The sequence below is a fragment of the Podarcis pityusensis genome, assembly GCF_964106645.2.
Source record: "Podarcis pityusensis genome assembly, chromosome: 13".
Taxonomy (NCBI): domain Eukaryota; kingdom Metazoa; phylum Chordata; class Lepidosauria; order Squamata; family Lacertidae; genus Podarcis; species Podarcis pityusensis.
Window position 1 is genome coordinate 39,711,180 of NC_138038.1, and position 119,578 is coordinate 39,830,757.

The 119,578-nt window shown below is 45.7% G+C and overlaps 5 protein-coding genes and 2 long non-coding RNA genes across 15 annotated transcripts; 5 read left to right on the forward strand and 2 right to left on the reverse strand.

Annotated features, from left to right (window-relative positions):
• The first annotated feature begins 998 nt into the window (after positions 1 to 998).
• LOC308461257 (uncharacterized protein) lies at positions 999 to 44,994 on the forward strand. 7 transcript variants are annotated; one of them, XM_080978010.1, is made up of 13 exons: positions 999 to 2,490; positions 31,737 to 31,779; positions 33,149 to 33,444; positions 33,529 to 33,689; positions 35,538 to 35,602; positions 37,702 to 37,925; positions 39,580 to 39,839; positions 40,276 to 40,401; positions 40,574 to 40,715; positions 40,830 to 40,880; positions 42,052 to 42,121; positions 42,576 to 42,862; positions 44,446 to 44,994. In XM_080978010.1, exons 1-13 carry the CDS (start codon positions 1,644 to 1,646, stop codon positions 44,460 to 44,462), a joined length of 2,589 nt encoding a protein of 862 aa, XP_080834136.1. In that variant the 5' UTR covers positions 999 to 1,643; the 3' UTR covers positions 44,463 to 44,994. The 7 variants fall into 7 exon arrangements, with proteins under 7 accessions (XP_080834136.1, XP_080834137.1, XP_080834135.1 ...); XM_080978011.1 differs by lacking the exons at positions 31,737 to 31,779; positions 33,149 to 33,444; positions 33,529 to 33,689; ... (3 more) ...; positions 40,276 to 40,401; positions 44,446 to 44,994 and adding exons at positions 8,083 to 8,116; positions 9,486 to 9,781; positions 9,873 to 10,018; ... (2 more) ...; positions 18,412 to 18,665; positions 19,101 to 19,226 and having other exon boundaries at positions 1,559 to 2,490; positions 42,576 to 43,135; XM_080978009.1 differs by lacking the exons at positions 31,737 to 31,779; positions 33,149 to 33,444; positions 33,529 to 33,689; ... (3 more) ...; positions 40,276 to 40,401; positions 44,446 to 44,994 and adding exons at positions 8,083 to 8,116; positions 9,486 to 9,781; positions 9,873 to 10,018; ... (2 more) ...; positions 18,412 to 18,665; positions 19,101 to 19,226 and having other exon boundaries at positions 1,561 to 2,490; positions 42,576 to 43,131.
• On the forward strand, positions 19,348 to 24,171 carry LOC308461272 (pyrin domain-containing protein 1-like). Its single transcript, XM_080978046.1, has 5 exons — positions 19,348 to 19,538; positions 19,653 to 19,703; positions 20,247 to 20,316; positions 20,550 to 20,831; positions 22,443 to 24,171. Exons 1-5 carry the CDS (start codon positions 19,463 to 19,465, stop codon positions 22,447 to 22,449), a joined length of 486 nt encoding a protein of 161 aa, XP_080834172.1. The 5' UTR covers positions 19,348 to 19,462; the 3' UTR covers positions 22,450 to 24,171.
• Positions 44,995 to 50,443: 5,449 nt separating the features above from the next.
• Positions 50,444 to 87,451, forward strand: LOC308461264 (uncharacterized protein; the record flags this gene model as incomplete). The annotated part of the gene is made up of 13 exons (XM_080978035.1): positions 50,444 to 50,990; positions 52,792 to 52,846; positions 57,594 to 57,889; positions 57,989 to 58,134; positions 63,751 to 63,815; positions 64,393 to 64,625; positions 72,546 to 72,805; positions 73,657 to 73,782; positions 73,956 to 74,097; positions 74,212 to 74,262; positions 77,711 to 77,765; positions 79,269 to 79,550; positions 85,426 to 87,451. 13 exons carry the CDS (start codon positions 50,444 to 50,446, stop codon positions 85,436 to 85,438), a joined length of 2,271 nt encoding a protein of 756 aa, XP_080834161.1. The 3' UTR covers positions 85,439 to 87,451.
• LOC308461275 lies at positions 58,141 to 79,272 on the reverse strand. Of its 2 annotated transcripts, XR_013978861.1 has the most exons (5): positions 78,984 to 79,272; positions 78,695 to 78,889; positions 75,031 to 75,114; positions 58,976 to 59,289; positions 58,141 to 58,538 (listed from the first exon to the last, which is right to left on the reverse strand). It is a non-coding gene; the product is annotated as an uncharacterized lncRNA (long non-coding RNA). The 2 variants fall into 2 exon arrangements; XR_013978860.1 differs by lacking the exon at positions 75,031 to 75,114.
• Positions 87,452 to 88,569: 1,118 nt separating the features above from the next.
• Positions 88,570 to 89,412, reverse strand: LOC308461276. The gene is made up of 2 exons (XR_013978862.1): positions 89,186 to 89,412; positions 88,570 to 88,691 (listed from the first exon to the last, which is right to left on the reverse strand). It is a non-coding gene; the product is annotated as an uncharacterized lncRNA (long non-coding RNA).
• A 1,034-nt stretch (positions 89,413 to 90,446) lies between these two features.
• Positions 90,447 to 96,666, forward strand: LOC308461269 (NACHT, LRR and PYD domains-containing protein 1a allele 5-like). 2 transcript variants are annotated; one of them, XM_080978042.1, is made up of 8 exons: positions 90,447 to 91,107; positions 91,206 to 91,270; positions 92,817 to 93,040; positions 93,773 to 94,017; positions 94,874 to 94,996; positions 95,161 to 95,302; positions 95,413 to 95,463; positions 96,312 to 96,666. In XM_080978042.1, exons 1-8 carry the CDS (start codon positions 90,958 to 90,960, stop codon positions 96,590 to 96,592), a joined length of 1,281 nt encoding a protein of 426 aa, XP_080834168.1. In that variant the 5' UTR covers positions 90,447 to 90,957; the 3' UTR covers positions 96,593 to 96,666. The 2 variants fall into 2 exon arrangements, with proteins under 2 accessions (XP_080834168.1, XP_080834169.1); XM_080978043.1 differs by having other exon boundaries at positions 90,450 to 90,999.
• Positions 96,667 to 99,473: 2,807 nt separating this feature from the next.
• On the forward strand, positions 99,474 to 115,426 carry LOC308461266 (uncharacterized protein). The gene is made up of 11 exons (XM_080978038.1): positions 99,474 to 101,380; positions 103,270 to 103,542; positions 107,823 to 107,937; positions 109,625 to 109,914; positions 110,010 to 110,094; positions 112,138 to 112,361; positions 112,948 to 113,192; positions 114,222 to 114,344; positions 114,514 to 114,655; positions 114,770 to 114,820; positions 115,110 to 115,426. Exons 1-11 carry the CDS (start codon positions 101,026 to 101,028, stop codon positions 115,181 to 115,183), a joined length of 1,977 nt encoding a protein of 658 aa, XP_080834164.1. The 5' UTR covers positions 99,474 to 101,025; the 3' UTR covers positions 115,184 to 115,426.
• Positions 115,427 to 119,578: the final 4,152 nt, after the last annotated feature.

A 119,578-nucleotide genomic window follows, 5' to 3' on the forward strand; every position in this document is an offset into this window, starting at 1 on the left:
AATTCCTAGCCTTACGCTTGGTTACGCTCTACCGTAGAATTTCTGCCTGCAAGTCTGTAAATACAACTTGTGGAGAGGGGATAGCCAGTGATAACGGGTCACAGCCTTCTCCCTGGGTTGTGGTTCTGGGTCCCCGGGACAGAGGGAGTGGTGGCAACCCTACCGGGAGGATTTGGTTCTGTGTTTGTAAAAGTAAACACGCCTGCCAGCCTTGCTCAAGAAACCTGGACTGGCCGGAGAGCAGAGACAGGTGAGGGAGGGGCAAGCGGCTGGGGGCGGTAGTTTACTACATGGTGGCAGCGGTGGGATGCCGCTACACCTACTTTACTACAAGTATCCTTCCAAAAATTGTCCAGTAGCACCTTAGAGACCAACGAAGTTTGTTATGGTATGAGCTTTTGTGTGCATGCAGACTTCTTCAGATATCTGATATCAGGTATCTGAAGACCAACACGGCCACCTATGATAGTAATAATAAATGTGCAATGGAATACAGTTTTTCATAACAAAACAGTTTCTTATCAGAGCAACAGCATAATAAAGGAAGAGAAAATTAGCAACACATATATTAATAAGAATGTTTTGGCCTGTTGGTAGATCTCTGTCCTCTATAAAACTGTTCTATTCCCTATTAAAGTTATCTAAGACTGTGCACATATCACACTTTTAAGGCACACACACTCACTCCAAGAATTCTGAGAGCTGTAGGTTACCCCGAAAGAGCTCTAACTCCCAGCACCCTTAACAAACTACAGCTTCCGGGGTGCTGCTTTTTCTAGGTGCTTTAAATGTATGGTGTGCACTCAGCCTAAGCCTGGACTCCACTTGCTTGAGCCTTTTGTCAATGGGGGGGGGGAGTGGGGAGGATTCCCTCACTCCAGTTTCCTTCCAAATATTAGAATGCATATCCCCCCCTTAATTTTAGAAGAGTTTCCCCCAGTGGTGGCTGCTGTGGGATTTGTGATTCAGCATTAATCTTGCACTGACTGCTCTGTTTGAATTGAACAAGCTGGGCTCGCCCCTTCTTGCAAAGGAAATTGTGAAACATCTGCAAGCAAGCAAGGGAGCATGGCTGGCATTGTTCCAGGGCTGAATTGCATGAAACAGGCTGATCTGTCAGAGAAAGGTAATCAGCGCTCGGACCCCGGTGGGCAGATCGGTCCCGCACAGCAACCCTCCCTAAAAAAAGCTGATAAACTATGGTGTTCCCTGCCCCCCCCCAAAGCTCATAAGCTCTGTGCAACCTTCCCTTTAAAAAGCTCAACAACTTTGGGGTACCCTCTGTAAAAAAAAGATTAGGGGGGGTGACAAAAAAAATTCCGCACCGGGTACCACCTGACATTGCTAGCCTCTGGTTGAGCCAAACTTGGAAGAAAGCAGGGTGTTTTTATTTTGTGTTTTCCCCCTGCCTGCCAGCCAGTCTTTTGGGAGCGCCGGGAAGGCCCTTCCCACGTTCTCGCCTTCCCAGGTCCAGCGCTGATTCTCTGCTCGACGGGAGGAAACCTCGGGAGTCTCTGCCCCAGTCAAGCGCCCGCGGAGGAGCCGCTTCCCCAGGGCGTCGCCCGCTTCCTTCTTCCTCCTTCGGACGCTGCCGCCTCTCCGGCTCTGCCGCGGGGCGAGACTTTCCTCTGGGCAGGGGCGCCATGGCGACCCCCGAAGACCACTCGGCGAAGGAGCCCCTGGAGGAAGGAGGCGAGAAGCTGAAGACGGAGGAGCCCGGCAAGTCCACCGAGGAGAAGGGGAGGGAGGCGGATCCCCTCCTCAAGTTCCAGGGACTGCAGAGGTCCCGAAGTCTCGAGGGTGGTGGGCGCCAGAAGGAGCCCCTGGAGCAAGGAGGCGAGATGTTTAAGGCGAAAGAGACCGGCAAGTCCACCGAGAAGAAGTGGAGGTGGAAGGAAAGGGAGAGGGAGGTGGATCCCCTCTTCAAGTTCCAGGGACGGCAGAGGTCCCGAAGTCTCGAGGGTGGTGGGCGCCAGAAGGAGCCCCTGGAGCAAGGAGGCGAGATGTTTAAGGCGAAAGAGACCGGCAGGTCCACCGAGGAGAAGGGGGGGAGGAAGGAAGGGGAGAGGGAGGTGGATCGCATCCTCGAGTTCCAGGGGCCCCGATGGATCAAGGGTGGTGGGCGCCAGAGTAGCAGCAGTAGCTACGACTGGTACCCCAACACGTGGAGAGTGCCACACCCGCATTTTTTCCTTGACCGGGAGAATTGCTTTGTCCCTATGCGCTGTATCACTCTCGCCCTGCAATACTCCCTGGAGCCTTTGGGTCGGGACGAGCTGCTGAGGTTCCGGCGCAAACTGCGCGAGATCCCGCTCAAGGAGGGCTTAGTCCGCATCCATGAGAAGGAGCTGCAGGAGGCAGACGCCTCTCGCCTCGGAGACCTGCTGCTCAGCTACTACGGCGTAACTTACGCAGTCGAGGTGGCGGCCGACGCGCTGAGGGCCGCTGACTGCGAGTACGAGGCGGCCGATCTCCTCTCCTTCACGAAAGGTAAGTCTTTGGTGGATCGTGACCTTCGCAGCCGTTCAGTCTGACAGCAGATCCTTCCATCCCTGGTTGCGCCGGCCCAGCGCTGAGCTGCAGCCGCGAAGGAGGGAAGGAAAAACAACCATCTGCTTGGAATGTTTGGGGGTACCTTTACTTTAGCGCCAGGCATTTAGCGGATATGAAACAATTTGGTATGTTTCAACCGTCTGATTGCTATTGCTTAAAATATTACAAATACCTTCAGGGCCCTTAGGACACACAGAACAGCAAAGAATCAGCCTTAAGTACAAGGGCTGGCAGTTCTTTGGACTCGGGGTTGAGCTTGTCCCTTTGTAGAAGGGAAAGTCCTTTTTCTTTCCTGCTTGAGCCCTGCAAAAAGTTTTAATCAGGCCCGTAAATTCAGAAAGTTTGCAGGCCATCCTGACGTCTCTGGAACAGAGGAAGGTCCCAAATGGGCCTCAGGGTCCATCTAGCTCAGGATTGCTAACATTGCCTGACTGCGACTCTCCAGGGTTTCAGGCAGGAGTCTTTCGCAGCCCTACCTGGAGACACCAGGGATTGAACCTGGGACCTTCTGCATGCAAAGCAGGTGTTCTGCCACTGAGCCATGGCTCTTCCCTGGTCATCCAGCTGGAAGTGCTGCCTGCAGAAAGGTTGCTCTAGGAAGAGGAGGAGGAATTTCCATGCTTTATGATGGTATAAAATGGTTTAGTGATGTTAAAATCTAGTGAATAATCTTCTGGAGAAGAATCTTTTGGAGAATATTCTCGAGAATATTATCAATTAATGAGAATGTTAGAGAATTTTCATTTAAAATAGGAGAATATTCATTTTAATGCATTGAAAATGGTATAATTTTGATGCATTGAAAATGATATAATTAATTAATATGCATGTTTATTCATGGGTAAACTTGTTCAGATGGCAACCAAAAACTGTACAGATGCTTTTATTCAATGAGGCAATGCAGTGAATTCACATTCTTTGATTTTTTTGCACCAAACTTGAAATTGAAAAATCACTAAGCCTGCCACTAACCGTATATTTACCATCAACTTTGAATTCTAATTATGTTGTGTATGTATGAAATGTAGCTTTTAAAGTAAAAGGAATATAAAAAAAACCTGAGGTCCGCTATATGAGTACGTTCTTTAATAAGCATATCTACATGGTACAGTATTTTCAGTACTGTACAACACTAATAAAATCAATATAAAGTTTAAAATAAATGCTATTATTTCTGGAAAATAAAACACAAATAATCAGTAATGACAAGTTACATAACATCAGAAATTCAAATTACTATCTGCTTAGAGTCATCTGCGACTGGACTTAACGGTCTGGGGTCCCTTTACCTTTAGACAAGTAAGGCAACACACAACATATTAAAATTATAACTGAGAAATTGTGACAAAGCCTATTTTTTAAATAAATTTATTTAAATAAATTTATATGAGCTACATATGCAAGCTTTTCTGCTCCGTCTCTGCCAATTTCTTTTTGCTAAATAATTAAGTCCACCTCACGTCCTATTACACATAATTGTATAGGCCTAGGTACTTTAAGTGTATAAAGCATTAAAGCTACTTTCTGTAAAAAAAAATCACACTGTATGGCCAAGGGTATACAATTGCTAAGAATACGGTCACACCAAAATAGAAAAAAAGGCTATTACATATAGTTGAAATACATACAAATTCAAATGTTCATCAAATTGAAACGAATAGCATTTTTAAAACTAAAAAAAAAAAAATGCTTTCTGTAGCTTACATTTCAGAAGTGCCAATGGTGAATGACACATTGCCCAGTAATGTAACTGGATCAAAAAATTCATTATTCATTACTTGCACTGGCAATATCACAGCTTGACTCCCCTGTGTGATTGCCTGAGGGCCCTGCTCCTGCCACTCTCCACCAGCCCAGGGCGGGGCCTGAAGCCTCACAAGGACAGTTGCTGTTACTGCTGCTGCTGTCCAGTAGGACTCGGAGGGGCGCAGAGTTCTTTTTAAAATGTTTTTAAATTTTTCTTTTGATCTTTTTGTATGTGGGGGTGGGGGTGGGATGGATGTTTGGTTGGGCTTGGGAATTTGTTTGATTTTGATGTTTTGTAACTTTTACAGTTTTTTTGTTTGTATTGTTTTATTGGTTTTTTTTTATTTTTTAGCTTTTATTTTGTTCTTAAGGGGGGGAGGGGTCAGGGCTGCCAGGGAGTGGGTCCCAGCCAACAAAATGGCTGTGGCATGTTCCACAGAGGGGGATGCAGTGGGACAACCGATCTCAGTGATCACGGGTAGGAGGAGGAGTTACGCTAAGACCAGACCATGTCATTACAGAGGAGGCAGGTTTAGTCGTTGTTTGAGGACTATCCCTGCCTCCGGACGGATACTAGAATCAGCAAGGGATACCCACATGACCTGAAGGTGCTGCTGTGCAATGCCAGGCCAATGATTCATAAGACCACTGCCATCCATGACTTGATCATGGATGGAGGACTTGACCTGGCATGTGTAACAGAGACTTGGTTGGATGAAGCAGATGGGCCTGTCCTTGCTGCTGCTTGTCCACCAGGTTTCTCTACGCACAGCAACCCAGGCCTTGTGAGCGGGGAGGGGGGGTTGCAGTGATTTTTAGGAAGTCATTAGTTTGCACCAGGCGTCCTGTTTGGAAGACCCAGTTTTCTGAGTGCATGTTCTGGAAGTTGGGCAATAGGGGCAGTACAGGATTCCTTTTGGTGTACCGACCTCCCCACTGCACCAAGGATTCCCTGCCCGAGCTGCTTCAGGTCGTGGCGGATGTTCTCCTGAAGACATCTAGTTTGGTTGTCTTAGGGGATTTTAACATCCATGCCGACACGACCTTACAAGGGGCCGCTCGGGACTTCGTGGAAAGCATGGCCTCCATGGGGCTGTCCCTGAATAAGTCTGGCCCAACCCATAGCCGCGGACATGCCTTGGACCTGGTGTTTACCTCTATGGATGTTGGTGATCAGGCACTAAGTAAAAGCGAAACGAAAGAAGTGCCATGGTCAGATCACTTCCTGGTGCAACTGGACTTCTCCACGACCCATCCCCTCTGCAGGGAGGTGGGACCGATTCGGATGGTCCGCCCCCGCCACTTAATGGATCCAAATGGCTTCCAGAGAGTGGTAGGGGATGCTTTATCCCATGTTGATGGCCTTTCAGCTGATTCCCTGGTGGCCCGCTGGAATGTGGAGTTAACCAGGGCTAATGACTGTTTGGCTCCGAAGTGCCCTCTCCGATTGCATGGAGCCCGGACAGCCCCGTGGTTTTCCATGAATCTGAGGGCAATGAAACAATCGTTGAGATGGCCAGAGCGCCAGTGGTGGAAAACTCATTCTGAAGCTGACCAGACACGGGTTAGAGCTCAATGTTGAGCCTACCAAGTGGCGGTAGCGATGGCGAAGAAGACTTTCTTCACCGCCTCTATTGCATCTGCAGAAAACAGCAGCAGAAGACTTTTTCAGGTGGTTCGCAATTTAGCGGAACCACCTGCTCCATCGGGGCCCAGTACGGGCCACATGATCTCCTGCAATGATTTTGCAAAGTTTTTTGCAGATAAAGTCGCTCAGATTCGGAAAGAGGTAGACTCCACCGTGGGAGCAGGGCCGGGGCGGGAGAGTGCTAGAGTCCTGTCTAGTCAAGTTGTGTGGGATCAATTCCAATCTGTTACCTCCGAGGATGTGGACACGCTGCTTGGACGAGTGAAACCAACCACCTGTCTCCTTGATCCTTGCCCATCCTGGCTTATAAAAGCTAGCCGGGAAGGGCTGGGCAATGGGCTTCATGGGGTGGTGAATGCTTCCCTCCGTGAGGGAAGACCCGCTGAAAGAGGCGGTTATTAAACCGCTTCTTAAAAAAACATCTTTAGATGCGGCCACGATGGCCAACTATCGCCCAGTCTCAAATCTTCCTTCTTGGGCAAGGTGATTGAGCGAGTGGTTGCTGAACAACTCCGGGCTCGCCTGGAAGAAGCGGACCATTTGATCCATTCCAGTCGTGATTCAGGCTTCATCATGGGACTGAAACTGCCTTGGTCGCACTGGTTGATGATCTCCGGCGGGCTAGGGACAAAGGTGAGAGCTGTTTCCTAGTTCTGCTGGATCTCTCAGCGGCGTTTGATACCATCAACCATAACATCCTTCTGGATCGTCTTGAGGGGATGGGAGCTGGGGGCACTGTCATACAGTGGTTCCGCTCCTTCCTCCTGGGCCGTGTTCAGAAAGTGGGGGGGGGGTGAGTGTTCAGACCCCTGGGCTCTCACTTGTGGGGTGCCTCAGGGTTCTGTCCTCTCCCCCATGCTTTTTAACATCTACATGCAGCCGCTGGGAGAGATCATCAGGGGGTTTGGGCTGGGTGTTCATCAGTATGTGGATGATACCCAGCTCTACCTCTCTTTCAAATCAGAACCAATGAAGGCGGTGAAGGTCCTGTGTGAGTGTCTGGAGGCGGTTGGAGGATGGATGGCGGCTAACAGATTGAAGTTGAATCCTGACAAGACAGAAGTACTGTTTTTGGGGGACAGGAGGCGGGAAGGTGTGGAGGATTCCCTGGTCCTGAATGGGGTAACTGTGCCCCTGAAGGACCAGGTGCGCAGCCTGGGAGTCATTTTGGACTCACAGCTGTCCATGGAGGCACAGGTCAAATCTGTGTCCAGGGCAGCTGTTTACCAGCTCCATCTGGTACGTAGGCTGAGACCCTATCTGCCTGCAGACTGCCTCGCAAGAGTGGCGCATGCTCTGGTTATCTCCCGCTTGGACTACTGCAATGCGCTCTATGTGGGGCTACCTTTGAAGGTGACCCGGAAGCTACAACTAATCCAGAATGTGGCAGCTAGACTGGTGACTGGGAGCGGCCGCCGAGAACATATAACACCGGTCTTGAAATACCTACATTGGCTCCCAGTACGTTTCCGAGCACAATTCAAAGTGTTGCTGCTGGCCTTTAAAGCCCTAAACGGCCTCGGTCCAGTATATCTGAAGGAGCGTCTCCACCCCCATCGTTCTACCCGGACACTGAGGTCCAGCACCGAGGGCCTTCTGGCGGTTCCCTCACTGTGAGAAGCCAAGTTACAGGGAACCAGGCAGAGGGCCTTCTCGGTAGTGGCGCCCTCCCTGTAGAACACCCTCGCACCAGATGTCAAAGAGAACAACAACTACCAGACTTTTAGAAGACATCTGAAGGCAGCCCTGTTTAGGGAGGCTTTTAATGTTTGATGCATCACAGTATTTTAATATTTCTTGGAAACCGTCCAGAGTGGCTGGGGAAGCCCAGCCAGATGGGCGGGGTATAAATAAATTATTATTATTATTATTATTATTATTATTATTATTATTATATTAGATTTTTAAAATGTGGGTTGTAAAACTAGTTCTTACATTAGAATTTACAGTTCGTGGAGAATATTCTATACCCCCCAAACAGCTAGTGTGACACCCCTAGTCACTGGTTAAGGAAATAAGTGCTTACCCAGCAAGAAATGCACTGGCACCAATTAAATATAGAAAAAGACTGTTTTGGGGGCAGGGGGAGGGGGAATAAAGCAGCCAATTTTGACCTCTCCCTTACCTGCCTACAGGTATGCAGACCAATGAAAGAAAGAGAAAAGTGTGGTAAGTCCAACACAATTCTGTTTGCAGGATGGGCAAATGTGTTGCTAGAACGAATGGTGCTAAGGGATTCGATGATAAGCAAGGGGGACGGGGGACTGACAACCCCCCAAATTTCAAGGAGCGGGTTGGGTCCCTTCAATATTCTGTGCCCGTGACCATGGGAGTAGGCAGAGGGCCAGCTGCCCCCCCAATCAAGTAAATAAAAAAAAAACTTAACTAATTGATCAGTTGTGTCCAAGAGAACTCAGTTCTGTCCCCCCAACATAAAGCCTGCCCCCTAAAATAAATCCTGGCCACACTCAAGGCTTTGACTGGCCCCAATGGGCTGCTGTGGTGGACCCCTTCAGGCCCTCTCTGCTGTTGTGATAGACCCCATCAGGCTTCCTCTCACCACATGACATCACATGCAAACCATAATACTCTGAATTCAAACTTCTTCGTATTATCATAGAGCATGCTTTGTATGCGGGGCTGGCCCCAGACATTTTAGTGACTGAGGCAAATCAAGCGGGTGTTTCCCCAGAAATTGTAGTTTGCTAACGGTGTGTATGTGAAAACACAGGGGAAAGTCACTTCTCTCCTTTCTTTCGCTCCTGCCTTCTTTCCTTCTCAGCAGCCCCACCAGCAACGAGCAGTGGCAGGAGCAGCATCAGTGGCAGGGAAGACCCTCGCCCTGCTGTGTGTGGGGTGTGTGATGCTGGGACCAGGGGGGCTGAGCCAGGCTGGGATGGACGAGGCAACCTGAGATGAAGTGGCTTTTTCCTTCTGCTGGTGGAAAGGAGACTGCCTTACCTAAAAGAGGAGAAGGAGCTGGACCTGACAGCCAAGACCAATCAGCTGGATAATAATAATATCATAGTCCAGAGGGGAGAGGGGGAGGCACAGCTGCTGCATCTTCCTCTCTCAGGAAGATGGAAAAGTATGGACAAGAGAGGCAGCTGACTGGTTTGGGTATATTCTTGGCCATTAAAAAGGATGGCAAATTACATCATGCTTTTCCCCCAGTGTGGAATAAATCAGCATGTTTTCCAGGTTGCAAAGAAAAGCAGATCTCAGCATTCTCAGAGGATCAGTGAAGGCAGTATACCAGAGGTGGAAAACTTAAGCCCCAGCTTGTATCCTAATCAGGTTCTAATTCTCTCCCCACAACAATGCCTAAAATAAAATCAATGTTTTTGCCACAAGTCAATGAAAGGAGTCGCTGTCACTGCTGATCAAATGGTCTGCAAGGATCAGTGAGGGCAGTAGAGCAGGGGTGGATACCTTCAGGCCCAGCTTGTATCCTAATTCGGCTCTAATGCTATCCCTCCCTCTCCACCCCACCCTCCCAGCCACAAACGCCAACATAAAAGAAATGTTTTTGCCACAGGTCACTGGAAGGAGTCGCTATCACTGGTGATGAAATAGTCTGCAAGGGAAGAAAAAAATTACTTGAAATTATTGAAAAGGACGTAGGATTCTTTGTATGGTTATCACACGATCAGTTTATTCTCACATGGAAAGAATACTGGGATTTGTGGAAAGCAGGAGAAGACTACAAGGAGAAAAGTGAAAAATTGCTGAATATAATCCAGGAAAGGGGGGAGGAAACTTGTTGCTGGTTCCTGGAACAAGTAGAAAGGAAACATCCAGGCTCCTTTCAGATTCTGCTAGTTGCAGTCCATGGTGAGTTTGACTTAGAGTACTTTCTGAACTTCAAGGACTACCTTCCTCCTCCCTGCAACAGTCATTTCAGGTAAAGAATTGTCTTTTACAGGCTCGGGTAAAGAATTGGTCCAGGGGACAGGCCCCTCAGGGCTGAAGTCAGAATCCCCCTTGTTTGTGGAGGAAGGAAGAAGCAGCAAGATGGAAAACCCAGCAGTTTGTGGGGAAAGTGTTGTGTGTAAGCTGTGTCCCTGTGAGGTAAGTGGCTGAACACATGGGCCCAGACCGGGGGAGGGGGCAGCTGCCTCCCCCCAGTCAAGTAAATGAATAAAATACTTAACTAAAAGTAGGAATTGTAGAAAGATTTTGACAAATTTTTCTGAACACTTGAGGTCAAAACAAAACAAAAAACAAAACAAAGTACCATATTTTTCACTCCATAAGATGCACCTGACCATAAGATGCACCGAGGAGGAGGAAAACAAGAAAAAAAATATTCTGAACGAAACAGTGGATGTATGATTTTTGTGGTTCATGCTGTGGCCACAGACATGATATGTGATTTGACAGTGAGTTTGGGGTAGCCCAATGCAAAAATCCTGAGGATCCATGTGGATCCATGCTTTGTAACCACATTTTTGTGCCATTGCGGCCCCACGAAACAGTGGCTGTGTGGTTTTTTTGGTGCAGGCTGTAGCCATGGACATGCTATGTGATCTGATGGAGAATTTGGGGTGACCCAATGCAAAAATCCTGGGGATCTATGTGCTTTTACCTCCCCGCTCCCAGACAGCCTCCTTTATCACTAGAGTCCCTTATCTCCTGTCCTGATTGCTTGCTGATCAGCTGCTCAGCGGCTTTGTTTCAACACCCCCTTTCCTCTTTCTAAAAAAAAAAAGCACAAATTGCTTTTTACCCCTGGGCAATTCGGCTCCAGGGACCACGCATTTGCTTCATAAGACACACAGACATTTCCCCTTACTTTTTAGGAGGAAAAAAGTGTGTCTTATGGAACGAAAAATATGGTAATTTTAAACAACTGTTGTTGAGACATTTCATTCCAAATCTGCAAGACACAAGCAGACAGATTACTCCTGAGTGTCCCTGCTCAGGAACTGGAGCCAGACCAGCCGCCTGGTTCTCTATGGCAGTGTTTTTCAACCACTGTTCCGCGGCACACTAGTGTGCCGCGAGATGTTGCCTGGTGTGCCGTGGGAAAAATTGAAATATTCGAAAGATTTTTTTTATAAAAAATGTCAAATTTTCGCCCACTAGGCGGGCGCCGGACTGTGTCCACCCTATTTTCCATCCGTCCTGGGTGGGGATCAGATCGGATGGGATCGGATGAGAGCGGACAGGCGGTCCACTCTCATCCGATTCCCCATAGAGAGCAGTGGGGCTCTGACATCTCCCTCTCCACACACAGTGGTGGTGTGCCTCGTGATTTTTTTCATGAAACAAGTGTGCCTTTGCCCAAAAAAGGTTGAAAAACACTGCTTTATGGAGCTGGTAATGAATAAGCGTGTGAGAGGGTGACTAAAAGGAAGTTGGCAGAATGAGTCTGACTGAACACAGACTAGAGCCTTTTTGAAGACTTATTCTGTGGCAGTGCATTCCCATTTCCTGGAATGGGAATGTTTTATTACATTTTCTTTTCCTTTCACTGTATCTCTCATGTGATTGGTTGAGTGTGGGTCACATGAGAGAGGCATTCCATTCTGTTCCAACTGTTATTCCAGTAACTATCATTTTCAACTGTCTTTCTGCTTCTCTCTCTGCGTGAGAGGAGGGAGAATGGCTGCCGAGAGAGTTCTCAGGATACTCATTTGGGCCGTGTCTGTTAGTGTGATCGGTCTAAAGTGAAACAGAAAGAGGAAGATCCCTAAACGTTAATAGGGAGAAACCTGTGCAGGGGCTCTCTGTGAGGAACAGGGAGAATGCCACTGAGGTGAAAGAAAAAACCTTTCATAAGAAACTGTCAGACCTGAGTGAGAACTACTATGACCAAAATGAATGCAGAAGAAAGTAGCTCTAAAAGACCCATTAGTGGTCTGTATTTGTGGGGCTGACCTCAAGCAGTGCTCCTTGGTGTGGTCGTTTGGGTGTTAGAAACAGACAGGAATGTCCTGCTTTCAGGTGGCAAAGGGGTATGGCGGTCATATTAATGATAAATTATTTTGTAGCAGGATCTTCCAGAAACAATCAGACCAGAGGTGTTTTTGGACTCAGAAATGAGTTGTGAAAGATACAGGTGAGCAATGTCTCTCTCAGATTTTCAAAGCTTTCTCCTTTAAGGGAAAGTTATCTACATTGAATATATTTTGGGGTTTCAGAGAAGTGTTCAGCAGAGCACATTTGGTATATGAAGGTCTCACAATCATCATATGTGGTGGTCCTCTCTAAAACGTTCCCAAACTACATCTGTGTCAGGGACTGGGCAGAGGAGGAGTGGGGGAGACCGTCCCCCCGAACCTTCCAGGGAGGAGGAAGAGGAAGACAGTATAGATTTAGAACAGGGGTTTGAGGGAGGTCAGAGGCGGATGAGAGGGAAAGTTGGGAAATCATGGGAGAGCAAGAGCAACACACAGCTAACCTGCTGACATTAGAAAGCATTCCAGACACTCCATCTTCCAGAACCTAGAGAGCTAAGAGGTCAAAGACAGTACCAATAGAAGTGACGAATGAGGAAGTGGGAGAGACGGGATGTGTGGAGATTCACTCGGGACAACTCCATTATTGAAGAGACTGGGTTGTATAGCCTCTCTCTGTAAATACTGAATAAAAAAGGATGGCAAGAAATATTCCCTTGTTACGATAATTTTCTGGGCAACAGCTGGGTGTTGCTGACAGCATCCTGACAATCTGTCACTTGCACATTGCATTCTTGGGTTCTCAGGAACAGAGCTGGGAAAATATTACGATTCAGCATTGGTGTTGCTTATATCCAATTGTTTATATCCCCCGTCCTCTGAGGAATGGGCTTAGCATCACAAAATGATGTCTAAGCCAAAGCAGATTGTGAGGAAAGTGAAGTCTGTAGGTTTGGAGAAAAGGTTTTTCTACTCCTTAAATCCCCTTCATGGATCACTGCCTTGCCGTGGCGAAGGGGCTTGAATAACTCAGCGAAGCTATGAGCTATGCCGTGCCGGGCCACCCAAGATGGACAGGTGATAGTGAAGAGTTTTGACCAAACGTGATCCACCTGGAGCAGGAACCGGCAAGCCACTCCAGTATCCCTGCCAATAAAACTCCATGGACAAAGACAACAGGCATATAAAAGTTATGACGCTGGAAGATGAGCCCCTCAGGTCGGAAGGCGTCCAACATGCTACTGAGGAAGAGCGGAGGACAAGTACAAGTAGATCCAGAGCTGATGAAGCGGCTGGGCCAAAGCCGAAAGGATGCTCAGTTGCGGATATGCCTGGAAGCGAAAGGAAAATCCAATGCTGTAAAGAAAAATATTGCATAGGAACCTGGAATGTAAGAACCTTGAACCTGGGTAAGTTGGATGTGGTCAAAAATGGGATGGCAAGAATAAATATTGACATCCTGGGCATCAGTGAACTAAAATGGACGGGAATGGGAGAATTCAGTTCGGATGACCATCACATCTACTACTGTGGGCAAGACTCCCGTAAAAGAAATGGAGCGGCCCTCATAGTCAACAAAAGAGTGGCAAAAGCTGTACTGGGATGCAATCTCAAAAATGATAGAATGATCTCGATACGAATCCAAGGCAGACCTTTTAACATCACAGTAATCGAAGTTTATGCACCAACCACTGGTGCTGAAGAAACTTAAATTGACCAATTCTATGAAGACTTACAACACCTTATAGAAATGACACCAAAGAAGGATGTTCTTCTCATTATAGGGGATTGGAATGCTAAAGTGGGGAGTCAAGAGATAAAAGGAACAAGTTTGGCCTTGGAGTTCAAAATGAAGCAGGGCAAAGGCTAATAGAGTTCTGCCAAGAGAACAAGCTGGTCATCACAAACACTCTTTTCCAACAACACAAGAGATGACTCTACACATGGACATCACCAGATGGGCAGCATCGAAATCAGATTGATTATATTCTCTGCAGCCAAAGATGGAGAAGCTCTATACAGTCAGCAAAAACAAGAACTGGAGCTGACTGTTGCTCAGATCATCAGCTTCTTATAGCAAAATTCAAGCTTAAACTGAAGAAAGTAGGAAAAACCACTGGGCCGGTAAGATACAATCAAAGTCAAATCCCTTATGAATACACAGTGGAAGTGAGGAACAGGTTTAAGGATTTAGATTTGGTGGACAGAGTGCCTGAAGAACTATGGATGGAGGCTCGTAACATTATACAGGAGGCAGCAACCAAAACCATCCCAATGAAAAGGAAATGCAAGAAAGCAAAGTGGCTGTCCAATGAGGCCTTACAAATAGCAGGGAAGAGAAGGCAAGCAAAATGCAAGGGAGATAGTGAAAGATACAGGAAACTGAATGCAGATTTCCAAAAAAATAGCAAAGAGAGACAAGAAGGCCTTCTTAAACAAGCAATGCAAAGAAATAGAGGAAAACAATAGAATGGGAAAACCAGAGATCTGTTCAAGAAAATTGGAGATATGAAAGGAACATTTCGTACAAAGATTTCCATAATAAAAGACAAAAGTGGAAAGGACCTAACAGAAGCAGAAGACATCAAGAAGAGGTGGCAAGAATACACAGAGGAACTATACCAGAAAGAAATGGATGTCTCATATACCCCAGGTAGTGTGGTTGCTGACCTTGAGCCAGACATCCTGGAGAGTGAAGTCAAATGGGCCTTAGAAAGCACTGCTAATAACAAGGCCAGTGGAAGTGATGATATTCCAGCTAAACTATTTAAATTTTTAAAAGATGCTGCTGTTAAGGTGCTACATTCAATATGCCAGCAAATTTGGAAAACTCAGCAGTGGCCAGAGGATTGGAGAAGATCAGTCTACATCCCAATCCCAAAGAAGGGCAGTGCCAAAGAATGCTCCAACTACTGCACAATTGCACTCATTTCACACGCTAGCAAGGTTATGCTTAAAATTCTACAAGGCAGGCTTAAGCAGTATGTGGATCGAGAACTCCCAGAAGTGCAAGCTGGATTTCGAAGGGGCAGAGGAACCAGAGACCAAATTGCAAACATGCACTGGATTATGGAGAAAGCTAGAGAGTTCCAGAAAGACATCTACTTCTGCTTCATTGACTATGCAAAAGCCTTTGACTGTGTCGACCGCAGCAAACTATGGCAAGTTCTTAAAGAAATGGGAGAGCCTGATCACCTCATCTGTCTCCTGAGAAATCTCTATGTGGGACAAGAAGCTACAGTTAGAACTGGATATGGAACAACTGATAGGTTCAAAATTGGGAAAGGGGTACGGCAAGGCTGTATATTGTCTCCCTGCTTATTTAACTTATATGCAAAATTCATCATGCGAAAGGCTGGGCTGGATGAATCGCAAACTGGAATTAAGATTGCCGGAAGAAATATCAACAACCTCAGATATGCAGACGACACAACCTTGATGGCAGAAAGTGAGGAGGAATTAAAGAACCTTTTAATGAGGGTGAAAGAGGAGAGCGCAAAATATGGTCTGAAGCTCAACATCAAAAAAACAAAGATCATGGCCACTGGGCCCATCACCTCCTGGCAAATAGAAGGGGAAGAAATGGAGGCAATGAGAGATTTTACTTTCTTGGGCTCCATGATCACTGCAGATGGTGACAGCAGTCACGAAATAAAAAGACGCCTGCTCCTTGGGAGAAACGCGATGGCAAACCTAGACAGCATCTTAAAAAGCAGAGACATCACCTTACCAACAAAAATCTGTATAGTTAAAGCCATGGTTTTCCCAGTAGTGATGTATGGAAGTGAGAGCTGGACCATCAAGAAGGCTGATCGCCAAAGAATTGATGCTTTTGAATTATGGTGCTGGAGGAGACTCTTGAGAGTTCCATGGACTGCAAGAAGATCAAACCTATCCATTCTGAAGGAAATCAGCCCTGAGTGCTCACTGGAAGGACGGATCCTCAAGCTGAGGCTCCAATACTTTGGCCACCTCATGAGAAGAGAAGACTCCCTGGAAAAGACCCTGATGTTGGGAAAGATGGAGGGCACAAGGAGAAGGGGACGACAGAGGACGAGATGGTTGGATGGTGTTCTCAAAGCTACAAACATGAGTCTGACCAAACTGTGGAAGGCAGTGGAAGACAGGAGGGCCTGGCGTGCTCTGGTCCATGGGGTCACGAATCATAGAATCATAGAGTTGGAATAGACCACAAGGGCCATCGAGTCCAACCCCCTGCCAAGCAGGAAACACCATTACGAAGAGTCGGACATGACTAAATGACTAAACAACAACTCCTTAAATAAATGCATAAATACATTTTATTTTTAAGAAAGGTGGGATAGAAATCAAAGTGTTGGGATGTCATTAGTTGTTAGGAGAGGTTATATTTGTTAGGTATTATCCTTCCTCATGTTTGTGAGTTCAGCAGAGTGCCATCCATTTGCAGCTTAAAAGAGAAGCCTTACATAGGCTAGTTTTAGCCTTTTAGTTTAAGTAGCCCAGGGTGCTTTAAGGCAGGCTGATATTGCCCCTTTCTCCCACTTAAAATAACTATTATACACAAAATAGTCTTGTCAAAGGTAAAAATAATGCTTGCTCATTCAGAATGCTTCTTGAAGAGTAGCCAATAAGCAGCATTATTCAGGATTACAATGGTAATCCAGTTACAAAGACATGCTTAAGTCTAGCTTAGAAATGGAGCCTGAGACTGGAGCTCAGACTTATCAGATCTTGCAACATTGCAGGCACATGGAGAAGAGCAGAAAGAAGGTGTTCCCAGGCAGAGAGGAGGAGATCTAGTTTTGCCCACTTCCTGCCTGGGCACAAGGGGATGTTCTTACAGAGCTCTTGCTAGCAAGTTTACGGGGAAACCCTTTTGTGCGCCTATCTAGCAAAACATGAATTGTTGGTTCGACTGCATTTTAAATGTCTCACACAAAGAACTCATGGTTTTCTACTTTTCAGTTGTGATCCTGGAGTTAATTTTCCACATCTCCATTTCACTCTTTTACACCCTGCTTTCCATAGGGGTTTAAGTGTGTGTAAGTCTCTTCCTAATCTTCATAGAATCATAGGATTGTTGGAAGGGATCCTGAGGGTCTTATAGTACAACCCTCTGCAATGCCAGAATACGCAGCAGCCCCATGCAGGGATCAAACTTGAAACCTTGGCATTATCAGCTCCAGGGCTTTTTTTCATCTGGACCTCACCAGAACTGAGTTCTAGCACCTCTCAGGTTCACCCGACCCCAGCCCCCAGAACAGGCTGCTCTCCGCAGGCCGTGGGAGAGCTGCGCAAAGCCCGAAGCCTGGGGGCACTGAGCTCAGTGCGCCCCAGGCTTCGGGGTGCAGGCAGCTCTCCGCAAGCCATGGGAGAGCTGTGCGACTTCGCACAGCTCTCCCACGGCTTGCGGATAGCTTCCTGAAGCCTGGAGAGTGAGAGGGATCGGTGCGCACCGACCCCTCTTGCTCTCCAGGCTTCAGCGAAAGCCTGCATTCGCCCCATAGGACACACACACATTTTCCCTTCATTTTTGGAGGGGGGAAAGTGTGTCCTATAGGGTGAAAAATACGGTAGTTGGGATGGGGATTGGTTCCCATCAGGAAGATGCAGAGGGTGTCCAGCTGGTGTTTAATCCACTTCTCTTTCCATTTTCTACTTTGTGGGATTCAGACTGTGCTTCACGGAGGCTGGATCCTTCCTTTGCTTGTATACTGATGTCATATTTGAGGTGAGAGGAGCTGTCACCATCACTTACCACTTTGATTCATGGTCTAAGCACCTGGCCGAACAGAAAACAGAGAATTGGGTTGTCGCTGGGCCTTTGATCAACATTGAAGCAGATCCAGCAGAGGCTGTGGCAGCTGTTCACTTCCCTCACTTCTTGTGTCTTGCAGGTATGGCAGGTAAAAAAGCTTGCAACAAAATAAATATTGCATGTAACAGGAAGGGTGCAGTGATAAGCTTTGCCATCCAAACTCAGGGGAGGTCATGCACATGCTGGCTGCAGAGGAGTGGGGGGGTCACCAGTTGGGGAACCCCCAAGGGAAGAAGGCTCAGAGCCAGGAGATTGTTGGTGGGACAATGACGAGGGGTCAAAGGGAGCAGCCAGGGAGGAGGTGTTGTCGGAGGTTGAAAAGGGAATAGGCTTTAGTGAGCAGGAAGAGGCTGTGACTGAGAGCAGTGCAGAAGTGGAGGCTGTAGAGGAGGGGGACTAGGAGACAGATGTGTGAGGCAGGCCGCTGAGAAGCCAGGAAGTCTCCTCTCCTTTTGCAGCCAGCTCCTTTCTCCATTCGTCTCCCAGAATCAGAAGTGGTATGAAGAAGGCAGAGCAAATACAGACATGGTGATGGAATCTGAGATTGCTTGGGAAGGATCTTGGGGAGGAAGAGCCTTAGGGAACAGCCTCATAGGGGCTAGATGTACCGGAATGAGTTGCAGTGCAGGGTTGACATCGCTGACACTGGGTGTTTTAGGTGTTTTATTGCTGACCTGCTCTTGACTCCAGTTCCTGGTGGACAGCTCCACAGTTTCCCACTTGTAACATGTCTGTTTGTTTTTTCTTTTGCTCCTTTCCAGGTAAAGATGGTTCCCAAGTCCTCATTGCACATTTTGTGGAAGGGGGGATGAGTCTAGAGAAGCCAGACAGAGTGGGGCCGTATCATGTTGTGTTGGAAAACCCAAACCTCTCTCCTCTTGGAGCCATTTTAAAAACCTTACAGTCATGGTTGAAGCAAAACGTCCACCCTGTGGCACTGCTCTATCAAATGGTTCAATTCCAGCCACCAACATTCCACCTGTACCTCCTACCCACTGACTCTTCTGTGGGAAAGGTAACTGCAATTCTCCAACTCTGATTGGTATTCCAGATGTCCTGGATCTTTTGCTTGACCATAGGAAGCCTGACAGAGTAGCTATACAAAATTATGCATCAGAGTGTGTCATGGTTCATTAACTGTATCTCCTTTTGTTGGGCTTGAACTAATTAACCAGACTGCTAGCCAGCATCAAATTACCTGTCCATATTTTGGTCTCTACTACCAGAGTGGTTTAGTTGTCTTTATATTACTGATGGAGATCCTGTGTCCCTTCAAATTCTGTGGGATGACAAAAAAACCATCATTCCTGACTCATGACACCTGGAAGGTTGCAGGTTCCCCATCCCTGCCTTACAATCTGCAGCAAAGCCAAGAAAGGGTAGGGATCCAGTCTTCCAGAAGTTGGTTGTCTTTCCTGCATATCTCAAAAGTGACCTTTGCTTTTCCCAGGCGGTTCATGAGCATGAAGTACAATGCCATTCACAGAGAATAGAGAAGCCCCCTGGGACCCTGAAACCTTTGACAATTGGCTGTCGCTTCTTTGTGGAGACAAATGGTGCTAAAATTTGCCCCAAGGTGAGGCACAAAGATGATGGAAGGTTTTTCCAGAGCAGAGCCAAGGCTGTAAAGTATGAGAACGGGAGAACTCCACCAGGATCCCCCTCACCCTTTAATTTGACTCCCTTGGACTGGTCGACTGGGCTAAGTCCTGTTTGCACATAAGGAGGTTTCATGCTTCCCCACACGAAGTGGAGTTTCAAAGTCTGGATGCTGACAAGCTGCAGCAGTACGTGGAACTGTCTGCTGAGCAAATGCAGGATACCTTCAACTTTAGTGTGATGGAGAAATGCACGAATGAACTCATCTGGGAGGCCCTTGTGACACAAAGTGAGTTGGAATGGAGGAAGATCAGAAGGTTGGACCATAATTTGGGAGGCAGGGTGATAAAGGATATCCCAGTCACATTCCCTCTTTGACTGCCTCATTCCTGTTCTCTTTCAGAAGACTTAAAGTCCCCTGAGATGACTTCTCCTCTTCTACATGCAGCACAAGGTCAGCCAGTTTTAATTATTTCCTCTTACTTAAATCCCACCTTCCTCGCAGTGGGAGCACAGAGTGACTGGTGATAGAGTACTGCTGTATACATGGTGCAACAAGGGAAAGTCACGTTTGTAATGTTATGGAGTCTCCTTCCAATACAGATTCCCCCTGCTTTATAGTCTCCTTTGGTGCCAAATGAAGGTCTTTCATACCAGCCCTGTTTTGTAGGAGCCACTATGGCCTGGATTCAGCACACCCTGTGTGCTAACGGAATCCAGTGCAAATGCTCACGATAGTGCAATTGGGCTTTCCTCCCTGCTGGGCTTGGGCAATATATTATCACCCAGGACCCAGTATGAGGGGCAGACCGTGATGTCACTTTCACTCAGCGGTGTATCGCTGGTGAAACTGCTGGGCACCTGAGTCCCTCTGCTAGCAGCACTCGCTGGAGAGAGTCAAGGTCCTCTCCTGGTTCATGTCCCATGATTATCATTTTCCCATAGTCCCTCCTTGTTTCATATGTATCCACACACTTTTGCTTTCTCTCTTTTCCAGGTGCTTCTTGCTGCACATCAGCCGATGCAGCATCCAGCAGCACTGACTCAGGACATGGTGTGGAAAGCAGGTAGGGCTTAACGTTCCCTTTCCTCACAAAAGGCCAGTCTTGCTATTAGGCCCAGTGAAGCAGCTTGGCCTTTATTGCTGATAAACGTAAGGACCATTGCAACCCGCATCTCTTCCTGCTCCCTCTGTGCCAATCCCAGTCACTTGAAGATGGTGTGGCTCCTTCCCGGGTCCCTTTGCTGATCTTCTCTTGTTTTGTGCCTACTTTTCCCTGCCTCTGGGGTGAAAATGCAGAGTGATGAAGAAGACCATCAGGGACCACCTGGTGTCCACCCTGGAGAACCTGAAGGAGGATGATCTCAACAGGTTCAAGTTCAAGCTGAACGAGATCCCTGTCAGTGAGGGCCATGACAACATTCCCCTGGGGCGGCTGAAGAAGGCAGATGCCATGGACCTGAGCCAACTCCTCCTGAGTTTCTACACGGACGATTATGCTGTGCAGGTGACGGCTGATGTCCTCAGAGCTATCAACTGCAGGGATGAGGCACAGAGGCTCCTCAGCCTCACCAGGAAGAGGTAAGAAAGAAGGAGGGCCATCTCATGGAACTTGCTAGGAGGCAAATGGAGCACCAGTCGCCCTTGATGTCAGTGCCAGATTACCAAATAGGCAGAATAGGCACTGGCCTTTGGGCCCCACACTGTTTAGGGGCCCGTGACAATGTGTCAGGGAACTGACATCAGAGGCATGGGAGAAGGAGAGGGTCTCTGATTCTGCAGGAGAAGGTCCCAGCGCTAGGGGGAGAATCAGCTGGGAAGAAGGGGAAGAGAATGAGTGTAACACCAGGGATCCAGGAGAGCAACGGGACAGGGAGGTGCAGGGGCTCCAGGACTCTTCGTTGGAAGTTAGTGAGGAGAGCCCAAGCACCCCGCTGCCCACGCCCACCCTGCGCAGGAGACTCCCGCGCAGTGAGAGGCGGAGACGATTAGGCGTCAAACAACTCTTATGTTGGCAACGCTTTAAGAAACGCCCACAGACAGACTCTACGAGTGACTGAGGGCAGCCACGCTGAGATGGGCTGTGCAGTCCGGATGGTTTAACCAGGCAATCTAATGCTCAAACGGAGCAGGATTACGCACGAGTAACTCCCAACCACTACACAATGGATCAGAATAATATTGATTTGATTTTGAAAGAAAATTACAAAAGATTATCAGGGGATAATTTGCGAGTCCCTCTCTCTGGAGATTTTGACTGCCTCTGCAGGGTTTAATCCTGCACTGCCTGATGCCTAACCCACTGTGGGGTGAGGCGGATTGATTCTGATCATCTCTTCATGGGACTGTGGGGACACGAGGAGGGGGAAATTACATCAGGGACAACTAATCTGGTGCCCTTCACTGTTGGTTTATCTTTTTTTATTTAGCAGAATTTATATAACGCTTAGTTGTAATAAAATACCTACTGTAAGCAATTTGTATTAAACATAACTTTTTTTAAGTCAGATGTTTAAAGTGACTTGAGTGGAAAAAATTCAAAACGTTACTAATAAAAGCAGTTAAAATGTAATTTTTTAAAAGGAATTCACATATGAAGATACACGTCAGCTTTACATTATCTGGGTAGGCTTGCCTTAAAAAAGAAGTTATTTTTTTTAAAAGCAGGCATAATACAAAAAAGGCAACTGCCTAATGTCAATGGGCAGGGAGTTCCACAGGGTAGGGGCTGCCTTGCTAGAATATGGGTTCCTCTCAGGTGTTGGACTGCTTTCCACAATTATAGATATGTCTTCATATATTTGGATTATCTGCATAGGCCACAACCTGGAACATTCTAGAGTTCTGTTCCCCTGATGTTGCTGAACATCAACTCCCACCCTCTCCAAGGTCAGGTTAAGCTATCTGGGGGTGATGGAACTTGTAGGCCAACAACATCGGGGGCCCAAAGTTGAAGATCATTCTCTAGAGATAATTGTTGAATCTGCAGAAGTTGTTGAAATCAGCCCCACCCAGCTTGGGCAATGGAGCCCAGGATGATGGGAGTTGTAGTTCAGCAACATTTGGAGGGCCAAAGATCCCCTAAGCTTTTTCTAGAGTTCCTGACAGGATTTGGGGGCTACTTTCCTCTTCATTTCTTGACAATATTTAATTGATTCACACATGTACGGAATTGTTTTTTCTTTCCTACAGGAACTAGCAGTTCATTGCTGAAACCTGTGCCTTATAAGGTAATAAGAGTTTGCTGGATCAGGCCAGCATCCTGTTCTCACTGCTGCCAACCAGATGCCTGTGGGAAACCTGCAAGTGCAAGAACTCGCTCCCTTTCTGTGGCTTCCAGCAACTGGTATTCAGAAACATTTCTGCCTCTGACTGAGGAGGGAGAGCGCAGCCATCATGGCAAGGAGCCGTGTCTTCCATGAAGTTGTCCAGTAACTTTTTTTAAACCACCCATGTTGGTGAGCAGCACTGACTCATGTGGAAGTGAGTTCCATGGTCTAACTCTGCGCTGTGTGAAGGACTTCTATCTGTCTGCGTCTTCCAATATCCAGCCTCATTGGATGCTCACTGGTTCTAGCGTTCCAAGAAAGGGATAAAAACATTTCTCTGTCCACTTTGCTCACACCCTGAATAATGTTATAAACTTCTATCATGTCCTCTCTTACCTTTTGTCTAAACAGTCTGCAGTCTCTCTCATATGGCAGTTGCTGCATCCCCTCAATCATTTTGCTTGCCCTTTTCTGAACGTTTTCCAACTCTACGGTGTCCTTTTTGAGGTGTGGAAACCAGAACTGTACACAGTATTCCAAATGCGGTTGCACCATGGATTTGCATAACGGTATTATCGCTGTGGTTTAAACCACAGAGCCTAGGACTTCCTGATCAGAAGGTTGGCGGTTCAAATCCCCGCGGCGGGGTGAGCTCCCGTTGCTCGGTCCCTGCTCCTGCCAACCTAGCAGTTCGAAAGCACGTCAAAGTGCAAATAGATAAATAGGTACCACTCTGGCGGGAAGGTAAACGGCGTTTCCATGCGCTGCTCTGGTTCGCCAGAAGCGGCTTAGTCATGCTGGCCACATGACCCGGAAGCTGTATGCCGGCTCCCTCGGCCAGTAAAGCGAGATGAGCGCCACAACCCCAGAGTCAGTCACGACTGGACCTAATGGTCAGGGGTCCCTTTACCTTTACCTTTATTATGATATTCAGAGTTTTAAGTTCATCTCCTTTCCTAATGATCCCCAGCATGGAATTGGACTTATTCACAGCTGCCGCACACTAGATCCACCTCTTCATCATGCTGCCCGCTGTGACCCCAAGGGTTGTGCTTCCCCTTTTCATCCTCCTCCTTGGGAAACAATGGAGAGCCCCTTCCCACCGTCTCTGATCCTTCAGTCTCCAAAAAGATCTGGATGTTTTGTCTCAGCTCTCCCAGCATCCTCTGCAGCACTTCACTCAGGCCACAGCTACAAATATTTGCCAGTTTTATAATGCCCCGACATCCTTCAGAGAATCCTGTGAATTGTAGTCCAGTGAGCTGTTAAGAATTCTCCCACAAAATCCCTAGCCTTTTCCAACAGAACTTCAATTCCCAGACCTCCAGGAAAATACCAGTGAGCCACACAAAGCAGAGCTGCCTCATTAAGCACAGTGCTCTTGGAGAGCAAAGTCCCTCCTGAGGCTGCAGTTCAGTGCATGTTCCTTTCTTGCTGGAACTTTTTCTCCTGCTGGGAGATGTACATCTTGGGAGGAGGAGCAGGTTTCAATCCCAGGAGATGAAGCCAGAGAGAGACAGCGTGTCCTCCTCTGAACTTCCTGGGTGGTGGAGACTTCAAGTTGTTTTGCCTTAGGGCTTCCTAACATTTCTCCTTTTAATTTTGTACATTGTAAATAAAAGTACTTTGAAATAAAGATATTTTACCAATAATATTATGTCCTTTTCATTAGGCCTGCATAGGCTTCCAGTATTCTTTCATTGAAAGGAAACTGGTACAAGAAGTCTCGCTCAATTTTTAGACCGTTATCATGGGAATTTTTGAGACAGTTATGGGAATTTGGCCATTTGTAAAAAATTGGAGAAATGGTCTGAAATGAGAGAAGTTCCCTGGGGTTCCTTGGGCCAGTCTCTGTCTTAAGTCTACGTCCGCTTCAAAGAATGTCTGTAAAATCAAATATGTGAGAGGAGGAGCACCTTCAGGGATTCCCAACTCTTTGGATAAACATGGGAAATATGGCCAATAAAACAACAGAAAACAATAAAACAATAAAGCGCAAAAGGGGCTGGGGGAGGGGCAGGGGTTATAGGACTTGTAATTCAGCCACATCTGGAGGGCCAAAGGTTCCCCACAAGAATTCATCGATCCACTAATAACACCTGGCCATTCTCTTCTTTCCCACCTCCCATGAGGCGTCTCCAGGCTTGTGAGGCAGGCGCCATCCATACAAGGAGCTGAATATTGCCACCCGCACAAGGGAAAGTTATATACAGAAAATGCTGTGTTTGAATGCACTGTATCTGGAATGCTGTAAGAAGATGTTTACCTTAAGCAATTGTTCCAGTCTGAGGGAAACTAGAAGACTGGTGGTTCTCCATTTAAGTGAGTTAAGTTACCTCATTGCTGGAATCCCACACTGCAGTTTTCACAGCAGGAAAGGAAACTTGAGAAATTAGAGATGGCTAACAGCAGCAGAGAAACTCTGCAGTGATGAACAAGCTTTACTGAACTGCATAAAGGACGGAACCCCATTGCTTGCAATGTGTTCAGTGGTGTAGGAAGGTGGGGACGCCCGCACTGGCGGACTGGGCTCTGCTCGGCTCTCCGTAGTACAGTGGTACCTCGGGTTACATACGCTTCAGGTTACAGACTCTGCTAACCCAGAAATAGTATCTCGGGTTAACAACTTTGCTTCAGGATGAGAACAGAAATCGTGCGGCGGTGGCAGAAGGCCCCGTTAGCTAAAGTGGTGCTTCAGGTTAAGAACAGTGTCAGGTTGGGGGCCCCGCTAGGGGCGCATTGGAAGATAGCAGACAATACCATCTCTCCGTCTCACACGAGGCAATTAAGAGGCTAATATGGGAGTATGTAGCCTCCCTTGTTTCCCCAGGGAATGGGGAAAACACTGCCTTCGCCTGCGGTTGCCGATAAATCACCCCTGAGTTCGAAAGAAGAAGGGGGTGAGGGCACTAGGCGCACAGCACTCATGTGGGTGGCTCTCCCGATGCCGTCTCTGATTGCGCGACCTGATTGCAGGAGCTCAAAATAACAATTAGAGAAAGCAAATGCACATGTTTCGAGTGAAGAACAGGAGTTTAGACTGCTAGTTGAACTGACCTCTGTGAAGTTGAGTGACAGGCTGCATTCAACAGGAAACTATATCAAGAAGAAGATACATCAAAGGGTTGGTATGTCGGAACAGGACGGAAAGGGGGGGGGCTTTTCTTCTTTTCTCTATGTGATTACCTAACAATCCCTCCCCAAGAAGAACCGTTGGACAATTGACTATAAGCGGGATGATTAAGAAACTGTGTGGAAATGAATTACTAACCAAAGGCTTGGCTTATGGAGATCTGGAAAAGAATGAAAGGTTTTTGGAATGACGCAGTTATAAAAAGAGAGTCGCCATGTTGGCAGGCTTTGTTGTAGGATTGACGATCAAGGGGGGAGGAGGCCATGGCTTTGTTATTATATCGGACTCTTGGCAGAAACCCCTGAGAAGATCGAGAAGGGAGTGACAGGCCTGCGAAGATTAATGAGCAGACGTTAAGATTGTTCTTATGGAAGTGATGAAATGCGTCTGCTGTCTGAATATGACTCTTGGATGAATGGAAAAATCCACACAGGATTATAAAAATGCTTGTTTTCAACTCGCTTGTGGAGACTATCAGAGGTCACAAAGTAAAGAAAGGAAAAATATACGAAAACAACAAGAAGAGATGAGGAAAACAACAAAGAAGGAATGGATAGAATTGTGAACATTATTTGGACACAATTGTGAACATCAAAGCAGCAGCAATAAGATGACCAGATCCCTTTCGGAGCTCGAAACATGGGTACCCTCAACAAAAATTTGGCTCTGTAATTTGGAATTAATGTGATTTAATTGATTTGTTAATTTTTTTTTTAAAGAACAGTTTCAGGTTAAGAACGGACCTCCGGAACAAATTAAGTACATAACTCGAGGTTCCACTGTATAGAAGAAGCTCTGGCTGGGGATCTTGCAGCGGCGGCGATCTGGCGTTTGCTCCAGCTCCTGCTTATTTTGCTGCGGGCTCAACTTCCCCCTGCCAGTTCCGCGAGGGAACCGCTGCTCTTGCAAACCATCATGTATCCATCCTTGGCGCCCTTTCGCCAGCCCTCGCTGCCCGGCTGCAGCGGCTCTGGCGGGCAAGACCAAACTTACTTGAGATCTCCCCTTTATTTTGTTTAGTGTGTGTGCGCTTCCCCTCCTGAAAGTGTGGGTGGGTGGGTGGGTGGTGAGTTCCCCCCTGCGTTGCTGGTTTGAGTTCTGTGTGTTTCCTGCTTTGCTGCCGGCCTCCCAGTCCCTGTTTTGCATTGTTGGAGTGTGTGTTCTTTGCCACTTGCCTCCCAGTCGCGGCTGATGGGAGAAGGGGGGTGTTTTCTGGGCACTGCGTATTTTCCTCAGCGTTCTAACGAGCTGCCTGCTTCTCTAAGAGGCTTTCTGCTTCTGCCGCCAGGCTTTGGGATTTCCTGGGGCTCTCTTCCCTACCCCCCTTGCATATTGCATTTAAGCCGCGGGTGCCTGGCAGGGCTGCCTGTTGCCTGCTTTCAGCTTTCCCATCTCCGTTTAGAGCTTGGAAAATATCTGCTCCTTTAAGGAGTCGGCATTGATACACCCCCCCCCCTTTTCGGAAGAGCAAGCCTGGGCTGGTGGAAATAATCCTAGAAATATCAGATGGTGCCACTTTGCGAGGTGTGGTTTGTTTTTTGTGTGTGTATTATCTCTCCCCTCCCACCTTTTTTGCAATCGGTAGTACATGAAACAAGCCTCTCTGTTGTTAATTATTTAAACGTTGTTGTTTTTTAAATTAAAGATGGCTGGATGCTCAAGTTCCTAGTCCCTGGGGTGTGCTTGTCTCATGAGCTATGGGAGTAGCCGCCCTTCTGGGGAAATAGTTAATGGGCCCTTCCGCAATGGTGTTCCGTTCCTAGACAGAATAATAGCGCATCGGTGGTGGATTTAATTCTGCCTTTTATTAGTTGTTCCCTGTGGCTACCATATTGTCGATTTCTGGAGTGGCACAGCAAAAGAGGGGACCACCCCCCACTCTCCCCTAGGACATTTGTGGCATGAACAGCTATAGAATTTCATCGGGAAGTTCTAGGACTGGTGGGAAAGGAAGTATGTAGGACAGCCCCAAAACTTTTGCAGGTGCAAATAATATTGATGCATGTCCAATGAAAAGGACGTTTAGAAGCACCTCGTGTTCCCTGGACTTTTAGGGCAATGCATGGTGCTTTTGTTTGACACATAAAAATCTAGTTGCTCCCAAAGACTTGTTTTTCTGTCTCTGCACCACAACACTGCTTTGGAGCGACTTCTTTCCGATTGGTGGTTAAAATGACTATTGGTTGGTGCTAATGCCTGAGGATGTTGAAAGGTGCTTAACAAAAAAAAAGTTTGGGGTTTTTTTAATAAGTCAATAAATTCTAATGAAAAAGATCATTAAAAAAACTGTTCCAAAAAAATCCTTTAAAAGAATCAAGTCTTTATTTTTTTTTCTAAAAAAAGTCCTTCAAAGGTATCTTTCCCAAAATTGTCCAGTAGCATCTTAGAGACCAACGAAGTTTGTTATGGTATGAGCTTTCGTGTGCATGCAGGCTTCTTCAGATATCTGATATCAGGTATCTGAAGACCAACACGGCCACCTTCCTGTATTAAACAATAATAACCCCTAAAGCCATGTTTCCAGGGCTGGATGGGCCACTGACCTGACCCCACTCATCTTATGCTGGACTACAAAGCTCTTAACATCTTGGGATCAGCTTACTTGAGAGATTGCCTTCCCCCATGTATTCCCAACTCAACTGCTTTGATCTGAGAAAACTGGTGGAGTTACTGGTTCCACATAAAACACCTGCACTTGTGAAAAATCAATATTTTAGTGTGGCAGCATAGGCAGACTTTGGAACTCCCTGCCTATTGATACCAGGCAGGCGCAACTTTGGGGTACCCTCTGTAAAAAAAAGATTCAGGGGGGGTGACAAAAAAAAATTCCGCAGCGGGGACCACCTAACCTTGCTAGCCTCTGGTTGAGCCAAACTTGGGAGGAAGCGGGTGTTTTTATTTTGCTGTTTCCCCCTTGCCTGCCTGCCAGCCAATCTTTTGGGAGCGCCGAGAAGGCCCTTCCCACGTTCTCGCCTTCCCAGGTCCAGCGCTGATTCTCTTTTTTTGGGGGGGGGGGAGAGGAAACCTCGGGAGTGTTGGCCACCAACTCCGCCCTGCGGAGCCGCTTCCCCGAGGGCGTCGCCCGCTTCCTTCTTCCTCCTTTCGGACTCTGCCGCCACTCCGGCTCTGCCGCGGGGCGAGACTTTCCTCTGAGCAGGGGCGCCATGGCGACCCCCGAGGAGAAGGGGGAGGGGAAGCAGCGGCGGTGGAGCTGCACAGGCAAGTACCCCGAAGACCCCTCGGCGAAGGAGCCCCTGGAGGAAGGAGGCGAGAAGCTGAAGACGGAGGAGCCCGGCAAGTCCACCGAGAAGAAGGGGAGGAGGGAGGAAGGGGAGAGGGAGGAGGATCCCCTCCTCGAGTTCCAGGGACAGCAGGGGTCTCGATGGCTCTACCACCAGAGCAGCAGCAGCAGCGACGACGACGACAACCTTACTCCCTGGGACTTATTCCCGTGGCGCGGGCAGGACCCGTTTGCCCCGCGCTTTGGCTTTGAGCAGGAGAGTTACTATCGGGAGAGTCTCTCTAGCGCTGTCGCCTTGCAATTATCCCTGCGGTATTTGAGTCGGGACAAGCGGCGGAGGTTCCGCCGCAAAGTGCGCGAGATCCCGCTCAAGGAGGGCTTCGTCCGCATCCCCGAAGAGGCTCTGCACAAGGCAGGCGCCTCTCGCCTCGGATACCTGCTGCTCAGCTACTACGGCGGAACTTACGCAGTCGACGTGGCGGCCGATGCGCTGAGGGCCGTTTACTGCAAGTACGAGGCGGACAGGCTCCTCTTCTCCGTCAGGGAAGGTAAGTCTTTGGTGGATCGTGACCTTCGCAGTCGTTCAGTCTGACAGCAGATCCTTCCATCCCTGGTTGCGCCAGCCCAGCGCTGAGCTGCAGCCGCGAAGGAGGGAAGGAAAAACAACCATGGGCTTGGAATGTTTGGAAGTATCTTTACTTTAGCGCCAGGCATTTAGCGGAAATGGAACAATTTGGTATGTTTCAACCGTCTGGTTGCTATTGCTTAAAATATTACAAATACCTTCAGGGCCCTTAGGACACACAGAACAGCAAAGAATCAGCCTTAAGTACAAGGGCTGGCAGTTCTTTGGACTCGGGGTTGAGCTTGTCCCTTTGTAGAAGGGAAAGTCCTTTTCCTTTCCTGCTTGAGCCCTGCAAAAAGTTTTAATCAGGCCTGTAAATTCAGGAGGTTTGCAGGCCATCCTGACGTCTCTGGAACAGAGGAAGGTCCCAAATGGGCCTCAGGGTCCATCTAGCTCAGGATTGCTAACATTGCCTGACTGCGGCTCTCCCGGGTTTCAGGCAGGAGTCTTTCGCAGCCCTACCTGGAGACACCAGGGATTGAACCTGGGACCTTCTGCATGCAAAGCAGGTGTTCTGCCACTGAGCCATGGCTCTTCCCTGGTCATCCAGCTGGAAGAGCTGCCTGCTGAATGTCCTGCAAATAGATTGCACTAGGAAGAGGAGGAATATCCATGCTTTATGATGGTATAAAATGGTTTAGTGATGTTAAAATCTAGTGAATAATCTTCTGGAGAATAATCATTTGGAGAATATTCTTGAGAATATTATCAATTAATGAGAATGTTAGAGAATTTCATTTAAAATAGAAGAATATTCATTTTAATGCATTGAAAATGGTATAATTTTGATGCATTGAAAATGATATAATTAATTTATATGCATGTTTATTCATGGGTAAACTTGTTCAGATGGCAACCAAAAACTGTACAGATGCTTTTATTCAATGGGGCAATGCAGTGAATTCACATTCTTTGATTTTTTTGCACCAAACTTGAAATTGAAAAAACAACGTGTATGACTTGCGTTAATCACTAAGCCTACCACCCACCACTAACCGTATATTTACCATCAATTTGAATTCTAATTATGTTGTGTATGTATGAAATGTAGCTTTTAAAGTAAAAGCAATATAAAAAAACCTTAGGTCCGCTATATGAGTACGTTCTTTAATAAGCATATCTACATGGTGCAGTATTTTCAGTACTGTACAACACTAATAAAATCAATATAAAGTTTAAAATAAATGCTATTATTTCCAGAAAGTAAAACAAATAATCAGTAATGACAAGTTACATAACATCAGAAATGCAAATTACTATCTGCTCCCTTTACTTTTACCTTTAGACAAGTAAGGCAACACACAACATATTTAAATTATAACTGATAAATTGTGACAAGAAATAAATTTATTCAAAAAATAGGCTTTAAGTAACAAGTCTCAAATGTTTATAAATTTATATTGACTCCTCAAACATCTTAAGAGGATAAGTCACCATGTTTGTCTCCACTGGTAGCAGAGATTTCAGTTCCACACTGATCATCTGTGAGATCATAGAACAAAGTTGATGGTTGTGTAAAATTCAATGAGCTTGTTAGGAGCTTTAAGTTATGTGCTACATATGCAAGCTTTTCTGGTCTGTCTCTGTCTATTCCTTTTAGCTAAATAAATAAGTCCACCTCACGTGCTATTACACATAATTTTATAGGCCTAGGTACTTTAAGTGTATAAAGCATTAAAGCTACTTTCTGTAAAAAAAAAAAAAATCACACTGTATGGCCAAGGATATACAATCGCTAAGAATAAGGTCACACCAAAATATAAAAAAGGCTATTACATATAGTTGAAATACATACAAATTCAAATGTTCATCAAATTTAAACGAATAGCATTTTTAAAACTAAAAAAAAAATGTTTTCTGTAGCTCGCATTTCAGAAGTGCCAATGGTGAATGACACATTGCCCAGTAATGTAACTGGATCAAAAAATCCATTATTCATTACTTGCACTGGCAATATCACAGCTTGACTTAATTTTTACTAGATTTTTAAAATGTGGGTTGTAAAACCAGTTCTTACATTAGAATTTACAGTTTGTGGAGAATATTCTATACCCCCCAAGCAGCTAGTGTGACACCCCTAGTCACTGGTTAAGGAAAGAAGTGCTTACCCAGCAAGAAATGCACTGGCCCCAATTAAATATAGAAAAAGACTGTTGGGGGGGGCAGGGGGAGGGGGAATAAAGCAGCCAATTTTGACCTCTCCCTTACCTCCCTACAGGTTATGATTATATGCTGAGCAATGAAAGAAAGAGAAACGTGTGGTAAGTCCCAACACAATTCTGTTTGCAGGATGGGCAAATGTGTTGCTAGAACGAATGGTGCTAAGGGATTCGAAGATAAGCAAGGGGGACGGGGGACTGACAACTCCCCCAAATTTCAAGGAGTGGGTTGGGTCCCCTCAATATTCTGTGCCCATGACCATGGGAGTAGGCAGAGGGCCAGCTGCCCCCCAATCAAGTAAATAAAAAAAACTTAACTAATTGATCAGTTGTGTCCAAGAGAACTCAGTTCTGTCCCCCCAACATAAAGCCTGCCCCCCTAAAATAAATCCTGGTCACACTCAAGGCTTTGATTGGCCCCGATGGGCTGCTGTGGTGGACCCCTTCAGGCCCTCCCTGCTGTTGTGACAGACCCCATCAGGCCTCCTCTCACCACATGACATCACATGCAAACCATAATACTCTGAATTCAAACTTCTTCGTATTATCATAGAGCATGCTTTGTATGCAGGGCTGGCCCTAGACATTTTAGTGACTGAGGCAAATCAAGTGGGTGTTTCCCCAGAAATTGTAGTTTGCTAAGGGGGTGTGTTTGAAAACACAGGGGAAAGTCACTTCTCTCCTTTCTTTCCCTCCTGCCTTCATTCCTTCTCAGCAGCCCCACCAGCAATGAGCAGTGGCAGGAGAGCATCAATGGCAGGGAAACCCCTCGCCCTGCTGGGACCAGGGGGGCTGAGCCAGGCTGGGATGGACGAGGCAACCTGAGATGAAGTGGCTGTTGCCTTCTGCTGGTGGAAAGGAGACTGCCTGACCTGAAAGAGGAGGGGGAGCTGGACTTGACAGCCAAGACCAATCAGCTTAATAATAATAATAATAATAATATAATAATAATAATATCATAGTCCAGAGGGGAGAGGGGAGGCACAGCTGCTGCATCATCCTCTCTCAGCAAGATGGAAAAGTATGGACAAGAGAGGCAGCTGACTGGTTTGAGTATATTCTTGGCCATTAAAAAGGATGGCAAATTACATCATGCTTTTCCCCCAGTGTGGAATAAATCAGCATGTTTTCCAGGTTGCATAGAAAAGCAGATCTTAGCATGCTCAGAGGATCAATGAAGGCAGTATACCAGGGGTGGAAAACTTCAGCCCCAGCTTGTATCCTAATCAGGTTCTAATTCTCTCCCCACAACAATGCCTAAAATAAAATCAATGTTTTTCTCACAGGTCAATGAAAGGAGTCGCTGTCACTGCTGATCAAATGGTCTGCAAGGATCAGTGAGGGCAGTAGAGCAGGGGTGGAGCACTTCAGGCCCAGCTTGTATCCTAATTCGGCTCTAATGCTATCCCTCCCTCTCCACCCCACCCTCCCAGCCACAAATGCCAACATAAAAGAAATGTTTTTGCCACAGGTCACTGGAAGGAGTCGCTATCACTGGGGATGAGATGGTCTGCAAGGGAAGAAAAGAATTACTTGAAATTATTGAAAAGGACCTAGGATTCTTTATAGATTTATTAAGCTATGGCTTTATTATCACACGGAAAGAATACCGGGACTTGTTTCAAGCAAAGAAAGACTTCAAGGAGGAATGTCAAAAATTGCTGGATATGATCCAGGAAAGGGGGGAGGCAACTTGTTGCTGGTTCCTGGAACAAGTAGAAAGGAAACATCCAGGCTCCATTCAGATTCTGCTAGTTGCAGTACATGGTGAGTATGACTTGGAGTACTTTCTAAGCTTCAAGGACAGTTCAACTACCTTCCTCCTCCTTGCAACAGTCATGTCAGGTAAAGAATTGTCTTTTACAGGCTCGGGTAAAGAATTGGTCCAGGGGACAGGCCCCTCAGGGCTGAAGTCAGAATCCCCCCTATTTGCGGAGGAAGGAAGAAGCAGCAAGGTGGAAAACCCAGCAGTTTGTGGGGAAAGTGTTGTGTGTAATCTGTGTCCCTGTGAAGTAAGTGGCTGAACACACGGGCCCAGATCAGGGGAGGGGACAGCTGCCTCCCCCCAGTCAAGTAAATGAATAAAAATACTTAACTACTAAAAGTAGGAATCGTAGAAATTGGATTGATCTTTATTACGGCCATTGGCCCGTCACACGACAGTTTCCCATACCAACATAATGTACTTGAACCTCCAAATTTAAAACCGTCAAAACTTACAAAAAACAGACAAGAACCAAAGCAGAACAAAAACAAAAGACCAACATCATACGTTGCAATAAATTTGTAACATAACCATCACCATCTGCTCACAAATCAATAAAAGACATCAATGGTGATTCACCTAGTTACATCCTAAAACATAGATCATGGTTTAAAGGGATTTTCCGAGCCACACAGGAGTCCGTTTCTCTTCTTTAGGGATAGGACACTGATCAAGAATCTGGCAACCGTGAGTGATCTTAGGGGGTCATCATCATTTAATAGATATCTCAGTTTGGCTTCATTCGTATCATCGGCAATTCCCTTTAGATATTGGGCAAGAAACTTGCTCCTGGCCGATGAGTGAAAAGCACAGTCAAAAATTATGTGATGCAACGATTCCGGTGCCCCACAATTACAATCACATAAGAGCGATATCTGTCCATTGGAGAATCTATTTCTCAGCATGTTCGATGGGAAGGTGTTGAATCTTGCCTTTACAAAGGCATATCTATGAGCCGAAGAAGTTAAGGAATTCAAATAGTTTGGGAGCCTTAAGAGGGGTAATAAACCAAGGTTTAGAGGTGAGCAGGTACCATTGCCCAATACCATTTTCTGCTGCAAGTCCATCTCCTCTAGTTTACAGGTTACTGTTCTTTTAGCTGGAACTATGTCCTGCTCTAGTAATTTGGATGGGGAGATTCCCATTGCCGTTATTTTCAGCTGTAAATTTTTTACCCATGGGCTCTGGAAATCATCTCTCCACATACATTGTATCAAGTACAAGTTTGGGAGATTGTGGGAATCGTAGAAAGATTTTGACAGATTTTTCTGAGTACTTGGGGTAAAAAAAAGAAGTAATTTTAAACAACTGTTGTTGAGACATTTCATTCCACATCTGCAAGACACAGCCAGACAGATTACTCCTGAGTGTCCCTGCTCAGGAACTGGAGCCAGACCAGCCGCCTGGTTCTCTAGGGAGCTGGTAATGAATAAGCGTGTGAGAGGGTGACTACAAGGAAGTTGGCAGAATGAGTCTGACTGAACACAGACTAGAGCCTCTTTGAAGACCTATTCTGTGGCAGTGCATTCCCATTTCCTGGAATGGGAATGTTTTCTTATGTTTTCTTTTCCTTTCACTGTATCTCTCATGTGATTGGTTGAGTGTGGGTCACATGAGAGAGGCATTCCATTCTGTTCCAACTGTTATTCCAGTAACTATCATTTTCAACTGTCTTTCTGCTTCTCTCTGCGTGTGAGGAGGGGGAATGGCTGCCAAGAGAGAGTTCTCAGGATACTCATTTGGGCCGTGTCTGTTAGTGTGATCTGTCTAAAGTGAAACAGAAAGAGAAAGATCCCTAAATGTTAATAGCGAGAAACCTGTGCAGGGGCTCTCTGTAAGGAACAGGGAGAATGCCCCTGAGGTGAAAGAAAAAACCTTTCATAAGAAACTGTCAGACCTGAGTGAGAACTACTATGGCCAAAATGAATGTAGAAGAAAGTAGCTCTAAAAGAGCCATTAGTGGTCTGTATTTGTGGGGCTGACCTCAAGCAGTGCTCCTTGGTGTGGTCATATGGGTGTTAGAAACAGGAATGTCCTGATTTCAGGTGGAAAAGGGGTCTGGTGCTCATATTGGTGATAAATTATTTTGTTACAGGATCTTCCAGAAACAATCAGACCAGAGGTGTTTTTGGACTCAGAAATGAGTCGTGAAAGATACAGGTGAGCAATGTCTCTCTCAGTTTTTCAAAGCTTTCTCCTTTAAGGGAAAGTTATCTACATTGAATTTCTTTTTGGGTTTCAGAGAAGTGTTCAGCAGAACACATTTGGTATATGAAGGTCTCGCAATCATCACATGTGGTGAATGTTCTCTAAAACGTTCCCAAACTACATCTGTGTCAGGGACTGGGCAGAGGAGGAGTGGTGGAGACCTGAACCTTCCAGGGAAGAGGAAGAAGAAGACAGTATAGATTTACAACAGGGGGTTGAGAGAGGTCACAGCTCAGAGTCAGATGAGAGGGAAAGTTGGGAAATCATGGGAGAGCAACACACAGCTAACATTGTCATTAGAAAGCATTCCAGACACACCATCTTCCAGAACCCAGCGAGCCTTTATTTTTTTTTTTTTTTTATAAACAATTTATTGGGTTTTACAATAGAAATAAACATAATAAACAGTATAACATTTATCTTAACATAATTTCACATTTTCTTTGGACTTCCTCACATCTCCCTCTCCCACTTTCATCGTTATAACATTTTGTCAGCAATTTATTATCTTATTTGCATTCTTATATCCCTTCTATGTTTCATAATCTTCTAGTTCTCAAAAGGGGTTATATTTTCACAATCTTGCTTATTTTCTTAAAATCCTCTAAATTTAGTGGTGCTCAGTTATTTTGATCTAGCATCCTGTTTAGCATTCACTCAAATTACAATATTTTTGTAAATAATTCTTAAATTTCTTCCAATCCTCCTCAGTCCTCTCTTCTCCCAGGTCACGAATTCTGCCGGTCATCTCAGCCAGTTCCATGTAGTCTATCAGTTGCATCTGCCATTCTTCCAGTGTGGGTAGATCTTGAGTTTTCCAATGTTTTGCGAGACCCAGCGAGCCTTTAAAGTAGGAGAGCTAAGAGGTCAAAGACAGTGCCAATAGAAGTGACGAATGAGGAGGTGGGAGAGATGGGATGTGTGGAGATTCACTTGGGACAACGCCATTATTGAAGAGACTGGGTTGTATAGCCTCTCTCTGTAAATATTGAATAAAAAAGAATGGTAAGAAATATTCCCTTGTTACGATAATTTTCTGGGCAACAGCTGGGTGTTGCTGACAGCATCCTGAAAATCTGTCACTTGCACATTGCATTCTTGGGTTCCCAGGAACAGAGCTGGGAAAATACTACGATTCAACATTGGTGTTGCTTAAATCCAATTGTTTATATCCCCCGTCCTCTGAGGAATGGGCTTAGCATCACAAATTGATGTCTAAGTAAAGCAGATTGTGAGGAAAGTGAAATCTGTAAGTTTGGAGAAAAGGTTTTTCTACTCTTTAAATAAAGGAGCTCAGACTTACCAGATCTTGCAACATTGCAGGCACATGGAGAAGAGCAGAAAGAAGGTGTGCCCAGGCAGAGAGGAGGAGATATAGTTGCGCCCACTTCCTGCCTGGGCACAAGGGTTTTTTTATCACAGAGCTCTTGCTAGCAAGTTTACGGGAAAACCCTTTCATGCGCCTATCTAGCAAAACACAAATTGTTGGTTTGACTGCATTTTAAATGTCTCACACAAAGAGCTCATGGTTTTCCACTTTTCAGTTGTGATCTTGGGGTTAATATTCCACATCTCCATTTCACTCTTTTACACCCTGCTTTCCATAGGGGTTTAAGTGTGCGTAGGTCTCTTCCTAATCTTCATAGAATCATAGGATTGTTGGAAGGGATCCTGAGGGTGTTATAGTACAACCCTTTGCAATGCCAGAATATGCAGCTGCCCCATGCAGGGATCAAACTTGAAACCTTGGCATTATCAGCTCCAGGGCTTTTTTCATCTGGACCTCACCAGAACTGAGTTCCAGCACCTCTCAGGTGAGCGCCATGGCCATTATAAGAGAAGAAGGGAAGCGTTCATGGTGAGTTGCAGCATCTCTTTCTAGAAGAATAACACTGATCAGAACCGTGCTCTAACCCATTTTATTGTTTCTTTGAGATTTTCTGGTCAAATATTATTGGGGTGGGGATTGCTTCCCATCATGGGGGATGCAGAGGGTGTCCAGCTGGTGTTTAATCCATTTCTCTTTCCATTTTCTACTTTGTGGCATTCAGACTGTGCTTCACGGAGGCTGGATCCTTCCTTTGCTTTTATACTGATGTCATATTTGAGGTGAGAGGAGCTGTGACCATCACCTACCACTTTGATTCATGGTCTAAGCACCTGGCCAAACAGAACATGAAGAATTGGGTTGTTGCTGGGCCTTTGATCAACATTGAAGCAGATCCAGCAAAGGCTGTGGCAGCTGTTCACTTCCCTCACTTCTTGTGTCTTGCAGGTATGGCAGGCAAAAAAGCTTGCAACAAAATAAATATTGCATGTAACAGGAAGGGTGCAGTGATGAGCTTTGTCATCCACACTCATGGGAGGTCATGCACAGGCTGGCTGCAGAGGAGTGGTGGGAGGCACCAGTTGGGGAACTCCCAAGGGAACCCCCAGGGGAAGAAGGCTCAGAGCCAGGAGAGTGCTGGTGGGACAATGATGAGGGATCAGAGGGAGCAGCCTGGGAGGAGGTGGTGTTGGAGGTTGGAGAGGGAACAGGGTTTAGTGAGCAGGAAGAGGCTGTGACCGAGAGCAGTGCAAAATTGGAGGCAGAAGTGGAGACTGGAGAGGAAGGGGGCCAGGAGACAGATGTGAGGCAGGCCGCTGAGAAGCCAGGGCAGCCTCCCCCTCCTTTTGCAGCCTGCTCCTTTCTCCATTCGTCTCCCAGAATCAGAAGTGGTATGAAGAAAGCAGAGCAAATACAGACATAGTTTTGGAATCTCAGATCGCTTTGGGAAGGACCTGGGGGAGAAAGAGCCTTAGGGAACAGCCTCATAGGGGCTAGATGTACAGTGGTGCCTCGCAAGACGAAATTAATTCGTTCCGCAAGTTTTTTCTTCTTGCGAGTTTTTCGTCTTGCGAAGCACGGTTTCCCATAGGAATGCATTGAAAATCAATTAATGCGTTCCTATGGAAACCGCTTGCCAGGCTGACGGTGCGGAGAAGGGCTTTTCTCCCCACCGCAAGCCTTCAGGACAGGTACGGGAACAGAGGGGAAGGGGCGCAGCACTTCTCCTCTGTTCCTGGGGCTTGCGGTGGGAGGAGGGTTTTTCCTCTCCACCGCCAACATTCAGAACAGCATTCTGAATGTTGGCGGTGGGAAGGAAAACCCTCTTCCCACCGCAAGTCTTCAGGACAGCCATCCGAAGGCTGGCGCGGGGAGAAGGGCTTTCCGCCCCACCGCCAGCCTTCGGAGGAGCCTTCCGAAGGCTGGCTCGGGGAGAAGGGCTTTTCTCCCCACCGCCAGCCTTCGGAGGAGCCTTCCGAAGGCTGGCGCGGGGAGAAGGGCTTTTCTCCCCACCGCCAGCCTTCGGAGGAGCCTTCCGAAGGCTGGCGCGGGGAGAAGGGCTTTTCTCCCCACCGCCAGCCTTCGGAGGAGCCTTCCGAAGGCTGGCTCGGGGAGAAGGGCTTTTCTCCCCACCGCCAGCCTTCGGAGGAGCCTTCCGAAGGCTGGCTCGGGGAGAAGGGCTTTCCGCCCCACCGCCAGCCTTCGGAGGAGCCTTCCGAAGGCTGGTGCGGGGAGAAGGGCTTTCCGCCCCACCGCCAGCCTTCGGAGGAGGTCCGAGGACAGTGGGGAAGACGCGCTGCGCTTCCCCGCTGTCCTGGAGATTTCCCTATGGGCTTTCGTCTTGCGAAGGAAGCCCATAGGGAAATTCGTTTTGCGAAGCGCCTCCAAAACGGAAAACCCTTTCGTCTAGCGGGTTTTCCGTCTTGCGAGGCGTTCGTCTTGCGGGGCACCACTGTACCGGAATGAGTTGCAGTGCAGGGTTGACTTCACTGACACTGGGTGTTTTATTGCTGACCTGCTCTTGACTCCAGTTCCTGGTGGACAGCTCCACAGTTTCCCACTTGTAACATGTCTGTTTGTTTTTTCTTTTGCTCCTTTCCAGGTAAAGGTGGTTCCCAAGTCCTCATTGCACATTTTGTGGAAGGTGGCATGAGTCTAGAGAAGCCAGACAGAGTGGGGCCGTATCATGTTGTGTTGGAAAACCCAAACTTCTCTCCACGTGGAGCCATTTTGAAAACATCATGGTCATGGTTTAAGCGGAAGATAATAGTGCACACTGTAGCACTGCTCTATCAAATGGTTCAATTCCAGCCACCAACATTCCACCTGTACCTTCTGCCCAATGACCATTCCATAACAAAGGTAACCAGGATTCTGCAACTCTGATTGGTATTCCAGACGTCCTGGATCTTTTGCTTGACCATAGGAAGCCTGACAGAGTAGCTATACAAAATTATGCATCAGAGTGTGTCATGGTTTATTAACTGTATCTCCTTTTGTTGGGCTTGAACTAATTTACCAGACTGCTCGCCAACATCATATTACCTATCCATATTTTGGTCTCTGCTACTGAAGTGGTTTAGTTTTTTTATATCACTGATGGAGATCCTGTGTCCCTTCAAATGTTTTGGGACTACAAAATCCATCATTCCTGACTCATGACATCTGGCAGGTTGCAGGTTCCCCATCCCTGCCTTAAATGCTGCAACAAAGCCAAGAAAGGGGTAGGGATCCAGTCTTCCAGAAATTGGTTACCTTTCTTGCATAACTCAGAAGTGCCCTTCTTTGCCTTTCCCAGGCGGTTCATGAGCATGAAGTACAGTGCCCTTCACAGAGAATAGACAAACCCCCCTGGACCCTGAGGCCTCTGACGATTGGCTCTCGCTTCTTTGTGGAGACAAATGATGTCAGAGTCTGTCCCAAGGTGAGACGCAAAGATGATGAAAGGCTTTGCTAGGGCAGAGCCAAGGGTGTAAAGCATGAGAACGGGAGGGACTCCACCAGGATCCCTCGTCACGCTTTAATTTGACTCCCTTGGACTGGTCGACTGGGCTAAGCCTTGTTTGCACATAAGGAGGTTTTATGCTTCCTCACAGGAAGTGGAGTTTCAATACCTGGATGCTGACAAGATGCAGCAGTACGTGGAACTGTCTGCTGAGCAAATGCAAGACATGTTCAACTTCAGTGTGATGGACAAGCGCACGAATGAACTCATCTGGGAGGCCCGTGTGACACAAAGTGAGTTGGATTGGAGGAAGATCGGAAGGTTTGACCATAATTGGGGAGGCAGGATGGAAAATGACATCCCAGTCACATTCCCTCTTTGACTGCTTCATTCCTGTTCTCTTTCAGAAGAGTTAAAGTCTCCTGAGATGACGTCTTCTCCTTCAAACTCAGAGCAAGGTCTGCAGGTTTTAATTACTTATTTCCTCATAGTTAAATCCCACCTTCCTCCCAATGGCAGCACAGAGTGGCTGGTGATACAGTACCATAGAAAAGTTACTTTTGTAATGTTAGGGAATCGCCTTCCGGTGCAGGTTCCCCATTGCTTTATAATCTCCTTTGGTGCCAGATGAAGTTCTTTCCACGCAGCTAAATTTTGTAGAAACAGCTTTGGCTTGGATTCAGCACACCCAGTGTGCTAACGGAATCCAGTGCAAATGCTCAAGATACTGCAATTGGGCTTTCCTCCCTTCACCCACCACTTCCCTCAAATGCACTTTGGAGGGTGAAGGAGAACCCCCAGAACAGCCGGAAAGGGTGCAGTGTGTGTACTTGGCTGCTGGGGAGGGATAGCTCTGTCTGGCAAGCAGGAAAGGTCACAGAGGGCGACATTTACCGTATTTTTTGCACCACAACACTCACTTTTTTCCTCCTAAAAAGTAAGGGGAAATGTCTGTGCGTGTTATGGAGGGAATGCCTACGGGTGGCATGCCTATGGATTTTCCTCCTCTAAAAACTACATGCGTGTTATGGTCGGGTGCGTGTTATAGAGCGAAAAATACGGTATTTTCTCCTGGTATGTTTTACCGCCTGGGCTTCTTAGTTTTCAGCTGAGTGTCAGTTGTTAAACTATTTTTCTAATTGCATGTTAATGTGTGTGTTTGTTGCTCTGTTTTTCCTTGTGAGCCAACTTTGGAAATTGTGTTATGAAGGGGTAGTGCAAGTGTAAGACTTTAACAAGTAACATATGTGACACAGAGTCCAAAAAGTTGGTATTCTTCCAAGGACAGGGGCCTTGTGGGTAGTTTTCATGGATATAAATGCTGGCAGAATGGCCTCTCCCTACAGTATCGCAGCAGACCCCTGCCAGCAGTCCTGGTTTGCACCCCCCAAAAATCGTTCACCCGGGGCGATGGCCCCCTGGGCCCCCCACACTATACCCCTGCTACAACTATGATGTAGAATGGAAGGTGAGAAGCGTGTGTGAGTGCAAAATTTTGGTGTCACACACAACGCTGCTGCAATTTGAAACCCGAAGATCTTCTACTGGTTAACGTTCCATGATTATCATTTCCCCGTGATCCCTCCTTGTTTCCTACCTATCCATAAACTTTCTCTCTCTCTTTTCCAGGTGCTTGTTGCTGCACTCTGACCCATGCTGCTTCCAGCAGCACTGACTCAGGACATGGTGTGGAAAGCAGGTAGGGCTTGACATTCCCTTTCCTCACACAAAGCCAGTCCTGCTATTAGGGACAATTCAGCAGCTGCCACAGGCAGACAGCAGATGCTGGGGGGGGGGGTGCGCTGTTTAGGCATTGGCTGCACTGCTGTTGCTGGAGGAGCAGGAACATGCAAATGTGTAAAGTCAACAGAAGCTAAATTGGGTATCTCTCTACATATTGGTTGCATGCAATGCTCCCCTCAGAGCAGGAGGAGGTTTAGCTCCAATCCCAGCATTGTGTTCCTCGGACCTCCGATCGCTGATCAAAGATGGCTCTCTAAACTTCAGAGCAACCTCAGGCCACACCTCTTTCCCCTCCCTCAGTGCCAGTCACAGTCATGGAAGGTGACAGCACCTCCTGATGATGTAGTTCCTTCCCATATCCCTTTGATGAGGTTCTCTTGTTTTGTGTCTGCTTTTGCCTGCTGTTGGAGGCGCCAGTGCAGAGTGAAGCTGAGGACCATCAGAGAACATCTGGTGTCCGTCCTGGAGAATCTGGATGAGGATGAACTCAAGAGGTTCAAGCTCAATCTCAGCGATTCCCCCATCAGGGGTGGCTATGACAACATCCCTCGGGGGAGGCTAATGAAGGCGGATGTCATGGACCTGAGCTTGCTGCTGCTTGGTTTCTACATGGAAGATGCTGTGCAGGTGGCGGCTGAGGTGCTCAGAGCCATCAACTGCAGGCCCGAGGCAGAGAGGCTCATCTCTCTGAGACTGAGTAAGAAAGAAGGAATTCCAGCTCACAGAACTTGCTAGGATGGAAGGCAAATGGAGTGCCACCTGCCCCCCCCCCCAAGCAAATGCAGAGTGGTGGATTGATAATCTCTTCATGGGGGCAGTGGGGATGAGAGAATAGAAACCTTACATCAGGGATAACCAACCTGGTGCCCTTCAGTAGTTGGCTTATCTTTTTTATTTAACAGAATGTGTGTTATGCTCAGTTATAAGAAACAAATCTCTAAGCTATTTGTATAAAACAAAAAATATTATTTTTAAAAGTCAGAAGTTTAAAATGAGTTGAGCTTAAAAAATTTCAAAATGTTAATAGTATCAGCAGCTAAAATATAATTTTTAAAATAAAATCACCTATTAAAATATGTGTCAGCTTTACGTATCTGTGTAGGCTTGCCTAAACAAATATTTTTTTTAGCAAGCACTGAGCATAGTACAAAGAAGACAGCTGTCAATGGGCAAGCCGTTCCAGAGTGTAGGTGCTGCCTTGCTAGAATATGGATTCCCTAGAGGTGTTGGACTGCTGCTCCCATCAGTCCCAGCCAGCACTGCTAAAGATCAGGCATGATGGGAGTTGTAGTCCTGCAGTTTACTTAGGGCACTGTGTTGGCTACCGCTGCTGTACATACAAAAGCTGTTTGCTCTGGGGCAATGTTGTTGGAGATAAGAAGACATGGATCTAGTTGTGCATCCACACCACATTTTTAATGCACATTTAGAGCATGTGGCTTCCCCCAAAGCATCCTGGGAACTGTAGTTTAGCCTTTCACAGGGCTGAAATACACCATGCTCTAAATACAATACTGTTCCCAGGATTCTTTGGAGGAATTTATGCACTTAAATGGTGTCGATCAGCCCTTCGTCTTGTGTCCCTCAGATCTGAGGCTTACAGAAGAGCACTTCACATGGTCATGCAAGATGGGAGTTGTAGTCCAGCATCTTCTGGAGGGCACCATATTGACTACCCCTGATTCACATGGTCTCATGTTCCCCAGTTTGGGGAGTTTTGCTACAACATGATCAGGGGACAGCTTGCTCTGCCTGGGAACAGGTACATCAGTGAAGCTTCTCACAAATTTAGGGATGTGTTTCTCACTTTAGGTAAAACTTGCCCTTTCTAACTTCCTGAACCCCTTGCCTGCACCCACCGTAATACTTTAGGATTACCTGCATAGGCCACCACTTGGAACATTCTAGAGCTGTTTTTCAACTTTGGATCCCCTGATGTTGCTGAACTTCAACTCCCACCCTCTTTGAGGTCAGGTTAAGCTAGCTGGGGGTGATGGAACTTGTAGACCAACAACATCTGGGGGCCCAAAGTTGAAGATCATTCTCTAGAGTAGGAACAGGTAACTGTTGAACCTCCAGAAGTTGTTGAACCAACTCCCATCACACCCAGCCAGCTTGGCCAGTGGAGCCCAGGATGGTGGGAGTTGTAGTTCAGCAACATTTGGAGGGCCAAAGGTTTCCCACACTTTAGAAATTTGGGGGCTTCTTTTCCCTTCATTTCCTGACAGTATTTAATTGCTTCACACATGTACTCAATGATCCCTTTTTTCCTTCCTCCAGGAAGAAGTTCATTCTGAAACCTGTGCCTTAGAACTTAATAAGAGCCTGCTGGATCAGGCCAGCATCCTGTTCTCACCGCCACCAGCCAGATGGCTGTGGGAAACCTGCAAGTGCAAGAACTCGCTCTCTTTCTGTGGCTTCCAGCAACTGGTATTCAGAAGCATTTCTGCCTCTGACTGAGGAGGGAGAGCACAGCCATCATGGCAAGGAGCCGTGTCTTCCATGAAGTTGTCCAGTAACTTTTTTTGAAACCACCCAAGTTGGTGACCAGCACTGTCTTCTGTGGAAGTGAGTTCCATGGTCTAACTCTGCGCTGTGTGAAGGACTTCTATCTGTCTGCGTCTTCCAACATCCAGCCTCATTGGCTGCTCACTGGTTCTAGCGTTCCAAGAAAGGGATAAAAACATTTCTCTGTCCACTTTGCTCACACCCTGAATAATGTTATAAACTTCTATCATGTCCTCTCTTACCTTTTCTCTAAACAGTCTCAAACCCTGCAGCCTCACTCATATGGGAGTTGCTGCATCCCCTCAATCATTTTGCTTGCCCTTTTCTAGGGCACCAGAGTCGTGGAAAGAGGCGTACATTACACTTATACCTAAAACAGAGACTGAAAAGACTCAGCTTAAGAACTACCGCCCTATATCATTACTTAATGTGGATTACAAAATTTTTGCAGACATTTTGGCCAAGAGATTGAAAAAAGTATTGATGGAAGAGATTTATAAAGACCAAGCGGGCTTTCTCCCGGGAAGACATTTGTCTGACAATTTGAGGAATATAATTGACATTTTGGAAAAACTAGAAATGAATATTAACACTAAAGCAGTTCTGATATTTGTGGATGCGGAGAAAGCTTTTGACAATATCTCTTGGAGCTTTATGAAGAAGAATCTACAGGGGATGGGGGTAGGCCAAAGTTTTGAAAATGGTATAGGTGCAATATACTCTGAACAAAAGGCTAAATTAATTGTAAATAATGTGGTGACGGAAGAATTTAAGATAGAAAAAGGGACACGACAGGGGTGCCCAATCTCCCCACTGCTTTTTATATCGGTCCTGGAGGTTCTGCTGAATATGATTAGAAGGGACCGGTTGGTTAAAGGTATACAGGTCGGAGCCAAACAGTACAAATTGAGAGCATTTGCAGATGACTTAGTATTGACGTTACAGGAGCCAGAATCTAGTACTAAAAGGGTTTTAGAATTAATTCAAGAATTTGGTCAAGTGGCAGGATTTAAACTGAACAAGCTAAAAACTAAGGTTTTAGAGAAAAATTTAACACCGATTGAAAGAGAGAGGTTTCAGAATGAGACAGGCCTGACTGTGGTTAAGAAAGTGAAATACCTGGGGATTAATATGACAGCCAAAAATGGGAACTTATTTAAAGATAATTATGAAAAATGTTGGACGGAAGTGAAAAAAGATTTAGAAATCTGGTCAAATTTGAAGCTTTCACTGTTGGGTCGTATTGCTGTGATAAAAATGAATGTATTGCCTAGAATGCTGTTTTTGTTTCAAACATTGCAAATCGTGGACAAGATGGACTGTTTCAAGAAGTGGCAGAGAGATATTTCTAGATTTGTCTGGCAGGGCAAGAAGCCCAGAATAAAATTTAAGATATTAACTGATGCAAAGGAAAGAGGTGGATTTGCCCTGCCAGACTTTAAACTTTATTATGAATCAGCAGCTTTTTGCTGGTTGAAAGAATGGCTACTTCTTGAAAATACAGACATTTTGGATTTAGAAGGTTTTAACAACGTATTTGGATGCCATGCATATTTATGGTATGATAAGGTCAAAGCACATAAAGCATTTAAAAATCATATTGTCAGGAAAGCACTGTTTAATGTTTGGATAAGATACAAGGATTTATTGGAAAATAAAACCCCAAGGTGGTTGTCACCGATGGAAGCGAAAGCTCTGAAAAGGCTCAATATGGAGGCCAAATGGCCGAAATATTGGGAAATTTTGGAACAAGAAGGAGACAAATTGAAATTGCAGAGTTTCGAGAAACTAAAAAATAAAGTGAGAGATAGGCTTCATTATTACCAGATAATGGAGGCATATAATCTGGATAAGAAAATTGGCTTCCAGGTGGAAAAATCAAAATTAGAAACAGAACTGTTGGAACCCAAAACTAAAAATTTGTCAAGAATGTATAACTTGCTGTTGAAATGGAATACTCAGAATGAAACAGTGAAATCTGCGATGATTAAATGGGCACAAGATGTTGGACATAATATTATGTTTGCTGACTGGGAACAGTTATGGAACACAGGTATGAAGTTTACGGCATGTATTTTTTTTTTTAAAGCAATTTATTAGGTTTTACAATAAAAATAAACATAATAAGCAATATAACATTGATCTTAACATATTTTCACATTTTCTTTGGACTTCCTCACATCTCCCGCTCCCACTTTCATCGTTGTAACGTTTTGTCAGCAATTTATCATCTTATTTAAATTCTTATATCCCTTCTATATTTCATAATCTTATAATTCTCAGAAGGAGCTAAATTTCACAGTCTTACTTATTTTCTTAAAAACTTCTAAATTTAGTGGTGCTCAGTTATTTTGATCTAGCATCTTATTTAGCATTCACTCAAATTACAATACTTTTGTAAATAGTTCTTAAATTTCTTCCAGTCCTCCTCAATCCTCTCTTCTCCCAGGTCACGGATTCTGCCGGTCATTTCAGCCGAAGTTTACGGCATGTAATGCCTTAAGAGAGAATAATATGAAAATGATATACAGGTGGTACATGACCCCAGTCAAGCTTGCAAAAATCTATCATTTGCCCGACAATAAATGCTGGAAATGTAAAGAAACTGAAGGTACATTCTTTCACCTTTGGTGGACGTGCCCAAGGATTAAGGCTTTCTGGGAAATGATATATAATGAACTGAAAAAGGTATTTAAATATACCTTCTTGAAGAAACCAGAGGCCTTTCTTCTGGGCATTGTCGGCCAATTGGTGCCAAAGAAGGACAGAACTTTTTTTTATGTATGCTACAACAGCAGCAAGAATACTCATTGCAAAGTATTGGAAGACACAAGATCTACTCACTTTGGAAGAATGGCAGATGAAGGTGATGGACTATTTGGAATAGGCGGAAATGACTGGCAGAATCCGAGACCAGGGAGAAGAGTCGGTAGAAGAAGATTGGAAGAAATTTAAAGACTACTTACAGAAATATTGTAAAATTAATGAATGATAGAATGATGTTGGATAGTAACTAAGTGGTTTCTAGCTGTAATGCTTTAAGAGAATATGAAAAAAAAAAAAGGTTATAAATAGGTTAAAATCCAATGGTAAGGATTTGCTGAACCAATAAATTGAAGTGGAATACAAAAAAGGGAGGTATGAGGAGGTCCCGGAAACAAGTTAAAGGAAAATAAGTAACTGGAAATATGTGTGTTTTTAATTGTTTTTATTTTCTGTTTTTCTTTTTTCTTTTACATTTTTGCTGTAATGTTTCAAAAAATCTAATAAATATCTTATAAAAAATAAATAAATAATTTTGCTTGCCCTTTTCTGAACATTTCCCAACTCTACAATGTCCTTTTTTGCGGTGTGGAACCAGAACTGTACACAGTATTCCAAATGTGGTTGGCCATGGATTTGCAAAATGGTATGATATTCAGTTTTAAGTTCAGCTCCTTTCCTAATGATCCCCAGCATGGAATTGGACTTTTTCACAGCTGCCGCACACTAGATCCACCTCTTCATCATGCTATCCACTGTGAATTTTAGCCCATTGAGCTCTTAAGAATTCTCCCACAAAATCCCTAGCCTTTCCGAACAGAGCTTCAATTTCCAGACCTCCAGGGAAATACCAGTGAGCCACACAAAGCAGTTCTGGTATTTCCCCCTTTATTCCCTTATAAAAGAAAAGACACGACACAGTCTTCTATAAAAAGAGTTTACTCACATTCTGTTCACAATTGGATCCCAGAAGGCAAACTTAGTTTTCAGGTGTATGTTATTTTTCAAAGCTAACTCATAAGGAGACAGTCCCTTTGTCCTCTCTTGGCTGGAGGCCAAGAGAGCATCTTTGGCTAAGCAGATGTTGCTTCTTCAACCAAAGTAGTCAGAGAGAGAGAGAGATGGCTGCCCTGCCCTGTGCTATTGTTGTTACCTGCACGGGTGAGGCCACACCCACCTCTAGTCACATGCAGAGGAAGTTTACCTGCTGGCTGGACAAACATTCCTCCCCATGTGTAAACGTTCACTCTAGGAATGTTGTACTTAACTGCTCTTGTGTTTGACATACCACAGCAGAGCTGTCTCATTCACTAAGAACAGTGCCTCTGGTGAGCAAAGTCCCTCCTGAGGCTGCAGTTCAGTGCATGTTCCTTTCCTAACAGGACTTTTTCTCTTGCTGGGAGATGTACATCTTGGGAGGAGGAGCAGGTTTCAATCCCAGGAGTTGAACAGAATCCCAGGAGATGAAGCCAGAGAGAGCCAGCCTGTCCTTCTCCGAACTTCCTGGGTGGTGGTGACTCCAAGTTGGTTTGCCTTAGGGCTTCCTAACATTTCTCCTTTCCAGTTTGTACATTGTAAATAAAAGTACTTTGTAATAAAGATATTTTACCAATAACATTCTGTCCTTTTCATTAGGCCTGCATAAGCTTCCAATATTCTTTCATCCAAAGGAAACTGGTCCAAGAAGTCTCTCTCAATTTTTGGTACACTTCATCATGGGAATTTGGTTATTTGAAAGAAATGAGAGGAATAGTCTGGGATGCACAGAAGTCCACCCAAGATTTCTGGGCACCTGCGCTAGATATTGAAGCAAGCCCTCCTCTAACCAGCTCCCTACAGATCCAGATAATTTGATCAGGACCGACCTACCAGAGAACTTGGGGGAGTTCTCCTTCCTATCCCTAGTCCAATCCACTTCCCGGAGCCTGTGCCTGGTCGCTGCAGTTCAGGGGAGCCAACTTGAATTAAATATGTGGGCGGGGGGGGGGGCTTAGGTAAGCCTAGCCCCACATAATCGATCACAAGATCACACCCTTTGAATGGCAATGACCGTCAACCTCGGAGGTGGATCTGGCCCCCTCAAATATTTTAGGGGGTGCAAAGGGCCCTGGCTCGTATGCTGCAGTTAATCCCATTGAAGATCTGGGCGGTCAGGTGTGGGGCGTCTTCCTCCGTGTAGTAGCGAAGCCGGAGCAGGCTCACGTGCGTTTGTGGCACCCGCTCCTTCAGCGCCATCCATCGATGGGAATTGCCTTCAGTTTCCCCCTCAACTTCCGCAGCTCGTCTTTCTCCAAGTTCTCGAGGGGGTCCATCAGGCACCGGCGCGTGGGCGTTGCCAGGATTATTATATTTTTGGGGGGTGGACCTTTGTTAGGGGGGCAGAACCGACGTGATTGTTCAGTTAAGTATTTCTCTTGTTTTACTTCATCTAGGCCCCCCCTGGTTGCGCCCCCCCCCTGCACCTGCGGACGGTCTTCGGGATCCCGCAGCCAGAAGGTGGGCAGGCACTTTGGGTTCTCCGAGGAAGAGGCGGCGGCCAAGGGCTTCCCTTCCGCGCTGAGAAAGAGGCGCGCTCCACCCTCTTTCTTTGCTCACCTGGCGGTTTCGTTTCTGCCCTTCTGGGTCCTGCGGTTCAGCAAGGGCGGATGTGCTCCTTTTGGCAACAAGGGGAGAGGAGGGAGGGAGATGCTCCTGGCTGATACACGATTAGAAGTTGAGCCAAACTTGGAAGGAAGCGGCGTGTTTTCATTTTGCCGTCCCCCCCCTCCCCGCCAGCCAGCCAGTCTTCTGGGAGCGCCGGGAAGACCCTTCCCACGTTCTCGCCGGCCCAGGTCCGGCGCTGATTCTCTGCTCGGCGGGAGGAAACCTCGGGAGTCTCCGCCCCCGTCAAGCGCCCGCGGAGGAGCCGCTTCCCCGAGGGCGTCGCCAGCTTCCTTCTTCCCCCTTCGGACGCTGCCGCCTCCCCGGCTCTGCCGCGGGGCGAGACTTTCCTCTGGGCAGGGGCGCCATGGCGACCCCCGAATACAACTGGGCGAAGGAGCCCCTGGAGGAAGGAGGCGAGAAGCTGAAGGCGAAAGAGGCCGGCCGGTCCACCGAGAAGAAGGGGGAGAGGGAGGTGGATCCCCTCCTCAAGTTGCAGAGGTCCCTAAGGCTCAAGGGTGTGCTCCCGAGTAGCAGCAGCAGCAGCGGCGACGACGACGACAGGGATCCCAACAGGTGGCGATTGCAGCAGTCGGTCGTCCCGCAGTCTCTCTCTGAGTGGGAGAATGTCTCTCTCGCTCTGCTCCCTGTCGTTCGCGCCTTGCAACTCTCCCTGTGGACGTTGGGCCGGGACGAGCGGCGGAGGTTCCGGCGCAAACTGCGCGAGATCCCGCTCGAGGAGGGCTTCGTCCGCATCCCCGAGGAGGCGCTGCAGGAGGCAGGCGCCTCTCGTCTCGGAGACCTGCTGCTCAGCTACTACGGCGGAACTTACGCAGTCGACGTGGCGGCCGGTGCGCTGAGGGCCATTGACTGCAAGTACGAGGCGGACAGTCTCCTCTTCTCCGTCAGGGAAGGTAAGTCTTTGGTGGATCCTGACCTTCGCAGCCGTTCCGTCTGACAGCAGATCCTTCCATCCCTGGTTGCGCCAGCCCAGCGCTGAGCTGCAGCCGTGAAGAAGAGAAGGAAAAACAACACAACCATGGGCTTGGAATGTTTGGAAGTACTGTATCTTTACTTTAGCGCCAGGCATTTAGCGAATATGGAACAATTTGGTATGTTTCAACAGTCTGGTTGCTATTGCTTAAAATATTACAAATACCTTCAGGGCCCTTAGGACACACAGAACAGCAAAGAATCAGCCTTCAGCAAAAGGGCTGGCCGTTTTTTGGACTCAGGGTAGAGCTTGTCCCTTTGTAGAAGGGAAAGTCCTTTTTCTTTCCTGCTTGAGCCCTGCAAAAAAATTAAATCAGGCCTGTAAGTTCAGAAGGTTTGCAGGCCAGGAACAGAGGAAGGTCCCAAATGGGCCTCATGGTCCATCTAGCTCAGGATTGCTAATCTTGCCTGACTGCGGCTCTCCAGGGTTTCAGGCAGGAGTCTTTCGCAGCCCTACCTGGAGACACCAGGGATTGAACCTGGGACCTTCTGCAGTCAAAGCAGGTGTTCTGCCACTGAGCCATGGCTCTTCCCTGCTCATCCAGCTGCCTGCTGAATGTCCTGCAGAAAGGTTGCTCTAGGAAGAGAAGGAGGAATTTCTATGCTTTACGATGGTATAAGCAGGTTCCCTGGATTTTCTGTTCAATACTGCCACTACAGCACCGTCTCCAAATGGCTGTCTGCTGAACATGCTGCATGCCCATTATTACAGGATGACGTCAGATGATTATTATAAATAAGGAACTGGGTTTCCACCCCACAATAAACTTTTGGTTAACCTTCCTTCAGATGAGCCTGCAGCGCGCCCGAGCCACACATCTCTCCCAAGAAATCTTCTGTTGTAATTTTTGTTGCTCCACAAAAGTCTTCCATATTACAGAGTTTAAAATAATACCTAAATAAGACCATAGGAATTTGACACTGTACTGGCATAGTTCCTGTTTCTGCTCTAATACTAGCTGCTGGAGTTGGGGGGTGGGGGATAAACCGAGTAGTCTTATTAGAAATTAATTTCTCCCCAATACGTTAACTGTGGGAGCACCTAACCATTATTTGTTCTCAGTGCCGACTTTGCTTCTGGTAAAATTAAGAATTGCTTGTGCAGATCTTGATGTCTTCAAGGCCTAAGTGCTGCTATATGGTACCAAGTACTTTTATCGGGGAACAAATCTCCAAATAATTGAAATGTCTCACTTGTTCAATTATTTGTTCATTTAGGAACCATTTATGCTTCACAGGCTGTGCCTCAAATACTACAGCTTTTGTCTTGGAATAATTTATATTCAAACCTTTGTTAGGACAAACTACTAAAGTTCTTTAGTAATCCCCTCATACCCACGTGTTTGTAGCAAGATGGATACCTTATGGGATAAAAGTGTAACAGGAAAAAATTCTGGTTGTTTTAGTTCTAGTTATTACATCATTTACATAAATGTTAAACAGCAGGGGTGCCAATAAGCACCCTTGTCCTACTCCATTTATTGTCAGAACTAGAGCTGTCAAGTGTCAACTGACCATTCGCCCCTACTCTTTCTCTCATATACATTTCACAGTCTGATATCCACTGGAATTCCAAAGGGCTAGTGTCACACAAACATCAATGGTTAAAGGAAAATGTGCTTACCCAGCAAGAAATGCACTGGTGCTAATTAAATATAGCAAAAGACTGCTGGGGGCAGGGATAAAACAGCCAGTTTTGACCTCTCCCTTACCTTTCCACAGTTGACAGTGTCATGCCCCCTTATATGCAGAGGAATGTACGAAAGAAAAATGTGTGGTAAGTCCCATTGCAATTCTACTTGCAGCTTACAGTGGAAGAGCATTGATTGGATGGTGTGAGAATCAGATCTTAGCTTGGGAGGGAGCTTCATCCAGGAAAAAGGATGGGCAAATGTGTCACTGGAATGGACAGTGCTAAGGGATTTAGTGATAAGTATCACTTCCTAGGAACGGGGTTGCTAGGTGATGCTGGTGTACTAGTAAAGAGACACAAGTAGTTCAGTGGTCCTCAGGAACCTGATGGATGGGGGAACGGGAGAAGCAGCCTTGAGGAGAGGCTTGTGTGTGAGTCCAGAGGGCAACTTCTCAGCCATTTCTATGACTTCAAGCTTCTGCTTATTATTATGGAGCATGGTTTGCATGCAGGGCTGGCCCCAGACATTTCGGCGCCTGAGGCAAATCAATTTGGTTCTCCCCCTGGAATTGTAGTTTGCTAAGGGACTCACTCTCTTTCTCTTTCTACACACACACAAAACACAGGCACGGAAAACACTTGTCTCCTTTCTTTCCCTCTTGCCTTCCTTCTCAGTAGCCCAACCAGTGATAAGCAGTGGCAGGAGCAGCATCAGTGGCCAGGAAGACCCTTGCCCGGCTGTGGGTGGGCAGTGCTGGGGCCAGGGGTCTGAGCCAAGTTGTGATGGAAAAGGAAATCTGAGAGCCACCAAAGATGCAGCAGCCAGTGTGACTGAAGGAGGGAGCTGAGGAGAGAGAGGACCCTGGCTTTGCAGCATCCTTCCTAGATCAGCTTCTGCTCCTCTCATGGAGGAGGAAAAAGAAAAGGGAAATCTCATGCAGTTAAGAGGGGCTCTTTAACCAGGGTGGCAATCTTTTTCCACAATGCATGTTATGTACACACATGCAGACACTACCCCTCCTTTTGAAATTCAACACCTAAATGTATACAGAATCCAGATCTGTGGGTGGGGGGCTCTGGGAGATGGGCAGTCAAGCTAATGAGTTGCTTTGAAGCCTCTTGTTAACTTGGTAGATAAGCAAGCCAAATTTTCTTTCTGCTAGAAAGACTGCCCCATTATCCTGCCAGTATATTTCTAAAATCTATTCTTTACAGCTGGCCTGGGGCAGAAGGTTTTCCCACTTTGGTCTTTTAAAAAAACCTAAAAGAAAACTGTGATTGGCTGTAATTGACACCCCTCTTTTTTTTTTTTAATGATATTTATTAAAGTTTCAAAAAATACGAAAAATACAGAATACAGAAAGAAGAAGAATAAAGTTTTTTAAAATATAACCAAAAAAGTAAAAAATAAAAAGAAACATACCAAATAAAACAGTTAAAAGGACATTAATTTTCCATAACCTATCTTCCCTATACTTATTTCCCCGGACCTCCTCATACCTCCCTTTTTTGTATTCCAGTTCAATTTGTTAGTTCAGCAAATCCTTACCATTAAACTTTTGCCCAGTTGCAAACCTTTTTTCATATCTCTTAAAGCATTACAGCTAAAAACCTCTTAATTTCTATCCAACATCCTTCTAAGATTCCTTAATTTTACAATATTTCTGTAAATAGTCTTTAAATTTCTTCCAGTCTTCTTTCACCGACTCTTCTCTCTGGTCTCAGATTCTGCCAGTCAGACCTTAAGTCCAACAGATGCTTTGGGATGTCCTTAAAGATCACCAAACTTGAATCGTCAATTTCCAAGGTTTTTTGATAGTGCAGATTCAGAATTTTATCTCTCTCTTCTTTTGTTCAAAAGGTAATCAAACAGTCTCTCACCTTGTCCTTACCTTGTCTTCTTCCGAGCCTAAATGCATTCACTATCTTAAATTCTTCCTTCCCCGAGTCCAGTTGCCAAAAATCTGTAAATTCCTGTGTAAGAAAGCCAGCCAAGTTATCTTTCTCCCGTTCTGGAACAGCCCTGATTCTTAAATTTCTTTGTCTATCTTTCAGTTCAATCATAGAAAATGTCACATCATGGTCCTCCAATTTCTTATATACTGGTGGAATTTTCTCTTGAGTAACAGTTGCAATATCTTTTGCTTCCTCTGCTATCTTTCAAATCGAGGCAGATTCCTGTAGTATTTTTTCAATGGTCTCTGTGTTGGCATTCACCTTCTGCCCCAAGGTATTAATACTTGCAGTGTTTAAATCAATTTTGCTTGATGCTTCCACAACTTGTCGGTCTCAGCTACTCGTCTATTTGTCTCAGCTACTTGTCTATTTGTCTCAGCTACCTGTTTACTTAAGCTTTCCAAAGATTCATTAATTTTTGCCAGTGCCTGTGCCAAAACTTCTTCCAACGACATAACTTTTGGTTTAGCCTGTGGGAGTGCGGCCCCTGATGTTCCAGATGCTCCAGATGTTGAGCCCCTTCGCGGCTGCGCAGTGTCTATCCGATAATGTCTGCCAGACCTAGTAGTTTTTTCCTGCGGTTCTGCCTTCTCTATCTTCCCTTTGCCATCTGCCATAACAGTCTCATAGAAATTCAAGGTCGCTCCCACAGTCAGACAGTTGTTTTAGAATACAGTGGTGCCTCGCAAGACGAAAAGAATCCGTTCTGCGAGTCTCTTCGTCTTGCGGGTTTTTTCGTCTTGCGAAGCAAGCCCATTAGCGGTTTAGCGGATTAGTGCTACAGTATTAGCGGCTTAGCGGGCTTAGCGGATCAGCTGATAAGCGGCTTAGCGATCAGCTGTTAAGCGGCTTAGCCGATCAGCTGATAAGCGGTTTAGCGGCTTGGGAAAAAGGAGGGGGGGAGGAAAAAAAACCCCGCAGGAACTCGCAAGACATTTTCGTCTTGCGAAGCAAGCACATAGGAAATTCGTTTTGCGAAGCACCTCCAAAACGGAAAACCCTTTCGTCTAGCGGGTTTTCCGTCTTGCGAGGCATTCGTCTTGCGGGGCACCACTGTAGAATGGAATTTTCCTCTAAACCAACTGCTGTTGTAACAATGTCCAACTTCCTCTAGGGGGACACAGTAACAGCCAGAACTTGCAACTTTTAAAGACAAAGATAGTCTTTATAAGTCCCCCAATTTACTTTAAAAACCACAGTCTCAGTGCACTTAAACAGTTACTTTCAAGCCAAAAGAAGTCCAGAAACACTGTATCCCTTTTGCAGAATTGGCTGTCAGAAATAGACTTTCCACTATGCAACCCTTATCTCAAGGCAGTCCGTTCCAAATCTTAAACAGTAAATTTTTCCTTCCTTTCCCCTTCTTTTTTGCAGGGAAATTCAGCTCAGTCTTTTTTCCCCCCTCCTCTCCTGCAATCCGGAGGGGGAACCACTTTCAAGATGTTAGGATTTAGCTCTTTTTCAAGTAACTTTCTGTGTTTCCGCTTTAGGGTCTCTTTGCTTTGATCTATTTACAATACAAGGAAGGCAGACTTCGTGGTTGTACCTTCCCCGCTCCGTGCCAAATTAACTTTTTTCTTTTAGATCCAATTTGATCCTACTCACGGGTAGTTGTTTTCAAAGTCTGATTATCCCAGGAAAAAGGCAGCGCTCTCCGGTAACAGCTTCGCGGCTTCGCTCCACGGAAGAAGCAATTTGCTCACAGCACCACGCCACCCCCGCTCTGCTCCGGAGCCCGTTGCCGAGCTCCTTTAACAGTTGGGGGGGTGCAAACGGTGCCCGCTGAGTCCCACGGTCACAGGCTTCACCCGCCTGTGATTTTTTTTGGGGTCCCCGCTGCGCCGTAGCGGCAGGACCCAGATTCCATAGAGCCAGTTCCCTCCGAGTTAGAGAGAAGCAGCCATTACTGATGGCGCCACCCCGGAAGACACCCCTCTTAGGAGGGTCCAGCCCCCCCCCCATGAAGTGGCTTTTTCCTTCTGCTGGTGGAAAGAAGGCTGCCTTACCTGAAAGAGGAGGCAGAGCTGGACCTGACAGCCAAGACCAATCAGCTTGAAAGTAATTAATAATAATAATAATAATAATAATAATAATAATAATAATAATTAATTAATTAATAATAATATCATAGTCCAGAGGGGAGAGGGGGAGGCACAGCTGCTGCATCTTCCTTTCTCAGGAAGATGGAAAAATATGGACAAGAGAGGCAGCTGACTGGTTTGAGTCCCTGCTGCAGATTCAGGCCACCAGCGCAGCTTCACCCCCACCAACCACCTGCCACACAACTTCCTTTCCGGTCTCCATTTTGAAAATCACTCTGTTACAACTTTGCCCTCCTTGTTCCTTAGGGGTGTGGATGAAGTTGTAACACTTCCATTTTCAAAATAGAGACCTGCAAGAAAGGGCAGATGTGCTGTTGTTGAGGAGGAGGAGGAGGAAGTGGCGAGTTAGCGGTCGGTGGAGAAGGAGAGGCAGCAAGAGGGCCTGTGGAAGAGCTGGTCACAGAGGCAGTGGCCGGCAGATTTGACACCCCTCTTAGGAGGGTCCAGGTAGGCCTCCCCCCCCCCGACAGCTTTCCCTCCCCTCTTCATGGGCAGCCTGGCTGTGTCCACATGTAGAACGTATAATAACAAAGTCAGCAGGGGTGCCTGCCTTGGATGAAACCTAGAGAGGAGTTCAAAATGTATCACGAATACTGTTTATATTCTTGGCCATTAAAAAGGGGGTGGCAAATTACATCATGATTTCTTTTCAGTGTGGAGTAAATCAACATATTTTTCAGGTTGCAAAGGAAAAGCAGAGCTCAACATTCTCAGAGGATGAGTGAAAGCAGTATACTAGGGGTGGAAAAATTAAGCCCCAACTTGTATCCTAATCAAGCTCTAATTCTCTGCCCACAACAATGCCTAATATAAAATAAATGTTTTTGCCACAGGTCACTGGAAGGAGTCATTATCACTGGTGATGAAATAGTCTGCAAGGGAAGAAAAGAATTACTTGAAATTATTGAAAAGGACCTAGAATTCTTTTTACATGAATTATACTATGGCTTTATTATCACACAAAAAGAATACAGGGACTTGTGGAAAGCAAAGAAAGACTTCAAGGAGGAATGTCAAAAATTGCTGAATATGATCCAGGAAAGGGGGGAGGCAACTTGTTGCTGGTTCCTGGAACAAGTAGAAAGGAAACATCCAGGCTCCATTCAGATTCTGCTAGTTGCAGTCCATGGTGAGTTTGACTTAGAGTACTTTCTGAACTTCAAGGACAGTTCAACTACCTCCCTCATCCTTGCAACAGTCGTGTCAGGTAACGAATTGTCTTTTACAGGCTCGGGTAAAAAATTGTTCCAGGCGACAGGCCCCTCAGGGCTGAAGTCAGAATCTCTCCTATTTGCAGAGGAAGGAAGAAGCAGCAAGATGGAAAACTCAGCAGTTTGTGGGGAAAGTGTTGTGTGTAAGCTGTGTCCCTGTGAGGTAAGTGGCTGAACACATGGGCCCAGACTGGGGGTGGGGGTGGGGCAGCTGCCTCCACCCAATCAAGTAAATGAATAAAAATACTTAACTAAAAGTAGAAATTGTAGAAAGATTTTGACAGATTTTTCTGAGCACTTGGGGTCAAAAAAAGTATTTTTTATTTTTATTTTTTCCAATTCAATGCTTTATTGAGTTTCATAAATAACAAAAAACAAACAAAAAACGATCTTATGTAAGTAATCTTACGTAAATATACAGATAAAAAAGATTCGATCTTATACAATCTCTTTAGTTCAACATTCTTACTAAAATGTAATAGACTTCCCGTCAACTCCCAGCGCATTTAACATTTCTAATATTGAGTGTACTTATTACTTTCATCTATTTGTATTTTCTAATACATTCTTACAACATATCTGTCAGGGAACTGACATCGGAGCTAGAGGCGGAGGGAAGGCTCTCAAATGATGCTGGAGAAGGGCCCAGCAGGGAGAGAGGCAGCTCCGCAGATGGGGAAGCAAATCAGCGCAACACCAGGGATAAAGAGGGGCTGATGGGGGAATCGGCGAGAGGGCTCCAGGACTCTTCACCGGACACCAGCGGGGAGAGCACGGGTCCTCCGCTACCCACGCCCACCCTGCGCAGAAGACTTCCGCGCAGAGAGAGTAGGAGGAGACTGGGTGTCAAACAACTTTTATGTTGGAAAAGATTTAAGAAACGCCCACTGACGGATTCTGCTAGCGGCTGAGGCAGCCACGAAGTGAAGGGCTGCCCAGACTGAAGGGTTTAGCAAGGCAACAAAGCCTGGAGAGGCGGCAACTTACGCACGAGCAACCCATACACATTACAATATCGTACCAATTTCTCTTATTTCTTTGTTATTATTTTACACAAGGGTCACTCAAATGCAGCCATAGGTGTCACACCGCTGTTATATTTTTGTTAATATATCTTAAACATGTCCCATTTTTGAACAAATGATTGTTTTGTATTACCTCTCAACCAGTTAGTCAATTGTGCCATTTATTCATATTCTAGTAATTTATTCTGTCATTGCATTCTCGTTGGAATCCTTTCCCCTTTCCAGTTCATTGCAATTAAGGTTCTGGTGGTGGCTGTTGTGTATAGCTGTTGTTGAGACATTTCATTCCAAATCTGCAAGACACAGCCAGACAGATTACTTCTGAGTGTCCCTGCTCAGGCACTGGAGCCAAACCAGCCGCCTGGTTCTCTAGGGAGCTGGTAATGATTAAACGTGAGAGAGGGTGACTACAACGAACTTGACAGAATGAGTCCGTCTGAACACAGACTAGAGCCTCTTTGAAGACCTATTCTGTGGCACTGCATTCCCAATTCCTGGAATGGAGATGTTTTCTTATGTTAAATGACTGTGTACTTTAAGGGGCGCACGCGTTCCTTTCGCTGTGGGTCACATGAGAGAGGCATTCCATTCTCTTCCAACTGTTATTCCAGTAACTGTCTTTTTCAACTGTCTTTCTGCTTCTCTTTCTGCGTGTGAGGAGGGAGAATGGCTGCCGAGAGAGATCTCAGGATACTCATTTGGGCCGTGTGTGTTAGTGTGATCTGTCTAAAGTGAAACAGAAAGAGGAAGATCCCTAAATGTTAATAGGGAGAAACCTGTGCAGGAAAAAGAAGAATCACAGAAGATATCAGGATTGGCAATAGTAAACAAAACTAAGGACTTGGGAATATGGCTAACAAACAAAAATAGTAACCTATTTAAGGACAATGATACAAAAATTTGGAAAGAAATTAAAAGAGATTTGGAGATCTGGAATAAGTTAAGACTATCACTCTGTGGCAGGATATCAGTAGTAAAAATGAACATGTTGCTTAAAATGATCTTTTTATTTCAAATTATACCAATCATTGGAGGGAAGGGCTGTTTCAAATTATGGCAAAAAGACCTATCAAAATTTATTTGGCAGCATAAAAAACCAAGAATTAAACATAAACTTTTAATAGATAAATATAGAGGTGGATTGGCTTTACCTGTTCTAAATTTGTATTACGATTTGGTTTGTTTAAATTGTCTAAAAGAGTAGATATTCTGGCAAGGGAAAAGACCTCGAATTAAACATCAAATCTTAATTGATATTAAGGACAGAGGAGGCTTTTCCCTGTCCCATAATACAATTTAAGATTGTATTATGAGGAAGCCTGTCTCACCTGGCTAAAGGAGTAGTGCACACTCAAAAACCCGGAATTGTTAGACCTGGAATGGTATAACAACAGGAATGGCTGGCATGCCTACCTGGGTTATGGGAAAGTCAGAGTTCACAGCAACTTTTTGAATCATATCCGAAAATCCCTCTACATGGTCTGGGGAAAATATAAAGACCTTCTTGAACCAAAAGTGCCTTGGTGGGTCTCACCAATTGAAGCACTTGCAGTGAGAAGGAAGAACGCAAACGGAAATTTGCCTGTATATAAATCATTATTAAAAGAAGAAGAAAACCAGTTAAAAGTTTAAAAAATTCAAGAAATAAGAGACCAGGTGTCAGATTGGTTTCAATATTATCAATTATTTGAAACTTTTTAAAATGATAAAAAGAAAGGATTTGCGACGGAGATTCAAATCCGACCTAGTAAAGACCAAAACCCTTTCTGAAGCATACCGACTCCTCCTTGGCTGGCAAGTCAAGGAGGAGGAGGTCAAATCAGCAATGATTAAATGGGCCCAAGACTTTGGCCACAACATAGAGATGAGCCAATGGCAACACCTACGGAAAGTTAATTGGAAATTTACGGCATGTTTTACGTTAAGGGAGAACCTCCAAAAGATGCTATATCGATGGTATTTAACCCCCTGTAAACTTTCCAAAATGTACAAAAATGTTCCAAATACATGCTAGAGATGTAGAGAACCAGGTGGAACTCCCTTCCACATGTGGGTATGTAAAAAGATTAAGACCTTTTGGAATGATATATCTAGAGAGAGCTCAAAACAATGTAAATTGTAACTTTTCTGAAAAAACCAGAATAATTTTTATTGGGCATTACAGGTCCAGACATTGTTAGGAAGATAAGAAGTTTTTCTGTATGCCACCACTGCTGCAAGAGTACTTATAGCAAAACGTTGGAAGAGTGACAAAATTGCCACTAAGAATGGTTACTAAAGCTGGTAGAATATGCTGAATTAGACAGTCTCTTGGAAAAGATAAAATATCAAAGTCAAAACAGGAGTTCATTTCAAACTGGGAACCTCTAAGGAGATATTTAAAGAACAATTGTTGCAATCTGAACTCGGTAGCAGCCTTTGCGTAATCTCTGTGAGTAATATAGGTTAAAAGGGAGAAAACAGATGTATGAAATATGTATGAAAATTATTATTTCATGAGTAATATATTGAGACAATAGGTTTATTAGAGTGGAAAAACAGGGAAAGGACGGGACGTCAAGCTTATGTATTAAATGTATTATAGGAGGACTTATATTCTTTTGTTGGATTTTCGTTTTGACAAAATTGACTTATGTAAAATAAGGAAGATATGTCTTTGATGTACAGATGCAAGTATGAAGAATAAAGCATATATATATATATACATATATATATATATATATATATATATATATATATGTGGATATTCTTACAGGATGGAGATTTATTGGATCTAGAAGGGTTTAATAACCGCTATGGGTGGCATGCGTATCTAGGATACGAAAAGGTGAAAGTTCACAGGGGATTTACCAATCATATCATAAGAAAATCGATATACAGAGTATGGGCAAAATACAAAGAGCTACTCAAACCGAAGACACCCTGGTGGATTTCACCCTTACAAGCGATAACGGTAAAAAAGAAAAACAAGGAACTAAATTGGGCTACATATAAGGATTTATTAAAAGGGGGCGGGGAAATAAGCTGATATTAAAGGTTACAAGGAAATAAGGTGGATCTAACAGGGTGGATTCAGTATCACCAACTAAATGAAGTGTTCAAGGCAGACAAGAAAAGAGGCTTTATAAAGGAAATCTCATTACCAGATAAAGAGTTATTACAAAATAAGACCAAGGTAACTTCTAAAATTTATGAAACGCTACTGGAGTGGGAGGAGAAGGACAAACAGGTAATGATTAGATGGGCTATAGATATAGGTAAAACTATCGAATTATCATCATGGGGAAAATTATGGAAAGAGAGTTGGAAATTTATGGCTTGTGGAGCGATAAGGGAAAATTTAATAAAAATGTTTTACAGATGGTATTTAACACCAACCAAAATATGTAAAAGGGACATGGGTGGCGCTGTGGTCTAAACCACTGAGCCTAGGGCTCACCGATCAGAAGGTCGGCGGTTCAAATCCCCACGACGGGGTGAGCTCCCATTGCTTAGTCCCAGCTCCTGCCAACCCAGCAGTTTGAAATCATGTCAAGGTGCTAGTAGATAAATAGGTACTGCTCCAGCGGGAAGGTAAATGGCATTTCCGTGTGCTGCTCTAGTTTCACCAGAAGCGGCTTAGTCATGCTGGCCACATGAGCCTGAAAAACTGTCTGTGGACAAATGTCGGCTCCCTCAGCCAGTAAAGTGAGATGAGCGCCGCAACCCCAGTTTGCAACTGGACTTAACTGTCAGAGGTCCTTTACCTTTTTTAAAATATGTAAAATGTATAAAACAAAATCAAATCTGTGTTGGAGGTGTAACAAATACATATGTGTTATACATATGTGTTGAACTTGATAAAATCAAAGGCTTCTGAGATAACACGTACGAAGAGTTAAAGAAAAGGTTTAAACAAAACAGAACACTAATTGCCAAAAATTGGAAAAAAGAAATAATCCCAACAAAAAAAGAATGGCAAGACAAATTATATGATTATATTGAATTGGCCAGATTGACAGAGGCAATTAGGGGTCAAACCAACCCAAGCAAAAATTCCAAAAAGAATGAGTAAAATACAGAGAATATCTTAAAAAGCAGTGCCCTCAAATGAATACTTGGACTTGTTTTGATTAACTTCTGCAAAATAGTTTATGGTACTTAAGTTAAAAACAGAAAGAAAAAGGGGTAATAATGAACTAAAAAGGAGATGGTTTACCAAAAACAATAAAAGAACCGTGTTGAGGATGAAGGAAGTCAATTGGAAGAAAAAAAGAACTGAAATACGGTTGTGTGTGTGTGTGTGTGTGTGTATGAATATGACTATTTGTTTTGTATAAGTTTTCATACGTTAGAATGTTTTATTTGTACTTTTTTGTTTTGTGTTGTTTTGTTTTGTTGTTTCTATTTGTTGTTTGTTTCTCTTTTGATTCTGTACCTGTATTATTATTTTCATGCCCAGTTTGACAAGTGTGTGTGTATGTTGTAAATAAACTCAATAATTATTATTTTTTAAAAAAATGAAACAGAAAGAGAAAGATCCCTAAATGTAAAACCTTTCATAAACCTTTCATAAGAAACTGTCAGACCTGAGTGAGAACTACTATGGCCAAAATGAATGCAGAACAAAGTAGCTATATTTGGATTTGTGGGTTTGACCTCAAGCAGTGCTCCTTGGTGTGGTCATATGGGTGTTAGAAACAGACAGGAATGTCCTGCTTTCAGGTGGAAAAGGGGTCTGGTGCCCATATTAATGATAAATTATTTTGTAACAGGATCTTCCAGAAACAATCAGACCAGAGGTGTTTTTGGACTCAGAAACAAGTCATGAAAGATACAGGTGAGCAATGTCTCTTTCAGATCTTGCAGAGCTTTCTCCTTTAAGGGAAAGTTGATTTTCTTTTTAGGTTTCAGAGAAGTGTTCCGCAGAACACATCTGGTATATGAAGGTCTCACAATCATCACATGTGGTGGTGCTCTCTAAAACGTTCCCAAACTACATCTGTGTCAGGGACTGGGCAGAGGAGGAGTGGCGGAGACCGCCCCCCCCCCGGAACCATCCAGGGAGGAAGAAGAGGAAGACAGTATAGATTTAGAACAGGGGTTTGAGGGAGGTCACAGCTCAGAGTCAGATGAGAGGGAAAGTTGGGAAATCATGGGAGAGCCAGAGCAACGCACAGCTAACACGTTATAATTAGAAAGCATTCCAGACCCTCCATCTTCCAGACCCAGCGAGCCTTAAAAGTAGGAGAGCAAAGACCCGCCCCCCCATACTGTCTTCCTCTTCTTCCTCCCTGGAAGTTTTTTGGGGGGGGGCAAGTTTGGACTGGGGATTGCTTCCCATCAGGAAGATGCAGAGGGTTTCCGGCTCGTGTTCAATCCACTTCTCTTTCCATTTTCCCCTTTGTGCCGTTCAGACTATGCTTCACGGAGGCTGGATCCTTCCTTTGCTTTTATACTGATGTCATATTTGAGGTGAAAGGAGCTGTGACCATCACCTACCACTTTGATTCGTGGTCTAAGCACCTGGCCGAACAGAACACGGAGGACTGGGTTGTCGCTGGGCCTTTGATCAACATTGAAGCAGATCCAGCAGAGGCTGTGGCAGCTGTTCACTTCCCTCACTTCTTGTGTCTCGCAGGTATGGCAGGTAAAAAAGCTTGCAACAAAATAAATACAGCAGTACCTCACTTTTTGAACGTAATCTGTTCCGGAAGACCATTTGAGTTCTGAAACATTCAAAAACTGAGGTACTCTTTGCAGATAGGGAAACAAATAACTTGGACTTCCGGGGTGGCGCCACCGGCAATGGCGGACTCCCTCTGAACTGGAGGGACTAGCTCAGCGGGAAACGGGTCTTCTCCGCTATGGCGAAGCGGGGACCCTTTTAAAAATCACAGGCGGATGAAGCCTGTGACCATGGGACTCGGCGGGCACCTTTAGCGCCCCCCCAACTCGCTAAGGAACCCACTAACGGGCTCCGAAGTGAAGAGGGGGAAGTGGCGCAGTGCTGTGAGTCAACTGCTATTTCCGTGGAGTGAAGCCGCATAGCCGTTGCCGGAGAGCGCTGCCTTTTTCCTGGGACACTTTGGACTTTAAAATAAGCACCCGTGAGTACTTAGACTTTGAACAATTGGACATCAAATAAGGACTAGCGAGCAGAAAAGAATTGGATCTTAAAAACCTATTTTAATTTGGTATGGAAAGGGAAGGTCTAAACAGGAAGTCAGCCTTCCGTTCTTTTGTAAACAGAATAAAGCAAAGACAACTTAAACTAGAGCTCAGAAAATCGCCTTTAAAGGATTGGATTTCACCATTTAAAATTGTGGAACCCCCCTTCGACAGCAGGAGAAGGGGGGGGTCTTTTTTGGACTGTTTAATGTGAGTTTAAAGTAAAGTAACTTTCCTCCGTCCTGATCCTGGAGCGGGGTGTCAGGACTGACGTTTGAAGTTCATTGACCAAATAATAATAATAATAATAAATTTTATTTATATCCCGCCCTCCCCAGCCGAAGCCGGGCTCAGGGCGGCTAACAACAATCAAAAAATCAAAAAATCAAATAATCACACAATCTAAAAATATTTCATTATAAAAATTAATTAAATCAAATTGATGGCAACCAATTAAGCAAAGTTCTGTGCAGGTTGCCAGAGGAGGGAGTCAGGCTGCGCCCTGATCAAAGGCCTGGCGGAACAACTCTGTCTTGCAGGCCCTGCGGAAAGATGTCAAGTCCCGCAGGGCCCTAGTCTCTTGTGACAGAGCATTCCACCAGATTGGAGCCGCAGCCGAGAAGGTCCTGGCTCTAGTTGAGGCCAGCCTAACCTCTCTGAGGCCTGGGACCTTGAGGATGTTATTATTTGCAGACCGTAGGTTTCTCTGTGGGGCATACCAGGAGAGGCGGTCCCGTAGGTACGAGGGTCCTAGGCCGTATAGGGCTTTAAAGGTTAAAACCAGCACCTTAAACCTGATCCTGTACTCCACCGGGAGCCAGTGCAGCTGGTATAGTACCGGATGAATGTGATCTCGCAGCGAAGACCCCATAAGGAGTCTCGCCGCGGCATTCTGCACCCGCTGGAGTTTCTGGGTCAGTCTCAAGGGCAGCCCCACGTAGAGCGAGTTACAATAATCCAGTCTGGAGGTGACCGTCGCATGGATCACAGTGGCTAGGTCAGGGCGAGAGAGATAAGGGGCCAACTGCTTAGCTTGGCGGAGATGAAAAAATGCCGCCTTTGTTATAGCTGTAATCTGCGCCTCCATAGAAAGGGAGGTATCGAAGATTACACCCAAACTCTTAACGGACGGTGCTGGCACTAATTGCACCCCCGCAAGAGATGGGAGTTGCCCCCTCAATCCCATATCGTCCCGACCCAGCCAGAGGACCTCTGTCTTCGAAGGATTTAACTTCAACCGGCTCCCACGTAACCATCCAGCCACAGCTTCCAGACATCTGGTCAGTGTGTCTGGGGCCGAGTCAGGATGGCCATCCATCAACAGATAGAGTTGGGTGTCATCAGCATACTGATGGCAACCCAGCCCAAAACTCCGGACAAGCTGGGCGAGGGGGCGCATAAAGATGTTAAAAAGCATCGGAGAGAGAATCGCACCCTGAGGCACTCCACACACCAAGGAGTGGCGCGATGACAATTCCCCCCCAAGCGCCACCCTCTGTCCCCGACCAGAGAGAAACGAGCGCAGCCATTGAAGGACTGTGCCCTGGATCCCCACGTCGGCAAGGCGGTGGTCCAGGAGTTCGTGATCGACCATGTCAAAGGCTGCTGACAGATCTAGAAGAATCAGCAGCCCCGACCCACCTCGATCCAGCTGCCTGCGGAGATCATCTGTTAGGGCGACCAGAGCCGTCTCGGTCCCATGACCAGTGCGGAAGCCGGACTGGAATGGATCCAAAGCAGATGTTTCATCCAGAAACCTACCAAGCTGTTCAGCAACCGCTCTCTCAATCACCTTACCCAGGAATGGAAGATTCGAGACCGGGCGGTAATTGGATAGATCTGAGGGATCTAATGATGTTTTCTTTAAGAGCGGACGCACCACTGCCTCCTTCAGTTCCCCTGGGAATGTCCCGGTGCCAAGGGACAAATTGATAATATCCCCCAGGGGGGCCCGCACCTCGTCTGGACACGCTCTAATCAGCCATGACGGGCACGGGTCAAGAGGACAGGTGGTGGGCTTTCCAGCTTGGAGGAATCTGTCCACATCGGCTGGAGATATCCGGTCAAAGTGGTCCAATACTGGACTCGAGGACAGTCGAGGGGCCTCCAGTTCCTTTATTGTGTCCAAATTGGCAGGGAGGTCATGGCGGAGCAACAGGACCTTTTCCGCAAAAAAGCTCGCAAATGCCTCACAGCTGTGTGTCAGATTGTTATTTAAATTTGGCTGTCCTTCAAGGGACGTTAAAGACCGAATTATACTAAATAATTGCGCCGGGCGAGAGCTAGCGGATGCAATGGAGGCCGAGAAGTAAGACTTCTTAGCGGCCTTCACTGCCATCTCATAGGTTTTCATAAAAACCCTATAAGATGTTCTTGAGGCTCCGTCACGGGCACCCCGCCATACTCGCTCTAGCCGTCTGAGGTCCCGCTTCATTTTCCGAAGCTCCTCGGTAAACCAGGGAGCCCGGTTTCTGCGGGGTCGCAGAGGGCGCTTAGGTGCGATCTCATCGATGGCTGCCAGGAGCTGGGTATTCCAGCCCTCAACAAGCTCAGTCAATGAGTCGCCAGGGGGAGCAAGGTCCCGCAAGGCTTGACGGAATCTATCAGGGTCCATCAGCCTCTGCGGGCGAGCCCAAATCGGCTCGCCACCTAAGCAGGGTGGGGGTGGAAAGTCAATCCTGGCTTTCAGAGCGTAGTGATCAGACCATGGCACCTTCATCGAAGGAGACATGATCACATCTATACCGGCGCCAAAGATCAAATCCAGCGTGTGGCCTGCTTGATGTGTGGGGCCCGAAACAAACTGGGAGAGCCCTAGTGTCGCCATGGAAGACACCAGGTCCAGAGCCTGTGAGGAGGGAGTGGCATCAGCGTGGAAGTTGAAGTCTCCCAATACCAATAGGTTAGGGAACTCCAAGGCCCAGCCGGCCACTGCCTCCAGCAGGCCTGACAGGGTGGCTGATGGTGCGCTAGGTGGCCGGTACACCAGCCAGACAGCCAAGCTCTCCTCGGAGCCCCACACTAGGCCAACACATTCAATGCCGGGGATCGATGGCGAAGGTAGAGCCCTGAAAGAACAATCTTCCCGGATTAATACTGCCACCCCTCCCCCCCGGCCCACAGTCCGTGACTGGTGGAGGACGGAGAAACCCGGGGGCGCCATCTCTCGTAAGGTAACAGTTACCCCTTCGCGCACCCAGGTCTCCGTCACACAAGCCAGGTCGACCCCCTGCGAGGTGAAGAAATCTCGCAGGGTAGCGGTTTTGTTGCCTATAGACCTGGCATTGCACAGCACCAGTGAAGGAGGTGAGTACTCCTTGCTCACCCTACCCTCGTCTCTCGGGATGGGGCGCAGATTGGAAGGGGTACGAGCATATCCGTATCTCGATCCCCTTCGCCTATAACATCTGCCCCCACCGCCATACCTCCCTCGCCCCTCCACGGTAGCAATCCCAAGCCTCATACTAACCTCCATTTACCAAATAGAAAGCAAAACAACCTAAAACAATTATGCCCAAACAAAACCAATCCCCACCCCACTCAATGTTCAACCCCAAAAACAAAACAAGACGAAAGAAACAAAAATACATAGATAAAAACCACCATTCATGGTGGTACAACAAAGTACACAATAAAAGCACCTTTAAAACACCTTAAAATATACATATAATATTATAAGAACAACAACCCCCATTTAAGGTGCTGCAAATTAAAAGCAATTAAAGCATTTAAAACCATTTTGTCCATTGCTGCCGGTAGCTGCTCAGTCCTCTAAACTGTAATGGTAGTGCAGACCCCGCCCCCTAGGCCGGATGGAGTTGGCAGAAAAAGGGAGCGGTCTTCCCAGCACTCACAAAGCAGCAACAGCAGTCGTGTCCCGGAGGCCTCTCTCAGGCCTCTTATGCTGTGGCGATGAGTGCAGGCCCCGCCCCCTAGGCCGGATGGAGTTGGCAGAAAAGGGAGCGGTCTTCCCAGCACTCACAAAGCAGCAACAGCAGTCGTGTCCCGGAGGCCTCTCTCAGGCCTCTTATGCTGTGGCGATGAGTGCAGGCCCCGCCCCCTAGGCCAGATGGAGTTGGCAGAAAAGGGAGCGGTCTTCCCAGCACTCACAAAGCAGCAACAGCAGTCGTGTCCCGGAGGCCTCTCTCAGGCCTCTTATGCTGTGGCGATGAGTGCAGGCCCCGCCCCCTAGGCCGGATGGAGTTGGCAGAAAAGGGAGCGGTCTTCCCAGCACTCACAAAGCAGCAACAGCAGTCGTCAAGTGTTTTTGACAGATAGCTAAAACAGCAGTCGTCAAGTGTTTTTGACAGATAGCTAAAAGAAGAGAAGCATAGTGATTCCACTGTTCCCCTTCGCATTTTAAAGGAATAAATATTGACAAAATATCTCAAAAAGGGAAACTTTGTTGCAAGAACAAATAGAAGTTTTCCCCCTAGAGGGAGACTGTGAAACTGTAACCAACTCCAGGGAGCCGGCAGCTGTTACAGATTACAATCGTGGGAACAGGCATCTGACCTTGCAGGACAATGTATTCAGAAGCTTTGTTGTGTGCTTTCTATAAAACAAATGCCCTACTGGAACAGTTACATGAGAAGGTGAATTGGATGGCGACTTCGACTAGAAATTTTGAACAGGCAGTGGGAAATTTTGAACAGACAGTGGGAAAATATGTGGAGCCCACTCAGGAATTAAATCAGGAGTGTGTCTTGACAGAACAGGCCCAACAGGAATATGAGTTTTCGGATTTGACAAATGAACTTGGAAAAAGCCAGATTTGGAAAGGAAAAGTTTGGTTTGGCTTGGAAATGGGGGGCTGGATTGACCCCCCTATGCTGGGATGTTTGGACTTTTCAAATATGGCAATGGGCCGTGAGATGTTTGGGATTGTGGGGGCTCTTAATTTTGGAGGGTCTTTGAAACATGCTTTTAAATACTACATGGAATTCAGTGTTGAATATGGAAAAGGGGCTGATTTGTCGAGAAGGGCTAAAAACATTGTCAAGCTGGAGTTACCACGAGCAGGAGACAAGGGAAAATACAGTTACAAACATGAAGAAGAGCTGCGGAAGGGACATGGAAGAGACTTGAGGGCCTCGGATATAAGGTTGCCAGGTTAATGGGCTAGATCGACGGGATAATAAGGACTGACAAAACCCGGGACCAGGAGGAAGGGACGTTGGATGAAGATTGGATCTGTTTGTATCTCTTTTCTCTACCATTAGAACTGTTTTATAAAATTGATGAATGTTAGAAAAATGTTGGAATGAAATTACTTGGCTTTAGCAAAGATGTTTAAAGAATTATGAAAGAATATTATGGTTATGAGAAGTTGGTAAGGATAAGATTTAAGTTTTAAGCTTTAAGGTTTATTTTAATATAGAAAGATAAGATTAAAACAGTTTAGGGTAATGTAATGACAGAATATTATGAAACATGGAAAGGATTTGCTGGGATAATTAATAACTAGGATACAAAGAAAGGGAGGAGGAGGAGGTCTAAGAAAGAAGGCAATGACAGTTGAGGATTTGAAAATAATGAATTTGTTTTTAAATGTTTTTAATTGTTTGTGATGTATTTTTGTATTTTTCTTTTTTTTCTGTCACTTTTTCTTATTTTTGAATTTATACTCATATGGTTGGAAGGGGTTTGTTTTTTTCTTTTTCTACTTTGTTAACTATTTTTATTTTGTACTTTCTTTTGCTTCTATTTTATTTTGTAACACTTTGAAAATTTCAGTAAATATCTTTTAAAAAAACAAAAACAAATAACTTGCACTCAGTGGAAGCTGCGTTTCCTGTTTGACTTTGAAGGCGTATTCAAAAACCGAAGCATTTACTTTTGGGTTTATGCAGTTCGAAAACCAAAATGTTTGTCAACAGGGACGTTCAAAAACTGAGGCACCGTATTTTTCGCTCCATAACACGCACCGGACCATAAGACGCACCTAGTTTTTAAAGGAGGAAAAGAAGAAGGAAAAATATTCTGAATGAAACAGTGGATGTATGATTTTTGTGGTTCATGCTGTGGCCGCAGACATGTGATTTGACGGTGAGTTTGGGGTAGCCCAATGCAAAAATCCTGAGAATCCATGTGGATCAGTGCTTTGTAACCACGTTTTTGCGCCCCAGGCAACAGTGAGTGTGTGATTTTTTTTGGTGCAGGCTGTAGTCATGGACATGCTATGTGATCTGATTTGATGGTGAGTTTGGGGTAGCCCAATGCAAAAACCCTGAGGGTGCATGTGGATCCGTGTTTTGTAATCACATTTTAAGTGGGGCGGGAAGGAAAAACACTGAAGGGACAAGGAGCATGCGTGGAGTGTGTGGAGAAGGAGCTTTTCAGCGAGCTGAGCCGGCTTTAAAGCAGCCAACTGGACAGGAGCCGCTTACACCCATGTAAGCAGCTCCTCTCCTCTCCTACTTTGCTCCTTTAAAGCGAGCGGGCTCTCCTTCTCTCCCTCCTCCCCGGCTCAGCTCGCGACTGGAGCAGGATCCCCCCGCCATCCGTAGGCATTCGCTCCATAAGACACACAGACATTTCCACTTACTTTTTAGGAGGAAAAAAGTGAAGCGAAAAATACGGTACTTTACTGAGCAGGGAGAGGCTGTGGCTGAGAGCAGTCCAGAATCGGAGGCAGAAGTGGAGGCTGGAGAGGTGGTGGGCCAGGAGACAAATGTGAGGCAGGCTGCTGAAGAAGCCTGGGGAGTCTCTCCTTCCTGCTGCGACAAGCTCCCTTCCCCACTGGTCTCCCAGAACCAGAAGAGGTACAGTGGCATGTGGTCAGTGGACTTGGGGGAAGAGGCTAGTTTCCTAAGTGTTCTCCTGGCACCTGCTTCTCAAAGCCTGTGAAGCTTCTGCCTGCCTTAGGGAGAGAGGCACATTACTCTGATGTGTGCAAGAGCCTTCCCTTCCCCTTCTCAAAGCCCGCCTAACGTTGGGAAGAAGGCAGCAGGGCTTCAGCATCCTTTCAGAGACCTGGTGCCCCTTCCCAAAGCCCAGGAAGCTTCTGCCTGGCTTAGGGAGGGAGGTGCTATACTCATGTATGCAACATCACAATGTTTTCACCCCACCCCCCAAATCGCCTTCACAAGCTGGTGCCTACACCATAACTGTTACCTACAGAAAATGTCACCCCGTGCCACTAAAGAGGTATGAAGAGAGCAGAGCAAATACAGATATGGCGACGGAGTCTCAGATTTCTTGGGAAGGACCCAGGGGGAAAGGAGCCTTAGGGAACTGCCTCATGGGGGCTAGATCTACCAGAATGAGTTGCTATGCTCACTAGGCCTGCCTTCTTTCTTTGAATAAATAGTTGACTTTACTGACACCAGGTGACAGACGGTCAACAGTTTCCCACTTGTGACACATTTGTTTGTTTTTCCTTTCTACTGCTTTCCAGGCAAAAGTGATTCCCAAGTCCACCTTGCACATTTTGTGGAAGGGGGGATGAGTCTAGAGAAGCCAGACAGAGTGAGGCCGTATCATGTTGTGTTGGAAAACCCAAACTTCTCTCCCCGTGGTGCCATTTTGAGGACTTCATGGTCATTGTTTAAGCGAAAGAGGAAGGTCCACACTGTGGCACTGCTCTATCAAAAGCTTCAATTCAGCTCACCAAAATTCCACCTGTATCTCCTACCCAATGACTCTTCTCTGAGAAAGGTAATTGGGATTCTCCAACTCTGATTGGTATTCCAGACAGCCTGGATCATTTGCCTGACCATAGTAAGCCTGACAGAGTAGCTATGCAAAATCATGCAGCAGAGTGTGACATGGTTCATGAACTGTATCTCCCGTTGTTGGGCTTGAGCTAATTTACCAAACAGCTAGCCAACATCAACTTGTTGCTGGAGAGAAGATTTGCAGTTGCTCTTCAACTGAGTTATTTTGGTTGCCACCAGTAGTGGTTTTTAAAAGTGAGCTTTCCAACGCTGTAATAAGCATTTTTCATTTGCTGGGCAACCTCTTTTCCAAATGCCCTGCTTGGTTCCATAGACAGCATGGTTAGTCAATTATGCGAACAAAATATGTTTACTCTATAGTTCTAAGTACACTCAGCCTTCTCTGAAATCAGTGGCGCTACCTTCAAAGTAAATGCATTTAGTGATGAGCAAATTCTCCTTGCTTCGTTGAGTAGTTACAGGCTTTCTGCAAGAACATTGTTTCTGGTGTGTGAGGCTGGCACATGAGAGATAAATGCCTTTGCAATGTCAGCTGCTCCCCATGCAGTCTGAAAATTGCCTGTCCATATTTTGGTTTCTGATGAGATTTAGTTTTCTTTATATTGAAGGTGGAGAATCTGTGTCTCTGCAGATGCTCTTGGACTACAAAACCCATCATTCCTGACCCACACTGGCTGTGGCTGATAGGAATCCAATGACATCTGGAAGGTTGCAGCTTCCCCATCCCTGCCTTGCATGCTGCAACAAAGCCAAGAAAGGGGTAGGGATCCAGTATTCCAGAAGTTGGTTACCTTTCTTGCATATCTCAAAAGTGACTTTTGCTTTTCCTAGGCGGTTCATGAGCATGAAGTACAGTGCCCTTCACAGAGAATAGACAAACCCCCCTGGACTCTGAGGCCTCTGACGATTGGCTGCCACTTCTTTGTGGAGACAAATGATGTCAGAGTCTGTCCCAAGGTGAGACGCAAAGATGATGAAAGGCTTTGCTAGGGCAGAGCCATGGCTGTGAAGTATGAGAACGGGAGGGACTCCACCAGGATCCCTCATCATGCTTTAATTTGACTCCCTTGGACTGGTCGATTGGGCTAAGCCTTGTTTGCACATAAGGAGGTTTTATGCTTCCCCCACAGGAAGTGGAGTTTCAATATCTGGATGCTGACAAGCTGCAGCAGTATGTGGAACTGTTTGCTCAGCAAATGCAAGACATGTTCAACTTCAGTGTGATGGAGAAGCCCAAGAATGAACTCATCTGGGAGGCCCTTGTGACACAAGGTGAGCTTAGTTGGAAGAAAATTGGAAGGTTGGACCATAATTTGGGAGGCAGGATGATAAAGGACATCGCAGTCACATTCCCTCTTTGACTGCCTCTTTCCTGTTCTCTTTCAGAAGAGTTAAAGTCTCCTGAGATGACGTCTTCTCCTTCAAGCTCAGAGCAAGGTCTGCAGGTTTTAATTGCTTATTTCCTCGTAGTTAAATCCCACCTTCCTCCCAATGGCAGCACAGAGTGGCTGGTGATACAGTACCATAGAAAAGTCACTTTTGTAATGTTAGGGAATCGCCTTCCGGTGCAGGTTCCCCATTGCTTTATAGTCTCCTTTGGTGCCAGATGAAGTTCTTTCCACGCAGCTAAATTTTGTAGAAACAGCTTTGCCTTTCATTCAGCACACCCAGTGTGCTAACGGAATCCAGTGCAAATGCTCAAGATACTGCAATTGGGCTTTCCTCCCTTCACCCACCACTTCCCTCAAATGCACTTTGGAGGGTCAAGGAGAACCTCCAGAACAGCCGGAAAGGGTGCGGTGTGTGTACTTGGCTGTTGGGGAGGGATAGCTCTGTCTGGCAAGCAGGAAAGGTCACAGAGGGTGACATTTAATTTCTCCTGGTATGTTTTACCGCCTGGACTTCTCAGTTTTCAGCTGAATGTCAGTTGTTAAAATATCATTTTTCATATTATACGATAATCTTTATTGTCATTGTCCCATACAGAACAACCAAATTGAAAAAATCTACATCAGACATTCAAAAACTAACAAGCCTGCTATCCCAGCTATCCCAGCCTGGTTAACCCCCTAAAAACTCTGATACCCCATAATTAAATACAATATACTCCCATAGAGACTACCTTACATTGCGTTTAAAACCAAAATTGCATTTGGATAGAAACTGTTTCTCAGGTGGCTAGATCTAGTCTTTATAACTCTGTACCTTATTCCAGAAGGCAGAAGCTGAAAGAGATCATTTCCGGGGTGCGCACTATCCTGCACTATCTCTGCAGCTTTCTTATGACACCTGGAAGCATAGATTTGATCCAAGGTGGGAAGAGTGCACCCAATTATTCTCTCTGCAGTCTTTACAACCCTGGACAGCATTGTTTTTTCCCTGACCATGCAGCTCCCAAACCACACACACAGACCATAAGTTAATACACTCTCAACAGCACAATGGTAAAATGCCATCAACAGGTCCTTTGAGAGATTATTTTTCCAGAGGATTCTCAGAAAATATAACCTCTGCTGTGCTCTCTTCATCAGGTCTTTACTGTTTTCTCCCCAGGTTAGGTCATCTCTCAACTCCATTCCCAGAAATCAGAACACTGAGTCCTGTTCCACACACTTCCCCTCAGTAATTAGTGGCTGAATATTCCATTTCCATTTCCTAAAGTCCACAATGATCTCTTTTGTTTTCTTTAAGTTAAGGAGTAAGTTGTTTTTCCTGCACCACTCCCCCAACTGCTCAACTTCCTTCCTATAGGCCGCCTCCCCCTCTCCAGCCATGTAATTCCAGTACTGGGGACAGAGAGTGACTGGTTCCTTAAGAAATACATTTGTTAGACTATTAGGACTGTCTTATTTGATTAGTCATAGTTTGGGCCAGGAAACCATAGTTTGCTTGTATCACCACACCATACTTTTTAAAAAGCCCTCTTACACCATTTCAGCAGTGGTGGGGAATCCTGGGAGCTTTAATTTGCTAAGCATCTCCTAAAGCACAATTCAAAGTGTTGATGTTGACCTTTAAAGCCCTAAACGGCCTCGGCCCAGTATACCTGAAGGAGCATCTCCACCCCCATCATTCTGCCCAGACACTGAGGTCTAGCACAGAGGGCCTTCTGGCAGTTCCCTCACTGCGAGAAGCAAAGCTACAGGGAACCAGGCAGAGGGCCTTCTCAATAGTGGGGCCCGCCCTGTGGAACGCCCTCCAAACAGATGTCAAGGAAATAAACAACTATCTTGAGGCATCTAATCATAGCCTGCATTTTTATCAAGGCTTATAGTTTGATTAGGGTCTGTATTTTAAAAATGAGCTTAAAGATTTTCAAATGTTTTATGCCAGGCAGAAGACCAGCTGCCTAAGTACTTTGGCAAGATGTTTATTCTCCTGGACAAGGGGGCCCCCTGATTTATAGCAGAAAACAATTCTCAAAGTCGTAAAAAGGGAATTACAAGTTGAGAGCAAGGTTACACCACCCTACATAATTAAGAGTTGGTAAATAGTAAAATCATTAAACTTGAGCCATATCTTCCTAAGGTTAAAGGCCAAGAGCAAATGGAAAAGAAAGGGGAGTGTAAACAGGAGAAGAGGCTTCTTTCCTATTTTATTTTGAGGCTGTAAACTGATTCCCTCCTTTCACTTTGAGAAGGTTTATTCTTCTAAAAAGCTATCTATGATAATGTATGAAATATACTGGCTTAAATGTAATTATGCAAAGGATCTAGAAAGAAAGAAATGTTAAATTCTTATTTCATAGAGTCATATTGCTGTAGGAGACCAGAGGGGCAAACGAGCCCAGCCCCCTGCCAGACAGGAGACGCCATCGAGCACTCCTGACATATGGTTGTCAGGCCTTTGTTTTAAAGACCTCCAAAAAGGAGATCTTTCATTGATGATGCATGAGAATGTGAACCCAAGATCTCTGACATCTGTTTAAGATAAAAATTTAAAACTATTAACCATCTGTTTTGGAGGGCAATAGGGCAAGGAGGGCAAGAGGTGAGCTGGTAATTAAGGTTCCTTGTTGAGACAAATGTAAGATATATGACTACTTATTTGTCATTTATAGATAGAAGAATATATAGCTTTTTGTATCCCATAAAAGGCAATAGGAAATGGGTGTATCTTTTAGGATTGGTTATAGCAATCAGCCAATAGGAAATTCAACCAGGCTGATTGGACAGAGGCAGCCAAAGGAGGAGCAAGGGGGCTGGGCTGAGGGAATATAAGTGCTGGCCATAATGGCAGGAGACCAGGCCAGAGCTTGGTAACCATATACCACTGTGCCTCTCATTTATTTGTCTGACAAATAAATTATTATTTTAATTTCTCTATTGCTGCGTTGAATATTTCATTCCAGCTAAGCGTTAACCACAAGCAGGGTGCTACATTTTGACATTTAGAAGACACCTGTTCAGGGATGTTTTCAATGTGTGACATTTTAATGTATTTTTAATCTCTGTTGGAAGCCGCTGAGAGTGGCTGTTTAATTATTATTAAAAATAATAAATTATTATTATTATTACTCACAACCCCCAGCACCCTCACTATCACCCACACAGTAGCCATCACATTTTTTCTAAATAGAGGGTTTCCTGCTGTGCCAGGCACACTTTCTCTGGGTTTTGTTTTTTCTTAAAAAGAAATAATTCAGTCCAGCCCAGCAATTGCCAAGACTGCAACCTTGCAAACTGAGCACATTGGGAATGCTTCTGGTTTCCTGACTTTCTTTCCCTGCTCCCATTTGCTTGTTGGTAGTGAACTCAATCAACACACTTGTTCATGATGCAAAATGCTGGAGAGATTTGAAAATCCTGGGTTCACGCCCAGTGATTATGATTTTCCCATAGTCCCTGCATGTTTCATAAACACACCTTCTCTCTCGTTTTTCCAGGTGCTTATTGCTTCACGATGTCCCATGCTGCATCAGGACACAGTGTGGAAAGCAGGTAGGGCTTAACTGTTCCTCAGGAAAGGCCAGTCCTGCTATTAGGGACAATGAAGCAGCTGCCACAGGCAGGCAGCAGATATTGAAGGGGTGGTGCTGTTTATGCATTGACTGCACTGCGGTCTCTGGAGGGGCAGAAACATACAAACGTGCAAATTTTACAGAAGCTAAACTGGGTCACTCTACCGATCAGTTGCATAGAAGGTTCCCTCCAGGGAAGAGAGACACGGCTGCTTTTTCTTATTCCATGGCCAAGAGATTATAAGCCTCATGCACAATTTGGAAGAGGGGGAGACATAATTCTTTTGGACAGAGGCAGCTAATCTTTTTGGCCTGAGGATGGTCAGATACCTCTTTGAGGGTCACAGGCCACTGGTGGGCATGGCCAATGTATGTGCACACAACACACAAAGATCACACACACAAATACTGCACATGCATTGCACAGAAGCACACCTATGGAGCATGCAGGCTCACCAGGCATAAGGCACAAAACTCAGACACGCAGTGTCACATAAATCTCCACCTCACACATACACACAAACTATTCCTCATACAAAACCCTACACTGAGGTCCAGCGCCGAGGGCCTTCTGGCAGTTCCCTCCCTGTGAGAAATGAGGTCACAGGGAACCAGGCAGAGGGCCCTCTCAGTAGTGGCGCCGGTCCTGTGGAATGCCCTCCCATCAGATGTCAAGGAAATAAAGAACTATCTGACTTTTAGAAGACATCTGAAAGCAGCCCTGTTTAGGGAATTTTTTAGGGTTTGAATTTTTATTCTGTTCTTAGAGTTCTGTTGAGAGCTGCCTAGAGTGGTTGGGGAAACCCAGCCAGATGGGCGGGGTATAAAATTACTACTACTACTACTACTACTACTACTACTACTACTACTACTCTGTGTGAGATCAGGATGCCAAAATGGTAGACTTACCCCATTATACTCAGGGATTATGGCAGACTTTTCAGGAGGTCCGTTGTGAAATTGAGTCTTTATTCTGGCAGCAACTGCCCTTTAGAACTGCCTCCTGTTATGCATCAGTTAAGCGCTGTCTCTATGCTCCTTTTGAATACCTTGTTTTTTCAACTGATGGAGATCTTTATCCCCCAGTCGGCAGCAGTATTGGATCTGGAATGGTTTTATATTTTGGTAAGTAAATTCAGCAGCTTCGTAGGAAGCAATTCATTAACTGAAATGGAAATGGAATGAAAAACTCTCTCACACAGCACACAGGACTAAGCACCCTGAAGTGGACAGATGCTGCCTGTTAATCTTTAAAGAGCAGGAGGAGGGAGTTTAGCTGCCACCTCAGCATTGTGATGCTTGGCCCTTATTGCTGATAAATTTAAGCACCACGGCAACCTGCATTTCTTTCCGCTCCCTCTGTGCCAATCCCAGGCATGGAAGTTGGCAGCACTTACAGATGGTGTGGCTCCTTCCCAGGTCCCTTTGCTGAGTGTCTCTTGTTTTGTGCCTGCTTTTCCCTGCCTCTGGGGTGAAAATGCAGAGTGATGAAGAAGACCACCAGAGACCACCTGGTGTCCATCCTGGAGAACCTGAGGGAGGATGATCTCAACAGGTTCAAGTTCAAGCTGAACAAGATCCCTGTCAGTGAGGGCCATGACAACATTCCCCTGGGGCGGCTGAAGAAGGCAGATGTCATGGACCTGAGCCAACTCCTCCTGAGTTTCTACACGGAGGATTATGCTGTGCAGGTGATGGCTGATGTCCTCAGAGCTATCAACTGCAGGGATGAGGCACAGAGACTTCTCAGCCTCACCAGGAAGAGGTAAGAAAGAAGGAGGGCCAGCTCATGAAACTGGCTGGGAGGGAAGGCATATGGAGGGCCAGTCGCCCCTGGCGCCCCACCCACTGTGAGGTGAGAGTGATGGATTCTGATCCTGTCTCCATGGGGGAGAAAGGAGGAAAGTCTTATATCACAGCCAGCCAATCTAGTGCCCATCAGCTCTTCGTTTATTTTACTTACCGGTATTTCACAGATTGGCATATCTTTTAGCTGTAAACACCTCTAGGCAGTTTATATGTTGTTGGTTTTTTATATATAAAGGTCAGAAGTTAACAATGAGTTGAGTTTAAAAAATTCAAAATGTAAAAAACATCAGCCATTAAAGATATACACTTTATAAAATAAAATGATGTACAGGCAACTCCCCTCTTGCACGTGAACTATTTGTGTGCAGCCGCATGTATGTATAGTGCCAGGAACCTGGAAATGGAGGGGGAAGTGGGAAAGTCATCGTGGCTCATGAGGAGAACCTTCCCAGAGCCCAAAGAGGAGGCTGAGGAGGTCGAAGGCTCAGTGGGGCTTTGTTTTGGCTGTGAAGTCTCCCTTCTTTCTTCTCCTGGCAGTATTTAATTGCTGTACTTCCATATAAACTTATTCATTCTCTCTCCCTCTCTCTCCTAGGAACTAGCAGTTATTTGTTAAAACCTCTGCTTTTTATCAGCAAACAGTGGTGACCCCTCTCCTGCCTTATCTGATCCTGCCAATCTCCAAAAATATCTGGAAGACAAATTGTTTTGTCTCAGCCCAGCCATGGCTGCCATCCAGAATCCTCAGCAACACTTCAGTACTACAAACCTTTTCCAGTTTTATAATGCATTGGCTTCTCTCAGAGAATCCTGGAAATTGTAGTCTAGCAAACTGCTAACAATTATCTCAAACAAAAACAACCCAAGCTTCCAATGAAACTACAGTTCCCAGCGCTCCAGGAAAATATATACTGATAGAAGAGTTTCAGCTTTGGCTGGCCTCTTGCCCTCCAGACGTTCCAAACTACAACTCCCATCAGCCCCAGCCAGCGTGTTGCATCAGTGCCCCATTTCATCAAGGGACACTGGAAACAGCTGGTCCAATGGACTGCATTGGTGGGAGTGGTGTTTACTATCAGGAAATGCAGATGCAAGCATTGTACAATCAGTTTGGGACCTGGTCCTGATCAGGTGCAACCGAGACCCAATATGAACCAATCAGGACCCTGGATCTGAATCACAACCTAGATATTTGAATCTTCAGTATTCTCATTCACTCAGAATGGTGTGGGAGTCATAAAGCCATGACAAAGGCTTGTAATATTGCAGGGTGCCCCCTGATCTCGGCTGACCAGCACTCTGAGCTTTACAATGTATTGGAATGTATTGACCTTAAATGGAGTTGTGTTTCCTCTGGGCAGTGATGACCCTATATGGTGATGGGGGCAATAAAAGCCTTGACCGGATGAGGTAACGAGAGACATTGGCAAACGGCCATGCGGCTGGAGAGAGACAAAGGAAAATAAAAAAGCTACGGGAGGAGAGGGAAGTTCGAAAGGAGCTGCTCATACCATCATGAAAATATTGCTGGCTCTCTGTGTCTTTATTTTATGCTAAACTGCACCATTTGTAACGGCTGGCTCCGACAAGTGGTGCCCCGTGTGAGGCTGAATAAAAGAATACGTCTGAGGCTTTTAAAAGAAATACGTGTGAGGCAACTTAAAGAAAACAGTCTGAGGCAGACTAAGAGGATTTTAAAAGAAAACCGTGTGAGGTTTTTCGATCCAAGCAAAGGATATCATCGGCTCACCACGCCCGGCAAGGGTTGCAAGCGCAAATCATCTTAAAAAGATCCCGGTGAGTTCGATCTCTTTTTTTTATATTGATTTTAGAAAAATGGGCAGCTCTTTGTCTGCTCCCCAACAGAATTTTTTTTTTTAAATGATATTTATTCCAAGTTTAAAGTTACAAAAAAAGAAAAAAAGAAGAAAAAAAAACAGTACAAAATACAAAGAAAAATTTAACCATAACCATAACAGGGCAAAAAGTAAAAAGAAAAAAAGAACAATAAAGTAGGATAAAAAAAGCAGAACAAAAGATATGAAAAACATTGGATTAAAATAGGACAAAAGCAAATTAAACCTTTACATAACTTTTTCCCTTTACTTATTTCCTTGACCTCCTCTCACCTCCCAATTTTGTATTCTAATTCAGATCGTTTTTTTCAGCAAATCCTTCCAACCTTATTTTCATTTACGTATTTTAATTTAAAATATTATAATTAAACATCCTCTGTTTCATCAATTTCATCCGCTCATTTTTACTTAATCCTTTATCTCATATCTACCAAAACTGCCTAATTTTCTTTTTCCAACATCTTTCTAACAGTCTTTAATATTACAATGCTTTTGAAGATATATTTTGAATTTTTTCCAGTCTTCTTCCACCGACCCTTCTCCCTGGTCTCGGATTCTGCCAGTCATCTCAGCCAATTCCATATAGTCCATCACTTTCGTCTGCCATTCTTCTCGGGTGGGTAATTCTTGTGTCTTCCAGTACTTTCCGATGAGTATTCTTGCTGCTGTTGTAGCATACAGAAAAAAGGTTCTATCCTCCCTTTGCACCGATTGGCCGACCATGCCCAGAAGGAAGGCCTCTGGTTTCTTCTGAAACGTATACGTAAATACCTTTTTCATTTCATTATAAATCATCTCCCAGAAGGCCTTGATCCTTGGGCATGTCCACCAAAGGTGAAAAAATGTGCCCTCAATCTCTTTACATTTCCAACATTTATTATCGGGCAAATGATAAATTTTTGCCAGCTTGACTGGGGTTAAGTACCACCTGTAAATCATTTTCATTATATTTTCTCTTAAGGCATTACATGCCGTAAACTTAATACCTGTGGTCCATAACTGTTCCCAGTCAGCAAACATAATATTATGTCCAACGTCTTGTGCCCATTTAATCATGACAGATTTAACCGTTTCATCCTGAGTATTCCATTTCAACAGCAAGTTATACATTCTTGACAAATTCTTGGTTTTAGGATCTAACAATTCTGTTTCCAATTTTGATTTTTGGACGGTGAATTTTACACTTCTCCTCTCTTTATGCAGATTTACACAGTCCAAAACAACCCCCTTCCTTCCCTGCTTGTAGAAGGGTGGGTTCAGAAAAGTTATCAAGTCGGAAAACAACTCTTTACAAACTTATTTCCAGCGCTTTAGCTCAAAAATCTCTATGCTTTGATCTATTTACAGAACGGGAGGCAGACTTCCTGGTTATACCTCCCGCCACGGTAGCCAATTAAGTCTCTTTTTTTTCCCCTTCCAGTAAGCCCAATTCAGTCAATCTTTTTTAATAAGTCCGATTCAATCAGTCTTTTAGCGATCCAATTCCCCCTACTCACGGGTATTTCCTTTAAGATCCAATTGTTACAGGGTAGAATTCAGCGCTCTCCAGCAACGGCAATGCGGCTTCGCTCCGTGAAAGCAGCAATCGACTCACAGCACCGCGCCTCTCCCCCGTTCTGCTCTGAAGCCTCAAAAAAGGCTTCCTCGCGAGTTGGGGGGGCGCTGAAGGGTGCCCGCCGAGTCCCCACATTCGCAGGCTTCACTGCCTGCGATTTATAAGGGTCCCCGCTCCGCCGCAGCGCACAGGACCCGATTTCCACAGAGCCGATCCCCTTTGAGATCAAAGGGAATCCGCCATTAGCTGATGGCGCTGACCGGAAGTCCCAGAAATTTTTTAAAGACTTAAAATTTCTCCTCTCCTCCAAAAAATTGGAAGTTCCGGAGGGTGATTTGATACAGCTCATTCTGGCCATCGAAGAGCATTCACCCTGGTTTCCTGGAGATGGGACTTGGGAATTAAAACTTTGGGACAAGATTGGGGCACATTTTCATGGGCACCCCAGCATAGGTGTTCAGATTCTAAATGCATGGTGCAAGGTTCGTTACGCCATGGGCTCTTTATCACCAAAAAATATCTCCATGGCTGCATTGCCAACACAACCTTCAGCTTCTTTAATTCAGCCTGCTGTGCTGCCATCTGTTCCAGCACTTGCCTTGCCAGCAGCTCCAGACCACAAACCTCCGGACTACAGTTCCTCACCAGAGGACCCAATCCTGCAAAAATACCGTGGTCTGGCTGGCAATGATCCTAATCTTTCAGCGGCAGAACCAGCTACCCCTTTTCAACGTGCAGTCCTTGCCTGTTCCTTAATTCAGGATACTATGGTATTCCCTGTTATTGTGCCCCCTGCTGGTGCCCCGGCAGGCACCCAAGCCCAACACCAACCTTTTGACTTTAAGATTTTGAAAGAGCTGCAACAGTCAGTAAAGGCCAATGGACTCCAAGCCCCATATACGCAGGCGCTTTTAGAAGCCACATTAGCCCAGCTCTTGGTTCCAGAGGACATCAAGCTTTTGGCCCATACAGTGTTACCCCCATCAGCTGGTGTTTTGTTTGCCCACGAATGGGAAACTGCCTGCCGTGCTTATGCTCCAGCCTTGTTACAACAAGTCAGAGGAAATAATCCAAATGTTACCCTCGCAGACGTCATAGATGCCATGTTGGGGCGTGGTCCCTTCGCTCAAGCTTCAGTGCAAGCCACACTGCTGCAAATCTTATTGAGGGACACTGCTCTTGCTGCTAAACAAGCCATGAGAAAAATCCCAGAACCCAGTATTCAATCAAGGTGGGGTTCAATCAGGCAAGAGGCAAGAGAATCATATTCTTCCTTTATGGACAGGCTGCTTACAGCAGTGAGTCGCCAAATTGAAAATCCTGAAGCCAAACAAATAATTATCAAACAATTGGCCTTTGAAAATGCCAATGAGGATTGTAAGGTTGTGTTACGACCGATAATACACAATCCTGCCACAGACACAGCAGCCATGCTTCGCATTTGTCAGTCTGTAGCTACAGCCACCCACAAGGCTCATCTGCTGGCAACAGCGCTAAATGAAAACCAGCCTGTAGCCACCGATACAACTTGTTTCCAGTGTGGCAAACCAGGATCACCGATACCCCAGTGGGGGTAGAACAGTGGCCTCTACCAAAAGAAAAATCCGCAGCAGCGGCACCAGCTATCTCTGACCAGCTTATTTCTGAACAATTGACTTTCGGCCACAGTGAACCATCTTCATCCCACTGGCTCCAGCAGACAGGGAACGGTTTGCTTTTACATTGCCAGTATATAACAATTCGCAGCCCACCCAGCGATATCGGTGGGTTGTCCTGCCTCAAGGCATGCGGAACTCCCCTACACTTTGTCAACATTTTGTGGGTGAAGCATTGAAACCTTTCCGCATGCGCCACCTAGAGGTGCTGCACACGAGCTGCATCTGGCAGTGTTTGCCTTCCTAACCTTTTGCCTTGCCATCCTTTGCTGCACCGTTATACAAGGAAGAGAAGCAGACGGCCCTGTCCAGTTGAAACCACCATATTTCACCTCATTGGCTGGCAAGCAGCTGTTGTCAGCTTCCTACTCTGGCTGGCAGTATCCACGGCTCAGCCACTTTCGAACTAGAAGAACAGCGTTGTTGAATAAGACTTTTAGGGGAGAAAATTATCATAAGATATGGAGGGACAATATTTTTGTACAAGATATGATTATGTTTGCCAGTTTATTGCATGCTTCTAAATGTTGGGTGTGTATGCCAGTCATTCCGGCATAATGCTTCATGGTGTGCCTGTCAATGGATCTTTTCAATTTACTAATATTATATCCCCTAAGCAAACTTTTTGGCCTCCAGTACAATTGACCCTCCATGAGCCTGCCCCCATTTGTTTTCAAATTAAAGAGGGGAAAGAATCATGGGGCATATATTCAAACTGTCAATATACATTAAATTTCACTTTTAATAGCTCTTGTTCTCTTACAGGAACATACAGTGACCAATCTCAGTGCTATAGGAGTGACACCAGTGCATGGCTAATAAACTAGAAAGGAAGCCTACCATGCAGCTTGGAATCAGAATTCTTATATTCTTGGCTTCCGGATGGAAGTTGGCTTCGACATTTATTGATTTTAGTGATCATTATAGTAGTTATTTGCATTATTTTGTGTTGCTGTATCCAATGTATTCCTTCTTTAATTTCTATATGTACTGCATGGTTCTCCAGTCCGCGGCCCGCTTCCGGTATCAAAGAGTCGCTTATCGCGCTCGATATAACCGTATTGGTACTGACATATATGACTCTGAAATAAAATAAAGAAAGAGGGCATGTGGGAGTCATAAAGCCACGGCAAAGGCTTGTAATATTGCAGGGTGCCCCCTGACCTCGGCTGACCAGCACTCTGAGCTTTACAATGTATTGGAATGTATTGACCTTAAATGGAGTTGTGTTTCCTCTGGGCAGTGATGACCCTATATGGTGATGGGGGCAATAAAAGCCTTGACCGGATGAGGTAACGAGAGACATTGGCAAACGGCCATGCGGCTGGAGAGAGACAAAGGAAAATAAAAAAGCTACGGGAGGAGAGGGAAGTTCGAAAGGAGCTGCTCATACCATCATGAAAATATTGCTGGCTCTCTGTGTCTTTATTTTATGCTAAACTGCACCATTTGTAACGGCTGGCTCCGACAGAATGGGGGAGCAAAAGGGCCATAATTTGTAATTTGGACACATGGTAGTCCCTCCAGAGGGAATTAACTGCCAAATTTCAGAAAGTTAGCTCAAGGGTTTGTTTTTGGTTGGTTTTGTTAACCACATTTAAAATTTGCTGGTTTTCTAAAGAAAAATCAGCCCTGCAAATTCTCACACTCTTTTTGGACCTGATCCTGTTTGGCTATGTGCTGGTGCTAAGCTGTACAGTTTAAAGACTCACTCTATGTGTTAAGTATGTGTTATACCTAAAGGAGTGTCTCCACCCCCAACGATCAGCCCGGACACTGAGTTCCAGCTCTGAGGGCCTTCTGGCAGTTCCCTCCCTACGAGAAGTGAGGTTGCAGGGAACCAAGCAGAGGGCCTTCTCGGTAGTGGTGCCCATCCTGTGGAATGCCCTTCCATCAGGTGTCAAGGAAATAAACAACTATCTGACTTTTAGAAGATATCTGAAGGCAGCCCTGTTTAGGGAGGTTTTTAATGTTTTATTGTGCCTTTAATTCTGTTGGGAAACCTAGCCAGATGGGTGGGATATAAATATTATTATTATTATTATTATTATTATTATTATTATTATAATATAAGTACTTCCTAAAAACTACTCAGTAAGACAAAGAGAAAGGCAGTATTGTGTAAGTGTAAGAGAGAGACAAGAACTGGCAGTCCTGGTATAGCATTCTTCTAGAGGACTTTTGCAGTAGGTTTCCAGGCCTGCCTTCCACACTAAAATTCTCTTCTATATGGTAAGCAAAGCCCCTCATTCAAGGAAGCCCATGGATGCAGCACAATGTATGCTTATGAGTTTGCTGAGGGGGGCAGTCAGACTCCCCTAAATCTCTGGATTCAGAAAAGGGTTAGCATTTAAGCAACCCCCTAAATCCCTGGATCTAGCAAGTGTTGGAAATAACACAAGACGGCTTACTCATGAGGCAGCCTGATAATGGTCAAGTCATAAGCAAACAAAGGCAGGGTGATGACAATCAAGAAAGCCACCAACCAGGTAAAGAATCTCTGCTGGATGCAGCCCACCCTGAGCCAGAGGGAGTTAGATGAACAAAGGCCAATAGGTTTGCCTGATGTGGACAGGAGGAAAAATCCTTTGGGTCTGTTAGTGGTGACTAGCAAGAAGTGGAGGCAAAGAATCATGTGGGCTGACAGGCTGTAAATGTAGAGCAGATTTCTGTTTTGGATTCAAAGCTGCTGCACCTATGGGAGAAGCAAGGGACCCTCTTGGAATGTAATGCTTTGAACAGTAGGCTCAGGCTGTATATATGTGTAAATAAACCAAATATAATAAAGACACCACAGTCTCCTCTGTGCCTCATGGTTTGAGCCCCGCTTTGGGTGAAAGCTTCCTGCATTGTAGGGAGTTGGACTAGAGGAACATCATGGTCCCTTCCAACTCTACAAGTCTATAATTCTCTGAATCCTACATGGAAAAGTCTAAAAGTGTCCATGGAACGCTGAGAAGTCATTTGATAAAACACTCAGAGAGAGGAGGTGGTACAGTAATTGTCATTTAATAAAGTGAGTGAACTTTGAACAGCAGGGGAAAATAGATTAGTATTGTAGGATGATTATTGTAATGGGGGGAAAGGGAAAGTAGGACAGCAGGGTGTGAAATGGAGTAGGAAAACAGAGGGAGAAGAAAGAAAGCAGGAAAGCAAGGGGGACAAAATGGAGAAGGAAAATGGTGGGCGAGGAGGGAAAGCTTTCCTGCATTCCTGAAGAAACTGTCCAAGGAGTAGGAGGCGACAGCGCCACAAGCAAGGGGGCAGGGAGTGGGCACAGCACCCAGATGCAAATATGCCACCCTTTCAAGAGTGTTGCTTGAGGCACCTGCCTCAGACAGACTGAGGATAGCGCCGGTCCAGAGAACTCGCTCAAAATGCTGAACATTTCAAAAAGGCAAGTTAAAAATCGGTAAGTATGATCCAGGAAAGGTGAGGGGGAGAGCTTGTTGGTAGTTCCTGGAATGTGTAGAAGTGACAAAGCAGGTTCAAATCAGGCCTGGCAATATATAGGTGTGGCGTTTGCCCTCCTAGGTGTGTGACATCATACTGGGTTCATAGGGAAAGGGTTAACTAATTGTAAAATGACTAACCAATGGGAACCCAGGGGGCAGAGTTAACTGTATAAGGTTTAAGCACAGAGGGGTTTTTTTAGGAGTTAGAGTTGTTGAGAAGACAGTCTGGAGTTAGAAGAGACAGAGAAGATAAGTCTGTGGGTTGGGCTAGCCTGGTGTGAGAGAGTGAGAGAATTTGTTAAGAGAAGTCAGTCAAACAGTTGAGATAATCAGTCAGAAGGTATTAGGAAGGTATAGGCCGGTAAAGAAACTAAAGTTAACATACAGGAATATTATCTGAGAAACCATAAACTTGTTAATGTTTGTAAAATAAACTTGTTTTTTGTTGTTGTTGTTGTTCACTTTTAATAACTGACTGGACTCAGTGTTTTACCAGAGTGTAACTGGTTGGTGGCAGCGGGGAAGCGAGCACAGTGGTGGCACAGGGATCATTAGACTGTTAAACGTCCGGGGACCCTGTGTGGTTGCCACAAGAGGTCATGGTTAGTTTGATTCAGGGTTCTGCTTTCTTTGTCCTTACATCAGTCAAGTGAGAAAAGAGATTATGGTTAATTTAGAGGTTTACAAAAGGACATAAAATAACATTAGAAGCATTTGCTGGATCAGGCCAGTGGCCCATATACTCCAGCATCCTGCTCTCACAGTGGCTGAACAGTTGCCTGTCAGGAACCAGAAGGAGGATTTGAGCACAAGGGCTCACAACTCCTCCCTCCTGTGGTTTCCTGCAACTGCTATTCAGAAGCATTGCTGCCTCCAACTGGAGACAGAGGGTGGCCATTGTGGCTAGCAGCCAACAACAGCCCCCGGTCCACTAATTTGTCTAACCCTCTTTTAAAGACATCCAGGTTGGTAGCCAGCACTGCCTCTTGTGCGAGCAAGTTCCATCGTTTAACTCTGCATTGCATGGAGAAGTAATTTCATTTTTCAGTCCTGAATCTTCCGACACTCACCTTCATTGGATACTACCAGGTTCTCGTGATATGAGAGAGGGAGAAAAACATTTCTCCAACCACTGTCTCCATGCCGTATGAACTTCAATCATGTCAGCTCTGACTCGCCCTTTCCCTGAACTAAAAGTCCCAAATGTTGCAACCTGTCTTCTCAGCACAGTCACTCCACCCCCCTTGATCTTACATTATAGGAGGATGTGAAGCTGCTCTTTGAACCTCAGTTTCATGCCTACCAATCCAGATCATAAAGTTTGCTGATAGCATGTTATTGTAAACAGAGCCAGACCCATTGCAAGATTAAGCATGTTATGGGCAGTGATCTCTTCTTTGAAGAACTGCATGTTATGGGCAGTGATCTCTTCTTTGTAGGGTGGCACTGTGGTCTAAACCATTGAGTCTCTTGGGCTTGCAATCCAAGTGAGCTCCCATTGCCCTGTTCCAGCTTCTGCCAACCTAGCAGTTTGAAAGCACACCAGTGCAAGTAGATAAATAGGTCCCACTGTGATAGGAAGGTAAACAGCATTTCCGTGTGCTCTGGCTTCCATCAGTGTTCCATTGCGCCAGAAGCGGTTTAGTCATGCTGGCCACATGACCTGGAAAGCTGTCTGCAGACAAACACCAGCTCCCTTGGCCTGAAGCAATATGAGCGCCACAACCCCATAGTCACCTTTGAGTGAACTTAACCGTCCAAGGGTTAATTAACCTCTTATCTTTACCTGTAGGCAGGAAGGTGGAGAAAGAACTGACATGGATGAATCCATATATGACCTTTGGGTTTTGGGTTCCTACAGAGATCCATCTTGTCTCTGATGCAGCTTACCATTTGCATGAAACTGCTGGAAGAGTTTTGTCTGGAAATTTCTCATGGTTTCATGGAGCCAATTCCTGGGGTGAGGAGCTCCCTCATTTGGAGGTCTTCAGGCAGAGTCTTGACAGCCACCTGCTGAACATGCTGTATGGCTAGATTTCCTGCATCAGGCCAGATGGCATACAAAACTCCCTCCAGCTGTGTAGGATGCTGAGGATACTCCTCTCTCCCCTCCTCACATCATTTCAGGGAGGATGTGAAGGTCCTGCGTTCTTGGCTGTCAGCAGACAGGATGTGGGTGCAGAAATGGAATATGAATTACTGGCAAAAGTGGGTCAGTTACCTTTCATATGCAACATTTGGCTGGTGGATAGAGATTAGAGTTTACCTGTTGCAATCATACACAAAGAGGTGGTTCTGGGTAAGAAAATAATTGTTTATTGTAATACCTGAGTCCTGCAGGAGCCCTTTCTGTGCTCCTCCTCGTTGAGCAGCTGTTTGGCTGCTTCACTCTCATCCAGCTCTCCCCCAAGCAACTTCAAGGATTGCTTTTTTTGAGGGGGAGGGTTGTGTGTTTTTGAAATTCCCAAAGGAGGAGCAGGTTCTTCTCTCACGCTCACACGTTTTCCTGCTCCAACTCCTTGCCGCTCCTCCCTGCTTCAGAACCTGCTGGGAAAGAGAGCGAGAGCTCCCGGGAAAGACGCCTCTTGCGCTCGCCCCGCCCTCGAGTCTCCTGCCGCGGACGGAGGGAAGCATCTCAAAGGGTTTCTTCGCCAAAGGGAGCAGCAAGCGACGGGTTTCCCGCTGCCCGCGGGCCAGGCATCTCTCCTCCGGGGCATCAGGCGCCGCGAGTTGGGCACCAGAGTCTGGCTCTCCTGCCTCTCTGCCTTGGCACAGTCTCCGGATCTGGGTCTTTCGCTGGCCGAGGATTTGGCTGGGCTGGGGCTGGCGGGGAAGGAGCGCGATGGCCAAGAAGACTCCCAGGGGACGCTTCGCGGAAGCCCAGGTAGAGGGGGAGTTCCGAAGGCTGGAGATGGGTAGCGAGGAGGACCACGACGGCAACCTGAGGGCGCGGCTGCCTAGTTGTGGCTTTGGCCTCAAGCAGTGCTCCCTGGTATGGTCAGAGCGGTGCTGGAAATAGACAAGAACGTCCCGTTTTTAGATAGGAGAAGGATTCTGGAATCCTCATTCATGCTTGTGGTTTTATTATAGGATCTTCCAGAAAGAATAAAAGCAGAGGTGTTTTGGGACTCAGAAAGGGACCATGAAGCTTACAGGTAAGTGATCTCTCTCCCCAATCTCTTGAAAATTTATCCCTCCAGGGAATGGTTTCTACATTGAATTGTTCCTCGGAACGCATCTGGTTTCTGTGGGTCTCACAGTCATCAAATATGGTTGCTGTCTCCACCCATGTTCCTCTAAATATGATGAAGGAAATGCAATTTAAAACTTTTGTACTGTAGCGCATATAAGACCCGCTGGTGGGCTTGACCACTGATCAGTTATAACATGCATTTTGTGTGTTTATTTGGAAAATAATCACTACAACTTTAACTCCATGTTACATTGGTAAGCATCGTTGCAGAACGGATGAAACATGTACAAATGGTTTTTCAGAACTGGATGAGGAGGTGGACTAGGCCCAGGATTAAAAACCTATGAGGAGGACTAGAGTGAAGCCTGTCATGTCAGTTCAATCTGCCCCAGGGGTGGGGCCAGTGTCGCAGCCTGCCTGCCAGTGACCAAATAGGCAGTCAAGCTGCGATCCACTTCCTGGGCCTGGGTGAAGCTAAAATGGATTCATCCAAACCCAGGAAAACCCCTCACCTCCATCACAACCGTCAGATCAAGGGGAGGCATTGTCAGTGTCTCACAACAGTGCCCAGGTTGCGGTAAGCGTCATTACACAACATATGTTTTTTCAAAATTTTCTTCTTTTTTCTTCTTTATGCTTTCACCGCCCCCTTATTTTTATTCAATGCCCCCCAATTGCCCCTGAAGCTCCCACTGCCCCCCTCAATCATTCCAGCACCCTGCAGGGGGTGGGATCACCCACTATGAGAAATACTGGTTTAGAGCAAAATGGGTTCATGCCTTGTAGAACCCCTGGCCTGCTCAATGAATATGATAATTCCCCCTGAAGTTCTAGTATCATCAACACACCAGGAATCAGAAGATTAGTAGTTAATCCTACCACTTGGCTTTACTCTGCATGAACGCAGGCATTTTAAAGTCACCTTCTCAGTATCAGAAGAATACTTTTTGGGCAGCCTCATAATAAACGTGCTTCTCTGTGGCAAAATCCTGAGTGTGCAGAGTGGTGCCTGCCCAGGAAATTTCCTTCCATAATTTTTTTACCTCCTTACTCAGCGTGTGAAGCACCTCCTGCAAAAATATCAATTAGACCAGCAGAGGAAGTTCTCTTCATCCATGTTCAACCTGATCATAGGCGCCGACTCCATGGGGCCTGAGGGGGCCCGAGCCCCCTCAAAAATTCGTTTGGGGGGGCTCCGCCCCCCCAATAATCTCGGGCGCCCCTCCAGCAGAGCGCCACCGCCGCCCTTCCCCCAGCCCAAAATGCACAGGGTCGGGCTGCATGCCTCCTGCCCTCCCTCCCGAGCAAAAGCTCCACCCAATTTCCTTCGGAGCTGATTAATAGGCGCAGCACGCTCTCCCCTATTCGCTCACGAGGAGGCGGCGCCACTTTATCTGCATATTCATGAGCTTATTTATTATTCATGAGCTTTCGTGGGCTCCCCCAATATTTTTTATAAGTCGGCGCCCCTGAGATTCCCCTTTCATCTTTCCCTTTGTGCCATTCAGAGTGCGCTTCACAAAGGCTGGCTCCTTCCATTGCTGTGATACTGGTCTCATATGGGAAGTGAGAGGAGCTGTGACCATAACATACCACTTTGATTCATGGCCTAAGCACCTGGAAGAACAAAACACCAAGGAGTGGCAGATTGCTGGCCCTCTGCTCAACATTAAAGTGGATGCAGGAGAAGCCATGGCAGCCATTTGCATCCCTCACTCCTTGTCTCTTTCAGGTATTACATGGGAAAAACCTTACAGCAGTATAACCATAATAGGAAGAAGCTTAAACAGGAATAACTTCCATTGACATTTCCAGAATGTTTGGGGGCCAGTGGTGTGGGTTCTAGGGATCAGTAGTGCTGGCTAAATTGTCTTTTCTGATTTGTTTCAATTTTGCAAAATGTTCTGCTATTTTACTGTTTTTGTGATGCTTTTTATTTTGCTGTAAGACATGTTGGAGCTGTCATCTAAACCACAGAGCCTAGGGCTTGCCGATCAGAAGGTCGGCGGTTCGAATCCCTGCGACGGGATGAGCTCCCATTGCTCGGTCCCTGCTCCTGCCAACCTAGCAGTTCAAAAGCACGTCAAAGTGCAAGTAGATAAATAGGCACCGTTCTGGCAGGAAGGTAAATGGCGTTTCCGTGTGCTGCTCTGGTTCGTCAGAAGCGGCTTAGTCATGCTGGCCACATGACCTGGAAGCTGTACGCTGGCTCCCTCGGCCAGTAAAGTGAGATGAGCACTGCAACCCCAGAGTCGTCCACGACTGGACCTAACGGTCAGGGGTCCCTTTACCTTTACCATGAGAACATACAGTACTGTGAAACAATGCTATAGACCTCTTAAATGATGATGAGAAAATAAATACTTGCATGATACAGAGAGGGTGAGGGTTAAGTGATGGTGATTTTTTTTCACTTTCCCATTTGTAACATGTTTGTCTATGTTTCCTTTGGGCTCCTGTTCAGGTAAAGATAGTTCCCATGTCTACATTGCACATTTTGTCGAAGGGGGGATGAGGCTGGAGAAACCAGACAGAGTGGAGCCTCACCATGCTGTGTTGGAAAACCCCAAGTTCTCTTCCCTTGGAGTCGTTTTCAAAAAGTGGTTTAAGCAAAAGATCAACACTGTTGTGCTGCTCTATCAGAGCCTTCGACTGGAAACACCAACGTTTCACCTGTACCTCCTACCCAATGACCTTTCAATAATAAAGGTAACCAGGAACCTCCAACTCTGGTATTCCGATTGCCTGGGTCATTTACTTGATCATATTAACCCCGACTATGCACAATTGTTGGACTTGATCAGTTCTACCCAACATGCCAGTAGAGAGAAAATTAACAAGTTGCCCTCTGCTGGGTTACTTATCTTCTCACCAACACTGTCGCTTTAAAGTGATTTTTCCAAAATTGAAATACACCCTTTTCACTTCTTAAACAACCTGCTTGCTAAAGCCCAAATTCCCTGTCTGGTTCTCCAAACAATGGTGTTGTCACTGAATTGTGAAACAATTCAGTCCTTAGCCTCCCTTGTGAGTCCCAATGGATTTCTTCCGGAAACATTCACTGAAATCAGGCTTCCTCCAGGGCAAACGTATTTAGTGATGAGGAAATTCTGCTTAATTCATACAAGCTATCTAAATAAACTTTTGAGGAAGAACATCCTTCTTCCTTTGCAGTGTTGGCACATGGGTTTCATGGCTTCTGTGGTTTCCTGCATGGACTCATCAGGATGCAGATGGACCCAGGATTGCTGGTACCTCTCAGCCACCAGGATGTCCAGTCCAAGAGCCCTGGTTTGAGTTCCCCATGAGGCCAGGGAATCTCCTCCTTACATTTTAGTTTCTGGTGCCATGTGCTTTAATTTTCTTCATATTGCAGATGGAGAATCTGTGTCTCTGCAGATGTTACTGGACTACAAAACCCATCAGCCCTGACTCTTGCTGACTGGAGGGCATCAGGTTCCTCATTCCTGCCTTAGCTGGTGTAACAATGCCAAGAAAGTTGTAGGGATCTAGTCTTGGCTTCCTCTCCGCTTATCTCAAATGTGACTTTATTTGTCTTTCCCAGGCGGTCAATGACAGTGAAGAAAATTCAAAGAGAATAGAGAAACCCCCTGTGACTCTGAGACCTCTGACAATTGGCTCTCAGGTCTCTTTGAAGGCTTCAAAGAATGTCGCAGCCTGTCCTCAGGTGAGACAAATATGATGAAAGGTTTTGCAGAGCCCAGATGGTGAAGCCTGAGAATGGGAGAAATTCAACCAGGATCCCTCTTCACCCTTTAAGTTGACTCCCTTGCAATGGCGGGTTGGGCTAAGCCAGATTCACACCGACAAAGGTTTCATTCTTTCCCACAGGAACTGGAGTTTCAATACCTGGATGCCGAGAAACTGCAGCAGTACCTAGAACTGTCTGCTGAGCAAATGCAAGATGAGTTCTTCTTCTGCCTGATGAAGAAGGGCACACCTGAAATTGTCTGGAAGGCGCATTTGAAAAAAAGTGAGTTTTAATCAAGGGATGTTCATGAGGTTGGGTCATATCTTAGGAGGCAGGACAGAAAAAGACCACCAGTCACGTTCCCTCTTTGACTGCCTCTTATTCTATTCCAGGAGAGTTCATTTCAGAGGAGCTGGATTCTCCTATTCCACACCCAGCACAAGGTGAGCAGGTTTTAATTATTTCTCTCCATGTATTTGTATCCCACTTTCCTCCCAATGGGAGCACAGAGGGCTGATGAAACAGTAGCAGAACTGGTTTTGCTGACCTTGAACTCCTCACTCTAAGTTTTACAGTGTGAGCTTATCAGTTTTAAACTGAGTGTCAGTTCTTTTAAATATTAACTGTTACTTGCTTTTATTGTCATTTGTTTATGAAGTGATACTGCAAGCATAATACATAAATCTGTGAGACAATGTTCCATAGGCTCGTCTTCTTCCAAGGACAGAGACCTTGTGGGCAAAGTTTTCATGGCTTTTGGATAGTGAGTGAAATGGTCTCTTCTCTCCCTGTGGGAGAAAGCTGGGTTCAGTAATTATAACAACAATAACAGAAGCATAGAATTTGGAGGGATTCCAAGTCTCATCTAGTCCAACCCACTACAATGAAGGAGCTATCAATTCCTGGGCTTTCAAGCAATAAAATATAAAGCTGAGTATAATACTATGTGAAATTAATTATCTGATAATGTGCTGTTGTTTCATGATACCCCATATTATGATGCCACCTCACTCTCCCTAATGGTAGGGCTGGCCCCATCCCTGGCTCCCTTGCAACTGCTCTCACTTACTGTATTTCAGTTTTATACTTCCTCAACAGTTATGGCTTTGCCCAAAGAATTCTGGGAACTGTAGGCAGATGAGCTACTAGTAATGCTCTGTTCACAATCCCTCCCCTCATGGAACTACAATTCCCAGGGCATGGGGGAGGAGGGAATGAGTTGGGCAACCAGTCTTAAGCCTGCAGTGTGAACCTGTAGCAAGATTTCCGTTCTTTTTCGCTTTCCTGGCAGGGCCGCAGTTTCCAAACTCTTCCAACGTGCACTTCATCGAGCGGCACAGGGAGGCGGTAATCCAACGGACCACCCCAGCGGAACCGGTGCTGGATAGATTGTATGGCTCCGTCCTCAGTGAGGAGCAATATCAAAGAATCATTGCTCAGGAAACTAACCCAGACAAGATGCGAGAGCTCTACAGGCTTGTGCCAAGCTGGGACCTCCGGTGCAAGGATATGCTGTATGAGGCTCTGAAGGCCAAAAACCCACATCTCGTAAAAGACCTGGAAGGGCAATGAGGCCCCAAGGGAAGGCAGGAGGCAAGACCCCTTTCAAGGCATTTTATTTATAAAATAAAGTGCATATTAAAACACTTGTCAGCTTTAGCTCTCTGAGCAGGCCTGTCTCAACAAATAAGTTGTTTCACATTCTGAGGATATTTTCCCAGAGGCCAGAGAGATCCTGGTAGTGGGTGCTTCAATGACTGGCAACAGCTGGGTGTGAGCTGGGCACATAGACTGCTGGGTGAATTGCTTTCCTGGCTTCCTCACATTCAGAGTGTGCTCCACAGAGGCTGACTCCTTACTTTGTGGTGATACTGATCTCCAATGTGAGATGAGAGGATCTGTGATCATAACATACCACTTTGATTCATGGTCTAAGCACCTACACCAGGCATAGGCAAACTCGGCCCTCCAGATGTTTTGGCACTACAACTCTCATCATCCCTAGCCAACAGGACCAGTGGTCAGAGATGGTGGGAATTGTAGCCCCAAAACATCTGGAGGGCCAAGTTTGCCTATGCCTGCTCTACACGAATGGAAGACAATTCCTTGTTGCTGGTCCAAGGAGTTCCATACACTTTCCTCACTTCTTGTGTCTCTCATCTCCCAGTAGTTTTCAACCTTTTTGAGTCCACAGCTTCCTTGTCCAGCCACTCATCCTTTCTGCAGCTCCCCTATGGGAGCCACTGACGCTGGGGTTCTGCTACAAGGCACGTGTACTGGGGAATCTCTCCATTCCATCCCACCCCTTTTCAGCACTATTTTTGGCACACATGTAAGTGGGGAGGCATGTGTCGATGGGAAGCCAAGAAACGTCACTGCTCTGCAGGGCTGAGCTGATGGACGCCACATGGCAGCCCAGCTTCCCTTTGGTTGGGCATGGAGAGGGCAAAACAAGATTAGGATCAGAAGCAGAATTTTTTTTGTTACCATGCGGAAGGAAAGCAAGAAACACACAGCACTGGACACACATGTAGACACGATCCTTTCCTGCAACATTCTCCCTGTCCCCATAAAGCTGGCTGACTGTTAAGGAGGAGGGGGTTGCCTGGGGGGAGAGTGATGTTGAGGGTAGAAGGAGTGAGAAACACAAAAGACACTGCTCACTTTCAGGGTTACAGTGGTACCTCGGGTTACATACGCTTCAGGTTACAGACTCCACTAACCCAGAAATAATACCTCGGGTTAAGAACTTTGCTTCAGGATGAGAACAGAAATCATGCAGCGGCGTATCAGCAGCAGCAGGAGGCCCCATTAACTAAAGTGGTGCTTCAGGTTAAGAACAGTTTCAGGATAAGAACAGACCTCCAGGATGAATTAAGTTCTTAACCTGAGGTACCACTGTATTTTTAAAACCCTCTTTATAGGGTGGACACCCACATACCATCATCATCAAGCTACTTTGCTACCTTATTGTATTTCTCAAGCCCTCTATGTAGAACTAAGGAACTGTTAGTTACTGAAGCTGGGGAGGGTTTTTGTTTGGAGAAGGGAGATTTTCAGAATATAAACAGTCATGCAAAAGTGTTTCCCTCTTTTTTTGTCACTGTTTTATTTTTGGAAGGTAATGTGTTGCAAGTTAAAGCTGCCAGCTCCCCTGAATGTTCCTCAGAATGAGAGAGAGAGAGAGAGAATGAATGCAGGAAGATCAGGGTTGCAAGTGAATGAAAGGACGGCTCCCCTGAATGTTCCTCAAGTCACCCCAGGGTGCCATGACACACCATCTGAAAATACCCACAACAGCAGGAATTCTAAGTTGAATTAAATATAATGTGGTGGAACACAGAAAGAGAAATAGGGGTGCTTGGTTTCTAAACCCAGGCTTGTATGTCCCCCTTTGTAGCATGTCTGTCCCTCTGAAATCACCCTGACTGATTATAGCATGGTGATTCTTCAGCATCAATAGATCTTGAGTATGAACCTCCAAAGTGTTTCTGCAAACATCTTCCCAGGGCACAAGGACTCAATATTTCTATGATTCACACCTGTCCTACATTGTACTTTGAACTTTAGTTTTATGCCTACCAACCCACCTAATAATGTTTCCTGGTAGCATGAGGATTTCAGGCAGGTTACTGTAAACAAAGGCTGGACCAGTGATCTCTTCCTTGTAGGCAGCAAGGTGGAAAAAGATCGGGCATGAATGAATCAGTATATAAGCATTGGGCTTGTGGGCTCCTGCAGAGATCCATCTGGTCTCTGATGCAGCTTAGCATTTGCATGAAACTGCTGGAAGAGTTTTATTTGGAAATTTCTCATATGGTTTCATGGAGCCAATTCCTGGGGTGGGGAGCTCCCTCACTGAAGGCCATAGGAGCCAGTTCCTAGTGGCCAAGGACCCTTCGCCCCCTCATAAAATATGTGACCCCCCCAAGTTGACAGTCATTGACATTCAAAAGGTTTGTGTGTACCACATATTGTGGTATATTCTTCTTGTTCTCTTCTATATGTTAAATCTGCAACCTGTTCATATTTTTTTCAAGTTGGCACCCCTGCTGGAGGTCTTCAGGCAGACTCTTGACAGCCACCTGTTGAAAATGCTGTAGGGCTGGATTTTCTGCATCAGGCCAGATGATCTAGAAAATTCCCTCCAGCCATAGAAGATGCTGATGATACTCCTCTCTCCCCTCCTCACATTATTTCAGGGAGAAGGTGGAGGTCCTGCATTCAGGTCTGAGACTTGTCTGCAGACAAGTTGTGGGTGCAGAATCTGGATATTAATTACTGGGATAAGTGGGCCGGTTACCTGTTGCAACCCTTTTGTATGCAAAATCTGCAGCATTGGGTGGGTGAATCTGGTTAGAATCATATAATCTTGGAGTTTAAGGGGTCCCAAGGGTAAACTAGTCCAACCCCTGCAATGCAGGAATCTCAGCTGAAGTATCTCCTGACTAAATATATTAGTTTAGTCACAGGAAACTGAGGTGATGCTCTAGAAACCTGCTAAAGGGCAAGAAACTGCAGGAAGGAAGCAGCTGCAGAGAACAACTCATGATTTCATTTGTCTCTCCATAATGCACAAAGCATGGGACACAAACAAGATGAACTGGAGCTTTTTATCCAGGATCACAAATACGACCTGGTAGGCATTACTGAAACCAGGTGGGATGAGACTTATGACTGGACTGTAGGGATTGACCAATCAGGAAGGGTGGAGGAGTAGCATTATATATGAAGGATGTGTAAATTTTTGAAAAAAATCCATGACTGTGGATGAAAAGCAGATTGAGGGTTATGGGTAAAAATTGTAGGAGAAAGAAACAGCAGTGACCTTACCAGATTGAAGACTTGGATGAGCAGATAAACAAACATTCAAAAAGGAGAGAAATAGTAATCATGGTGACTTCTGCTTGTTTCTTTCACACAGAGAAGCTTCCAGAACCCTCTTGAATTTAGAATAGGAAAGATGTCTACACATCATATCAATACACTCTGCACTAAGAAATGCAGACTGATAGTGTGTGCATCGCCTCATGTGATCGATAATGCAGGGCTGGGCTTCTCCGCCCCCCCCCCATGTGTTTTTCAAGTTGGCACTCCTGACCCCCACCCACCAGGTTTAATATCTTGGCTGCCACGCTGCAAGTAAATGAAAGTTTCTGTGGCAGGATTATGCCTCAAGCAGTTAAAAAATAAAAGCACTCACTGCCTAGGTTTGTTATATTCCAGTGCGCTCGATTGCCACGCTGTGTGTGTGATTGTGTGTGTGGAAAATGTTCCGGTGGGCTCTTTGGTTTTTCTGTGCCAGTCTCCTCAGCTGCCGCCCTTAGAAACTAGCCTCCGAGAGCGCAGCACAAGTGGCAGAAGGCGCGCATTTCAAGCCCACGCCCAGGAAGAATCCTGGGAACCACAGTTCACCTCTGAGAGATCTACAAGTCCCAGCACCCTGAACAAAATCACAGATTCCTTTTCTTTGGGTGGGGTGCGTTAGATTTCCAAAGGACGAGCAGGTCTTTCTCGCGCGCCCCCACATTTTCCTGCTCTGCCTCCTTGCCGCTCCTCCCGGTTTCAGATCCTGCGCAAAGGGAGAGCAAGAGCGGATTCTCTTCACCCCCGTCTTGCAGCCAAAGCGCCCCTGCAAATCTTGCGAGGGCTGCCTTCGGAGGTCTTCCCCCGAGAACCGCTCAGCCAAATTCTTCCAACGCAGGGCTGGGCTGGAGTTCTGCGGGAAAGACGCCCCTTCCGCCCTCCCCGCCCTCCAGTCTCCTGCTGCTGCCGGAGGGAAGGATCTCCAAGAGTTTCCTCGCCAAAGGGAAAAGAAGGAGACGCGCAGGGCAAGAGACGGGGCTCTCGGAGCGGGTTTCCTGCTGCTCACCGGCCGGGCCTCTCTCTTTCCAGGCGAGTTGGCCCGGGGATCGCGACCACCTGCCTCTCTGCCTTGGCACAGTCTCCAGATCTTCTGAGTTTTTCTCTGGCCGAGGCTTTGGCTGGGCTGGTTCTGGTGGAGAATGAGCGCAATGGGGACTAAGTTCTTCTTTTCCACAAATCACATGCGTGCCCTCATTTTCTTAAATCCTGAGTACCCGAATCTGCAATCCGCCAGGTACCTCCTTCTGGACGTCTTGCAGGAGTTGAAGGAGGGGGGAGGGGAGTGGGAGAAATTCAAGCGCGAACTGCTCAGATTCCCGGTCAATGGAAGAATAATCTCCGAGGAGTTGCTCAAGGAAGCCATGCCTTTGCAGCTCGTAGAGCTGCTGTTCAGCTACTACGGTGAGGCTTATGCTGTGGAGGTGACGGCCCTGGTGCTGCAGGCGATGGACTACAATCCGCCGGTGGACGATCCCTCGGGTATCACCTGGCTAAGTAAGGGACTGGGAGCGGGGCGGGGGCTAGATCCGACTGATGGTGCTGACACCTCGCGGGTTCTGTCAGTATCGAGAGCTCAGCTCCCTCCCATGGTTGCCTTCGTCCTTGGCAGTGGCGTAGCGTGGGTTGTCAAGCACCCGGGGCAAGGCAAGTAATTTGCGCCCCCTAACCCGTGGATTTTAGCACTCGAGTGCGAGCGCGCGCCCCCCAGATGTTGCGCCCGGCCCCCCCTGCACCCCCCCACGCTACGCCACTGGGGCTGGGGGCGAGCGAAGGAGCCAAGGACCCCCCCCAAAGGCTCAGCAGGAATTTATTAAATTTATTATTTGCGGAGCCCCCGCGGGGCCGAGGCAGCCGAAGCCCCCTCCCCTCGGGCGCCTCCCCACCCCCTCCTCTCCTTGGGCTGTAGGTGGAGCTCCAGATCCGGGCTTGGCGAGCGCCTCTCCTCCTCCCAGCCGGGTCCGGGGGCTTCCAGCCGTGCTCCGTCCTCGCCCCCCCCCCCCCCGCTGAGACTTGCGCTGAGAGCCGGAGCCAGCGGCGCCCCCTTCTGCCGGGAGACCCTCGCCCGCCCGCCGGCTTCCTCTCGGAGGGTTTTGGGGAGCACAGGGCGCGGCGAGGCCCCTCAGAGCTCTCCTCCCTCCCAGTCGGCAGAAGCAGCCGCCGCCTGTGGCTGGGCCGAGGGGATGGCGTCGGCGCCGGGGTGCGGAGGCTGCCCGTGCCCGGCCAGGCGTCGGTGGCGGCGTCGGCACTGCTGCAGCGGCTGCTCCTCCTGCAAGCAGTGAGTGGAGCGCAGCCGCAGCGGTGGCGGGGGGCGCGCGCGCTAGGGCGCAAGGCTGGCGGTGGCGGCGGGGAGCCCAGCGGAGGAAGGAACTTGTCCCTTCCCTCTGGACTCGCGCCCCCCCCAGATGTTGCGCCCGGTGCGGCCGGCACCCCTGGCACCCCCCACGCTACGCCACTGGTCCTTGGGTGGGGAAACCTTTCGAGCAGAAGAGTCGCGTATCCTCCTGGGCAATATTCCAAAGAATCACAGGATCTAAGAGTTGGAAGGGAACCCAAGGGACATCTAGTCCAACCCCTTGAAATTTAGGGATTTCAGCTAAAGCATCCATGGCAGATAGATGGCCATCCAACCTCTGCTTAAAAATCTCTTGTAGGAGTCTGTTCCACTGCTGAACGGCTCTTACTGCCAGAAGGTTTTTCCGAATGTTTAGTCGGAATCTCCTTTCTTGCAGCTTGAAGCCATTGCCTCGAGTCCTACCTTCCAGAGCAGGAGAACAGAGCCAAAGGCCAGTGGGGGGTGTGGAGGTCCAGGGTGAAAGTGAGTGGAATGATGGATGTAAATCTTCCCTGTGTTCAAAGTGAGGTGGCGTCTTCCCACACCCCTCTGCCCTCCATCTAAACCAGGGCTGGCCCAGGGCATGTTAGCACCTGAGGCAAAACACTATACGGCATCCGCTCCCCACCAGGGAAGAAGGAACACCAGAAACAGGGTGTGAAATAATTGTAGAAGCCTCCAAAGTGTTAAGAAGAGGCATGTAAGTTAAGAGAGTCTTCAAACCCTCCTGGATCAGCTTCTCTCTTCTGGGCCAGGCTGAGCTCCTTCAATCACCTGAGAGGCTAGAAGGATGGGAAGCTGCCTTCGGGCACATTGGGCCACTGGGTCCATCTAGTTCATTCCAGGGATTTAGGCAGGATCTTTCCAAGCCCTATCTGGAGATATCCAGGGATTAAACCTGGGATCCTTTGCATGCATGTGATCTACTACAAATCCACAGCCCTTCCCTACTTAGTCCAGTCTGAAAGTGCTCCAACAGGAAGAGAAGGGGAATGTAGGAATGCTGGATTTTTCTGTTCAATACTTCTACTAACATCAATAATCACCACAGTGCAGTTTACACAATTATGCCTGCTGGCCACACTGAATACATTGAAGGAGTCAGATCTGAAGAAGTTCGTGGTCAAACTCAGCAAGTTTCCCGTCAAGGAAGGCTATGTCAATATCCCCAGGGAGCTGCTGGTTGAAGCAAATGTTTGGGTGCTCACAGAACTGCTTCTTGCATACTGTGATGAGGATTATGCTGTGGAAGTGGCTTCAGAGGTGCTGAAAGCCTTTGACCGTGAGTCCCTGCCAGAATGTCCCCCGAGTCTCACCAAGAAAGGTAAGGAACTTGGAAGGGAGAACGTTGGCTGAGTCTGATGGGACTGGGTGGAGAGGAGGCTTCTTGAGCAGGGCTGTGTGTGTGTGTGTGTGTGTGTGTGTGTGTGAAACCTATGTGCCAATCTCTGTATGTCTTCTTGACATTGTGGGAATGTTAAAGAAGGTTGGAGATGATATATTGTTTTGATATTATCCCTCCTCACTCACGCTAGTGATAAATAGCAGAGCACATTCCCTTTGCAACTTATTGGAAGCAAGTTGATGATTCGTTAGAACCTCTGCTGATAAACCTCCAAGGAAGGAGAGACCACCACCGCACAAGAGAGTCAGTTGCACTGCTGAACAGCTCTTCCTGTCAGAAAGTTCTTCCTGGTATTTAGTCATAATCTCCTTTCTTGTAACTTAAAGCCATTGGTTCGTCTCCTACCCTCAAGAGCAGGAGAAAACAAGCATGCTCCCTCCTCCATGTGACAGCCCATAAGATATTTGAAGATGGCTGTCATATCTCCTCTCAGTCTCCTCTTTTCCAGGCTAAACATACACATCTCCTTCAAGCATTCCTCATAAGGCTTTGTTTCCAGACCCTTGATCATCTTGGTTGCCCCCCCTCTGCACACGTTCCACCTTGTCAACATCCTTCTTAAGTTGTGGTGCCCAGAACAGGACACAGTATTCCAGACATAGTTTGACCAAGGCAAAATAAAGTCATACTATTATTTCCCTTGATCTGGACAATATAGTTCTGTTGATTTAGCCTAGAATAGCATTAGCTTTTTTATGCTGCTGTATCACACTGTTGACTTATGTCAAGCTTGTAGTCCACTAAGACCCCTAGATCCTTTTCACATATGCTACGGGTTGTCAGGTCGATAGGCTCTCCCACACAAGACAAGCTCTCTGATTATTCCCCCCCCCATTTTTTTATTGTTTTTCCACATTTATGACAAAAAAGACATTACAAAACACACAACAAAGAAAAACACTGTACAATACAGTAAGCTAAACACACACAAAAAATATTTCTTCAGATATTTAATTCTCATAACATTATAACTGACTTCCTCGCATCCCCTCTAACTGAATTTCTTTATATCACCTGTATGACAGTTCTCCATATTTCTAATAATATTGACTCCTAACATTTACTAACCTCTTCTCCTTTATTAATATTCTAATCCTTAATATTTACTAACACATATTCTTATTCTACCCCTAAGCCTATTTGTTGCTTCCACGAATTTTCTAGTTATCTTATATTACAATATTTAGCTAAATATTCTTTACATTTCTTCCAATCCTCTTGTGTCTCCTCTTCTTTCTGGTCGCGGATTCTTCCAGTCAATAAATCCAACATCTTCATCTGCCAATCTTCTATCGTTGGTATTTTTTGCGATTTCCAATTTTTGGCTAATAAAAGTCTTGCCGCTGCAGTGGCATAAACAAACAGTCTAACATCTTTTTTGGGCAATTCCAATCCTATCCTATTATACCAAGTAGAAAGGCTTCTGGTTTCTTAATAAATGTATTTTTCAACATTTTTTTCAACTCATTATAAATCTTTCCCCAGAAGTCTTTCACCTTAGGACACGTCCACCACATATGGTAAAAAGTACCTTCTTTTTCTTTACATTTCCAACAAAGATTATCATTTGTATGGTAGATCTTTGCTAATTTTACTGGGGTTAAGTACCATCTATACATCATTTTCATAATGTTTTATTTTAATACAGTACATGCAGTAAACTTAACCCCTTTCTTCCATAGCTTTTCCCAATCATCCAACATTATATTGTGTCCAACATCTCTTGCCCAATCAATCATCACAGATTTAACTTGTTCACCCTTTGTATGCCATTCCAACAGTAAATTATACATTTTAGAGAGATTTTTAACATTGGTATCTAACAATTCCGTTTCCAGTTTGGATTTTTCTGTCGCAAAACCATTTTTCTTATCAAGTTTATACAATTCATTGATAACCATCCATCCAATTTATCTTTAATTTGGTCAAATGGTCTCCATTTAAATCCTTCATTATCTTCCAACAATAAATCTGTGTATTTCAACCATTTACTCTCCATATTTTACTTTTTGTGTGCCTTTGCTTCCATTGGTGAAATCCACCTGGGTGTTCTCCTTTCTAAGAGATCTTTATACCTTATCCAAACATGATATAATGATTTTCTAATTACATGATTTTTTTAAACCTTTATGAGCCGATGGCACCTTACATAACCTAAGTCCTGCTCCCATCTTATTATGGCCTTTCCCTTTTCCTCTTTTTCTATATGAGCATTCTTTAACAGCTTGTACATTTTGGAGAGAGTCTTTTGGTTGTTCTGTAAAACCTCCTTCTCTAAGATTGATGCTTTGTTATCAAACCCTTTTAAAGTCTTATCTTTTTCAAAAGTCACCCTAAGCTGGTAATATTCTAGCCAATTTAGCCCTAGTTGCTTGAGTTCTTCAAACCTTTTCAGTTTGGGGCAATAATTTATCTCATCCACCAAGTCTCTGTAAGTTGGCCAGTTATTGTTCATGTTATTCTTATGAATGTCAGTTGACTCTATAGGTGATATCCACCAAGGGGTTTTTGTTATAACTTTGGATTTATTCCTCTCCCAAACCTTGAATAAGGCCTTCCTCATTAGGTGGTTCGTGAAGCCTTTATGTGCTTTTATGCCACCCGAAAACCTTGTCCCAGCCCTCTAATTCCTAAGCAACATCCAGTCTTTCAACCAAGTCCAGCATGTGGCCTCAAAGTACATTCTGAGGTCCAGGACCGCGAACCCTCCTCTTTCTCTGGGTTCCGTCAACAATTTAAATTTCATTCTTGCTTTTTTGCCCTGCCAAATGAAATTGGCCAGGTCCCTCTGCCAATCTTTAAAACATTTTGTCCCAATAATTATTGGAATTGTCTGAAAGAGAAAGAGGATTTTGGGAAGTATTGTCATGTTAATCACTGATATTCTGCCCCATAATGACAGCTTCAATTTACTCCAATTTTCTAAATTTCTTTTAATTTCCTTCCATTTTTAAATGTAATTGTCTTTAAATAAATTAGTGTTCTTATTTGTAATCCAGACCCCCAGATAGTTTACTTTATTTGTGGTCTTTAGACCCGTTATTCTCTCTAGGTCCTCTTGTTCCATCTCTTCCATATTTTTTGTTAATAATTTAGATTTATTTTTATTCAGTTTAAATCCCGAGACCTCACCAAATTCATTCATTTTCACTAGTGCTTTTTGTATGCCTTCAATTGGGTTTTCAGAACAGTGGTACCTCTGGTTGCGAACGGGATGTCATTTTGCACTTGTGTGCATGCACGAGTGGTGAAACCCGGAAGTAACCCTTTACGGTACTTCTGGGTCACTGTGGGATGTAACCTGAAAGAATGTAACATGAAGCGGACGTAACATGAGGTATGACTATAGTAATAATCACATCATCAGCAAATGCCTTCACCTTGTAATATCGGCTACCTAAATGGATGCCCCTTATTTCCTGGTCTTTTCTTATTGCTATTAAGAGAGTCTCCAACGTTGTGATAAATAAGAGTGGGGACAAGGGACAACTTTGTCTAGTCCCTCTTTCTATATTAAATTCTTCAGTGATTTCATTATAATTATTTTGGCTTTCTGGTTGTCATAAATTGCCTTAATTCCATTCATGATGTTGTTTCCTATTCTCAAGCTCTCAAAAGTTTTAATTAAGAAGTTCCACGATATGCTGTCGAAAGCCTTCTTCCAGTAGCATTGCTACCTTTTTGCTTGGTTTCATTTATGTATATTCCAGTAAGTCATTGTATTATTTCTTATTTGCCTCCCCAGTAAAAAGCCGGCTTGATCATTTCCTATTACCCTGTTTAAGAATTTTTTTAGCCTGTTAGCCAGGATACCTGTAAATATTTTATAATCCATGTTTAGTAGTGAAATTGGTCTATAATTCTTAATAAGTTTTCTTAGATGCCTCCCACTTTTCTTTCTTGTTGGTATTGTCTGCCTTTGTGCCTTCAGTATGTCACCCATGACATTAACAGCCAAAGTAGTGTTGGAAAGAAGTATGCATTCCACATTAAGCTTTAGGCCACCCAAAATGATACCTCCACATCACTGGCAGACTGACCTGTATGAGACGGAAGTGAATCCTTTCTATACCAATGTTGTCTTTCAGGCAATACAATGCCAAATCTGTGTGTCAGTGCCAAATAATGGTTTAAAATATGTAGAAAGGGGAAAGGACTCAGTAAAGCTGTTGACATGCACTCACTTTCTCAATATCTAGCAGCAGAGCGTCTTTGCAAAATGCATGTTTCAAGGCACCGGCCAGCTGAATTCTTGTCGTCAAAAATTAATCAAGCTCTGGAGGAACTGGTTCCATCAGAAAAAACCACCAAAGGGTAATTTCTGTACTTATATAATTGACGGAAGCCACCATTTTAGCTACAATTATAGCAATGTTTTCCCCTCTCAGCTAACCCTTCCAATCCAAAACAAACATAAAATCCATTAATCTTAAAACAATACAAGCTTTCCTGCTTAAAACAAAAATGCTTTAGCACTAATTTAATAAATGTGTGTGTGCCCCTGCTTGGGAAAAAAATACTTTGAAAATTGCTATTTTGGACCTTTCCCACTTTCTGTGTCAACCATTGGGCAGGAAAACCAAAGTGCATATTTTCCACTGATGCTGGCAGGTTGCCAGATACTTTAAAGGCTTAGCAGCTGGGGAATGGAGGCAGGGCTCCACAGGCCTTGGAAGGCCCCAGGGAGTGCATCCGAGGGCTACCTGTGGTCCACTGGCTGCAGGTATCCTGCCTGTGTCATAGAATACCAGACCTGGAGGGAACTCGGTGGGCCATCTATTCTAGTCCAACTGCTGCTTGAAGCAGGAAAGCAAGAGCTGCAGCCTCCCCAGCAAATGACTCTTGGTATCTGAAAGACCTTTTAAACCCTCCAGCCCTGTATGTCACATTAAGCTGGTCTGAGGGCAGGGAACTTTCCAGTTGCTTGGGGAACAGTGGTCGTCAGCAAATGGCTTACAGTCAGGATCGCTTGGCTGGGATTATCATCTCACTCCCGCCCCATGGAGGGACAAGTTGGGAGGGCACGGTAAGGATTGGAATTTGTTTTGGGCAAAAGAACCCCTAAGGGGCAGGGAACCCAAAGATTGGGGGAAGGTTGAAGGAAAGGACCACAGCAAGGAGTGGTATGGTTCACATAAATGTGAGGCAACCCTGAGGTGGGAGGCTAGAGGGCAACCCATAAGCCAATTTCAAACACTACAAAAGCAACTTCATAATAATATGACAAATTAGCATAGTTTCATCATAACATGTTGATAATATGAATTTAGGTGGGCCAACAGTTTGATTCCGTGTGAGAGACAGTGGCGCCAACTTAAACAAAATATGGGTGGGGCTGGCCTGCCTACTTCCCCTTGCTGCACTAAGTCTGGTGTCAGGCCAGTGTGCACCCAGGCAGCTGCATTGAGTGTAGGCAGTCGGTGTTGGTGTTTGCAGCACGGCCAGGGTGCTTGCTCTGCCTCCCTCTGTCCCTACGTCAGCTGCCTCCTCTCAGCCAGGCATCCGCCTTGCCCATGCCTGTCATCACCCACTGGCCAGGCATGCTCATCTTTGCTCAGGCTGCCACCATGGTGGGTTGGGTGGGGGCTGTCCCCACTGCAGGAGGGTGCCACACAGAGAGAGGGAGTGAGCAATGGATGGAGGGATGGGAAGCCAGGTAGGAGACAGACACACACAAACCACACACTCACATCCACACACACACACCCCCCGCCACTGCTGTGTCCCACTTTGCTCCTCCTGGAGGAAAGCCAGAAACAGAGAGTGATGCCTGGCTGGGGGTAGACAGCAAACCAAGGGAGGGAGATGGGAAGGCAGGTGGGTGGGCAGTGGTGGGGAGAAAATATTGAGGGGTTGTGTCCCCAGAAGAAAATTATTAGGGGGTTGCCCTAAGGACCCTGGTTGGCATTTATGGTAAGGGAGCAGTCTGCATCCTAACTACGTTCTAATTCTCCTCTCCCCGCCTTCTGTCACCTAAATAAAATAAATGTTTCTTCCACAGGTCATTGGAAAGATCCAAAATCTCCAGTAATGAGATGATCTGCAAGGGAAGAAAACAATTAATGGAAATTCTTGAACCGGATACTGAACATTTTGTAGATGTGCTATACTATTTCTATGTCATCACTCTGAAAGAATACAGAGACATTTGCGAAATGTTGAAAATTTTAAAAAGTGAACAATTGCTGAGTATAATCCAGGAAAGGGGGGAGCAAGCTTGTTGCAGGTTCCTGGAATGTGTAGAAATGGCACATCCAGGTACCGTTCTAGTTCTGCTATCTGCAATGCATGGTGAGTTTGACTTCGAGTTCTTAAACTTCAAGGGCAGTTCAACTAACTTCCTCCTTGCAACAGTCATCAGGCAAATAACTGTCTTCCTTTTACAGATTTGGATCAAACTCCACTCAAGGCAGCTGGCCCAATAGAGCCAGAGGTGGTATGGGACTCAGAAAGGGGCAACGAAGCATACAGGTGAGTGATCTCTCCATCAGACATTTAAAAACCTTTTCCATTCAGGGAACGGTTTTTACATTTAATTGTTCCACAGAGCACATCTGGTTTCTGTGGGTCTCACAGTCATCAGATATGGTGGTGCTCCCTAAAACATACACAGAGTACATCTACAGTATGTTCTGCACGTTGCAATGAACAGTTGGCCATGGTGGGCAAATTCTCTCTGAAGGAAGCTTACCCACCAATCCTGATCTCTTCATTGAGGAACTCCTGGGTCCCTCAAATACAGCTGGAAAATTATTACCTTGGAGCATTGCTGTTGCTTATTATTTCCAAGAGAGTGAAAAATATGGAACTCTGCATTTTTTTGGAGGAACTGTTGTTTCTTCTCCTTTATGTGGGATGTAAACACAGCAGCAGTCAATGACAACATTCCTAGAGTGTACATGTTAAAACATGGGGAGGGATGTCTGTCCAGCAAGCAGGTAAACTTCCTGGGGACGGACTTCCTCCACATGTGACCAGAGGTGGGTGTGGCCTCACCTGTGCAGGTAAATGATAAAACCACAGGGCAGGCAGCCATCTCTCTCTCTCTCATCTTCATCTTCTGAAGGAGCAACATGCCCTCTTGGCTCTCAGCCAAGAGAGGAGGATAGGACTATCTTGCTATAAGATAGATTCTGAATGTATGTAACCTTTTTAAGCGTGTCTGCCTTCTGGGATCATATTGTGAACAGAACGTGAGTAAACTCTTTTATACTTTTATAAGGACTGTGTTGTGTCTTGTATTTTAAGAGGGAACAAAAGGGGAAATTACCAGAGTAATTATTATAGAGGTTCTAGCGAACCTGTGCAGACGTTACCGTTTCGTATTTAAAGGGGAATGTTATAAACTCTGCTGATATTTTGGGAACTTGTTAGCACAAGTTGGATTAGGATATAATCTCACAATATATCATCTCCTGCACCCCGGAACATTCCCACACTTAAAAACATTTTATTGATATGATTTAAGTTATATCCCACCTTTCTCACAAAGAGTTCAAGGTGGCATGCATGGTTTCCCTCCCAATCACTTTAAAGCAGTGTGCTTTTTGGTCTGGTGTTTAGCGCTAAATGGGTACATTGGTTACAGAACTCTTGCCCTGCTTACCGAGTATGAGAAATTTCCCTGATGTTCTAGTATCATCAACACAAGGGTAAACAGAAGATGAGTAGTTACTTTCACCAGCTTGCTTTGCTCTGCATGAAGGCACCATTTTAAAAACACCTTCTCGGTATAAGAAAAACCGCCTTTTTTACTTATTGGTTGGCCTCATAGCACTTGTGCTTCAGTTGAGTGATGCTTGACCAGGAGATGTCCTTCTGTCAATATTTTACCTCCATAACTCAGTGTGCGAAGCATCTCCTGCAAAAATATCAATTAGACCAGGTGTGGAAGTTCTCCCAATTCATGTTTGACGTGCAGCATAAATTAATAATGCAGAATCTTCTTCAGTAAAAGAATAAAAGTTTTACTGACTTAAAATAAATATCCTGCCATTCACTCCCTTTAAGGAGTCTCAAAGCGGCTAACATTCTCCTTTTCCTTCCTCCCCCACAACAAACACTCTGTGAGGTGAGTGAGACTGAGAGACTTCAAAGTGTGACTAGCCCAAGGTCAGCCAGAGAAGCAGGGACGCGAACCCGGTTCACCAGATTACGAGTCCATCGCTCTTACCACAACACCACACTGGCTCTCACAGCATAGTGAACAGAAGATTAAGTTAGCTTTAGAGCATACACAGAGTTAGAGTCACACAGATTCTTCAGTGTGCACACGCTTCACAAAGCTCAGACAGTCACTGCAGACAGAGTCACCAGAGACACTGGGTCTGCCTGCAAACAGATACAATATTTATAAAGAGAATGACTCATCCTCAGGATTCAGTGATTCAGCATGCTAAATGATTCTGCAGCTTTTCAGCATTTCACAACATTTCTAGACTCCTTTACTGCTTCTGCTCTCAAATACAATGTTCAACCTGATTCCACTTTCATCTTTCCCATTGTGCCATTCAGAGTGTGCACCACTGAGGCTGGCTCCTTCCATTGCGGTAATACAGATCTCATATGTGAAGTGAAAGAAGCTGTGACTGTAACATACCACTTTGATTCATGGCCTAAGCACCTGGAAGAACAGTCCACTGAGGAGTTGCATGTCGCTGGCCCTCTGCTCAACATTAAAGTAGATGCAGTAGAAGCTGTGGCCGCCATTCACGTCCCTCACTTCTTGTGTCTTGAAGGTATGGCAGGGGGAAAGTTCCCAGCATTATAACCATAATAGGAGGAATCCTAAACAGGAATAACTTCCATTGATGTTTCCAGAATGCTATGGGGCCTGCGGTGTGGAGTCTAGAAATCAGTAGCGCTGGCTTTCCAGTCTTTTGTAATTTTTCAAAATGTTCCAACTGTGCTGTTTTATTATTTTCTTTGATTTGCATTCTGTTGTAAGCTGCCATGTCAGCATATTGTCCTGTGGAACAACATTATAAACCTCTTAAAAGACAATAGGAAAATAAATGTTTGCGTGAAAGGACCCTTGACAATTAAGTCCAGACAACTCTGAGGTTGCAGCGCTCATCTCACTTTACTGGCTGAGGGAGCCGGCATTTGTCGACAGACAGTTTTTCTGGGTCATGTGGCCAGCATGACTAAGCCGCTTCTGGCGAACCAGAGCAGCGCACGGAAACGCTGTTTACCTTCCTGCCGGAGCAGTACCTATTTATCTACTTGCACTTGACGTGTTTCGAACTGCTAGGTTGGCAGGAGCTGAAATGGGGGGGGGGGTTAAGTTTCACTTTCCCACTGCTAACATGCTTGTCTTTTCAGGTGACGACAGTTCCCATGTCTACATTGCACATTTTGTTGAAGGGGAGATGAGGCTGGAGAAGCCAGACAGAGTGGAGCCTCACCATGCTGTGTTGGAAAACCCCAAGTTCTCTTCCCTTGGAGTCATTTTCAAAAAGTGGTTTAAGCAAAAGATCAACACTGTCGTACTGCTCTATCATAGGCTTCAGCTGGAAACACCAACATTTCACCTGTACCTCCTGCCGAATGACTCTTCTATAGTAAAGGTAACTGGGAATCTCCAACTTTGATTGGTATTGCAGATTACCTGGATCTTTTGCTTGATCACTCTAACCATGAGAGAATACCTATGCAAAATTATTCATTAGGGTGCATGAACTGTACTTATCTTTGTTGGACTTGATCTGTTTTACCAAACTTCTAGCCAACATCAACATGCTACTAGAGAGAAGATTCACAGTTGCCCTCCACCGGATGACTTAGCTTCTCACCAACACTGTTGTTTCAAAGTGAAGTTTGCAATATTGAAATACACCCTTTTCCTTTGTTAGCCAGCCTGCTTGCTAGAGGCCAAATGTCCTGCCTGGTTCTCTAAACAAACGTTGTTGTCACTGACTTGTGAAAACAAAATTCTAAGCACATTTTCTTGGAAGCCTTCACTGAAATAAGTAAGGCTTCCTTCAGATTTATTGATGAACAAATTCAGCTTTGTTCATTAAGGAATCAGCTTGATAATTATGAACTATCTATAAGAACTCTTGAGGAAAAACATTCTTCCTGATTTGCAGTGTTGGCACATGGGAGATAAAGCACATTATCATATTACCTTCTCAATCTGAACTTTTCTTAAAATTGCCTTCTTATGCTTCATTCAAATATTGAGGTTTTATGGCTTCTGTGGTTTCCTGCATGGTCTCATCAAGAGAAGATGAGGTGGATGCAGGATTGCTGGTACCTCTCTGCCAACTTGCTCAGGCTTAGTTCAGGCTGCCCAGTTCAAGAGCTCTGGCTTGAGTTCCCCATGTGTAGTTTCTGGTGCCATAGTGGTTTAATCTTCTTCATACTGCAGATGTGGAATCTGAGTATCTGCCGGTGCTCTTGGACTACAGCATCCATCATCCCTGACCCCAGCTGGTTGGGGTTGATTTGAGTCCAACAACATCTGGAGGGCATCAGGTTCCCCATTCCTGCCTTAGCTGGTGTTACGGTGCCAAGAAGGTCGTAGGGATCCAGTCTTCAAGAAGTTTGGTTCCCTCTTTGCATATCTAAAAAGTGAATTTATTTGCCATTCCCAGGCGGTCGATAAGTGTGAAGTAAATTCAAAGAGAATAGAGAAACCCCCTGTGACCCTGAAACCGCTGGTGATTGGTTCTCAGGTATCTTTGAAGGCTTCAGAGGATGTCACAGTCTATCCTGAGGTGAGACAAATATGATGAAAGGTACTACTGGGGAAGAGTCAAACTGTGAAGTCTGAGAATGGGAGAAATTCAGCCAGGGTCCCTCTTCACCCTTTTATTTGACTCCCTTGGAATGGTGGGTTGGGCTAAGCCAGATTCAGACTTACAGAGGTTTCATTCTTTCCCACAGGAACTGAAGTTTCAATACCTGGATGCAGAGAAACTGCAGCAGTATGTAGAACTGTCTGCTGAGCAAATGCAAGACAAGTTCAACTTCTACCTGATGAAGAAGGGCACGACTGAAATTATTTGGAAGGCGCATTTGAAAAAAAGTGAGTTTTAATCAAGGGAAGATCGTGAGGTTGGGTCATATCTTAGGAGGCAGGATGGAAAAGGACCACAGGTCACATTCCCTCTTTGACTGCCTCTTTCTTATTCTATTTCAGGAGAGTTAATTTCAGAGGAGATGGATTCTCCTATTCCACACCCAGCACAAGGTGAGCAGGTTTTAATTATTTCTCTGCATGTATGTGTATCCCACTTCCCTCCCAATAGGAGCACAGAGGGCTGATAAAACAGTAGCAGAACTGCTTTTGCTGACATTGAATTCCTCCCTTGAAGTTTTACAGTGTGAGCTTTTCCATTCTAAATTGAGTATCAGTTCTTAACATATCCAAGAGAAACTTGGATGTGATTTGGAAGTCTTGGGCTCATCTCCCACCATGCTAATTTTATTCGTTGTCCCTGCTTGCTTTGTATGTATTCCCTCCCTCTTCACCTTCCCAGGTGCTTGTGGCTGCACACCAACCAATGCATCATTCAGCAGAACTAACCCTGGACATAATGTGGAAGGCAGGTAAGGCTTAACCCTTTCTCCCCCACTCCATTTCACCAAAAAAGACCCATCTTGCCATTAGGCACAGTGAAGCAGCTGCCTCAGGTGGGCAACAGGTATTGGAGGATGGGAAGCAATGGGGAGGCTCTGAAAGTCGTTACTCAGAATTCAGATAAATTCTCGGGGAAATTGCATGTATGATGAACACTTCTGAAGACAGATATGTGTGTTCCTGTAAAGAGAAATAGAAAGAGAAAGAGAAAGAGAAAGAGAGATTCCACCAAATGGGGGGGGGGGGGAGCACCAATTTATTTATGGCTGGAGCTTTTATCTACCACTGCAGATTTACCTAACCCCAGCCAACATTTACCTGTACTCTGCTCTTTAACAATGCCTTGAACTGTATCCCACTAGTTATGGTAATTTTGATGTGGTACAAAGCCAGCCAGACACTGTTTTAATGAAATAAATGTAACATTATATTCTTGATTTATTCTAATCTATAAAGGTATGATGGGATGAATGTGGGAATATTCAGGGATGCAGGAGAGGATATATTGTCTGATTATATCCTTATCTAACTTGTGTTAACAAGTTCCACAATTTCAGCAGAGTAACATTCCCCTTTATTTTAAGTTTGCAGCGGCTGCGTTTGCTCAGGCTCGCTAAAGCCTCTATAATAACTATTCTGGTAATTTCCACTTATTCCCTCATAAAATAGAAGAGACGACACAGTCTTTTACAAAAGTATAAAAAGAGTTTACCAGAAAGCAGACTTAGCTTAATGAAGTAACATACACTTGGAATCTATCTCTTAAGAAGACAGTCCCTTTGTCCTCTCTTGGCTGGAAGCCAAGAGGGCATCTTTGGCTTAGTAAATGCTGTTTCTTCGATGCATGTGGAGAAAGAGAGAGAGATGGCTGCCCTGCCCTGTGCTTTTGTAATTACCTGCACAGGTGAGGCCACACCCACCTCTAGTCACATGCAGAGGAAGTCTGTCCCGGCCCAGAAGGAAACATGCAGTTGGACAAACACTCCTCCCCATGTGTAAACATGTTCATTCTAGGAATGTTGTACTTGACTTCTCTTGTGTTTCACATCCCACAATGAATACTCTACTTTGTTTCGTTGCTGTTTTTTAAGGCATACTTACATTTGCTTTAATAAATGTAGCTTACAATCCTTTATCACAGTATTTAAAGCAGGAGTCACCAACCTTTTTAGACGGGTGGTCCATTTTGAATCTTGAGAGCGTGTCTGTTTTTTCCTGCCTCTGGGGGGTGACAATGCAGATGGATGGAGAAGACCATCACAGACAGCCTGGTGTCCACCCTGGAGAACTTGCGAGAGAACGAACTCAAGAAGTTCAAGCTCAAGCTCCATGAGTTTCCTGTTAAGGAGGGCTGTGACAACATCCCCCGAGGGACATTGGAGAAGGCAGATGTGGTGGACCTGAGCCTGCTTCTGCTGAATTTCTATACAGGGGATTATGCCCCACAGGTGACAGCTGATGTGCTCAGAACCATCAACTGCAGGGATGAGGCAGAGAGGCTCCTCAGGCATTGCAGGAAGGGGTAAGAAAAGAGGAATGCTGGCAGCCCACCCCCAACATGGACAGCAATTCAGATCATCCGTACTTGGGGGCTAAGGAGCCGGAAGGAGGAAAGTGATACATGAGGGATGGCCAAACTATGGGAGATGGATTGAGCATTAAATCTGAAGATTTCGATCTCAACCTCCTCTTCTAAGTGTGTGGGAGAAATGCAAATGAAATCTAGCTGTGAAGCCTTTTTCGCAAGCACCTATGAGTTTTGCAGTTTACTAAAGCTTAGGAATTAAGCAAGCCCACCATTCAATCCCTTTCAGTTGCAGTCTGCTTACCTTCCTCCTCTTCACCTCCATTGCAGAGAATGCACCACACATTTTAGTAAGATAATTAGAAAAGGCTTTCCTTACGTTTCCATGCAAGCAGCATATACAGAAAAAGTAGTATACTATGCAGAAAAATACCGTATTTTTCGCACCATATGACGCACCGGCCCATAGGACGCACCTAGTTTTTGGGGGGGGAAATAAAGGGGGGGAAATTATTTCTCCCCCAGGTGCGCTGCGCTAATCCCGAAGCTTGGGGCGTGCAGAGCTCAGCACGCCCCAAGCTTCTGGGTGCCAGAAAGGTCTCTGCTAGCCGTGGGAGAGCCCCGCGGGTCTCCCAGGGCTAGCGGAGCGCTGCGCTAATCCCGAAGCTTGGGGTGTGCGGAGCTCAGCGCGCCCCAAGCTTCTGGGTGCCGGCAAGCAGTCCGCTAGCCGTGGGAGAGCCGCGCGACTTTGCGCGGCTCTCCCATGGCTAGCGGAGCACTGCGCTAATCCCGAAGCTTGGGGCGTGCGGAGCTCAGCGTGCCCCAAGCTTCTGGGTGCTGGCAAGGTCTCCGTTAGCCGTGGGAGAGCTGGGTCTCCCATGGCTAGCGGATAGCTTCCTGAAGCCTGGAGAGCGAGAGGGGTCGGTGCGCACCGACCCCCCTCGCTCTCCAGGCTTCAGTGAAAGCCTGCATTCGTTCCATAGGACGCACACACATTTCCCCTTCATTTTTGGAGGGGAAAAAGTGCGTCTTATAGAGCGAAAAATACGGTACTTCTAAGTTACAATAAAATTGCAGTAGTCTTAGCAAACATGACTGAAAGAAAGAGCCGCAACCACACAGGTCTGCTCAGCTTGAAGGCATGGTGGAAAGAGAGAGTCTTGTCACAGGCAGAAGGAAATATAAATAATTGTCTACTTTTTTACAGAGTTCCTGCCCAGAGGAGCCAAAGGAAATGACCACACACACAGAGTCCTCTCTAGGAAGTTCAAGAACTCTGTGTATACTAACCCTGTACTGTCTAGCAGAACATGTGTTCTTATGGCTGCAATCCCCACACAAATTAGTGCTCTTCAGCTGTCAATTTTTTAAAAATTGAATGTGTATACCACTTAGTTGTAAAAAATCCCTTCACAGTTTCTTAAGAATACCAAATAAACATTAAAATTTCTGATAAAAGTCAGAAATTAAAAATGATTAAAAAATCAAAATATGAATAATATCAGTGGTTAAAAATATAACTTTATAAAAGTAAAGTGCATATTAAAACACTTGTCAGCTTTAGCTCTCTGAGCAGGCCTGTCTCAACAAAGAAGTTGTTTCACGTTCTAAGGATGTTTCTCCAGAGGCCAGAGAGATCCTGGTAGTGGATGCTTCAATGACTGGCAACATGGACACCTGGGTCTGAGCTGGGCACACAGACTGCTGGGTGACTTGCTTTCCTGCCTTCCTCACATTCAGAGTGTGCTCAACAGAGGCTGACTCCTTACTTTGCGGCAATACTGATCTCCTATGTGAGATAAGAGGATCTGTGATCATATCATACCACTTTGATTCATGGCCTAAGCATCTGCACGAATAGAAGACAATTCCTTGTTGCTGGTCCAAGCAGTTCCATACACTTTCCTCACTTCCTGTGTCTCACCTCGCCCTGTGGTTTTCAACCTTTTTAAGTCCACGGCTTCCTTGACCAGCCAGTCATCCTTTCTGCAGCTCCCGTATGGGAGCCACTGACGCTGGGGTTCTGCTACAAGGCACACATACTGGGGAATCTCTCCATTCCGTCCCACCCCTATTTTTGGCACACATGTAAGTGGGAGTGCGTGTGTCAATGGGAAGCCAAGAAACGCCACTGCTCTGCAGGGCTAAGCTGATGGACTCCACATGGCAGCCCAGCTTCCCTTTGGTTGGGTGGGGGGCATGGAGAGGGCAAAACAAGATTAGGATCAGAAGCAGATTTTTTTTTGTTACCGTGGAGAAGGAAAACCAAGAAACACACAGCACTGGACAAACATGCAGACACGATCCTTTCCTGCAACATTCTCCTGCACGCACCCCCCCCCCATCAAGCTACTTTGTTAGTTTCTTGCATTTCTCAAGCCCTCTATGTAAAACTAAGGAACTGTTAGTTACTGAAGCTGGGGAGGGTTTTTGTTTGGAGGAGGGAGATCTTCAGAATATAAACAGTCATGCAAAAGTGTTTGCCACTTTTTTTGTCACTGTTTTATTTTGGGAAGGTAATGGGTTGCAAGTTAAAGCTGCCAGCTCCCCTGAATGTTCCTCAGAATGAAAGAGAGAAAGAGAGAGAAAGGGGGGGGGGGGAGAGAGAGAGAATGCAGGAATATAAGGGTTGCAAGTTAATGAAAGCACAGCTCCCCTGAATGTTCCTCAAGTCACCCCAGTGTGCCATGACACACCATCTGAAAATACCCACAACAAGAGAAATTCTAAGCTGAATTAAATATAATGTTGTGGAACACACAAAGAGAAATAGGGGTGCTTGGTTTCTAAATTCAGGCTTGTATTTCCCCCTTTTTGGCATGTCTGTCCCTCTGAAATCACCC

Excerpts from the sequence above, each read along its gene's own strand:
- LOC308461269 (XM_080978042.1), top strand. The coding sequence starts at position 90,958 with ATGGCCAAGAAGACTCCCAGGGGACGCTTCGCGGAAGCCCAGGTAGAG. Across the intron at positions 94,997-95,160 it reads ATGTCGCAGCCTGTCCTCAG|GAACTGGAGTTTCAATACCT; the intron begins GTGAGACAAATA and ends TCTTTCCCACAG. Across the intron at positions 95,303-95,412 it reads GAAGGCGCATTTGAAAAAAA|GAGAGTTCATTTCAGAGGAG; the intron begins GTGAGTTTTAAT and ends ATTCTATTCCAG.
- LOC308461266 (XM_080978038.1), top strand. The coding sequence starts at position 101,026 with ATGAGCGCAATGGGGACTAAGTTCTTCTTTTCCACAAATCACATGCGT. Across the intron at positions 113,193-114,221 it reads ATGACTCTTCTATAGTAAAG|GCGGTCGATAAGTGTGAAGT; the intron begins GTAACTGGGAAT and ends TGCCATTCCCAG. Across the intron at positions 114,345-114,513 it reads ATGTCACAGTCTATCCTGAG|GAACTGAAGTTTCAATACCT; the intron begins GTGAGACAAATA and ends TCTTTCCCACAG.
- LOC308461272 (XM_080978046.1), top strand. The coding sequence starts at position 19,463 with ATGCAGGATACCTTCAACTTTAGTGTGATGGAGAAATGCACGAATGAA. Across the intron at positions 19,539-19,652 it reads GGAGGCCCTTGTGACACAAA|AAGACTTAAAGTCCCCTGAG; the intron begins GTGAGTTGGAAT and ends GTTCTCTTTCAG. Across the intron at positions 20,317-20,549 it reads GGACATGGTGTGGAAAGCAG|AGTGATGAAGAAGACCATCA; the intron begins GTAGGGCTTAAC and ends GTGAAAATGCAG.
- LOC308461257 (XM_080978007.1), top strand. The coding sequence starts at position 1,644 with ATGGCGACCCCCGAAGACCACTCGGCGAAGGAGCCCCTGGAGGAAGGA. Across the intron at positions 39,840-40,275 it reads ATGACCATTCCATAACAAAG|GCGGTTCATGAGCATGAAGT; the intron begins GTAACCAGGATT and ends TGCCTTTCCCAG. Across the intron at positions 42,122-42,575 it reads GGACATGGTGTGGAAAGCAG|GCGCCAGTGCAGAGTGAAGC; the intron begins GTAGGGCTTGAC and ends CTGCTGTTGGAG.